Here is a 144,179-nt window from a genome sequence, read left to right as displayed (position 1 = left end):
CCCAGGTGTCCCAATAGTAAATGTTTTTGCTAAAAAATAAATAAATAAATAATCCCTTATATAATGCTTACTTCCCATTGAGTACAATTCTTGGTGTTTTATAGATATTAACTCATTTCATTTTTATAAAGAAAATATGAAATAGATACTATTACTCCAATGAATATTCTCCTCTAGACACTCTACATCCAGGCTCCTCCATTCTTCATCCTGCTTCAGGCTCCTTGAACTCTGGTTTGTTCTTAAATCCAGGCAGTGAGAGATACCAGATGTGAAAGGGTAGGAGGAGAGGACAGTCAGTACTTTTACTCCATCAGCTTTCTCTATGCCAGGCTGCATTCTTAAAATAGGTAATTTTCTCTGCCAAGCCCACAACCTCCATTGCTGGTCTACTCCAACAACAATAACTCCCGTAACATTCCATTAGCAATTCTCTGCCTGGCCCCTTCAGGTCTAGGAAGGGTGAGATTCTTTCATTGTCAGGGTACACTACTATCCCTTATAAGTTTTCCTTATGATCGTTCACAACTTTGTAAACATTCCTCTACTGAAACTCTCTTAAATTATCCCTTTTGAGTATATATCTTACTGCCTAGACACCAACCTTTATAAGTAAGGAAATTGAGGGATGATAATATTAAGTTACTTGCTCAAGATCATGCAACTAGTGAGTAGCCTCATTGGGATTCAAACCTGGGATGTCTGGCCCCATAATGTGTGCTCTTAGGACTATCTAATGCTGTCTCTAGGTCTCCAAATTTAGCCAGATAACTGGTTTTAATACTAGTTTAGGCTTTCAATTTCTTCTTATTGGCTGAAACCAGAAGCAAAGGTTTCTTTTTTCCAGAAGCTAAATATCATCAGACCAATCTCAGAAAGGATATGGGCAGAGTTACCCATGAAAAAGGAGAGCATTGCATTTGGCCATGGTTTTCATATGAACTTCTTCCAGGTTCTACTATTGTTCGTTTTGCATTTAAACAGGAGAGATGGATAGGCATGGATTTATGATAAACTAAAAATACTACACAATTAAAAACATGGGGCAAGTGAATAATGAAGAACTATAGTATAAAATCAAAATCCCAATTGGACACGTCAAACACTGAAGCCAGTCCTTTGTCTGAACTAAAACCAACAGAAAGATTGAACTTTAATCCAAAAAGGAACTTTGAAAAGGAAACTCCCATGAAGTCCATGTAGCTGATAGCATACTCAACTCAAATCCTACAATAAATTAGCCAGAAATTAACCATAAATTTAATAGTGTTTTAATGCCACCGTGTACTAAATACCTACTATGTGTGTGAGACTTTACCTACAAATCGCTATTAACTTTCTCCACACCCTTTAAAGGTAGATATTATTAATGGGGCACATGGGTGGCTCAGTCAGTTAAGTGTCTGACTTTGGCTCAGGTCATGATTTCATGGTTCATGGGTTCAAGCCTTGCATCGGGCTCTGTGCTGACAGCTCAGAGCCTGGAGCCTGCTTCAGATTCTGTGTCTCCCTCTCTTTCTGCTCCTTCCCCTCTCATGGTCTCTCTTGCTCTCACTCTCAAAAATAAACATAAAAAATTAAACAAAATAAATAGATATTTATTAGTCACATTTATCAGTGGGAGGATCAGACTGATCAAATTATTTTTCTCAGAATCAAAACATGACTGCAAAACCAGGATTCAAACTCAAATATGACTCTTAATATCACGTGTGTTTTTTTCAATTATTGCACTCACAGGTGCAGAATTATACAATTCAAAATTCAATGTCCTTGGAAAGGTGAAAACCACCTTGAATTCTACTTAAGCTTTTCCTAGTTCTGTAATATGTCTGTTATTTTGACTGACTTTGGAGATTATGCAGATATAATGAAATTTATTTGTTTTCTTTTTTAAGGTTCCCTGAAAGCAGACACAAGTGAGGTAAGAATACATACAGTTGGGATTTTCACATCTGATGGCTAAAATAACTTAAACTCGTGATCTCTAGAAACAGCTGCCAATTGCAGAATATACCTGGCTTTATGTAACACACAGATCTCTGAAATCTTTTGTAATCCAAAAATATGGCAAACCATGTCCTTTTCTTGATACCTTCTAAAACCATTTAAGAAGGAAACTTCAATTTTGGATAGAGCGCCTTTCTATATTTCTCTTCCCCTTTCTTCCCCATCCTTGACAATGTACTCAACAGTAAATCAAGCATTTCACTTAAAAACATATTTTACACAATGCACGGTTAGGTAAGCATAAGCCATGAGTATCTATAGTAATTATTCAGTTTGGTGCGGGGTTGATGGGGGCAGGTACTGTGATAGGCAGAAGCACAAGATATGGCACGTGGGCTTTTCCCCGCTGCAGACAATTTTCTACCCAGAGGTAGAGAGATTGTAGACTTCTGTGGTTGTAGGAAGTGCTGCTAACAGTGTTTACAAAAATGGTTGAGAAAACCTATGTCTGTCTGACAGCTTTTTACCACATCAATTATAAATGCATTTTCCCTTGGGTGGTATTATCTCTCGCCCAAGGAATTTTCCACTGTCCTGGAGCATTTGCTGAGGAGAATTGATTAGGAAGGCGGCTTCCCAGTAGATGGAGAGAAACTGCAAATGCTTCTGTTTGTTGATGCTGTTGCCCTCGTAGCATAAGTACTGCAAGAATGGAACAATTACAGCTGAAAATGTGAGTGGAAGCTGCTATGATAGGATTGGCAATTCACGCCTATGGAGTGGAACAGCCCAAGATATGTGCGGTTTGAATACATCTACCTGGGCAAAGCCCTATTTGCTGCTTAGGGAATTATAGACATCAGCCGTCTATAGGGGTAGGAGGAAGATACCTGTTTTGTTTGGGGTGGACTGGAATTATCTGGATGGGACATACTGAACAGTTTTTCTCTGATTATGTTTGTGTAGACTTTGTTTCCTTTTCTTCTTTTGCTTTTGATCATACCATCTAAGTTAATTATTAAAAGGATAAATTTTTATAAGAAACTTTAAACAATGCTGAATACATTTCTCCATACTTTCTGTTTATAAATGTGACCAAATGTTAAAATGTATAAGTTTATTTATGTTTTTATTTTACTTTTACAACATAACACTGGGTTGTGTTTGATTCTGAAGTAAAGCTATGGCATCTCAACCTTCCTCTCCATGTGATTTTATATTGGGGTTGAATGGCAATATTTTATGTTATAGGACTTTTTCTGTAACATCTGGCTCAGGATCGATATATAGGAAGTATTGAATTAATTAGCTAATTAAAATAAGCATACAGCTTAAGTATGGGAATTACTGTATGAAGCAAAGTCTTGAAATTGTTCGACTTTTGAACTGGTGGTCCCGTGACTATGAATTTCTCTTTAGGGAATATGTTAAACCCATTTTGTATAACACAGTACCCATAAGCCTTATTGAGTGCTTGATATTTGCCTAGTCTGACTGAGATGTGCTACCATATGTAAGTGATATACACACTAGAGTCTGAAGACAATTTTTAAAAAAAGAATGTAAGATATCGCCATAATAACTTTAATTTGATCGTATGTAGAAATGAAATGCTTTTAAGGTATTGGATCAAATAAAATATAAATATATTATTAGAGTTAATATCACTTTTCTCTTTTTACCTTTGTAATGTGGCTGTTAGCAAATTTAAAGTTATGAGTGTGGCTCACTTTTCTATTTTGCATTTTATTTCTGTTGGATCGATGTCCTAAAAAGGAAAAAGAAAAAAAGGGCTGTACGTACAGAAAGATGTTTATGACGTGTTTCATGGCCTGTGATGCAGGCATTTTAGTGTGCAACTGAAATACTTTTTCAGTTAAAAAATGGCTACAAACATTACAATGTAGATATGTGATTCAATGATATGCAGATGATAGAAATGGCAATCTGTAGAATACATGTATCAGTGGGAAAATAGGAGAAGAATTGTATGTATAGTACATATGGAACTTTGCAAAAATATGTATTTGAACAGAAAAAATAACTGGAAGGTAATGTGAAGGATAATACTTTTCATAAGGGAAGTAAAATTTGGAAGCATTGCTTTTCTACTTCAAAACCCCCTTATTGGTATTTATAGTATTGTTTTCACAATTAAAACAATGAGGGTGGAAAGATGAAACTGGTATAGAAAGGTATTTTGGCTAGCTCTGCATCTTCTAGGTGATGTCCTGTTAAGACTGTTCAAGCATCTTGCAAACCTGGGTAGCCAGTCATGGCTGCCAGAGAGCAATCCGTGTTTCTGTTGTATGAATGTACTTAACATATGGTTCACCCTTGGGCCTCATGATGGAATTGCTAAAGCCTGCACAACACTACCAAAATAGAAGAAATAGAAGAAATCTCTCTCTCTCTCTCTCTCTCTCTCTCTCAGACTCTGTCTGCCTGTCTCTCTCTAAGAAATCAATTCAATTTCAATTGTGAAACAAGTGGCACAAGTTCTTACACAAACTCTGCCTGCCCATCATTCCTATTTCTATTACTTCCCCCCATATTTAAGCTCCCATTGTCCCACTGTCTCAATGTATCATATTTTTATTGCTTGACAGCAGCCTTCTGAGTGTTCTGCCTCCATCCTCCCCAGCCCTCCCATATTAGACACTGCACAAGATAGCTTCCCTAAACTACTTCTCTCACAATGTCTTGCCCCTGCTGATTGGGAAAAATAATGAAAACCTAAATAAACAAGAAACCACTTTCTTATCTGTAGATTACAAATCAGTTGCCATGATGGGGGTCTTTCTTTAATATCAGCACTCCAATCTTCTCTCACCATGACTACTCATAGGTTCTAATCTCTTGTTTACCTGGTTTAATTACAGCAGTCTAAATAATTTCTAGTCTCCATCAATGAATGCCAGATTCACCTTTGAAGGTCTAGCCTCACTATCACCTTTTAATAAAGTATTTCACCTACTACATCCCAGTTGTTTGGACAGAGGTATAAAAATTAGGCACCTGACTTTAATAAACACTCGATGCTGTATTCGTATCACTGAGATCTATTCAGTTCTCAAGCTAGACACAGGAGACTAAAACTTCCCTCTGCCTTTTCCTTTATGCCTTTATCAAAGCACCATTTTCTGTTGGTTTTGATTTCTAAATAGCCCTTCATTTCCTCTCTTCTTCTCTCTACTTGACTTTAGTTTAGGTCTACCCTCTTTATCATGCCTGGATTTGGGGACCTTCTAAATGTCCTCACCTGCCCTAATCTTGTTGCACCAGCCAAACCACCCTCCTCATAAACACTGAAAATCTTTTTATATTAAATGTAATTTATTGTCAAATTGGTTTCCGTACAACACCCAGTGCTCATCCCAACAGGTGCCCTTCTCGATGCCCATCACCCACTTTTCCCTCTCCTCTACCCCCCCTCAACCCTCAGTTTGTTCTCAGTTTTTAAGAGTCTCTTATGGTTTGGCTCTCTCGCTCTCTAACTTTTTTTTCCCTTCCCCTCCCCCATGGTCTTCTGTTAAGTTTCTCAGGATCCACATATGAGTGAAAACATATGATAACCACTGAAAAATTAATCCTAAAACACAAATCTTATTATTCACCCTCTCCTTGAAGGCTTTTCCTTCCTCTAAATCACCTTCACGATAACATTTATAGTGCTAAATGTACAAAACTCTCCATTGCTGGCCCTATCTATCTAGCAACATCTTTCAGAACTTAATAGTATACAGTTTGTGCTCCAGTAACCCCATGGTCATGTGGTTTCAGGTTTTTGTCTCTTTTCTCTGCTTCTTTGACCATTCCCCTCCCCTCCCTACTGCATATGAGCGAATTGCACATGACTTATTCTTCTTAGTTTCCTTTGAAATTTCTTTGAAATTAAAAGGAGCGTGGTTGTTTTTTTTTTTACTTTTTAGAAAATAATTAGAAAATCAGTCTTGATTGATATTGACATCTGGTTTCATTGCATTTCAGCTATTCTCTCCATTCCTGTGGTGCTTTCAACATACAGCTATCTATTCGTTTTCACAATGTTTCAAAAATATTTGTGTTTGTTCCCCTCAGCAGACAGTGTACACCTTGAGAGCAGAGAATATATTTTATCTTTTTTTGCGTGTTTTTCTGTTTTTGTTTTTTTTGTTGTTGTTGTTGTTTTTGCCCCTAGGTCCTAATATGTGGTGGGCACTCAATGCTAGTTTGTAGAATGAACTAGCAATAAAAGAGCAGCTTAGTTCATCATGCATGAAAGAGTTCTAATGACAAGTTCAATCCCGTTTTAGTTGTATTAATGCCAGTGATCAAACGGATATTTTAAAAATTTAATGTAAAGCCTCTTTTCTGTCCTAGCCAAAATACTAGTGCTAAGGGAACAATTCTCTTGGTTCTTTGGCATGTTAGTTTTCACATAACAAAAGATCTTGACACAGACTACCTAGAGAGACAGAGAGGGAAGGAGTGTGCAGACAGACGTCACCTTGAACTTATTGGGTATGTTTCAAGTTTATAAGATCAGTCAGTTACAGCTTGCTAAGGTGAATCCAGGTCCAGGTAAATGTTAGCATTAGATATTTGAGTTTTGCAAGAAAAACATTTTCCATTGGGTTGCTCCTTTTAAATACCATGACCAGAAGTGTCCACAGGGAAATCAAAGAAATGTATTTGCCTTTACTTCTCCTTGTTATATGTGTTATCTGTTCCAGGAATGTGACACTGTACTGCTTTTGTTTGGTGAGTATGGATTTCCTAAGGGGCCCTGAAGTGTCTTTTGAACTACCAGAGAAATAAATTCTCATCTTATACAATTGAATGGATAAGAATTTATGTTAAACTTACAAAATGCATGCTAAGGGATTTTTAAAATCTGGCTACATTTACATATATTTTTCCTCTTATACAATTTGTTTTAATAGGAACTAGAAATAAATGTTTCTATGAAACAAGTGACACGTTAAGACCTGGTTCTAAATGTTGGAGAGGTATTTGAAAAACAACAACAACAACAGCAACAAAAACAAAATATGTCTTGTCAAATAAAATATGTTTAGACTATAATTTTAAAAACTACAGGAAATGACAGATTTTTGATAGTTTGATAATTTCTTTTGTAATTGTCTACCAAGGAACAAGACCACTCTTAGTTTCTACAAATGAGAGATGCAGTGAAAAATCTATCGTAAAGGTTTCTAGACTATAACATTCATTTTAAAAAGAAGTATCTTCTGAAGACTGATCCTAAACTTAAAAAGTGAGTTTCCTACAAACATTCTTAATCTTGCACTGCCCTTAATGAACTTTATCATTGATTTGTTAGCAAACGTTTTTTTAAATGTCTCTTGTTACCAAGCTACTGTACTAGAATGTAAGAACTCTAAGAAGACATGACCATTCAAAGACTCTTCTCAGATGATTGGGGCAAGCTTCTATTGCACATAATCGGTGAAATCACATAATCAATTTGGGAGACTCGTTTTAAGGCCATACTGTACCCAGATGTCAATGAGTATAGCACAATTTCTCCATTCATCAAATGTGTCCAGAATATAAGATGCCATTTACAACCTCAGGTCCATATTTCCCATTGAAATGTTTGAAAATTGTAAATGGTATAGTGAGGAGTAAGAACATACTAAAGAATTTTAATATTTTAAAGTCTTTCCTTGTCAAGCCTAGAGGGTAGGAATCATACTACTATGTGTAGAGTTTGGATCAGGTGTATAAGGAATTGTCACCACAGCCCCTGTTTTTCTACAGATGGCCCATTTCAGAGTAAAGAGCAAAGGCCACTTTTTTGGCCAGTAGCCACTCTCTACCCTAATGTTGTTAGACGGCAGTAACTCAGGCTTTACATAGCAGCTGATGGCCAAATAATCCAAGTGTAATTAAAAGTCATGTTCAGAAAACAAAAAGAAATCCCCACAGAGCGGTTTCCAGGAGGAAAGCTATCAGGCATCCACATGGGAGGCCAAACACAAAGGATATATGAGCCAAAAATGACTTGGGAAAGCAAAGGGATCTGGCTGAAGATGGAAGCATGAAGGAGGGACGCTGAAAACTCTCTGGCTCCAAAAGCAGTGGCTGCTCATTGCTGATTAGCTCACCTGAAGGTGACAGAAAAGGAAAATAAGAAAAATCCCTGCCTTGGACCTGAAACAAGAGAAATGCCCTAAGCTCATTAGCATCAGGGAGCCAAAAGGCTTTGTTCCCACACAAAATTAGCAGAGAGAATTACAGAATAATGACCGTCTTTGGTAAACAGACTTAATGCCTGGATGTAGCCCTGGTGCCCCACATCCATTATTTTTCCTGCGGACAAAAGGGGACATTTGAATTGAAGTCTTTGACGTCAGCAAACAGGCTTGGCTGGACTTTCCCTACGGGGCATGAGGAACTTATTGAAGCAATGAAAAATTATAAAGTGGTAAAACAGTTTTGACAGGCAAACCCTTTGGAAAAAAAAAATCCTTCATCAAGGCAAGTTTCTGTGATTCAGGTTAGAAAATAAACATATCAAATATGTACTCCGGGAGAATTGTACTACCTGAGTCTCCTTGTCAGGAAGGCTTGAAACTAAACACAGAAGGAAGCCTCTTTTGGTTGACACACTTTTTCCCCTGGATTATCTCAATTTGGCACAAGACATGTCCTTTAATGAGATATTTATGCTATAAGAGGGGAAGTGAATTTCCCTCTGTATAAGAAGGTTCATTTTCTAAAATTACTTTCAGACTATTTGATTTCTGCCCATGGAACAGTAAGAGGGCATTATTTGGATAACCAGTCCTACGAGCAGAAACCCACACAGAGCCTGGACTGTTTTGTGAAGCGTGCAGGATAGTGGTATTTTGGCACTTACAATGGCTGTTTTTAAATATATAGAGAGTGCTTAGTAAAATGTACATAGACTTATTTTTTGTCAACCCCCAAAACTGGATAAATGGGCACCATATATGAGTCATGCATCTGGCTTAAAATAGAGACTATGTGGCATTCATGACATTCAGTTTGGGGGTAAGTGCTCTGGAGGATCTCATAAATGACCCTTACCTCCAGAGCAGCTAGCTAGAAGTGAAGCTTACCGAGAGGTTTCTGCAATTGTCAACCAGGAGGGAGGAATCATACACAATAACATACTATGTACAGGGAAAACAAACAGTGTTAACTCTAAACTGAAAGTCACTGACAGATATTTTGAATCACAGGCAGTGATGTGTGACTTAGTGGCTTCTCACATGGGCAACTCTCCTATGAATGGCTGCAAGTCTGCTCTGGTTTTAAACAATACTTAAAAGTCCAAGGATATCTTAGGGAGCGCATATATTTTGGAATGACCATAGAGATTTTTTTTTCAAAAACATATTGAATTAAACCACAGATGTCTCTGGTGTAGGCAACTAGTTCCTGGGTTTTTTCTGCCAGATGAATACAGATGATTTCATCGGAGAGTGCAGCGCAGCAGTTAGAACTGATGTTTACGAAGTAAAATAAATCTAGAACACAATTCTAGTTCTCCCTGTATACTACTTGATTTTTCTTTTTTTTCTTTTTAAAAAATGTTTATCCATTTATTTTGAGAGAGAGAGAGAGAGAGCAGGGGAGGGGTAGAGGGAGAGGGAGAGAGAGAATTTCAAGCAGGCTCCACACTGTCAGTGCAGAGCCTGACACAGGGCTCGGACCCATGAAATGTGAAATCATGACCTGCGCTGAAACCAAGAGTTGGTTGCTTACCTGACTGAGCCACCAGGTGCCCCTACTACTTAATTTTTCTGAACTCCATTTTCTTCATTTATGAAACGGAGATACCTATGTCAATAATTTTCATAAGTATTAAGTAATGTTTGTTCCTCTGGCATAGGATAATCACACAAAACGTACAATAAAATAAATTAAATAAAATCAAAAAATCATGGATGACTTTCTGTTAGCAACCATGTTAGAGATTCACAGTGACTGATAGTGAGTAAAGGTTTCTTTGACAAGGAAAATTCCATGAATACAAAATCTTATTACTCCACAAGGAATAGGTTGTAGCAGCTGCTATTATAAGGATACCCAAGAACTCAACAAAGAATTCTCATATCTTATACTTTGTCTTCCTAGATTTTTCAAGGTGGAAAATGACAGTTCCATGTGACCTTCCTTTTTCTTTCCTTTCTTCATTTCACAAAGTTGCTTTAGTGTGCCTCTTATATTACTATTTTGACAAAAGACACAGCCTCACCTATATGTAAACTTAAGGTAATTTATTTCTTCAAATCTCAAGGTCAAATTTGAATGTTTTTTTTTAAATTTTATTTTTTTAACGTTTTTTCATTTTTGAGAGACAGAACAGATTGTGAGCTCAGGAGGGGCAGAGAGAGACAGGGAGACAGAATCTAAAGCAGACTCCAGGCTCTGAGCTGTCAGCACAGAGACCGACATGGGGCTCGAACTCACAGACAGCAAGATCATGACCTGGGCCGATGTCGGAGGCTTAACTGACTAAAACACCCAGGCGCCCCTCAAATTTGAGTTATTAAAGTGTGAGATAAAGGAACCAAACAAAATAGGGGCACCTGGCTCTATTAAGCATCTGGCTCTTGATTTTAGCTCAGGTCATGATCTTGTGGTTCATGAGATCGAGACTGAGGTTGGACGCTGTGCTGAGACTGTGGAGTCTGCGTGGGATTATCTCTCTCCCCCTCTCTCCCCTTCCCCCAATCCCTCCCTCTCTCTCTTTCTCTCTCTCTCTGTCTCTCTCTCTCTCTCTCAAGATAAATAAAATAAACATTAAAAAAAAAAAGGAACCAAACAAAATAGCAAATAAACCCTCTTCTTCATTCATTCAACAAGGGAGAAGTTTGGAAATGGGGTGAATAGGAGGACAAAGAGGGTATTATGGGGGATGTGATAGTTCATAGGTGCAGAAGGAGGCTCTTCATTCTGAGTTAAGAAAGAGCAGGCTCTTCCTGACTTCCTCTAGTGGCCTGTAGAATACCATGTTACATTACTTCCTACCAACTGGATTCTTCTTTATCAGGCCAGGATACCCTAGATGGCCACATATTTTCAGGAAAGGCAATAATTTCTGTGTAAAACATATATGATTTTGGTGTTTTGATCAATAAAAGTTACTATTATTCATTGCTTTCTAGAGCCGCATAATTTTATTTAAAGAAATCTTGGCTTATTGCCATGCAAACTGTTATCTTTACCAGCCTTAGACCCTGAAACATCACTGTTTAAGACAGCTTTCAAGAAATTAAAGTCAAATGTATACAGAAATTACTATCACTATTGTACAGAAATCATTTGGCTTACCAGGGGAATTGTTAAAACACTTAAATAAACTATCTCTGTCTCTGTCTGTGTCTGTCTGTCTCTCTCTGTTTTGTGGGGGTTTTTTGTTTCTTTTGTTTTTTGTGAAAGAGAAAAAATCCATTCCTTAAGGCAATTTGGGAAGAATTTTTTTATTTGTTGACTTACTTGCTACATGTATTTGATCTTACCGATAAAGCAAAAATTTCAATATATAACCTAGAAATCATTGTTATGACCCCCACTGGTGAAGAGGAGTGGAAAGCAAACACCAAAACAAAACTATGTCCTTTCTTGGATAAAGTAAGTTTCCACTCTAGAAGAAAAGACTGTGCTGCTATAAAACTTCAAATGTTTACAAAATGTCTTCTATTGGCTACAGCCAAGAGGAGAAAAGTCTTTGTGTGCATGTGTGCACACACACATTTTTCAAGAATTGGACATCCGTTATACCTTAAAAGAAACTATAGAATTTCTTTTTAGAGGTTGGTTCTGTTCAATAATTTCAAAATTTAGGTAGATTCAGAGAGGTAATAAATTCATAACCTGCCTCATGCTCAAGATAATATCAATGATGCAGACTTTGCCTAAGATTGCCCAATTGACTCGAGGACAAGGAAAAGAAAATACTGGGACATAGATTCAACCTGAAGGGTTTTAAAGAATTCTCTTGTTCTTGATGAGAGCCTACTTTCATCTGCAATGTGAGCCATGGGAACTCTGATACTCTCTGCTTATCCTTACCTTTGTACGTCAAGAGCTTTCAGCACTTGTTGGAATCAAAACAAAAAGTTAGAATCAGTTGAATGTCAAAGTTGGCATCTCATTGGAATTTATTTCTCAGTAATAAAATGTTTTATATTCTGTTTATTTTGTATGGTTTGGGTTTATTCACCCCTTTCCAGGAAGTAGGTATATTTATTTTTGCATGAAAAACAAGAGGCATAATATTTATGAAGATTTTTACAGTTAATAACATGTGAAGGAAATACATTTACAATGCAAAAGTAAGTTGTGTGGGGGAGAAATGCTTGCATGTGTTTATGTGCATTTTTCTGTGAAGGAACTCCATAGATTTCGCCAAATTCTCAAAAAGGCTTGAGAGTGAAAACATTGAACAACTGATCTGTCTGGAAACTGTTCTGAATGATTAAAAAAATAGAATAAATGACTAAATAGGTACAAGAAGTTTAGAGTTTGAAGGATATTAAGTAGAGTTGTAATTTGTATTTTAAATGCTCGTATTAATAAAAAAAAGATGGAATGAAGAGGTTATCTTTTCTGAAACTGGGAAACATCAAGGCTTGTGGCCATGTGCATCCAAGAGCCCAGACGAATAAGGCCGATGAACTTTCTATAAAGAAAAATACATTTTCCACCCAGGAGCCATTTGAATTTGAAAATAGGTCCTTCGTTAATTAGTGACATAGAATCATCTAGCTAAGTTATTAAAATACTGATTCAGATTCAGTGAACATCTGGGATGGAGCCTGAGATTCTGCATTTCTAAGAAGCCCTTGCTGCTTCTCTGTCACAAGTTGAATAACCATGCCTAAGGCTAACAGATGCTGTGGTAAGCAAAGAAAAGGTTGTGTGTTTTATCTGACTCACTAATTTACTTTGCTTTGGGAACTTGGTTAACTTTTCCTTGTTACCTACACCCTCAGGCAAGCACCAGTACCTTTGTGTTATTGACATGGCCTCCTGATTGTTCTCCCTACCTCCGAACTATCTTCCTTCTCCAAATTATCAATATTATTATTATTATTATTATTATTATTATTATTTCTATTATTCTTTTTTTATAAGGAAAGAGAGAGTATGAGTAAGGGAGAAGAGTAGAGGGTGGGGAGAGGGAGAGGGAGAGGGAGAGGGAGAGGGAGAGGGAGAGAGAGAGAGAGAATCTTAATCAGGCTCCACATACAGCCCAATGTGGGGCTCATAACTTGAGACAAAATCAATGGTCAACACTCAACCTACTGAGCCACCCAGGCACCCCTGCCAGGTAGTCTTTTAAATGCTTCATAAGAATTGATTCATGAATCTATCCCACTGCCTTATTAGTTACCTTCCAAACTATCATTCTTATCATATTACTCTCAAGCTTCAAACCTTCCATCAGTTCCAATGGTTCTCTCAGAATAGATTCAGATCATTTTCTCCTGAATGCTCCCATTCACCATCATTGATCCAGGGTCAGAACTTGGTAAGTGAGGCAAATCTCAACTTTGCACCATTCTGTATTAAATGTAAACTCTAACCTACCATTGGGTAACAGAGTCACTTTTTGATAATCTGTTAATTATACTATTGAATGTTTTTTTTTCATGTTTTCCCTAGTTGACATGTAAGGCTTTCATAATTTTGATAATCTTCTGTGGGCAAGAAAGTACCAAAAATTAATATGTGTAGATTATTCAGTGTTTAAAAGTAGATGTTAATAATAAAAAGATTCCAAGAACTCTCCAGGGAAGAACAGGAGAGGACCTGCTAAGACCAAGGTTAAATTGGTAGGTGCATCTTAATTTTTCTTGTGTATATCCTGATGACACATTCATCTAGTTCTTTGTTAATTGATCTAGATGATTATAATATTAAGTTAGAAATATCCTAAACTTATGAAGGGGTGAAGTTTTCACTAACTGTAGAATTCTTGGGGAAAAGTATATATTTTCACAAGTTTTCATATCTCACTATTCAATATAGCACAAGGTAGAAATAACCCAAATGTCCATCAGCTGATGAGTGGATAAACAAAAGCGGTATATCTATACAATGGAATATTATTCATCTCTAAAAGAAAATGCAGTATTGATATGTACAACACACATGAAAACATTATGCTAAAGGAAAAAAAAAACAGACACAAAAGTCACATGCTGTATTATACCATTTATATGCGATTTTCAGAAAAGGCAAATTGATGGAGAGAGAAAACAGGGAGGAGTGGTTGCCAGGAGCTGAGGGAAGGGGAGATTGGAAAGGGAAGTTTCCTTATGAAGTGATGAAATATTTTGAAACTAGACAGAGATGATGGCTTCAAAACATTGGAAGTATAATAAATGCCACTGAATTATACATCTTAAAGTCATTAAAATTATAATTTTGTAATATGTGAATTTTACCTAAATTATAAAAAAATACATGTTTGTAGGAGGTTTGGGGTATTATATTATCTATTTCTTACTGGATTTGTTGGTTTCCTGTGCATATTAAAATCTTCAGTAAGTGTTGGCAGATTGGCCTCCTCTTTAAAATTACCCCCAGGATCTCAAATGGCCAAAAAGACTGCAAGGAAGCCCTTGATTCAAATTCCTCCATGCTAATCTTAACCAATTCAAACCAATTTATCTAGAATTCTGAGCCCTTCATAAAATGATTTATCATGACTCAACCTTATTTAGCATAGCTCCCCAAATTTAACCTCTGCTTCACATAGATAAATCACATCAGAATTCCATGAATACATGAACATAATTGTCACCTCCATATCCTTCCTGATATAATTAACTCCAGTGGAAATACTCTACCCTCTTCATTAGACACATTCTAGCCCAAGTTAAGTTGCATCAGGATTTATTGTCACCTTTTCTGAAAGATATTTCCTTCTGAACTGGTGAGTTATATCCAACCCTCAAAGACCCATCATGTGTTGTCTGGGATGCCTTGAATTTTCAACCAGTTCATAAGAATTAAGAATTGAGACCATCTATGTTAGTATGACTTAGATAAGACTGTAGACCTCTGACCTACAAATAATTTAGTCGTTTGTTCCAAGAAAGCTTTGCCCAGAAAAGATAAGCTATAACTTAATAAATAATTTCACAGCATGCTTCAGGAGCTTCCCACAATCAGCGTATAAGAGACAGCTAGGAAACAGCTTACTTATTAACCACAGCTTACTTATCAAGACTCACTTCAAGACCTTCACTCTACTGCATCTGCCATTCTAACCAATTACCTTACAAATTGTACCCAGTTCCAACAAATTCCCACCTTTAAAGATGTGCCTTAAACACAAACTTAAATTCAGATCCCAAAGCCCTATAAATATTCAAATTCTGGTTTCCTCAGTTCAGGCGTTGCTGAGATTCTGTCAAGATGGTGTTCTTCCTTAATGCAGTAAATCCTAGCAAAGGTTTGGTTTTGCTTGATCAGCAGCTCTCTGGTGATAATCTGGGGGGAGTTCATCATCCTAAAGTATGAATCAGGCTTCCTTACACTCACTTTACCCATGAACCATGATGGATACAGAGGGAGACACTTTCTAGAGGAAGAAGAGAAGGAAAGAAGGGCTTGTGCAAGAAGTTAAGAAGGAGAAGAGGAAAGAAAGAAAGAAAGAAAGAAAGAAAGAAAGAAAGAAAGAAAGAGAAAGAAAGAAAAGTAGGAAGGAAGGAAGAAATGAAAAAGTGAGCAATAGTCCTGGGTGTCATTTCTTTTAGAAATCCCATGATCATCATGCAAACAGCATGTGTTACTAATAGTTAAGGTCTGGGGAGGATCTAGTTGTGAGTCAGAGCTTCTCTTTTAATTATACACATGATTATTAGCCACATCTGGGACATATAATTTCAAATAGAAAATTATCTTCTGTGGTATTTTAAGGTAATTCTTCTTAAATTGGAGCATAGCTCTCTAAGGAAGCCAGGATCCATAGATGACCTCCTGAAGTTGTAATGGAGAGGTGCCTCTGGATTCTCTTCTCTTTTGTGGGAGTATCTATGGGGGTTGGTGTGATTGAACAATTACTGGTACCTAGGATTATGTAGAGTAAGTTTCTATCTCCATTAGCATGGTTAGCACCGATTACTCCCAACTGCATTCTTGTGCATCACTAGTGATAACCGTATAGATTATTCATTACATTATGACCTGAAAATTAAAGGAAGAATGAAGGTTAATAAATAGGGAAATAACGCTGAGAAACCGGTGCATCTAGGGAACCAAAAATCCTACCCTCAAACCTTGGATGGAAAAAGCCCTTAATCATTCTATCAGGAAAACCTCAGAATTATTACTAGAGAGAAAGTGATAAAGGATACTGCATTACAGATTGGCAGGTGGTGGCAGAAGCCTATTTAGGTAATAGGCTAAATCTTAACCACAGAAGCATTAAACAGAAGAGTTAGTCTTTCTCAATGAAGACAGCCTTAACTTGCCATTGGCTTTCGCCTTGCTTACTTCAACTTGGGATTTCCAAACACTAAGATATTACAGACTTTCTGGAAGGTTTTGTGCCCCCTTTTCTTTTTCTTAATTATTAATCATGCAGCCCAGGAATTCTCCCTGGAGAAATTTCTTAAAATCTGTCTTCTGCCTGAGACTCAGGAAAAGTGGTGCTCTGTCATCTCAGTACTTTGGAAAAATAGTAAAACTCTTCCTGCAGCACTTGATTGTAAGTTAAATAATAAATCAATAGATAATTAATAAAATAGAGATATGCAAATCTGCTTTAAAGAAAAAGGTTTCCAGGCCAATTAAAATCTACTTAGAGTAAATGAATATATTAACATATCTAGGAAAGACTATTTTAGCCAGAAGGAGTGTTGGTCCTATGAAAACTTGGGAGAAGGGCAGTCAGAGAGATCAATGCTGCTAGTGTCCACTTAGGTGAGGTGCGGGGGCGGGGGGATGTTTGAGTCCCACTGACAAAACCTTCCCTAGAAATGCAAAGTATTCCCCAAGCTCTCTTAGAGACTATGTTCTGAGATTCTGTAAGACACTATGATAGTCCCATGATTGCAATCTGACTTCCCACGTAGGCCTTCAGATTGTAAGAAGTTGGTTAAGCCCATGAGTTCTAACTCTTCTGTGACCAACATTTTTCTCACTACATATTAATAGGTACTTAGGTTAATTATGTCTCCAACAACTTCTTACAGAGATCTCTGAAAGATAGAAATCTTCCCATATGATGATGAAATTAAGATTCTGAACCTATAAAAGCCATGGCCATTCTGTTCAATACACTATGCCATTTTTTTAAATGTTTATTTTTGAGAGAGAGGGAGCTTGTCAGCACAAAGCCTGATGCAAGGCTCAAACTTACGAGCCGTGAGATCATGACCTGAGCCAAAGTCAGACACTTAACCAACTGAGCCACCCAGGTGCCCCAATACGCTATGCCATTCTATTCTTAATTCTTTTACACAGCTACTCTCCTCCTCAACATCATTACCCTCCGTGAACATCTCAGCTCTTCCTCTCTTACCTTCTGTATTATAGAGGAAATAGAAACCACTAGATAAGGCTTCCTCATCTTCTCCTTGTTCCAAACTCACCAAATCACCTCACGTATATCTTCAACCATGTGTCTTCTTTCTCTGCTTCTCTCTGTCTCTTTGTGACTCTCTGTCTTTCATAGATACATTAATACATACGTGTGTGTGTGTGTGTGTGTGCGTGTGTGTGTATCAATCATTTTTCTACTTCTTGAGGAGTACATTCTTCTACTGTGCTTTGAATTTCATCCTCTCCCTTTTAACTGACTCCTGCATGTTGCCAATTTTTCATTCAGCACATATTTATAAAATGCTCATTATATTCCAGATACTATTCAGCAGCACAAATTTTCTCATATCCTCATCACAACCTTTCAAGGTTGGCATTCCTATCAATTTTGCAGAGAAGAAAACAGTTGCAACAAGGTTAAGTACAATACAGATGGTAAGTGGCACAGCTGAGATTTGAAACCAGGTTATTCTGACTCCAAAACACTTTTTCTTGCTTATTTTTTATATTGCTTCTTCCCTCCATCAGAATATTGGCTCTCTGAGAGCTGGGATCTGTCTCTGTGGTGAAGCACTATATCCCCAAATCCTCCAGTAGTGACTGGCACATAGTACTTATTCAATTAATAGTAGTTGAATAAATTCATGAATGAATAAATTAATTCCCCTTCTACTTTATGGATATGGAGATTGATGATTTGTTCCCTTGACCCCTTTGTTCACTATACAGAAGTTTGATGTTCCCACCCTATGTATCACTGTGTCAATGACTTGTGATTCTTTTTTCCTTGGAATTCATTAACTTGACTAAAATATGGCTTACTGTTTTTCATTCATAGGTTTCCTCTTGGCGTATTTCCAATTATTCCTCTTGAAATTATTCTTTCCTGAGTGACTCTGGCTACTGCTGGAACATCCTGTGCAGAAGGCTGGAGGGGAGCAATTTGGTGTATTTATCAGCCTCTACATGACCTTGTTGTTCCAAACATCCTCAGGCCAAATCTAATTTATCTTTTGCCTCAAGGGCACGTATTACCCAGGTTCCTATGTTCACTAGCTTGGTGTGGCTCCAATCAAAGTCCTTTAGCTTACAAAATCTCTGTTCAACACCCTTCCTCACCAGATTTCCTCCTAAGAGAACAGGCTGCATTTTAAATGATAGAAATAGCTGGTAGCTTTCCTTCTTAAGCCTCCCTCTCTGACGACTGAGGAATGTTGAGCAATTTTTCCACAGGACTGTTTTCCACCTCTTCCTTACCCCGTGCCTGACCCCAGATCTCATAACACGGATCAATAGATCATTAGACATGCTTTTCGGGACATCTTTATGCTGCTAGAAGTCTGTAGTTCAAACTTTTATCATGTTCTTTCTTTGGTGCCATATTCATGAAATTAGGCAAAGCAGCTTAAAATTTTTGATCTGTAGCAGTTTTATCCATGGAGTTTGGTACACCATCCCTTTGCATTGCATGTCCTTTTACATCTAGTAGCTAATTAATGTAAACTATAAGAAACTTAAAATACAGATTCCCAGGGCTCACCCTCAGAGATGCAGATTGCGGATCTGAGGCTGCATCTATCTGCAAATGCACATTTTAAAAGTTCTATAAGTAATTCTGATGTATGACTACTTTTTTGGAACACCATGCGGGTGAATGATTCATAGATGATCTATTCATTCACAGATGATGAGCAAAAGGAATGGGTCTATTACTGCTATCTTTTTTAGACTATTATAGAGGTAGAGATTTGACTTTATTTATCTTAATTTTCAACATTGCTTGTGAAACAATAGTTAAGACATCTCATCAATGTTTTCATGGGTTTCCTGAAGACTAGATTTCTGTACAAAGCTGGAAGCTAAAGAGTTAAGTCAGATTTCACCTAACCATAAATGAGGTAGAGGGAGAGAAAGCAGATTCTGCCCCTGGAGATTTGAAAGGACTTAAATGTTAGCACTAACATATTGAACCTAATTCTCAGCTTCAGAGGTAGTCAGGGCAATCACCCAAGAGATCAATGCTTGTTCGCCCCTGGGGACAGACGCACTCCTGCCTTTCCTATTCCATACCCCAAACCTCATTTCTGACCAACTGCCCAAGACGGAGAATAGTTGTTGTTTTTCTTCTTCTTCTTCTTTTTCTGTGAAAAATTCATTTAGGACATAACATCATAATTTTCCACCCCCACTCGTTTTTCTTCTTTTTGTGAAAATCAATAACCTATAGGACTGGATTTTATGAAGGCTGAAGCAGTTAGAAGAAAATAAAGGAATGAATCTTTGGCTCATCATATTTCACACACCCACCTGCTTACTTACTGCCTTTGTGCCAGCCAGAAGAGACCAGGAAACACTAGATATGGATGTCAGTGTCTGAGCAGTGTGTGTGGCTGGATGGAAAGGATGCACATCCACCAGAGAGAGATAAAGAGATAGACAGACACACAGAGGAAGAGAGAAAAATAAGCACACAAAAGAGAGAGACAGAGAGAGGGAGAAAAGGAGAGAGCCAGAAAGAGGAGGGAGGGAGGGAGGGAGCTATACGGCCAAGGGTGCCAAAATTCTGGTTACAGTGCTTCTCTCATGAGAAGTCAACTATTACATATATGTTGACTGCTAACTAGCTGACTTATTAAAAAAATTAATAAATGAATACAAGAATGGATATTTGGTAGCAAATCAGAGCAATTCAAGTAAGGAAGATATTAGAAACACACCGGAAGTCCCTTTCATGTAAATGGTATCAGGAAAATTCTCTCTCTCTGATCATAGGGTATCATGATCAAGAGAGTACTGAAGGTTGCTTAACCTGACAGCAGTATGCAGGATATGTGAGACCAGGGAATAATAATTATAAACAATCCCGTGTGGCAAATAGTACCACGCTCTAGGCATGTTATGAAGGTCAGCCCTGGGAAAAGGACAGTGTTAACAGGGAGAGGTGGGCAGTAAGAGATAGTATGTCAGGAAATTAGATGGGAGAATTCAGAAAAAAATTAGACTGTGGGGTTAAAAACAAAGAAAACCTTAGGGAAAGACACTTTCTAACAATTCAACAAATAATCTTCTCTAGGATAAATTGTCCATATGGCTAATTGCTACCTTCTCTGGATTTTCACTATAATACATGCGTGATTTTTTGTAGAGTTTGCATTGGGATTCATTGCTATTTATTTGTTCAAATCTTTCTTTACATTGGATTGTTAGGCTCTTTGGAAAAAGCATCTACTCCCAAGCAAGTGGGAACCAGTGCACTGGTTCCAGGAATGGGTTCCAGGAACCTGGGAGAATTGTCAATGATTAGGTATTAGTGTTTTAAGAGGGGAAAGCCAAAACATAAATTCCAAGGGTAAGCCAGGATTTAGAAGTAAGAATTATGATCCAATAGAAGAACTGCCTATAGAATCAGGGCATAAGGGTATGAGGCCACAGGGTAGAAATCAGAGACACAATGAATACACGATATAAGGTTTATACCAGGAATGGGGATAATAATTATGGTGATGATATAATTTGAGTATTAACTATGTGCGAACACCATGATAAATACTTTAACTTGTTAATCTTTACCTAGACACTGAGAGGAATATATTCAAAATGACAAAGCTTAAATAATAACTTTTATTTTACTGTTGTTTATCTCCTTTCTCTCTGCAAGCCCATTAAAATTACAATAAACACATTTTAAAAAAATGTATTATATCAGGAAGACAAAGTGAATAAAAGAAAATGCAACCAGGGGTAAAACTTGCTGCATTTTTACAGAGGTTGGAGAAATGAAGACTGTCTTAGTGAACAGAAGTTATAATCTCCGTGGCTACTGAACTCCAGAAATCTCTGCTCTTCCCTGATGGGGACAGATTTCCTATTAGTGGTGGTGAAACCCGGGTGGAGAAATGATACAGACTTGGCCAAGATAAAAAGAAACACCTTCTGTCCTACTTCCTACCCCTCCTCCCTTACCCAAGCTCCTGTCCAACTCTCTGGTACTCTTAGGCTGCTCCCAGAATCTCCACTGCAACATCCACTCTGAGTCAACTGCATGTTTATAATTTGACAAAGAGTCCGAGGTTCTGTTCTTTTACAGACCTGAGTAATTTAGGTTTATGGAAATGATTATTTACAACAGACACTGCCTTCAGATATTACTCCTCACATACTTGTGGTTTTCAAATTTTGACATGATCTTTAGTTCTAAAGAATGAGGCAGGTGCTTCAAGTTCAATGACTATCCAGTGTATAGCAGGAAGAGAAACTCTGGATCATGTTGGCATGCGATTAAGATGACAATAATAGCAATAACACAAAGGTACAATCCTAAAGTGAGTAAACTTGGAGGGAGGCTGCTAACGTTTCATTCTGGTCTCAGTTCTGGACTCCTGTTTTGAATGGGGTGACATGGAGCGTGATTCTCTCTTCTCTCTCCCATTGAAGTAATTGTGTTAACGTTTGCCTTTGAAGAACACAAGCCCTCAGACATTGGGTTTAGTCACAATAGGTTTAATAAGGATGAACTAGAAAGGGGTAAATCATGTATCTTTCCTCTAATCTAGTGTATCAAATTTTGTTCATTTATGATATGTTTTCTATATTTGTCATTAATTCACAAATGATCTGGAACAGACTACTGGTAGCACCAAAATATTATGCCCCTCCCACCACTCCAAGAAGGTAGTGGTGGGGAGGACAAAGAGTTATCAGAAGAGAAAAAGTCCAATCCATCTTGCCTCCACTGACAGTGTTCTCATCTGTTCCCACACATCATGGTTCAGTAGTTACACTCCAGGTCTGACAGAATAATATAAGCAACAAGATGAATTGGGAGGTTATAGAAAATGCAAAATTTCTGGGTAAATGTCTCTGAGTCAAACTACTTTGGTTGTCTTCACAAGACGAAGTTTTAAAAGCCAAAAATTGAAAACAAAAATTGTACCTAAATCATACATGTTCATGTCTAGAGGGAACCTCATTGGTCACCTGGTTTCACCTTCTCCTATCATCCCTACTAAATTATCATCCTGTCTTAGTCAGGGTACCTTCCAGGGCGGAGAGAACTGACCCTCAACAAGTGGATACAGCAGACATGACTGTAAACTGCACAGCATTTCATTTCTCTTCTCTTGCTGTGGAATTTATCCATTCATTCATTCATTCAAAAACACTGATTAAGTGCCTCCTGCATACCAGGAGTTTTTCTTAGCATTATGACAGAAGAATGTGGGCGATAAGCTTAGGAATCCCCCCGGGCTTACACCAAAGGGTTACCAAGGCATGAAGAAATACAAAGTCATAGAGTGCTCATGCCCAAGTTTGGGTAAACCAGACTGGCACCCCAAGAATAGGGGGGTGCAAAGACACCCTGAGAATAGGGAGGCACAAAGGTGCCAGGAATAGGGAGGTACAAAGGCACCCCAAAATAGAGAGGGTTGCAGAGCCCCCAAAAGAAAGGGAGAGGCAAAGGCCTGAAATAAAAATGGCACAAAGTTGCCCAATACATAGGTATATGAAATAAACAAGATTAGATATTCAGGGTGAAAACACCCCGATTTAGTACTATGGCAGAAAAGCTGTTTTCAGAGGAGGATAGGGCCAGGTTAGGTAAATTGGTGAACTGGACTATGGACCACTGCGCTGCAGGCAAAGCAGCTCAGAGCAGAGATGGTTAACAAAAGAAAAGATGCCTTGTCAACCCTGAGGTTACTTCCCCCATCTATCTCATCCCCTAAGGTAAGATAAACAGAGGTGCTGCCTCACGTCCACTGTAAACCTTCCTCCCAACTACCCAGCGCTCAGATTTTGTTTTGTATTAACCCAAACCCCTAACCACAAATATCCTCAAGACCCCTTTCCCGCACATCCACAAGTTAATGTTCACAGATTCATTGTCCCTTTGTGCACATCCATCGCCATGTTTGTAAGCCTTCTGATCCTAATAAAAATGGGGCAAGGACCCCTATTCGGGGCTTTTGTCTTTTCCCGGACATTAGTCATCTCTTGCTTTAATCCTGCGTCTGCTCTTTTGCTGGCCAAAAGAGAACTTTAGACTTAGAGTCTACGACAGAAGAAGTTACACATCCATCCACTCTTACGAGTTTTAGCTAATTATTCGTTCAACAGCATTAGCATTTGGCAGCTCTTCCTGTCTAAATCTACATCTACTATTCTGCATAAGTTTCTTGACATTCTTCAGCTCTGCAGAGCCTTCTCGCCAAAGAGACCTCAGAGCTTGGAGTATTATCACAGCAGTGAGACTGAAGCAATTCCAGGCACAATGCTTATCAACACATACTCGTGAAACAAATACCAAACACTGGGGTAGGCAGAGTGAGTTAGTACAAGCTAATTTACAGATGGTCTCTGCCCTCTAGAGGTTAATTATCTAGGAGAATTCACAATAGCAAACATTAAGCATCAAAAGGAAGGCATAGCCAATGTGTAATAGATCCCCAAAAACAAAACAAAACAAAACAAAAAACAAAATAACAAACAAACAAACAAACAAAAACAAGTCATTGCTATAGATGAAGGAGTTTTCAAGGGGGAGATGGCATTTGGAAGTCATGACTGCTAACAAGAATCTGAATATTTGTGTGAACTTGAGAAACTCCAGCTTCTCTACTTTTAAAATGGATACAAATCCATCGTCCTTTTTTTTTTTTTTTAATCTCACACAGTGATTCCATGAACATGATTGGAGGTAGATTAAGAAAGTGGAGGGGCACCTGGTTGGCTCAATGGGTTAACAAGCGTCCAGCTCTTGATTTCAGCTCAGGTCATGATCTCACAAACTCTGAGATCGAACCCTGCCTTGGATTCTGTGCTGAGTGTGCATGGAGCCTGCTTGATATCATCTCTCTCCCTCTCTCTTTGCCCCTCCCTGCTTGCACTCTCTCTTTCTCCATCTCAAAATAAATAAATAAACTTAAAAAAAAAGAAGGTGGTAATCCACAAAATTCAAAGGAAGTTTACATGCCAATGAAGCAGAAAGTCTTACACAGCACAAAGTACACACAGGGATCACCAACCAAACGCACCATAGACTGAAAATATAAACCGCCCAGAGGATTATCTTAGAAGTCCTTGGGTCTTCACCTGTTCATGAAGACTAAGCAGAGAGGTATCTGATTATAGCCCTACCCTTGGAATACACCATGTGCCTTCCCTGTCTCTTCCCAGAGATGGCTTTATCAGAGCCAGGGTATCGGTAGTTGCGACCACTAGCAACAATTCCGTAACCAGAATCCTCTGTATTTTTGGGATGTGTCACAGAGCCTCTGAGATTACTATACCCATCAAAGCAAAGGAACTGTTTGACAAGTGACCAAATAACTCAGTTTTCCTAGAATAATCTGGTTACTAATATTCTCTTTCACTCTCAAAAATGGCCCTGGTTAGATGATTAATTTTATGGCAACCCTAACTATTCCCTGCTTTCCAGAGGCCATGCAGAGGTGGGCCACAGACAGCCAGTTTCCTGCTGCAGACGTCTGAGCAGAGGCATGAGGATAGCTTGAGGTTTACTGGTGGAGAACAGAACAGTTGTTTAGAAACTGCACCATAGGCAAAAAGCCTCCCCAAACTTTGCAAATAAGCTATTGTCAACTTAATCTGGTTTCATTCTCTCTTCATACTTGATCTTGTTTATATTTTTGTTGTTGTTTATTTGCTTTATCCAATTATCAGCTGTTTCAAGGTTAAATTAGAAGCTTCTGGAAGGCAACAACCCAAGATGATGTTAATGATTCGGAGTGGGCACATGTGCCTCATTTACACTTTACAAGGAATCCATGACAATTGTTTCAACTGACTCTGAAAATTCTGTAAGTAATCCTAATTTCACAAGCAAAGAAACTGAATTCCAGGTCCTGACTGTTAGCTGGTATTGAACTGATGGTGCCAGGACATAACCAGGTCCTCTGAAGACAAATTCTAATCTCTGTCACCAGATTGCACCTCGGTTTTTGTTAGTAATGATTGTAATTACAACAGTCAGTTGCACAGGAGAAGCAAAACGGAACCAGGAGACCTGTTAGGCACTCTGGAGGCTTTTAAAATGATCTCATAGGAGTGCCTGGGTGGCTCAGTTCATTAAGCATCTGACTCCTGATTTTGGCTCAGGTCATGATGTCACAGTTTGTGAGTTTGAGCCCTACTTCAGGCTCTGCAGTGGCAGTGTGGAGTCTTCTTGGGATTCTCTCTCTTTCCCCCTCTCTGCCCTTCCCCTGCTCATGTGTGCATACTCTTTCTCTCTCTCTCTCTCAAAATAAATAAATAAACTTAAAAATATGTACGTACCATCTTCTTTCCTTGCCAGTCTCTAATTCTCACATAGTTCTTACCCTGCCAGTCATCTCATCTAGCCTGGAAGGGTCTTCTTTCACCAGCCTCATACCCTCCATATGTTATTCAGATCCTTACCTCCTCCAGGAAGCCCTTCTTGGTGCCTTAGGTCCACGGGAATTTCTTTCTTTTCTGAGCTCTTACATCCATGACTTATAGAAAACTTTATTTGGAATCTCAGTTGTTGACTGTTTTTATATGACTGATTCTTATTTTCCTAGTATCTTTTCAACTCACTGTGGACAGAAATTGTACTTGTTCATTGATATAACCCTGGCACCTCTCCCCCAACTCACCCCCACAATATGGGCAAAGACTCAGAGACATGGCAAGCAGAGTACACACAGACACAAGAATGTACAAGACAAGGGCAACTGAATCCTTTTGGGAAGCTCTGGCAGTATTGTCTCCTACTGTGAAACTCAATCTGAACTGAGATCAGGCTCCCTCATGCGTGGTGAAAGGAATAGATCAGGCTCAGGGACCCAGCAGCAAAAACACCTGCCCTTTGACCTCCCTGTTCCCTCACACATCTGGGGTCTAAAGGGCTTTTGCCCAAGGCAGGTGGAAGGTGGCAAGCCTGAACAGATCTCTGCACAGAAACCTCTTTCCCTGAGGCCAGAATGTGTTAATGAATGTGACAATTTCTGACTTCTTATGTGTTTAAATCTGTAACCATCAAGTGGACTATGCCTCATCTATGGATGTAGTATCCATCCTTGTGAGGTTTTACTATCAATGGTGACAGACTCTACAATTTCAAATCTGTTAATTTAACTTACATTTCAGTATTGGATAAATCTGAGGGAGCAACAGGGGCAGCCACACAAGTATAAAAATCAGTTATGCCATTGGAAGATAGATCGATAGATCGATACATCATCACCTTTCACGAACAGTTTCTTCTCTTTTGAATATCCCCCCCCCCCAGATGTGCATGGGCTAAACCCCTGACCTCCTTCAAGTCTTTGCTCAAATGTTACCTTTGCAAGGAGACCCACCCTAACCACTAGAATTAAAATTGTTATTGCCTCACCTTGGTAGCTCTCCCTGAACTCTTTCCTGTCTCGTTATCCTGCTCCCTTTTCTAATACCTTATAAAACATATCTATATATTCCATGCAGTATTTAGCGTGTGTCCCCTCACTATGTAAACTCTATGTGGTTGGCAATTTTTGATCACTTTTGTTCACTGATGCATTGCAAGCATGTAGGATAGTGCCAGGCATTTAGCAGGTACTGAAGAAATTGTTTTTATAGAATAGAATGGGATAGAATATAATAGAGGAGAATGAATGAACATTATATCCTTACCAAACCCTTGGTATCTCAAGAATGGTTCACCTAGAGATAGAACAATAAGAGCAGGTGTCAAGAGACCTCCAAGGACACAGAACTACCTGAGAATATGCAAATGAGCACAGACACATAGTCTCTAAGAGTGGATGTCAGAATACTCTCTGTAGTATGGGATTTCCACTGGGATCTTTGTTGATACAAGCTTTGAACCAAGCTGAGGGCATAATAGTACTACCACTTTCTAAAGACCCAAGAATCTGAGAAATTAAACTTGAAAAGATACACATCAGCCCCTACCCACCTCTTGGGGACAGAGCATGTGTACCATCTTCCCAGCACTGCAGTTAGTATGAGTAACAAAAAACAAGGAGCAAACGTTGACCCTGACATCATGGTATCTACTGTTAGAACCCAGGAGACAAAAAAGGAATAATGAGAATAATAAGAAATAAATAGATGGCAGGATAAACACATAGAATCCAAACATTCACTAAGTATCTATTATGACTCAAGCTCTATACTGGGTATTAGAGATATGATGATGACAATATAAGGTTTCAGCCAGGATATAGGGAGGGGTGGTAAATGCATCATTAGAATACAATGCAACAGGTGCCGTAAGATCTGTACATAGAAAATGCTTTGAGAACACAGAGACAGTGGTGAATAATTTTCCCATAAATGAAGGGAAAACTAAAATGTCAGGGTCATATTTTCTTTCGGCCTTGAAGGACAAATTGGAATTTTCTGGAAGAGAAAGGTGTGCATTTCAGGAAAAAAAAAGTATAAGTGGGGGCAAGTGCAGATATCAGGATTCCCTACATTTTGGAAAGACAAGACCCTATAGTTCTTACAAGATTATCCTTTCCTCACTGTCCCAGCATATGTCTAGTCCTCTCAATCTCCCAGAACATTGGACAGTGTCTGCTTCATAGGACACACTCAAGGAAATTGGCTGTAAGCCTTGATGGGTGAGCTGGTTAGACCCTGATTGCTTTCATTCTTTCAGGCATTTACTCAGTATATACTTATTTTTAACAGAAGGGCTGATGTTTTTGAAGACCAGCTCTTATAACCCAAGGTCTTATAGGACTCTGCTCTGATTTTAATCTGTAATACCTTCCTTCTACAGAAGTGATGATTAAACTCCGTGATCAGTTGTCATACTGCTGCTCCTGAACCTGGTATGCCCAGCACAAGTTTGGGCTGGGGGTGGCCATGAGAATATGGTATCAAAGGAGGATAGCACAGAGATGCATTCAGAGAATCAGGCTGCTCAAAGTCTTCCCCTGCCAGCTACTACTATGTGTTTTTGGACAAATACTCAATAGCTCTATGACTTTATTTATAAAATAGGAATAAAAGGATCCAGGTATTAGTGTTGTTCCAAGGCCCAAATAAACTAGGACTATTCAAAATCTTTAAACAATAGCTGCTACAAAATAGGCGCTTGGTAGTAGTTAGATGCTCTTATTAAGAGTTGCAATGAGGTGTGCCTGGGTGGCTCAGTCGGTTGAACATCTGACTTCAGCTCAGGTCGTGATCTTGTGGTTCAGGAGTTTGAGCCCCACATTGGGCTCTATGCTGACAGCTCAGAGCCTGGAGCCTGCTTTGGATTCTGTGTCCCCCTATCTCTCTCTGACCATCCCCTGCTTGCACTCTGTCTCTCAAAAATAAATAAACATTATTTTTTTTAAAAAGAGTTTCTACAATACTGATTTTCATGATTCCTCATCCACAGTGCCACTCTCTTACACTGCTCTGACAGATTTAGCAGATAGAAGGAGCTGTATAGCAGGATTCAGGAGGCGGTTCCTAGTCTTGGCTCTGTCCCAAATTAACCATCTCATCTAAGGCAAATAACGTTCTCCTTTCAGTTTCTTAAAAGGGTTATGGTTAGGCTTGGATGTATCTACAGGGATAAAAGAACTGTACCCACGTTCCTAGAAGACCTTTGGGTTTCCAGTTTCTCCTTGTTCCTGAGATGGACACCATGAGAGTACTGATGCAAATTTCCCAGAGGACTCTTGCTTCTTCACAACTGGTTAAGAGGTAGGTAAAGAGAGAAAATTTCAGTTCTTAGAGGAAAACCTGACCCTGTGCCCAGCAGAAAATTTGTGGAGGCTCCATTGCCATCCCCCTGCTGCTGCAGTTCAAATACACCTTGGGCCGAACAGGTGCAGGTGAAAGCAACCACTCTGTGTTCCTGGCACAGTGCTAAATGGAGGGAAAAGTTTCCTTCCTGCGGTAAGCACAATGTTATGGGGACATGGCAGCTAAAGTTTCTATCTTCTCCATTGTGACCCTTAGCTCACTGAACTAAAACTGCAGGATTTCCTTATCTGTGTGTCCTGCAGAGCATGAGCATAGTAAAGGCACTAATTAGTTATTATTTGTATCTATATTCATAGCATCTTGAAAGATGGAACAACAAATATTTGTTGAATGAGGCAATAAATACATGAGTAATAGTAGTAATGCCAACAAGAACAAAAAGTAACTAATGCCTTTACTATGTTTTATTCTGTGGGAGCAGTGTATAGGTGCCACATACACATTATTTCAATTAATCCTCAGAGTAGGATGGGGGTGGGGGGAAGGCCTATCCCTGTTTCATAGACAAGAAAACAAAGATTCAGAAAGAATGAGAAACAGAAACAAGTTTACGCAGCCAGCAATCAGAAGAACCAAGGTTCCCATGGACCTCTGCCTGAACCCAAACCAGTGGTACAAGTGGGTGAGATATTCAGCATGTGAAGGGGCTAGCCAGAGACCCTAAACCTAGAGCTAAACTCAAATTTAACTAAACATAGATTCCATAACTTTCTCCTTCTCCACCTATTTTTTTAATTAAAGCACATAAAACACATTAAAAATTTTGAATTCCTAGTTTTCTCAGTACCAAGTATTTACTTGGGTGGGTTGACAAGTCCATGATGCAATGGTGCTAATAAAACCACTATTGAAAACCACCTCTAGGAGTCCAGAGCCTGTATGTCCAGAGGGGAGGGGCAGAGGGACTTCCAGTGCTGAAAATCAACACAGGTGCTTTATTCTTTCAAAATGATTGTTCATCAAAAACTTCAGTCTAATAACTGAGTTTCATTTTACCATCATATTGCAAATCTGAGTTTAACTGGAGTTGTGTGCAATGCTCTGCTAAGTACACTCTGGTGGGAAGCCTGAGTTTTAGCCTAAAGCCAATGGCTGTCGACCTATTAGATAACAGGACTATTTTAGCTGAACACCATGCAAAAATGGGGCTCTTCAAAGTGCTGATTTGTTTCATAGATGCCTAATAATTGCAGATGTTGGAAATTCTGGAATATTATAAAACTCTACTGACATTATGGATGAATTTAATCCAGTGACAATTACTTTGATGAATCCCAAGTGAGAGCCTGGAGGAAGAAAGAAAGAGCAATATGATCCATTTAAAAGCTCTTTCCAGGGGCACCTGGGTGGCTCAGTTGGTTAAGCATGTGACTCTTGGTTTTGGCTCAGGTCATGATCTCACAGTTTGTGGGTTTGAGCCCTGGGTTGGGTCTGTGTGGACACCCTCTCTGCCCATCCCCCACTTACGCTCTCTGAATAAACAAACAAACAAACAAACAAATAACCAACCTTTTCAGAAAAGAACTGATTCAGAATGATTTACTTGCATAGTCACATTCTAATCTGACAAAGCAGTAAAGGAAGCAAGAATTGTTATTTCTTGGGGTCATCACTTCCATTATTGCTTTTATGTGTATTGAATATGGGGAAGGGAATTACAGCTCTGGAGAGTTAAGACCCATGTGGTCTCAAAGACTAGAAGGAGAGATACAGCAGAAGAACCAGGAATAAAAAGAATCAGAAAGGACTCTAGGGGTAGGTTCCCAAGTCTCCTCACCTCAGGAACCATAAGTGTTGAGCATAAGATTAGAGGAAGTCCTGCCTCATGGGCCATATTCTGGCCACAGAGTACTGGGTTTCCCTGGGCTTATGAATATTAGTTTAAAAAAATCTGATTAAGAGATGGAATGTCTAAGGGTCTCAGCAGCAAGACAGGTGAAGTATCAACAGCCCTAGGAGTATTATTGAAGAAGAGACAGCTACCACGTGGAAAAGCCGCACATGGACAAAGGGCTTGCAGGTCACAAGGGATAAATTCAGACTAAGGGAAATAGAAACTGAGGCCTCACATATGGGCAGTAACAGCACACCAGCTCCTCGATATGACACAGTTTTGGACTGGAGCTCCAGGTTCCGATCCACAGCCCACTACTGATTTCTCAGGGCTTTGTATGGGATAAACATGCAAATAAAAAAGTGAACTACACATATGTGGTCCTGGGTCTTAAGTTTATCTGTAGTGGAGGACATAGAAACTGCAAAACACAACATAGAGACAATTGCAGGGTAAGATAAGTGACCCATAACATCCTATCGTGTCCCTTTCCTTCATATTCAGAAACATGAAAATAATAATGCCCAAACTGCCTACTTCACAGTGTAGGGTGAGAATCAAATGGAAAAGCTCCTGAGAAACATTAGTAATTCTATTCAAGTAAGATGCTATTTCATTGTTTTAAATTGCTTTAAACAGGATGTTAAAGAATTACAGTAATTAACATAAGAGATTAATATGGATATTGGCTCAGAATGATGAAGGATGCCTACAACTGTTAAAAAAAAAAGACGGGTGGGGGCTGGAATCAAGTGAAGAAATAACTCTTCTAAAAACGGTGGGAAATGACTCAACTAATACCAGTAGCCAAATTTGTGAAGTAGCATATGCTCCCTTCTAGGAGATAGCTGTCATTTTTGGAACTTCTGAGTCTCTCTGTGCCAGTTGAAGATGACTGAAGAAGACAGTTTATGAGATGGCCTAACACCCAATATAGAGGACTAGTGTTCTCAGGAACCAATTACAAATGGATTTTCATCAATCTGAACTATCAGTGTACAGCAGAGAGGAGAGAGATTAAAGCAAGAAATCAAGAAAGGATGCTCATGAATATCAAAGGAAGAAGGTAAGTCTAAATGAAGGGCCAGAAAGAGAGGTAAAGACCAGGAGAGAAAAAGAGAGAGGGAGTGAGAAAGAGACTGAGAATGAGAGAGGGAAGGAGAAATAGAGAGAAACGGAGGCTGGGGACAAGGCAATACCTACAAAGGATAACCTTGTGGCAAGATAATCACTACAAAGGTGTTTAGAAAAAAAGAGTGAGAAAATGATGGAGATTCTGGAGAGTATTAAGTGTGGCTTTCCACAGAGAATGCTTGGAAGATTAAAGGCTACAACTCTGTAAACCACCTAGCATAATCCTTGGCCCAGAATAGGCACTGATTAAATGTTAGTTTCACTATATTTTCCCTTGACCTCACTGCCATAAATAAATTACAATCAGTTGGCATCTCTCATGTTTTGGAGTGTTTCACAATGTCTTCGCTACTGCTATACAAATGCTTAGTGATTAGGAAGAGTTTTTGTTGTTGTTGTTTTGTTTTGTCTTTTCATTTCTGCAGCCCTGCTTCCCTGTCAGGTAACAGAAGCCTAAAAGCCTGGGGCATCTTGGTTAAGAAGGACAACAATAACTTCAAAGCACCTCAAGAGAGAGCAGGTAGGAATGTAATGTTCTTATATACTGAAGGAAGTGGAGGTTGAGGTGCTCTTGGAAATTTTACTAAAAGAAGTGAAAATAAAGTTTGTTAAAGTGAGGTGATGGTTACAGGAATGGACACTTACCTAGAAATACATCAAAATATATCAAACTGTTCATTTAAACTTTATGCATTTTTCATACCTTATTGCATGTAATTGATACTTCAATTAAAAACACGTACTAGAAGGAATGTAGTAGAAGGTCAGTGCACTTTCTGAATTCCTCAGAACACACTGGGTTACTGCCACTAGCAATCAGTAGCAGAGCTGGACACGACTCAGGTTGTGTACTGGCTATTCTAAGCTTATGTTGTTAGTTGAAGGGGACTTCTAGAAGGAGTGAGCTTGGGACAGGCTAAAATGGCATGGGACCAATGGTTGTGCACTCTGGACACCAAAGATTCTGAGGAAAGGAGAATGAAAACCAGCATTCTTTGCGGGCTTACCTCAAGCTTTATACATGTTATCTCATTTAATCCTAAATCTAGTTAACAGATAAAGTAATTGAAAGGAACTTGGAGGCGTTAATTTTCCCAAGGGAGTGATGTGCCGTGAGAAAAGATGGCTGAATCCTAGAAGTCTTCTCCTCCTAAACCAGAATACTGTGTGTTTCCTTACTATTTTTCTAATCTGGTGTTTTGCCTCAGTTCTGCTGTTGGTGAAGCAGTTTCTGTCATTGAAAGAGGTCTAATCTAGACCATATGCTCCCAGTGTTATGGAGAAAAGCAAACTTCTAAGCTTCCCCTGGATTAGAATTTCTCTGTGATATCCATTCCCCAGATCAACTACCTCCATTACTGACCAGATGAAAAATATCATTAGTAGAGGAAAACACAGAGTGGAAGCTTGGGAGTAGCAGCTGTAGTTTCTACTCAATCCCATGCATAACTTCCATTAGCAGTAATGTCTGTGATGTGTGTGAGCTGAGGGAATACTCCACTTTATTAAGAGGAAATGATATATACAGTTACTTATGAAGTAAAATCAAATAGCAGAATTGCTATTTGTCTATGGGAACTCTTCCTTATTAGTGTCATATAAATGCAAGTAGATACTTAAAGAGATTGATAACACATGGGCCACGTACAGTCACACCATTAGAATGACTAAAAACCAATTCTAAAAACAGATCCGTATGATTTTTTTTCTGACATTTTGTGATAAGAATATTCCAGTTCTAGAACTACAACCTCACCTCTTAATAAACATAGAATGCAATATTGCTAGATCTAAAGCAAATCTGGAAGGCAGAGAACAAAATGTGGTGGTGCAAGCATGTTTTCTCTCACCTTCACCTTTTCTACTAAGCAAAATAAGTTAATGAGTCAACTCATTTCCAACCTGCATGTTACGTGCCAATTGCTTAAATCAAACGAGAAGCTCTTTTTAGTGCAGGACCCAGAGCTCAAGTGAAAGTTGTCAGATTTGATAAAGTAGATTTGTTCTAGAAGGAAACATTCCCTTTCTATTTTCCAGGGTACATCTGTTTGCCAGAGTGCATTTCCCAGCTAATACTAGTTTGTCGACAGCATTTGCAATGAACTTTAATTGTGTGCTTTACCTGACAGTCTTAATTGTAATCTGACTTCCTTCAGGTAGCAATCAGCCGAGTGAGGTAATCATATCTCCCTGAAGCCCATAAACACAACCACCTGCGCCTCTTCTATTTAGCCTTCCTCTTTTTAACTCCAGTATCACATGGAGAGGGGATACAGAGCCTGAAAAGGTACAGTGTCCTCAAAATAGCTGCTATCATCTCAGTGGTGTATAATTAAACACAGACAGAGTAACTGAAGACAAAAATAATCCTATAATTTTAAATTGTAATAGTAAAGCTTGGGTACAAGCAGAGATTGGCATTTTTAGTACCAAAGAAATTGGTTCTGCTTCATGCTTATGCCTGCGTTTGTAGATTTCCCCAAATGTTCTTCTTGGTAGGTGGTTTTCTATGTGAATATCAGGGGATTTCCCCTTCATACACCCTGTCTGGAAGCTCCACCCTTTTCCCTATTCTCTGTCCCCACTGCTCACATCCCTGATCCTTATCACCTCCCATGGGGATTCCTAAAGAGGGCTCTAAGTCTGTGTGTCCAATTTATCTCTGTCCAAACCACACCATTTGTGGTATTCGAATAATCTTTCTAGAATGAAAATCAGATCAGGCCACAGATCTAGTGGAAACAATCAGTGAATTGAGCTTCCCAGAAAGATGGCAGTGGAATCACTGATTTGGAAGTTATCATGACCAACAAAAAACCAGGACAAACTTTCATGATGTTAAACTAATGAATAGACACAGACCAATGCCAAAATTACATACAGCGAATAATCTCATTTCTTCATAATATAAATATATGCATTACATTTTCAAAAGAAGACACAACCATAATTAGCATCATGAATTCACTTATATGTCTCATAAACTTTTTAATTAAATATTCATCTACAATTAATGACATTTTACTGGTTGAATATAATTCAATTGCCTTTCACAGCAATTTACTTATCCACTTTCCTTCTTCCAACATTTACTTCCCCCCAGTGTTCAGAAATAGTAGAGATGAACAATATATAATTAAAAGTTTTCAAGCATAATCAATTATTTCCTTGGAGGAAAAATTCCTTAATGCAAGTGAAAGGATAGGCATATTGTTGAAAGTAACGATTTCTTTTACACATCGCTCTCTAGAAAGAGTGTTCCTCAGTGACACCAACCAATCTGTTGGTTTTCCCTACTTATATCAAGATTGAAGTTAATGATTACTTCCTCTGATTATTAGCCATATGTATTTACAAATATGTGTGTGAATCATAGATATACATTATTTCTCATATTTTTATCAGCATGTTCATCTATTTCTTGTTCATCTGGAAGAGCTCTTTATATATGAATACTAATCATAATACATTTCTCTAGTGCATTAACTCAGTCTCCTAGGTGGTTACTTTAGTCATTTTCTGTTTTGTCAAACCTGCAATACCTCCTTCACCATCCTTAATCTTACTTAGTGACCCTTTTTCCTTGCTTCATTGAAAACCTGAAGCAATTAGAAAAGAAATCTCACAAGTTGTCACATATGCATTCACCAACATCTGCAGCCATATGTGCTGCCTTCTTTCCTGCAACTACAAATGAACTCCCCCCATGCTTCTGGCTGAGATCAAGCCTTCCTCCTGTGTACTAGCTCTCAGGCCCTCAAGGGGTAATCAAGGACATCACACCAGCACTTTCTCCTATCTTTTCTGTATCGACAGCTTCCCGTCTTTACTGGATTTATTTCCATCAACATATGAAATTGTTCTTTTCATTTCTCCTGTCTTAAAAAGAATACTCACTGCTGTCTTCAATTCTACCTCCAGCTGACAGTAGGTATTTCTTCTTTATTTTACAGCACAAGTCCTTGAAACCACTGTCTATATGTCTATTTTAATATCTGCTAGACCTGTCCTTCCAACTCTCTTAAACCAATTCAGACTAGACCTTCCCTAAAACTCCAGTATAAGTTTTGATATATTAGTAGCATTTGAGTTATGCTTCTGAAATGATTTCAATTAATTTCTCAGATATCACACACTTCTAAGTTTCCTCCTAACCTATTGACTCACCTTTTTCAGTCTCCTTTGCTGAAGGAAACTGTTAATCTTTTAACCATTTGTGTTGGAGTGCCAGGGGTCTCAATCTTTGTTTTTTGACATTTTAAATATTCCCTTCCTTCTACTCTCTTCTCTGTTTATATCCAGTCTCTCTCTTGGAGTTTTTATCAAGTGTCTGGATTTAAATACCATGTATAAGTTGGACAGTCTAGGGATTGTATCTTAGTACAGACTTATCTCTTGAAATGCAGGCTCAGATTTCCAACTGCCTACTCTATGTGGAGATCTAATAACCATCACAAATGTGATAGATCCCAAACTGATCTCTTGTTATTTCCTCTCAAGCCTTCTTCTCCCAAAGTCTCTTCTAGACCCCATATGGCATCTCAATGACTACAGTGACTAAGATAAAAAATTTCCTCGATTTCTCCTTTCTTCTTTCAACCCACATCTAATCCATCTGCAAAATGACTTGACTCTACCTTCAAAATATGTACAGAATCTTACTACTTCTGATAACCTCCACTGCTACCACCTGTTCTATGCTCTTAAAATCATCAAAATAACTCAATAACTTGTTAACTGTTTTCCCTGTTTCTACTCTTGCCCTTTTATAATTTACTTACAACAGGGTAGTCAGGATGATCCTGTGAAAACATAAATCCAGTTGAGAAACTCTTCTGCTAAAAGTGCTATTGGCTGGCCATCTTGCCCAGATTAAAATAGAGACCTCTTTAAATGGCCTAGAAAGTTCTACACCATTAGACCGATGATATCTCTCTGATTGTATCTACTACCTCTATCCCACTTATTCACTTCTCTATAACCATGGTGGCCTCTTCTGTCATTCAAGCATGCCAGGTACACTTCTACAACATAGCCTTTGCATTTGCTATTCTCTCTACATGGAACCCTCTGCCCTACATCATATACACATTGCTCACTCTCTCAAATACCACCTTCCCAGTGAAGACCATGTCTATTAAAATTTCCACTCCAAAACCTGAATTTCCACATCACCCTTCCTGCCTTATTTTCTCTCATAGAGTTATCACTGTATAACATGCTCCATAATTTACTTATTTATTTTATCCTTTGTCTAACTCCACAGATTAGACAATAAGCTCAATGAGGGCAGGATTTTCTCTTATTTATTCATTAATGTATGCCCCACAGCTAGAACAGTACCTGGAACAGAGGGTGTCCGATAAATATTTGTTATATGAATAAATGAAAAAACTAAATACCAACTCCTCTGATTAAACCACTCAAGTACCCGCCCCAGTCCACACACACAGGCCTATTGTATAAATTGTAAATAAGTCACTGATAAGTAGAAGCATTTAGTAGCTTTGAGAGAGAGAAAATAGCTTTTTGAAGGCCAACAGTCAGATTGACACCAGACTGACTTACCATCAGCATAGTAGGTCCTACTACAGGAAATCTCAACGTGCTGAGGGAGAAACTGTCAAGTTTAAATTCTTTAATCAGCTAAGCTACCATTTGAAAGCATGAAGTAGAAATAAAGACATTATAGACATAAAAAGTCAGTTGTTCTAATCAACACACATTAGTTTTTTCTAATTGTGTGGCTTTTCTCAAGTTACTCAACATCCTAGCTGTTGTTATCTCTTAATAAGTGGATAATTATATTATTGTTCCATAGGGCTCATTGTAAGAATTCAGTGAGGCTATACCTGCAAATCTTTAATATAGTCCCCAAAATTTTAGCTGTTTTTGATGATTAATATTACTATTTTATTATTAGAAAACATGGAAATCTTTCTACTTCATTTTAAAAGCATAGCCTAATCCTGATATTTATCTTGGCTAGTAAAATGAAATAAAAATGTCAATTTCAATTATAAATTTAGATGAAATATCATAGATAAAATATTAGCAAATCAAATACACCAGTATGTCATTACCAGTGAGGGTGTATCCCAGGAATGCAATGCATGAATGGATTAACATCAGGAAATCTGTTAATGTAATTCAGTGTATTAAAAGATTAAAGGTGAACAACTATATTATTATCTCAGTAGAGCGTTGATAGAACTCAACATTCATACTTGATAAAACCCTCAGTACACTAAAAGAAGAAAACTTTCTTAATCTGAAATGATTTTCCAAGTATTACCACTCTGAGTTCAGCCCTCTAAGTTCTGCATTCCATTATCTATTATGCACCCTAGGCAAGTTGCTTATTTATTCTGGGCCTCAGTTTGCTCATACAAAAAGTGTTACACTAAGGGTACAGTGTCATTAGTATTAGAAAGATTAAATGAAATAAATGGTAAGTATTCCCTAAATTACAACTTAGAAATGCCTTTGATTATAAAACATGTTTCTCACTATATTAGTGATGAAGGCATCTTAAGATGTTCCAGGCCAACTCTCTTTTTAACAATTGTTAACATTTTATTGAGGGTCCTAACAAATATGTTAAAATAAAATAAATGGAAGTAAAATATTGGTAAATAATATTCAAAATAGTTACTCATTAAAGGAAATTCAAATTATTTACATTGAAAATTCTAAAGAATTGACCAACAAACTATTAAAGATAATGCAAGAGAATTAAGCATCTGAATACAAGATAAAATTTGCATAAGACATTTGAACATTTAGCCTGGTAAAAATTTTTAAAGTGTAATTTTAAAAATCCATTCACAAATGCTCCAAAAAGGCATTTAATCCCTAAGAACACATTAACAAGAAGTATACTAGATCTCCGTTAAAAGTGATATAGACTGGGGTGCCTGGGTGGCTCAGTTGGTTAAGCATCCTACTTTTGATTTCAGCTCAGGTCTTGATCTCATGGTTAGGAAGTTCAAGCCCCATGTTGTGTTCTGCGCTGACAGTATAGAGTCTGCTTGGGATTCTCTCTCTCTCTCTCTCTCTCTCTCTCTCTGCCTTTCCCCTGCTCTTGCTCTCTGTCACTCTCATAAATAAACTTAAAAAAAGGTGATATAGACATTTAAAAAAGACCTAGAGAGTCCTCGTTAGAAAGACTCAAAATCGCAAATAGGTAAATTTCTTCTGTACTCATTTATAAATAAAACCAACAAGTTTTGAAAATACGTGTTTTCCTGGTGATTCTACAACTGATAAAGAGAATGCACAATAGTAAAGAAGTATAAAGAGAATAATGAGGTAAAACTTGGCCTAATTCAAACCATATGGTAACTGAAATAGTCCTACATACTAATAGAAATGAAGAAGCGTATCAATAGAATCAGCTTCAGATCTAATAACATTTTACTTCATTAACTTTGTGAGAGAAAGGTAGTTTAATATTTTTTTTAGAGAACTGGTCATCTCTTTGAGGAAAACAAAAACTTTATACTTCCATTCTTATACCTCTAGATTCCTCACACTGCAGGAGAGCATCCTTTTAAAATGCAAATCTGTTAGGATGACTATTATCAAAAAGACAAATGTTGGCAAGGATGTGCATAAAAGGAAACTCTTAGACACTGTTAATGGGAATGTAAAATGGCACAGCCGTTACGGAAAACAGTGTGGCTGTTCCTCAAAATTAAAAATTGAACTACCATGTGATACAGCAATCCCACCTGGGTATATATCTGAAGGAATTAAAATCATTATCTTGAAGAGATATCAGCACACCCATGTTCCTTTCAACATTATTCTCAATAGCCAAGATATGGAAACAACCTAAATGTCCTTTGACAGATGAATGGATAAAAATCATGTGGTATATACATGTAAACAGTGGGATATTATTGTAAATGTAAATGTAAAAAGAAGGAATTCCTGTAATTTATGGCAACATGGATGAATAGGAAGGGCATTATACTAAGTAAAATAAATTATTTGTTCATTCACAAAATGGACATGTATATACATCATTGGAAAAAGTGTGAATTTATATTATTGCCTTGGAAGAAAATTTGGCTATATTTTTCAAAATTAAGAGGGCAAAATTAAAAATTCCTCAATGGATAGAGGAAAAATGATTATAATATATCCATACCATGGTATTCTATGCAGCTTTATAAAGAAAGAACAATAAGATATTTAAAAATATATTAAGAAAAACTAAGTCACAAAAAACATGTGATTATTTAATGATACCATACATGTGCACATATACATATATACACATTAAAATCAAAATCATTAATAAAGACCTGTATTATGTACACTAAGTCTTTAACAATGGTTACCCCTGGGTAAGATAGAAGAGGAAAAAGTGGGGACTAGTAACAAGACTTCCACATCTTATTCTACATTTATAACAATTCTCTGGAATTGTTATAAACTGTTGAGCAAGTGGCATCTGTTGCTTACCACCAGGAGTAACACAAGGAGTACCCACTTCTGTCCACTGCACATTGGTAGTGGAGACGTCAAGGAAAACACAGTGCAGTCGAATACTGAATGGAGCAATGCTTTGCTCACATGGAGAGGGGACAAGGAAAGCTCAGCTTTAGTGGTGGGTGTTGGACCCAATGTCCAGCAGGCACTCCTGGAAGCCAACACAGGGCCATTGGCTTGCATGCTACCCTCTTGTACCTCAGAATGATCTCCTCCCCTCCCCACAGAAGACAGATATAGTAATGGGGCTGGCCAGGTGTTTAATGACACACACATAAACAGAACAAAGGAGTATAAACTGAGTATGAAACAGGGAAGATAGTCCCACACAATGTGATAAGCCCAGTATAGGCTGTGGAGGCTCGTTGTCTCTTGGTAATGGACTGTGTCAGGCCCCATGTTCATTCTTAGCTAAGTGGGGCTGAAAGACTGAACACACAAGACTGCCTTTCCAAACATACAATATGGGAATTTTTGTATTACTTATTACAAATAAAGAAGAAAAGGGAGACAAAGTTTAAAGAATTATATAACCCTAAGACACTGGTGGGTAAACAAGCATTCATCTCTTTTTAGACCCTACTGTATGCTAGGAGCCATAGGGCATTCTTCATAAGACTGAACACTCTTACTCCTACAGCAACCTACTGAGTTAGGGATTTTCACTTACAGTTTATAATTGGAGAAGCTAAAGTTTAGAATGATTTAGTAACTTCTATTTTCTGGTTCAAAAATTTTCACATAATGGCAAAAATATCTGCAAGAGTCAAAGACAGTGGTCATGCTATGGTGAGGAGGAATAGGGAGAGAAAAGGGACAATGCCACATGGAATATTAGAAGAAAGCCAAGCCAGGCTCTGCTCTTGTTGGCCAAGAGTAATCACTCGTCAAGGTGCTGATAAATTTTCCAGGAGCTCCACGCAAACAGTGTAAACCAACATTTTATCATAAGTCACAGGAAGATCTGGAAGTACATATTCATCAGACTATCTTAGAGCACCCTCCCTGCCCCACAGTACTCTGCCTAGACAGGTCAGGAAGCCACAGAATTAAATTGCCTGAAAAAGGTGATCAATTTATGTCTTCTTATTCCCTATGATCCAATATAATACTGACTTAGAGGTTATTGCCATTTACAGAGAATTAAGACAGTTACTATCTAAGTGCTTCTTAGAAACAAGAAACATGTCAATAAAATTTTACTCTTCCTTTCATCTCCAAACGCAAACAGGAATAACCAGGAGTCATTTAACAGATTAACATCTCCTTAATTATTATTTTAAAAATCACAATAAAGGGGACTCTTTAGAGAGATTTCTAAATAAGTCCTAAAGAATTTAGTGTGATTTTCTTCAGGATAAGAGATGTTTGACAATTACCTGGCCACTGAAGAACCTAGAAAAGGAAAGGCTGGACAGAATAAAGTGTTTTAAAAAACTTAGTTCAAGCAGATGCTGCTGATAAAAGTCAGATTTTCATATTTACTCAACAAATATTTACTGATTTTCTGCTGTGTGCCCAGAACTGTGTTAAGCATAAATGTTAAATGTTAAGGGAATGAGAACCTAACAAACCTGTTCCTGATTTAATTGACCTGAGAGATGTTAGAGAATTGTTTTTCAAGGAAAAAAAAAATACAATTTTCAAGAAAAATACAGAATAATCTTACTTAAAAACATAGATCCAATAATTCAAAATGGAATACCAACCAAAATAATCACTATAACGAAAAAATGCTTTATAGCATTTGCTTTATAGCAAATTAGTGTTTATTCTAAAAATGAAAGAATGGTTGATAACAAGGAACTATTAATAATATTCTTATTAGTAGGGCAAAAAAGGAAAATCTATCTGACCATCTCATTAGATATGAAGAATTTTAATAAATTCTTCACCTAACAAAAAAAACCTATATAAAATAAGAAATAAGAACCTACCCTAACAAGATAAAAATTACTTGTAGTGAAGTATTAAGAATTCTCATTGAGCCCAGGAGCAAAACATATACTAGCACTCACCATGTGATTTAGTATTTCTCTGAATGTCTAGCCATTGTAGTATGATAAAACTATTTTTTTCCATCACTGGGAAAAAGAAGCTAATGTACAATTATGTATAGATTAGATGATTAACAAGGTTTTAGCATATAAATGATTGCAAAATAAAAACCTAAAAGTAATTATATCCGTGTGTACAAGGAATAATTGGTTAGAAAAACCAATGGGAAATAAATGGGAAAATAAAAATTAAAAAAAAAATAAACTGTATATAAATATTTATCAGTACCCCCACTGAAACACAACACTTCACAGAAATTTTTATTTCAAACAGTAATGTAATGAACATATTTGAACTCATCTAATAGTACATGTTCTTATTTTCATCATTTTATAATAATCTTTCCAAGTTAGTTTTACTGTATGCATAGCTCTTTTGACTAGCACATGGCTGAATTTATTTTATTTTTCCAATTCTTTAGATCCTGATAAAACAGGTGAGCTTAATAATTATATTCTATTGTACATTAGCTACATTATAGCTGTTCATATCATCTTATTGTATGTCTTCCTTTAACCGTTCACTATGTTTTTCTGATTTTCTGCCCTTTATTGGATTGGCCAAGTGTTTGGTTTGTTGTTATTGTTTTGTTTTGTTTTGTTTTTAAATTGAAGTATAGTTGGGGCGCCTGGGTGGCTCAGTTGGTTAAGCACCCGACTTCGGCTCAGGTCATGATCTCGCGGTCCTTGGGTTCGAGCCCCGCGTCGGGCTCTGTGCTGACAGCTCAGAGCCTGGAGCTTGTTTCAGATTCTGTGTCTCCCTCTTTCTCTGACCCTCCCCTGTTCATGCTCTCTCTCTGTCTCAAAAATAAGTAAATGTTAAAAAAAAATTTAAAAAAAAAACCCAAAAAACAAAAAAATAAATAAATTGAAGTATAGTTGACACACAATGTTACATTAGTCTCAGGTATACAACTTAGTGATTCCACAAGTTTATACATTATGCTATGCCCCCACAAGTGTAGCTACCATCTGTCACCATTACAATATTGTTGACTATATTTCTTATGTTGTGCCTTTTATTCCCCTGCCTTATTCCATAACTGGAAGCCTGTACCTTCCACTCCCCTTCACCCATTTTGCCCATCCGCCCACTATTCTCCCCTCTGGCAACCATCAATTTGTTCTCTGTATTTATAAGTCTGATCCTGCTTGATATTTGTTTAATTCATTTTGTATTTTTGTTTGTTTGCTTGCTTTAGATTCTACATATGAATGAAATCATGTGTCTTTCTCGTTCTGATTTATTTCACCTAATATAATACCATCATGTTTTATTCATTTTTGTGTCCTCTACCTGTTGGAAAGGTGTACATACTCTTTCTTTTGTTTTAGTCACTACCCTTAACATTTAACATAAATACTCAGAATAGTGAAAAGTTATTCCACCTCTCTAGCCTCCTTTGTTTATAAGAACTTTAGAATTCTTACAGAAGAATCTTCCTAACTCTCTCCTTTCCTATTATTGTTTGGTGTCTCAGATCTACTAGTTTCTTTACTTTCCAGATGAGTCATTCCTATTATTTACTGCCAGTGCTTATTTATATAGATCCCTATTTGATGTTTCTTTCATCCTACTCTTTCCTTTGGCTTCAATATCCTTCTTGCTGACACATATCCTTAGTTGTTATTATCAATCTGCCTGAAGGAAATTCCCTCAATCTTTGTTAGGAAATTCCCTTATTTCACCCTCATTCTCCCCGCCCCCTACATTTTTATACACTACTTTTGAGAGAGAAAGGTGGGCAATAGGCAGAGAGAGAGGAAGAGACAGTTCCAAGCAGGCTATAGGCTCAGTACAGAGCCCAATGTGGGGCTTGATCCCATGACTCTGGGATCATGACTTCAGCCAAAATCAAGAGTTGGATGCTAAACTAACTGAGCCACTCAGGTACCCCTTCACCCTCATTCTTAAAGAAAGTTTAGCTTGGGTTGAAACTCTAGGTAATCAGTTATTTTTCCTTTGAAGCATGAGGGTATATTTCACAGTGTTCTGGATTTGACATAGTAAAATATTTGTTGTAAGTATATTTGGTAACTCTTTATAAGAAGTAATTGAACTTCTCTTTCAGGAAGTCTAACTATTTTTTTATGTTTATTGTTGTGTGATTTCACTATAATTCAGCCAAGTGTGGATATGTACTTATCCAATTTAAGACTTAGAAAGTTTAAAAATCTGAAAATTCAGGCACTCATCAATATGGACATTTCTCAGTACAGTATTACCTCTCTCTTATTCTGTATACTCTTTCATTTGGAACATTTAGACTCTATTTTGCCCTTTATATCTCCTAAAATCTCTTTTCTATGCAATTATCAGTCCATATGATCCCAGATGATTTCCTACCCTCTGTCTTCCAATTAATATATTCACTCTTCAACTATATCCAATCTACTTATCACCTGATCCAAAGAGGGATTTTTTTAATGTTAACATTTGTGTATTTTGTTTTTTAGACTATGTATTTATTTCCTTTCAACATTGCCTTTTCCTATATCATAATTTAATGTTGTTACAGTATTTATTATTTCCTTTGTCTGCCTGAAAATTTCAAAATCCACTCATTTTAAATTCTTTAAGTTAGTTTATTATCCCCAGTTCTCTTCTATTTGGTGTGCTTGCTGACTCCTGCTCAATATTTTATTTCATGTGTGGTTTGTAATTTTTAAAATAAAGTCATCCTCACAAGAAACCACATTCAGTGGAAGTTCTATTTTTTCCTAGATTGTAAAAATATCTCTTCAGAAATATTTGCCCCTAATAGGTATTTTCCCTTAACAGCTGGTGGTGTGGATTGTGGAGTGTGAGTTTAGACTTCATAGAAGGGGAAAGGCCCTGAGTTTATAATTTTTCTCAGGTCATTTTTTCTGTCCATGCGCTCAAGCAGGCTACAAATTTTTGTGCTATTTTCCTAGATTGTTAAGAATTTGAATAGTTGCCATTTTATGAATGGATCAAACTTTATGAATCCTGGTTTTATCTGTAGCTCATTTCTAATGCCCAGTATGGCCTCTGCTCTTCAAGTGGGTAGCAGAGTCCCATGCAGCCAGTAAGGCCTGTGTGTCCTGGGCTACAGGTTCCATTCACTGCTCCAATTTTGAATTCCCTCTGTATTTGGAGGTTTGTTTGTTTTGTTTTGTTTTTTAAATCTCTGTTTGTATCTTGAACTCAGCCAAATATTTACATTTGCAGTTATATTTTAAATGGCACTTCTATATATTTGAAATAGGAAAGAAGACTTTCTGGGTCAGCTCAGCCCAGCTATTTAATGGAAATCAACTTTGCATTTACATGAAATATCCTAATTGTCAATTTAGTTTTAGTCTTCTATGCAGAATGATTTCCTTGAGGAAAAGAACTATATTCTATTCATCTGTCTTTCTATTTGTTGAACAGATGAACTTATCACCTATGTCCTCATCTTATTCTTGCCATTTTCTGGTATTTCAGAATTTTGCTGGGTGCTGATAGAGTTTTTGCAACATTTGGTTGCTACAACACAAACATATGAAACCGCAGTGACCTTTAGTGTTTGGTGGGGTTTAATGAAGCTTTGTCTGAATGATGGTTTGAAATCCAGATGTAGAAAGCAGGCTTTCCCGGTCTCTGTTATTAGGAGAAAATGAAAACAGAAGCATAATTATAATGTATGTCTTTAGTAAATCTACCACCTGGGATTAGAGGTAGGCTTCTTTTTATTGAAAATGTTAAATAGTTGCTTCAAAAGTTCAATGAATCAATTAACATTTCTTTGTACTTAAGCCTGCATTTTTGGGGAAAGAAATTTGAAATCTTTGTACTGATTCTAAAAACAAAATTGAGCAATATAATTTTGTTAAATATTTTCAGCAAGTCTCAATCCAATAGAATGATAATGTTTTAATTTTTCAACTCTATTAGACAGTTCTATTTTTATGGTTACCTACAATAACTCTGAAGGTTTAAAAGACATAGAAATGGCCATCCTTTTCTAGATTTTATGCTTTCATTGTTTTTGTGACTATAGTTTCATTATATATATTATGAACTATATGTGTGTGTGTGTGTGTGTGTGTGTGTGTGTGTGTCTATGCACACACACACACTGCATGGCTATATTGTCATTATATCTATATTGTATCTATTTAGATGTTAAGTAGTAATGTGCCTTTTCCAATAAGATAGTGAAATGACTACCCTTTCCAAGAAACTATTCTCTTTATTTCTATTATAACAATTAAATCAGGATTTCTCATCCTTTTCTTAACTCATATCCCTTACAATATTTTCCAAGTTCTCTGCATGTTCCCATTGGTCAAGCAAATTTGATAGAGCTTTCCTTTCTAAGTCTGTTTTAAGAAAGCAAGTATATTGAAAATGATGTTTCAAATTATGTCTCTGTACTTTGGAATATTTCTCAGAGAATCAACGGCTATTTAGAATGTTTGGGTGGCTCATTTGGTCAAGTGTCTGACTCTTGGTTTCAGGTTAGGTCATAATTTCGCAGTTCATGAGATAGAGCCCCTTGTCTGACTCTACATTGACAGCACAGAGCCTGCTTGGGATTTTCTCTCTCTCCTCTCTCTGCCCCTTCCCAACTTGTGCTCTCTCTCTCAAAATAAATAAATTAGAAAAAAATAAAAAATAAATAAAATAAAATAAAATCGGGGCGCCTGGGTGGCTCAGTCGGTTGGGCGTCCGACTTCAGCTCAGGTCACGATCTCGCAGTCCGTGAGCTCGAGCCCCGTGTCGGGATCTGGGCTGATGGCTCAGAGCCTGGAGCCTGCTTCTGATTCTGTGTCTCCCTCTCTCTCTGCCCCTCCCCCGTTCATGCTCTGTCTCTCTCTGTCTCAAAAATAAATAAACGTTAAAAAATAAAATAAAATAAAATAAAATAAAATAAAATAAAATAAAATAAAATAAAGTAAAATAAAGCCTGCCTTAAACTAGAGTGGGACCTACCATAAACAAAATTTCACAGTTTCTATCTGTCAGTAAGAACAGATAAAACTCTAGAATCCAACAAGATGTTCTAAATTTCTACTCTAACCAGATAAGAACTGGTTTACCTGAGGGATTGACAAATAATGATCATCAAGACAAATCCAGCCTGTGACCTATTTTTTTGGAATAAAGGTTTATTAAAGCATAGACATATTTGTTTCTGCAATAACTATGGCTCCTTCCTGGCTATATCAGCAGATTTGAGAATTTCCAAGTGTTGCAACAGACTGTATGGGCCACAAAAATAAAAATATTTATCATCTGGCTCTTTACAGAAAAGTTTGCAGGCCCTTGCTTTACATCACTTGGGGATGCATTGGGGTCAAACTTCTTAAGCTAATTAATGCATAAGGGGCTTTACACTGGCATGGCTTTATAATTCTAGAGCCAAATATTAGCAAACTACTTGAACAGAGAAGATGATATTATTTTCTGTTCAAACTATTTGCTGTATCTTTCTGGGAGGAGAATTATATTTTCTGGCTCCTTTAACATCAGGTCTAGCCATATAACTTCTTTGCCCAGTGAACTGTGAATTGAATAATGTGCTTCACCTCCAGGAAGAAGCTTTAAAATCCAATGCATGACTTGCCATGCACTCTTTTCCATCTGGAAGGAGACTGGCGATGTCTTAGAGGTTGTCCTGACAGCCTGAACCCTTAGTAAAGGTAACATGGAATAGAGCTGCAACTAATCCACGGTATTTATCAGCATGGGTGAGAAATAAACCTTTACTGCGTGAAAGCCATTGAGACTCTGGGATTGTTTTCATTGCACAATAACTAAATGTAAGCTGACTAATGAAAAGTTCTTTTCTTGAAGAAACATGTTTTTATTGGCTCATTGAGAGATCAGAAAGCTAGAGTGAAGATCAAATAAGCAAAGTCAGCAACAAATAAATGAATGGATTTTTTTTTTTTTTTTTAGTCTGAGCCCAAATGAAAAACAATTTTAAGCTGTCTCCAAAAAACTAATATCACATCTAGGAAACAGTATCAGGATCAATTACACAGAGAACACAACTGAAAAAGACAAAAACAAAACAAAACAAAAGAACACACACACAATGGAGACTGAAATGAAAATAAGAATCACTAAGCTTCAAGAGTGCAAAGTTAAAGATAAGCCTAATTTTGCCACATTTCTACCATACACAGGCAATAGAGAAATAGATATTTAATTCTATTATTCGACCAACCATGTAGGGGTCTGTTTTATTCCTTATTGATTCATGTACTGGCATCTAAAAGAAAAATAAGCCAATTTCATAACTATTATAAATTTTTTAAAACGGCACCTGGGTGGCTCAGTCAGTTAATCATCCAACTCTTGCCCTCCCCTCAGGTCATGATCTCACGGTTTGTGGATTCGAGCCCCACGTCGGGCTCTGCACTGACAGTGTGGAGCTAGCTTTGGAGTCTCTCTCTCCCCCTCTGTCTGCCCCTCCCCCCTCAAATAAATAAACTTAAAAAAATTTAAAAGTATAAATTAAAAAAATGAATATCCTCAGATGAGTTGTCATAACCAACCCAAAACTTTAAAAGTAAAAAACATAAATAGCCAATACACGTATGAAAATTTCACACATAATAAATATGCTAATTAATAAGGAAACACTGCTTTCCTCTAAAAGATGAGCTGGTATCTTAATATCTAATATTGACAAATATATAGACAAACATGTATTTTGCCCCACATACATTGCTGGTAGGATTGCAAAATGTAAAATCTTTTTGGGAGGCCATATTATGATATGTATCAAAGATTATTATAATAATCATAACATTTGATCCAACAATTCTGCAACTAGGAATTTATCCTAAGGAAGTGATTAAGCATGTGTGAAAATATTAATTTGCAAGAATAGTCATCTGATCGCAGTTGATAAAAAATTGAAAACAACATATGTTTCCTAAACATGAAAGTGGTTAAATAATCATGCCAAATCTTTTTATGGAAATCTATTTAGCAATTAAAGGTTAGGTAATGGAAAAATCATAACATGGAAATAAGGTCACGGTGGATTATCAAGCAGAACAAACCAATGAACAACAGGGTAAAAATCATTATATATGGTATGAGTACATATTAGAATAGGAAACATTCTAGAAGATATACACAAAGTATGACTAATGATTAACTCTCAACTGTTAGATTAAGGATGATACTTAATGCCTTTTTCTTTATTTTTAATTAGTCCATAATATGCACAGATCACTTTAGATGAAAAAAATTTAAATTAAAAATCATTAAGCAGGGGCACCTGGGTGGCTCAGTCAGTTAAGCGTCCAACTTCAGCTCAGGTCATGATCTCATGGTTTGTGAGTTCGAGCCCCACATCAGGCTCTGTGCTGACAGCTCAGAGCCTGGAGTCTGCTTCGGATTCTGTGTCTCCCTCTCTGCCCCTCCCCTGCTCACACTCTATCTCTCAAAAATAAAGTAAATATTAAAATTTTTTTTAAAAAAATCATTAAGCAACTGTAATTAAGAGTGCAGAATAAAAAAATATACATATATATCATATGTGATATATTATACATAGTATGTATTATGTATTTATCTCTCCCCCTGTATATATACATGTATACATATTCCTCCCAATGGATTTACAGAAAGTTCATATACTATATATGATGCTTAAATTTGTGACAGGCATCAAAACACATATAGATAGGAAAATAATATGTAGTATATCAAATTAGATATATTTAGATATTTTAAAAGTGAAAAGTAAACTACAGAAAAAAGTCTCTAATGAGAGTTATATGCAAACACATAAATGTCATAATTTTTATATCATTCAAATTGCTAATTTAAAATTTTTCAATAATTAAAATCTTTAAGGAAAATATTGATGTGTAGTGCTCAAATATTTGTTTTTATAATTGGAAATAAATTTTAACACTTTTAGAAGCACTTATATAAACATAAATAGAAAACACACTCAGAAAAAAATATGTACTGCATCTAATAAACTGGTAAAAAATTTTATAGACACAGGACAGAATTAGGCAACTCAGAAAAATCAAATTGCAACAAATAAAAAAATATGCAACTCAGAAAAGAAACATACATTTAAATAAAGAATCTTACATTTTTGTTAAGGCAGAAACACATATATGATGAAAGCCAATGAAGGAAAGGTTATGAAAAGCTAACATGGTAATAAGTGTAGCATCTGTGTACATTAAGATGCAACCCTCCTGGAAAACAAATCTGGCACTTGGAATCAAGAGTCATGTCTCCATGGATATACTTTCAATTACAGTTGCAGGACCACCATATTTAACACAACATGCTCTCGTGGCTGAATTTACCCTACCCTGTATTCCCAAGGGTTTCACCTATGAAAGTGTATATTTGATTGGAATTACTGAGACAAAGATGATGCATATTTGACAGTACGTGCCAAACACTTTCCATTAAGGATACACAAATGGGAAACTGAAGTCCATGTTCAGAGAGTCACTAGAAGGCCTCAAAAGACTCAGCATACAATTTTACTCATGGCTGGGATGTATTACAGTGACATAGTAGGGGCACACAGCTAGATCATAAGGCTACAATAGTCAACAGAATCTGGAGGAATCCCCAGGTAGACTTCCCTAGATACTCTCCATCTCATGAGGGGCCACACCGAACACTCTTCCTCCAGCAATGAAAAGGCAACAAACAATATGTGTGTGATGTCTCTCCCCAGTGCATTAGAGATGCAATGCCCAAGGTCTTCATTGGAGGCTGCTCATGTAGGCACCTTCTATCTGGCATTTATCAAAATTCCAGAAAGAAAGCAAATGTTCAGCAGAAGCCATATTATTGTATAAACAGTACAGGCCCAGTGAGTCACTGTCCTCTATTAGGAAAAAGTGGAAACCCTGTGGAAATTCAAGTTCCCAGCTGCCCCCTTTACAAGCAGGCCTTTCTAAGCATCAGTTCGGCTATATTAATCCTTTCTGCACAGAAACACACCAGCAGCATGTGCTATTTCTTGTTTTGCTTTGCCTTGGTACACAAATGCTCTTGTAATACTTTTTAAAAAGCAGGGAGAAGGTGAGTCAGGATAATAGGTCAAATTAATATTTAATTTTCATTTTTATTTCTTCAATCAATACTGAAGTTTTGTATGTGTTTATCTACTTGCTGGTCACTTGTTTTTCTTTGAAGTACTTTGTCAAAGCATCCATTAGACAAATTTGTGTGAAGAAAATTAGCCATTTTCTATCATGAATTACAAGTGGTTGTTATCAATTTACTGTTAGTCTTTTAACTTCAGTTAGGATCTTTTTGAGCACTCTGATATTTATTTAGGACAAGGAAACATTTTATTCTTCTTTTGTAATTTCTGGTTATATGTTATGTTTAGAAAGGTCTTCCACAGTAAAAAAAATATATATTTTTACAAATAATGCACCTGCATTTCCTTCTAGTACTTTAGAGTTTACTTCTTTACACTTAAGTATTTCATATAGTTTCAATTGCTTTTGTCATGATGATCTATGTTTATTTACTTTTTAGGTTTTAGAAATATTTAGCCAGTTATCCCTATAGTATGAATTAGGCTAACATTGCTATTCACTTACCTGTAATACAAATTTTAACATATGTTAAATTGGTACAGACTGTGAATGGGGGCTAATTTCTGCTCAACGATTTGAGTATCTGGTCTAGTACCAAGAACCTGATACTGAAGTGCGTCTAGAATAAGAAGAAGTAGGTGAGGCTAACCAGGACAAATCCAGAAAGATGTGAAATGGGAAGTGGAGGGTGGGGAGACTAATGCGGCAATGCATCAAAATGTATTGTAAAGTCACAGTAAACTTTACAATACACTTAAAAATTTTTGCCATGAACTTTTATTCCTCCAGAAGAACTTTCTTATTTACTTACTTACTTACTTACTTACTTACTTACTTACTTACTTAAATTCAAGTTAGTTAACATACAGTGTAGTATTGGTTTCAGGGGTAGAACCCAGTGATTCCTCTCTTACTTATGACACCCAGTGCTCATCTCAAGTGACCTCTTTAATGCCCAACACCCATTTAGATCATCCCTCACCCAGCTTTCCTCCAGCAACCCTTAGTATGGTTTGACTCCCTGTCTCTTTTTATCTTATTTTGCTTTCACTTCCCCTACGTTCACCTGTTGTGCTTCTTAAATTACACATGAGTAAAATCATATGATATTTCTCTTTCTCTTACTGACTTATTTTGCTCAGCATAATACACTCTGGTTCCATCCATGTAGTTGCAAACGGCAAGGTTTCATTTTTTTCAACTGCCAAGTAATACTCCATTGTGTGTGTATGTATATATATATATATCTTCTTTACCCTTCTTTACCCTTCATCAGTTCATGGACATTTTGGCTCTTCCCATAATTTGGCCATTGTTGATAGTGCTGCTATAAACATTGGGGTGTATGTGCCCCTTTGGATCAGCATTTTGGTATCCTTTCGATAAATACCTTGTAGTGCAATTGCTGGGTCATAGGGTAGTTCTATTTTTAATTTTCTGAGGAACCTCCATACTGTTTTCCAGAGTAGCTGCAGCAGTTTGCATTCCCACCAACAGTGCAAAAGTGTTCCTCTTTCTCCACATCTTTACAACATCTGCTGTTTCCTGAGTTAATTTTAGCCATTCTGACAGGTGTGAAGTAGTCCCTCATTGTGGTTTTGATCTGTATTTCCCTGATGATGAATAACACAGAGCATCTTTTCATGTGGCTGTTAGCCATCTGTATGTCTTCTTTGGAAAAGTGTCCATTAATGTCTTTTGTCCATTTCTTCATTGGATTAATTGTATTTTGGGTGTTGAGTTTTATAAGCTCTTTATAGATTTTGGATACTAACCCTTTACCCAATATGTCATTTGCAAATATCTTCTCCCATTTCATCAGTTACCTTTCAGTTTTGCTGATTGTTTCCTTCACTGTGCAGGTTTTTATCTTAATGAGGTCCCAATAGTTCATTTTTGCTTTTATTTCCCTTGCCTCTGGAGACATATCAAGTAAGAAGTTGATGCAGCCAAGGTCAAAATGTTGTTGTCTGTTTTCTCCTCTAGGATTTTGATGGCTTCCTGTCTCAGATTTAGGTCTTTTATCCATTTTCAATTTATTTTTGAGTATGGTATAAGAAGTGGTCCAGGTTCATTCTTCTGCATGTCGCTATCCAGTTTTCCCAGTACCATTTGCTGAAGAGGTGGTCTTTTTTCCATTGGATACTTTTTCCTACTTTGTCGAAGATTAGTTAGCCATACATTTGTGGGTCCATTTCTGGATTCTCTATTCTGTTCCACTGATCTGTCTGTTTTTGTGCCCGTACCATACTGTTTTGATGATTATAGCTTTGTAATACAGCTTAAAGTCTGGAATTGTGATGTCTCCAGCTTTGGTTTTCTTTTTAACATTACTTTGTCTATTTGTGGTCTTTTCTAGTTCTATACTAATTTTAGGATTGTTTGTTCTAGCTCTGTGAAGAATGTTGGTGTTATTTTGATAGGGATTGCATTGAATGTGTATATTGCTTTGGGTAGTAGAGACATTTTAACAATATTTGTTCTTCTAATCCATGAGCACGGAATGTTTTTCCATTTCTTTCTGTCTTCTTCACTTTCTTTCATAAGTTTTCTATAGTTTTCAGTGTATATAGATCTTTACCTTTTTGGTTAGGTTTATCCGTAGATATCCTATGGATTTTGGTACAATTTCAAATGGTATCAATTCCTTGATTTCTCTTTCTGCTGCTTCATTATTGGTGTATAGACATGAAATCAATTTTTGTATGTTGATTTTATATCCTGCACCTTTGCTGCATCAGTTCTACCCATTCTTTTGAGTTTTCCATGTGGAGTATCATGCCATTTGTGATGTTTGACTTCTTTTATTTTTTAATGTTTATTTATTTTTGGGAGAGACAGAGACAGAATGCGAGTGGATTAGGGGCAGAGAGAGAGAGAGACACACAATCCTAAGCAGGCTCCAGGCTCCAAGCTGTTAGCACAGAGCCTGACGTGGGGCTCGAACTCACAATCTGTGAGATCATTACCTGAGCCAAAGTAGGACACTCAACCTACTGAGCCACCCAGGTGCCCCGAGTTTGACTTCTTCTTTACCATTTTGGATGCCTTTTGTTTCTTTTTGTTGTCTGCTTTCTGAGGCTAGGACTTCCAGTACTATGTTGAACAACAGTGGTGAGAGTGGACATCCCTGTCTTGTTCCTGACCTTAGAGGGGAAACTCTCAGTTTTCTCCATTAAGGATGATATTAGTTGTGGGCTTTTCATACATGGCTTTTATGGTGTTGAGGAATGTTCCTTCTCTTCCTTCTTTCTTGAGGGTTTTTATCAAGAAAGGTGCTGTATTTTGTTAAATGTTCTTTCTGCATCTGTTGAAAGGATCATATGGTTCTTATCCTCTCGTTTATTAATGTGGTGTATCACACTGATTGATTTGAGAATATTGAAACAGCCCTGCAGCCCAGGAATAAATCCCACTTGATCATGGTGAAGAATTCTTTTAATGTGCTGTTGAATTTGGTTGGCTAGTATCTTGTTGAGAATATTTGCATCCATGTTCATCATTGGTCTGTAATTCACCTTTTTAGTAGGGTCTTTGTCTGGTTTTGGAATCAAGATAATGCTGGCTTCATAGAATGACTTTAGAAGCTTTTCTTCCTTTTTGGGGGGAACAGTTTGAGAAAAATAGGTGTTAACTCTTCTTTAAATGTCTGGTAGAATTCCTCTGACAAGCCATCTGGCCCAGGACTCTTATTTATTGGGAGAATTTTGATAACTGATTCAATTTCTTTTCTCATTATGGTCTCTTCAAATTTTCTATTTCTTCCTTTTTAAGTTTTGGTAATGTGAGAGTATCTAGGAATTTGTCCATTTCTTCCAGAGTGTCCAGATAGTTGGCATATAATTTTACATAGTATTCTTTTATGATTGTTTGTATTTCTGTGGTGTTGGTTGTGTTCTCTCCTCTTTAGTTTGTTATTTTATCTATTCAGGTCCTTTCTCTTTTCTTTTTGATAAGCCTGACTAGGGGTTTATCAATTTTGTTTACTCTTTCAAAAAACCAGTTTTTAGTTTCATTGATCTGTTCTACTGGTTTTTGTTTCTATATCATTTATTCCTGCTCTAATATTTATTATTTCCCTTCTTCTGCTGGCTTTAGACTTTATTTGCTGCTCCTTTTCTAGCTCCTTTAGGTGTAAGGTTAGATTGTATATTTGAGACCTTTCTTGCTTCTTGAGATAGGCCTGAATTGCAGTGTACTTTCCTCTTAGGATTCCCTTTGCTGCATTCCAAAGGGTTTGGGTTGTCATGTTTTCATTTTCATTTGCTTCCTTGAATTCTCCATATCATGTTATTATATTAGAAATACACTGTTGGCATTTTGAACGGATCACTTTGAATTTACTTATGTATTTTGTTTTAATTACTATCTCTATTTTCTTGAGTTCTCCAATATTGTTGGTTCTTTTTATTATTCTTTTATATCAGAAGAATTTTTAAGATTTATTTAACTAAAAACCTATTTATTTTTGATAAATATATCTCTAGTAAGTTGGTTTTATTTTTACTGTGGAGAGATTTTTTTTCCTGTTTATTATACTATCTATGTAATTAAGTTTTATCATACAATATACATTGGTAAGCTACCGATTGTTTTACATTGATTTTTTGTTTTCACCTGTTTTGCTGTATTACCTTATTATTTCTGACTTTTTAAGCTCATTTTCTTGGAGTTGCTTCATAAATAACCATATAATATGCAATATACAACTATGACAACTTTACCTTTTTAGCAGCATTTGTATATGTTACATTGTAGCTTCATCTAATTACATTTGTTAGTATTACCAGAACACATTTAAATAACACTACTAATAATGAGTCCTTTATCTTCTTGGTTTAATGGGATTACTTATATTGTTTATTTTGTTAGGTGGGGAAGTGTTTTTATAGGGGTGGTGAAAGAAAGAGAGAGGAGGAAGAAGATGAGAGAGAGTCAAGGAAGTATACATTGGCCTCTATTTGCTAACACTTTTTACAAGACATGAATGTTGACTTTTATCAAAGAATTTTACTCTGGAATGAAACTCTGGAGAACAAGTGTCATCTACTTAGAGAGACACCCATTGCCACCTTATCTGAAGTGACAGCCCCAAATACTTTCTATCTCATCTTTCTTTATAGTTACTCTACATCATAGGTCAAAAATCTCTAAGTGATTGGTAAACTTCTTTATTTGGCTACTGTCTATTTTTCCCTAGGAGTGTGAGCTCTCCAAAGACTTTGTCTACTATGTGTCTGCTTCCTATCTATAGTTTTTTGGAGTTTTAGAACAGTAATTCACACATAGTAAGTGCTCTAGTAATGTACTGAATCAAAAAGCAATGTATTTTAAATTTACTTCAGGTTTAATTACTAATATTTTTTTATTTGGACTTTGCACAGCCATTCCTAAATGAATTGGCCTACAGTTGCATTGGCATTTCTAAACTAATTGGCTTATAGTTTTTAGTACATGCTTATTTTTCATTTTCTTAAAATGACATTTTAAAAATGACATTTAAATATATATATATATTTTTTTTCTCAATGTATAAAAATTGGTGTTTAAATATTTAATGTAATTTACTTGGAAAAATATCTGAGCCCTTCAATTTTGACTAGAGATGGCTCTTTAATAACCTTCTCAAAATTTCATATGGATTAAAAGTCTGTTTAATTTTTTTATGTGTTCTTTATTTTCTGTGTGTTTTCTCAGTAATCTTTATTAACATATTTCATTCTGGAAATTTGTATTTGATCTAGATTTTCTAAATTATTTGTGTAAGGCATAGATACAGGTGCAATTTTGTATATCTGTTAGTATTTGTCTTTTTTCCCCACTATTTCTGAATGTTATTTGTAACTTCCTGATTTTTGTTCTTGATTTGTCTGGCTAAATGTGACATTTAATAAATAAATACATACATAAAATATGTTTAAAAATAAATATATTCTTAAAATATATTTTAAAATATATTTTATAAAATTACTTGTGATAGGTTTTCCTACTTTTGTTTCTATTTTCATTCTTAATATCTATTTTTGTATTTCGGTTGTAAGCGACAATGGCATTTACAACTTCTATAAACCTAGGAGCACCTCGGTGGCCCAGTCAGTTGAATGCCTCCCTCTTGATTTCAGATCAGGTCATGATCCCAGGTTTGTAGGTGGAGCCCTGTGTCTGGCTCCACATTGAGCATGGGTACTACTTGAGATTATCTCTCTTTCTCCCTCTGCCCCTCTCCCCCACTCCCACTCTCTCTCTCTCCCTAAAATAAAAAAAGAAAATACAACTTGTATAAACCTAATATTTATAAATTTTGTAATTTATTGATATTCTGGTTTGTTAAGTGTGTTTGTATATATACATTACTGAACATTTGAATTTTTTTGTTTTGCATATTTGATATTACAGTAGTTAATTTTTATCACATTTATATCTTCCAATATGATTATTATCACCAATTTAGGAATTTAATCTAAGGAAACACTTTAACTTTTCGATTCCAAACTAATAATGATTCTAGGATATGCCACCAATTTAATACAGCTTGTTAATAATATTTAATAACCATGTTAAATACACATAGATTATAATACTTACCCTGATTTTAGAGTAGTTAAGATATTAAAAATATTTATTTTAGGAATTAGGGTTTATAGTCATTCATATGATGAAAACAGAGACATTCACAAATACATTTAAGGCAGAATTATTTAAAACAGTAAACTAATATTTAAATAAATGCCTACAACTAGATAAAGATCTAAGTGAAGCACACCCACTCTAAATCTTATGCAGCAATATAAAATAATTATGAACATATAATTACAAGGAGAATATTTATGAAAGAACATTAAATGAATAGGAAAAATTAAAAAAAAAACACAACTATTTCTCTAGTTTCAGTGTGGGGCCTAATGCAGGGCTCACAAACCATGAGATCATGACCTAGGCTGAAATCAAGAGTGGAAGCTTAACTGACTGAGACACCCCGGCACCCTATTATATGGGGGAAATTTAAAAAGCACTTTAAATATTCCCAATAACAGGGCTGGAGGAGACTGCATTTTTTTTTTTTTCATAACCCCCTCCCCAACAAAGTTTTGTTTTAAGGGTATTTGTGCAATAAAGGAAAATGTAGCAAATTCAGAGATCTAAAGAAAGCAGTAAAGGCTGGTCTTGCATGATTTACCCCTTCTCTCAGAAGGCTGAGAGGAGGAATGAAGAACAGAGCTGCATAAAGTCTCGTTCCCCAGCTTCCTCCCTGAGATGTCTAGACAAGCAGGCACTGCCCACAGGCATATCTGAAACAAGCATTGTGACATGAGATTGATGGTCCAATTCAGGAGTCCAGATGGACACCTCTATTGAAAGGGTCCCATTTCCTAATAAAATGATATTAATCTACTACTCGGGTAGTTTTTCTGTTCATAAGAATTTCCCTAAACTGATGATTGATGACAAATGTCAAGAAAGATTTAGGAATGGCCATAACTATCTGTTATTCAAGAAGTAGCTATCCCATAGTCTGCTTCCCCTCCCACCATTGATATCCCTAGCTACTTTCTCCTCTCTCTTCTTCTGTTTTGTTTTGCTATGCCTTGAATTCCCAATAAATTCCACATTGTTGAGGAAAAGACCCATGACTTACTTTTTTTAAAAACCTGCAATATATCTATATCTATATCTATATATAGATAGATATATAGATATATATAGATATATATATTCAAAAATGTCATTCTTTAACTGGTATTGCTATTTTTTAACTAGTCCCTGAATTTCCTCCCAAATAACCTATTTTAAGGTGGTTTTGACCAAATATTTCATAGAAAAATGCCTATATAATTATGTTGTTGTTATTGTTGTTATTATTGTTATTATTATTATTATTATTATTATTATTATTATTATTAAAGTTTTACACTCCAGGGATACTGGGAGTAGATTGCCTTAACAATGTCAGTTTCCCACCCAACACCTCACATTTGCCCATGGCTCTCTTACTGGCATATTTCCTGGCCTGCTGGTATTTTTGTTTCCTGAACTCTGTGTTGACAAATGTATCACTTTCCCACTGGCATCCTCATTGTCAAAATCTATTTTCTTCACTTGATCCACCTTGTTTTTGTAAAAAAAAAAAAAAAAAATTAATTGCATGCAAAATCCAACATGTGCTCTATAGATTAACCTCACACACACATATTTGGCCAATATTTATGGGGGGGGGGGGTCTGGATGGTTATTTCTGTGTTTTCCAATACTTTGAAAACATGATTATACCAACTATATATGAATTTTACATTGTCAAAGTATAATTTTCAAAAGCTAAAACAATAAATTATATGCAAATGTAAAGTGAGCACATGTCAAAGACTGTTGAGCCTACTGATGAAGAAATCACCAGGATACTGAAGCTGGTTTAAAAGTATTGAGATATGGAGATATTTATAGTGGCTAAAAAGAAAAAAAAAATGGTTTAGAAAGATTGCCAGTTCAGGTGTAAAACTAGTTAAACTTCATCAAGAGCATCTAATTCTGTAATCTTTGGTCAAGAACCATTTGCAATTTGCACACAAAATTAATTCCCGTTGCTAGAAGATTGGAATCAATTACATTGCTGTCCATTTTCTTCAGGGTAACATGTATCTTTGCAAAGTTGCAAACTATCATTTTAAGTGATGGTAAATAGCAGGTCAAACAGGGAATATACAAAACAAGAGGATTGGGTAATTCCTGGGCAGGGCTGTTAGATAATGTCTAGCAATACAATGAAAAGACTCTGTAATCCTTTCTCTGTTTTGGCTCATTTTCCTTAACCATCTGAATTTCTGAATGATTATCAATGCTTCATGTACATATTGACCTAACTACAAATGTGCCCACATTTGATACAAAAGGAGGGGAATTTCCATTCCAGACTAGATTTGAAGAATCTGGAAGTTCAGAGTTTTTGGCCTCTGTCCAATCAGCCAATGCAGACTGACAGAGACTGTTCCAAGTGGGTATCCTTCCTTCAGGAAACACTTATGGATTGCCTACTATGCTCCAGGTGCTGTGTGTTATACAGAAGAAAATTCAATTCTTCCTCTTTGGGGCTAAGAGCCTAATTGAGAAGACAGATGTACAACCAATTACAGTGGAATCTGACAAGTGTTTGCAGGATGCCGGGAGCTCCCAGGGGAGCAGCTCCTCATGTCAGGGCTTCTGAGTCAAACCAGCTGAATTTTACCACTGAAATCATGTTGTTTATTGACTGCACAAAGTATCCATAATAAACTTTTATACCTCAATTCTAAGCTTGAAATCTTTAAAAAATGCATGACACAATTCTCTGACTCCTGAACCTGAGGATATAAAAATAACTCAAATTGATTAGATGACTCTGGGTCATTATGCTAAATACACAAACCATCCTGGACTGTCACTCAGCAATGACCCAGAAACTAGTGAGTCATAAAGGACATATTTTCCCCCATAATAAATAACCCAGCCTGATATGTTTTTAAATTACTATTTCTGCTTTATGCGATTTTATGTCTCCTGTAGCACTGGCTGACGTTGCTTCGATATATACAGTGAAAATATTTGTCATAGTTATTCTATGTTTTGTATGAAAATGATATAAATATGTGATTGTTGGGCTGTTATTTTTCACATCATGATAATGTATATTGTTGCTGCAATGTGAAGGATAAATTGTCCTATACTTTAGTGTTCTGGTGGAATGACAGACAGTGATGATGGGGTAGTAAACTAATAAAGAGTTCAAAAACAGTGAAAACAATCTTCTGTAAGATGAGGTTATGAAACAAGAAGAGTGATATTCTAGGTGTATAAAGTATAACTGAATAGTTAATCTTGTTCTGTATTACTTTGAAGAATCTTTCAACACCTCATTATGTTCATTTATACTCCTGATTGCTCAGAGAGAGAAAATCTGGGAAAGTTGTAAGACATTTAATGGTAAATTGCTGATGAAGTACTTTTTCATTGCCTTTGTGTCCTAAGTGGGCAGGATCATAAGTCCCTTGCAAAAACCTGTGAATTTTAGTGTTTTTATTTTTATTATTATTGTTTGTTTTAGTTTACAGTGTTAATGGCTAATGGTATTTGTCAAATATTTAAGGGCCAGTATGAATTAATTTTTCTGAGGAAGAATGCATGAAACAGAATTCCATTTCGTAAACCATACCTCCCTTCTAACCTCTGTGATATTAACTGGAGATGAAGCCATTTAGAAGACAAAACAAAACAAAACAAAAATGCCACAAAGATGGTACTAAAAGTTACATAATTCAGTCCGTAATGTAAATACATGCTTTAGGTCCATAACCAAAATTTCTTCCTGACAGGTAGACCATACATTACAGATGTTTGTGTTTGTTTTCTTTCTCAGAAAGATGAAGACTCAAGAACAAGAGAAAAATCTAGGCTTTTAATTCATTCAACCCATAATTATTTCTTGTCAAATATGTAGATAAAAATAAAGAGTTATTTTCTTCACTGGATTCATAAACCATCAAGAAATATCAACATTGGGCAAGGCTGGTTAGCATCCTGGGCTATTTGTGGGTGATGTGCTGGGTTGTATGGGCATGTAGACCATGAAGACTTAGCATGGCCTTGGAGACAGGAAATGGTGTGTAAGCTGAGACATGAACATGTGCTGGGGGCTGGGCAGTGAGTCTCAGGGAGAGGGTTCTCTCTAGGCAAACTGAATCATATGTGCAAAAAAACAGAGAAGCTATAAATCAAGTGGCAGCTTTAGGGATCCTAAGGGAAAACTCATGTGGACAAAGCCAAGAATGCAAAAAGCAGAGGGCACACAATGAAACTGGAAAGTTAGAAGATTCCCAGGTCTTAATGAAGATTTTATTCTGAGGGCAATGGGAAGTCACTTAAAAATCCTAAAAATGAAGATTTAAGGAGAAAAATGGTTATTGCCATAATCTTGGTTGCATTTTTAAAAGACTGCTTTCCCTGAGTATGAAGAATATATCAGAAGAGGCAGAAGTCTACCTTAGCAAGTGGCTTTTTGCTTCCTTGTTGTTTTCTTTTGTTTCTTTTTTTTAACACAGTGGGTAGCATGTGCCTAGTATAGGTTTGGACCACCATTGAGGAAGCTGCCCTGTTAGAAATAAGACCCAGAGAAAAAGATCTCAAGGTGGGACCTATACTTGCATGCTCATCTGACTTCTGTGATGATAAATTCCATTGTGTTGAGTGTATCAAGAAAAGAGTGAGATGTAAAAAAAAAGTAGAGATGCACACTTAATAAGAGTCTTCCTACATATTCTTCAGTTTCTCTCTGTTGCCCATCCATGATAGGTCAGAGCCTGGATATGAGCCACAGTGACTAGCTATGGTTGACAAAAAGCATACACAGGGATCCCAAGATGTGTCCCACTTCCTGACATAGCCAAAAGAACATGTCCAGGGAATTCAAGAACTGAATGTGTGTGTGGGAGGGTGGCATTCTTCCAAGGACCAGGCTAACCCAAGATAAGTCATAGGAAAGGTCCTATGGCATAAACCAGAGCTCAACTATTGAGTCCGGCAGCTCAAAGCCCAGAGCTGTCCATCAAGGATAGGGTCAGCAAGAGAATCATCTATGACAAACTTCCTGAAGCCATATGTTCCTTCTGAAGCTCTGGGCTGAGAATCCAGGTCTCCTCTCAATGCTTCTTGAAGTGACAGATGCCTGGGGCAAGCCATGAGAATGGCAGCTGACATCTATATGTTATGCCTTAGCTACCTGTCACATATAAAAAAAAAATAAACAACGGAATAGTTTCTATGGGCAGGTAGGCATTTTGTCTATTGATGAGCACACAGTTGACACCAAATAAATATTTAATTAAATATAGTATTTAAAAGATCTCATTCTTGCCTATTAGATATTTAGAGAATCTGGGATAATAAATTCAAATACTTTTAGCAAACCACTTTTATATCAACAACTCCCCCAAAAACAGTTGGACACAAAATCAACATAGTGGCAAGTTAACAGATATTTTTGTTGTTGTTTTTCTTAAGCAGGAGTCTGTGTGATCCAGCATCTTTTTTTTTTTTTTACTATTTCTTCCTTTTTTTCCTGAGCATACATCCTTTCTTTTAATTTCATCCCTCCAGATTACAAAGTCTTGCCAAGAATTAGGTCACTAAATGCTTCACCCCACAGGAAACTTTAAAAACATAAAAGAGAAAATTAGTTCACCTTCAGGAAGTAATTTTAACTTGACTCTGAAATAAAAACTCAGGACTTTATATTGACTAAAAAGTAGAGCTTCCTCTCCTCTCAGCTAAACCATTCCTTTCCCAAGTTTCAGACCAGAAACTCTTGCCACAGACTCTGCTCTTTTGGTTCTGAAAGATACTGTGTGGAATATAATGGCAGGAGTCAGCATGGCTCTTACTGACACGTTCCCACATGACACTCTGGTGATTTATTTCAATCATTATTTCCTCTGTATCTCTATCAGCTAGAAGACTGAAGCATACACAGTAGGCACTCAATCAATATTGGCTGAATAAATAATTGAGTGACACATTATAAAATCAATGCATACTAATTGCAGAAAGTTTGGAAAATAGATATGCGTACGTGTGTGTAATGTTGCTATCTTGAGTTAACCACTGTTAACATTTCAGTGAAAAATTTTGGATGATTTCCTATTAAAGTTATTGTAGCTTCTGAAGAGATCGTAGTGATATAAGTCTGGAAAAGTTAATCAAGGCAGTCAAGGGGCCAAGCAGAGGCAATGAACTGTGATTTGAAAGAGAAGCTCAGAGGATGCATTAGGATGAATCTTTTCAAATAAGCTCAAGCAGGCAATAGAATCGTTTACTCCAGAAAATCTCACTGAGGTGCCTTCAGGAACATAGTTCAAAGGAAGAGCAGATTGTCTATAACTCTATGAAAAAAAAGCTATAAGTCTGAAAGTTTCTGTTTATGTCAGATAATACATAGCACTTGACCCCCTCACCCTATAATCTATGAATCTCTATTATTTCCCTTGATATAGCCCAGCCTGAAATTTAATTCTGTTTTGACTGGCAGTGAGAGTTGTTCACACTCCAATATTTACAGAAAACATCAATTTCCATAAGCCCAGATACTTATGAATTACATTAGAATTATTCGTGTGATATATGGCAAATGTATTGCTGACCTAGTTAGAATACTTCCAAAAGTGCTTTGTTAGTGCATTTGAGAAGTTTAATATGCAGGGTGGCCTGTTTAGAACAGGTTCCACTTAATTCATCATGGCCAGCTGCAGTGACAGGTACCTTAAGTTTGGGGCCAAGAACAAGTTTATTCAATCCCAAATACTTATATCCACTCCTCCTAGGGCTCATAGCAGCAGTTACAGCCCCCTGGATTGTGGACTTTCTTCCTTTCTCCTTCTCTCTCTCTCTTCCTCTCTCTCCCCTCCTTGCTCACTATATGACCATTTCTCATGCCTAGTTATCATAGATCATTAATTCAAAACCTCCTTACAAAATCTGTCATCCTTTCTTTGTTCATCAAGATCCTCTCCATTCTCCAATTAAGGAATTTGCAAAATTACAGCTTCTAAGACTATCAATACTTTAAACCAGAAAATAAAACTCAAAGTAATAACAGAAGTACATGAAAACATACATGTGCTAGGACACGAAAGTGGTTAGCCAGAGTCAAAGCTCAAAAATATTAAAAAATGAAGAAGAAAAAGAAGAGGAAAAATCTCAATCAGTAATTTTCTCAACAAATATTCATTGAGGCCTACTATGTGTCAGATACTTGAGTCAGGGCTGAAGGAACAGATTGTGAGCAAAACAGATGGAGTCCCTGCTTTGATGAACCTTACGGGCTACAGGTAGACAGAAATATTAATCACATTAATGCAAAATAAATATAAAGTGGCAAAAGTGACTTGTACAACAGCTGAGATGTGTTAGTGCTAAGTATTTGATAAGGGGATGTGGTGTAGCCAGTGGGTCTTGCAGCATTTCCCCAAGGAAACAATGATGGCGCTCAGATATGAAAAGAACAGCATGCGTTAAGGCTGTGGGATGGGAAAGAGCATCACATATTTGAGAAATGAAACGAAGGCCAGTATGGGCAGAACTGAGAAAGTGGGTGTAAACACTGTGGAGGATGGGCTGGGAGAAGTAGGGAGGGATAAGATGATGCCGAGGTTTTTAGGACATGTCAAGTTACAGACAAGGGGAAGTTGTAGACTCAACCTAAACAGGATCTAAAACTAGATTCAGTCACATGACTCATGCACGTTGTTACTTGCTCACACTATTTTCTTACTCATTTGTTCATACATGATAATATATCTTTCACTCTGTGGATGCTTATAAAAGGAAATGCTCAAAAAAAATTGGGATGAGCTAAATTGAACATTCAACTTAAAACCAAGGTCCTGCTGTGGATGGTTCAAACCCCTTGACTTGCATTCACTTTCCCAACTTGTTTCCTTGTTTCCTTGTTTCCTTCCTTCCTTCCTTCCTTCCTTCCTTCCTTGCTTCCTTCCTTCCTATTTTGAAATAGTGGTTTTCAATTGGTAAGTTTAGCATGCAGTGATGTGGTACATTATCTTTTATTTGTGATTGCAGTAACATGTCTCTGTATACTGTACCATGGACTTAGCTACTGTGTTGCCTCTTAGTCATTTATGTCTCCCATAAAATAGCCTGTGGCATTAACACAGGTGTCCTGTCACATTCCTTGCTTTTCATGGTTATGGAGTTACTGTGGAGGAAAAAACTTTGAAATTTGTTTTCAACTGGAGTTTGGAAAGACATAGAAAAGGAATAAAGCAGTTGGTACGACCCAAATTTAAACAAGACCCTGAGAGTAACTACCAAAGTTTGGAAAAAAGAGAGGCTTGTATTATAAAGAACAAAATACTGTATCACCTAAGGCCATGAACTGTGCCTGAGATCCATTCTTCAAAACAAGAGATTTGTGGAGGGCCTATTCCCCATTAGACAGAAATTTGTTAAATAAAGCAGATAAACCAAAGGCCTTAGAAGTCAGGAGTGAGATCATCACATGGGTGACTTACCAGAGGGCACAATAAGCCTCTGCAGACAGATGGCTACAGTGAGGGAGAGTTATAGGAGAGAAGGCAGCAGCAAGAGCACATACCACATCTAGATATAAATGAAGAGACTACTCCCTGTGCTTCCTTGGACAGACCCAGAGAAACACAAGGAGAAGAAAGTACAAGATTCAGCCATTTGCATTAATCTGGAATTTCCAGGTGAAAATGGAAAGTAGTCTTTCTCACAGCTTACATGCTAGTGGGGTATATGGGACAGCCAAGTTCTACTGTGACCATCCCGTTTGCATGCATGTGTGTGTATACATGGTCAAAGTATTATCAGTAGTTAAATGGTTAACAGTTCCTCATCTTGGAAAATTTCCATGTAAACATTAATGCTCAGTTGAGTAATGCATATCACAAGATGTCAAGGTCCTACAAGAAAGTAATAAAATTACCTGTGAATTGATAGTTGAGGTCATTACGTGTAGGTGCTCTCCTATATTTCCTTACGATATGTCCTTTTGCTAATTTTGATGTGAGACATCAGTGACAAGAGAAGATGTGCTGAAGTAGAGGGTGCTGGGAAATGCAGAGGGAGGTGTTATTTTAAATCAACTATACTCATTTGCACTGTGAGTGTAAAATGGTGTCACCCATGGCCATGTTGCCTGGAAAGATCATGGCATCAGTTAGGTTTCATCAGACTCTGTAAGGCAGAACTCTCTTTTTATTCTCATTGAATTATCCAAAGACAAAAGTCTATGCCTCCAGCACAATAATTAATTGTGAAGTCATCACACATATTTCATTAATGTTTTTCTTGCTTCTCACAAATCCCTCTAAGAGGGCAGGAGTCATGTGTAAGCATAACTCTATTTAGCATACACACAAAAAAAGATACTTTGATTGTGATCTGTGTGGTTCTAAAAGCCTTCACTAGACTGCATGTCCCTTGAAAAAATGTAATTTACTTTTCATTTATTAAACAAATATTTGTAATTTTCTAAAGGAGTAAACAGAATAGCAAAATAATCTCCTTCCTCATGCAGCCTACATTTTAGTGGTTTCCTAACATTCCTACAATGCTTACTGTATTCCAAACAATGTTCAAAGCTCTAGACATGTATTAATATGCTAAAGCAATAACCTATGAAGTACTGGTACTAGTTCCATATTTACATGGAAGGACTAAAGCAGGGGGAGTGTAAGTGCCTTGATCAAGGGCACAGAACCAGTAAGTAGTGATGCTGGAATCTGTACCCAGGCATGTTGGCTTCAAAGCCCACTTCATTCTGTTATCTCTCCTCCTTTATATTATGTTTCTATTACTAGTGCTTAGCATAGCTCTCTGCAAAGAGTAAATGAATGCTTATTGAATACACTGATTAAAGGATGGCTGTCATGCTAAATGTGATGATGGTGAGACAATATTGACAATAATGATACATATTAATGAAGTACCTGACATACTGTATACTGTGAATTACAGGCATCATGCCATGCAGTCCTCTCAATAGGCACAGTTCTAGTCTGTTACCCAGTTGGTTAGTTACAGAACCAGAATTTGAACCCTAGTCTTTCTAACTATTATATCCATGTTCTTCCACTACAGTGGAAAGTCACCAGTTGAGGGCTTACTCTGCTACCTCCTGGCTAAGTGACTTGAGACTAATTGTTTACAACTTTGTGTTGCACATGAATCTCTCTTTATAAAATAAGGTTAAAATATAATTTTCCAAGTGCAAGTATTAAAAACAAAGTATGGAATAACAAATTAAAATCACTTTCTCTCTCTCAACACACACACACACACACACACACACACACACACACACACACACACTCCTACCCCACAGGACAACAAGTTGAAAGTCACTATGAATCAACCATAAATCCCAGTGGATCTAATGGAGAGAGTCTGAATGAAATTGAGATTAATACAGTAGGCACAATGGGTAAAATACAATTTGTGATTTAAAATCCATAAAGCAACTCTAAGGGCATTATGATTTATTCTGTATTAAACCCATTTCCCAATCCTAATACTCATGCCCACATGTTTTTAATATGCTATTTAACCACACATTTTACAGGCATAAACATCACCATATGAGCTTTCAATTAGCATTGATTTTCATCCTGAAGAAGTGCCTATTGGAATGAAATGGTAGGAATGGCTGGGAACTGATGTATGCGGAGTTAAAGTGCTGTTAATTCAATTGCTTTATCTGATCCAAAGTCACTTAGATTATATTAAATTAGCCATCTGCTTGGCTTTCACCTTGGAATGTCTGCCAGATGCTGAATGTGTTTACAGAGTTCATTAGCAGACCCAACCTTAACAACAACTTTCTTGTGGTAACACTAGTGACCAGAAGTTTTCCTGAGAATACATCATAGGAAAAATGTATCAGCAACATTTAAATAAATGTTGCTGCAACATTTAAATAAATGTTGCTAGAACAGAATATTTCAATGAATTATCAAATTAAAGAGTCCTTTTTATTGGAAGGGATTGGGCCAAGGATTCCTATACTGACTGATCCCTTTACTCCTGTGTGGACAAGTAATGACAGTTGATCATATTATATATAATATAATTATATATATAACTTGTATTATAAAAATACCAGTTTTCACCAATCTATATAGTTATTAATTACATTGGAATCATTCATGTGATATATACTAAATGGAATCTTCTACTGCTTTATACTTGGAACTTAACTTTATCAAGTGAATACCCAGGAGTGGATGACTATTTTACTTTGTAGAATAATATGGTACATTATAGCCTAGCAGTGAAAGTATATACATAAAAACTAATTTAATTGCCATGAAAAATTGTTAGAGATGTAGACTGCTATACTTTGTCTGAAGAAATTGTAAGAAATAACATTTGACTTGGATCTTGAACACAGTAGATTAACTACATATAACACACCCCACATAAAGTGAACATTTATTAAAAGGCATTTCAGTTGGGAAGTTAAACATAGAATGTGGGGAACTGAGAAAGATGAGGTTGGAAAGATTTTCAGATCTTTTTTGAATGAATATCCTTGATTGCTTTCCAGGAAACTTGTTCTTTAATTTATATGTTATAAACAGGGAACCACCAAACAGTTTTAAGCAGAGGAGTCACATAGCATACATGTAATTTAGAAACCTGGGGACATGTGAATTATGTGGAGGAGTTAGTCACCTGAATCTCAGGCACCTGAGCTAAGACACTATTGTGAAGGTACAGGGGAGAGACCATGGAAACCTTAGCCAAAACAGAGAAAGTGAAAATGTGTAAAATGAGACATATTTAATAATTATTTGGGAAATAAACTCAATCGAATGTTTTTCACAAATAGAAATGAGAATGTTAAGAGAAGACAATGTTACAGATAACTTCCAGAATTCTGAAGTGTACAATAGATCGATACGAGTTGAGAGCTGAGTGGAAGGTTATGGAAATTAATTAGAGGGAGTATGGCACCATGACTTTATCTTTGTATATTCTGAATTCTATGTGACTCTTAAATATTCTGGGAAAAGTATCTGTAGGTAGTTAGCTTTGTAAGTCTGAAACTCAAGAGAATGGTCTGAGCTAGAGACAGAAATATGAAGTGCATTGATGTCTACTTGGGGTCATGGAAGTTAAATGGAGTTATCCAGGAAAAACATGTGTAATGAAAAGATAAGGATGCTAAATATAGAACTCAGAGTTAACATTTCTGTCTAAGGCACAGGAGGAAGGAAAGGCCGCAAAGGACTATTCAAAGAAGTGGAAGGAAAACCAGGAAAGAGTATTATTACAGAAGCCACTGGAAGAAAGAGTAACTATAAGGAAAAAGGGTGAAGATAATCTAAGACTGCAGAGGAACACTCTCTCCTACTCTTAGGACAATAAAGCCTAGCAAACCAAATTAAAGTACCCAAGAAGCTATGATAGGGAGGAGAGGAGAGGAGAGGAGAGGAGAGGAGAGGAGGAGACTGGGAGATGGGGAGGGAGAGGGGGAGGAAAGGAGGGAGAGGGAGGGAGAGAGAGAGAAAGACACATAGAAATTAAGGGAAAATTGTACAATCTATCCATATCTAAATATATATAAAATAAATTTTAACAGCTCTGTAAGACTGGGCTTCCTGGCTTGGTTACTAATTTATCCATCTAGAGTGGGAAAATCAGAGGTGAGAGATAGTAGATAAAATTTGATTAAAAATAAAAACAATACTAACAAATTCTATTTTGCTTTAGAGTTTTAAATTTTCCTTCCAGTACATGATGCCATTGAAACCTTAAACAGCATTATGAAATACTTGGAGAATTTTTACTATATCATCATCCTTATCCTCATTCCTTAACAAGGAAAAGGAATACTTACAAACACAAAAGTTAAAGAATCAGGCTATTTTGACACAGACCATGAGGGACACATTCAGGGCCCAAATCCAAATCTCTTGGCTCCAACTTCTAAGCTTCAGCGGCAAACTGAAATAAATTCCAAGTGCTCTGTGACAAACAATACAACAATCTTGGCCAAGTCATTTGGTCCCTCTCTCCAGTAGAGTAAATGAGAGACTAGAACAGATGATCTCTCTTTTAGTTCTGTGAGTCTGTATTTCTATTAAATGTTCTTAAAGTTATGTAATTGTAAATGTCCCCTGGTATTAATGAATAGTTACCCAAACCTATAAAAATATTACTTTAAATTCAATTAATTTTCTAAAGAATTAAGGTTTATGTCTTGGAGCAAAGTATTTCAATTTGATTAATTATCATTCAATATTTATAAAAGTTCATGTTTCTGCTAAGTATACTAGGTTAGAGCACTAGCTCCCATCACAGGCTATAATAAATGATGATGGATAATTATTATTTCAATTACCTAACTTCTTTTTTAAAAAAAGATGTTCACTTGTACTACAAATTGGACAACGCTCACTCATTTTGATGCAATGGTTCCAGGGTAACTTGTAGGCAATCATTGACAATTTAGGAGTATCACCGCATTCAAGACGTAAAGTACATTGAATGGTAATATAACCAGATCAAAAAATATTCAGAATTGAATTGACACCAACTTCCCTGAAAGTACATCAGCTTTACACATTTCCCTGGATTTACTTATTTTTATCAATAGAATTTCTTGTTTGAATGGTTTTAGATTTAGAGAAAAATTAAGAAGGTAATGCAGATGGTCTGCATATGTCCCACATCCACAATTAACATCTTCCACAAGCAGGTCACGTTCATTACAATTAATGAACCAATTGTGGCACATTATTATTAACTAAAGTCCATAGTTTATTCAGATTTCCTTAATTTTTCCATATTGTCCTTTTTCTGTTCTAGGATTCCATCCACATTATTTTCAGTTTTCATGTCTTTTTAGGCTCCTCATTATGAAAGTTTCTCAAAGTTTCCTTGTTTTTGATGACCTTGACAGTTTTGAGGAAAGCTGGTGAGATATATTGTGGGATGCCTCACTATTGGTATTTGTGTGATGTTTTTCTTCTGGTGAGACTGAGGTTATGGGTCTTAGGGAGGAACATAATAGAGGTAAAATGTCATTGTCTCCACATCATATCAAGGGTACATTGTATCAACATGATTTATAATGGTTAATTGTTGACCTTGAACATCTATTCCTTGAAGTAATGTTTGTCAGGTTTCTGAACTGCAAAGTTACTCTTTTTCCTCTTTCCACACTCTGCTCTTTGGAAGGAAGTCACTATCCGAAGCCTAAATTTAAGGGTGGGGAGTTAGGCTCACTCTCAAAGAGAGTATCTTTTTAATTTATTTAGAATTCTTCTGTATGGGAGATTTGTCTCTTCTCCTCCATTTATAAGTTTATTCAAGCATTTATTTATGTCAACATGGACTCATGGGTATTTATTTTATATTTTGGGTAACAATCTAGTGCCACTGCATTTATTTTGCTGCTAAAATTGTTCCACATTTGGCCATTGAGATCTCACTTGCTTTATTTTAAGAACTATCAGTGTATATTTGTGTGCTCTAGAAATAACCTTCTAAATAGGGCTCATTGGGGGATGTTAATAGGGAGAAAAACCAAGGCATCCCTACAGTAGATACAAAATAAAACTTTACAAAATTAAACAAGTATTCTAATCAATAAACAAACAATATGTAAATATTATTAGACCCTACATAAAAATAATGCAAAAGTACCCAAATAAAAACCAACATTTAAGTTGATAAAACATAATTGGTTAAATTTTTAATATTACAGGTATTATTGTATGAAAATGCTATTAAAAATTGGAAAAATAATGCTTATAACATTATAGTTAAAAATAAATGTAAAAAAATCCATTAAACATACTATACTTTGTAGGATAATTCACTTGAATACAAGACAAATCCTCAGTAACTCTCTTGTACTAAAGCAATGGATAAAACAACAACAACAAAAATTCTTTCTCAAAATAAAGCATGAGATACACTTATTTTGATGTGCATAAGTTTTTGTTATTAAGATAACTAGACTTCTCTTTCTAGCTGTATGGTAGACCAGACAGCCTATATGTTCTTTCTTACTGCAAATTAAAACAAAAATAAAATAAAAATGCTGATTAAAATAAAATAAATCATTAATAACACATTGCTGTTCTAGAAAAATTGAAGATACCTGTAGAGGCCAAAGACAAAATCAAAGTGAAAGTCAGAACTTTGGTTCTTAAGTTGTATCCCAAAAGAGATTTTACCCTTCATATTTTTAACAACCCCTGGAGGTCTTGAGCTTTTGAATTTATAGCTACACAAATTTCTGGGATAGAAAGTAAGTCTCAAGGGCATCCAATATTGAGTGTCTATCAGGAAAGTCTCACATAAATCTGGGTTCTTCAGACACTCCTATATTACAAGTGTAAACAAAATCGAAACCTACTATACATAAGGAAAGAGAAAGGACATATTATGTCTAGTCTTTGAGGTTAGATGTAGAGGGAGAATCTTCACCAAGAAGTCAAAAATACAAAAAAGAAAAGACACAGGAAAAACTGTGAGTTTGTATAGCTGAAGAGAGAATTAGTAAAATGAAAAACACATATGATGAAGTTATATACGATGCAACTTGATAAAGCTGATATGAAAAACATTATGTTCAGAATAAGAAGATATAAGGAATGTTTGTCAGAACTTCTAGAAGACAATGGTAAAGAGGAAACATGTGAAGAAACAAAATTAAAATTAAGAACTTCTGTTCATTGGGACACTTGGGTGGCTCAGTTGGTTAAGCATCTGTCTTCTGCTCAGGTCATGATCTCAGTTTGTGAGCTCAAGCCCCACATCGGTCTCTCTGCTGTGAGCATGGAGCCTGCTTTGGATCCTCTGTCCCCCTCTCTCTCAGTCCTTTCCCTGCTTGTGCTATCTGTCTGTCTGTCTTTCTGTCTCTCTCTTTCAAAAATAAAAAAAAAAAAAGAACTTCAGTTCATCAACAGATACCATCAACAATGTGAAAGACAAACCAACAAGCGGGACATAGTATTTAAATTGCATATGATAAAAAACATATCAAATATGTGTGAAAAATTCTCATACATGTGAATTAGAAAATGGCTGCAAATCCAATTTGTGTTTTTTAAAAAGGTCAAAAGACATAATCAGACATCTTGCAAGAGAAAAAATTAAATGGCCAATAGACATAAAACAGTGTTCAACCTCATTAGACATCAGAGAAATACACGCTAAAACTATAATGAGAGACAACTACTAGGCACTTACCAGAAAAAACACAATTAAAATTTAAAAAGCCTATCACACTAGGAGGGAGAAATAATGGGAAACGTCAACACTCATATATTACTATGGAAGGATGTTTTTAAAAATTTTTAACCACTTTGAAAAACTGATAATATCTATAAAAGCTGAACATATGCATAGACTATGATATCATACTTTCACTTATCTGTATAAACCCAACAGGAATGCATATATATGTGCATCAGAAATTACGTATAGGTATGTTTACTGTAGGTATGTAATATTGTACGTGTTATCTTTCCTAACACATGAAACAAGAAACAAATCAAATGTCTATCAGTAAAGATGAATATATTGCTAGAATGGAAAAATATTTATACTTTATACATCATTTAGTATTAATCTTACTATCAGCAGTATACTATTGAACAAAAGAAGCCAGACATGAAAGAGTGTACAGTATGAGTATGATTCAAAAATTGTTCAAAAATTGTCAAAACTAATATATGTTATTACAAGCGAAGATAGTGGTAAATTTTGGATGGGAAATAGAATGGAGGTAAAGCTTCAGGAGGACTTTGAGCACTAAAAGGATCAAGAATACTATTTACAAAGGCAAGAAAAATAAAATATATGTAGAAGTAACAGGAGAAGTTGTATCAATTCTTCAAGGAATTAATTACAACTCTTTTCAAGGTATTAAAAAGTACCTAAATCAAGTGATATATTGTAAGACAAGAAGACTGAATATTCGAGGATATAAATATTCTCTATACACTTTTAACTTCAATGAAATTCCAAACTAAATCTGTATAGAAGTAGTCATGGAAATGACAGAGGGATTCTAAAATTTATGTGAAAACACCAAAGATTAAAAAGAGTGAGGTCTTCTTAGAAGAGAACAAGATGGGATAACTTGCCTTAACAGTTAGCAAGATGTATTATAAAACAGATTCATTACAATTCATGCATATATGCAAATATGATTTACAACTGAGCTGGCCCTTCAGATCATTGGAGGAAGAACCAACTATCTAAGCGTGCTTAAATAATTGCTTATCCATGCAAAATAATTACTTTCTATCCCTCCCTCACACCCCACAAAAACCAATTTTGAGTGGATTAAAAACTTAACAGGAAAAAAAAGACATTATTAAACTTTTAGGAAAACAACAGAGACAAATTTTTCATGATCTCATGATAGAAAAATTTCTTAAGCAACATGCAAAAAGTCTGAAGGTTGACAGAAAATATCAAAGATCCATGAAGTTCTGTTATCACACAGTGAGTAAATAGGAAGCTTTACAGTGGGCAAGATACTTGTGGCTCATATAAGAGACAAATTATTAAAACTCATGTTAAATAGACTTCCTCCAGGCAACAAAAAAAAAGCTCAACCTTCCCCCAGAAACATGTGTAAAGGCAAGAAGAGGAGAGAAAACAAAAATGATCTATAAACATGTGAAAATAGTCTACCTTACTGACAATGAGAAAATTTAAATGAAAAACATGTTATATAGTAGAAAACAAAATGAGGTACCATTCTACACTCTCCCTGGCAAGCATTAGAGTCAAACTGTACCAGTTGTTGGAGAAATTCTGAAGCAAAACAAACTCATCCACTTCTTGCTGTGGTTTTGTCCATTGACAAAACCGCTTTAGGAAATGGTTTAATCCACTGGCAAAGTTGATCACGTGCATACCCTGGCATTCCACTTCCAGGTATAAACACACACCAGCTAAATTCATGGCCACGTGCAGCATGGCACACAGACAGGAACATTCACATCAGCAGTTTTCATAAAGTTGAAAAAATGGGAAGACCCAACTGTCTATGATAAAAAGTAAAAAAAAAAATAAATAAATTCTAGAATATCCTTACAACAATAAAAATATGAAATATGCTACAAGTACTCAGGGACTTGTAATCACATGGATGAAAAACTAAAGTAGCGACAAAGAGACAAATCAAAATAGGATTCCTACCATATACATTGTTGAGGAGTGCATAAACAGAAGGTGGACTATCTTCAATAAAAGTGTGAGGGTGATGAATCCAGAATCCAGAACAGTGGTTCCCTGGGGGATAGTGTGGTATCCACACTGGGGGCCACTCTGACAGTCTCTAAGTCTGGTGATATTCTTTTTATTAAACTGGGTTTTGACTACCTGAGTAATCATCTTATTATTCTTGAAACTTTACACATTCACTTTATAAACTCTCTACATGGGTGACATATTGAATCATAAAACGTTTAAATTATTAAGAAAAGACAAAAATACTAAGTTTTTAATGCTGTTTTAAACATTTAAATAAAAGAACTTTTAAATCTCCTGGATGAGAACATAAAACATAAAGGAAGAATATTTCAAAATTTCTCTAAACGCCAGAAAATAATTGTCCTTTTCAATCAGACTCCTTACAAATAAGAAATGTGAACAGCTTAAAATGTCAAGTATATTCAGAGAAGACCAGAATCTCATTTTTTTTCCCTTTGGGGTCCCCATAGGTATCCTCACATGGGATTTCAAGAGACTCAGATACACCAGAAACCTTGCTAGAGGCTATGTCATGCCTCTGCAGCCCTTACTACCTTTGCTTTCATCCAGCTTAGGTCAGGTCCCCTCTTGAACTCCTGCCAGTGCCTCCAGGCCACACATTCTGCCATCACACACTTCAATAAAAGTAACCACATTCCTGCCTATTGCCTATTCCTAATTTGGGATCTTTTAGAAGATGTTCACAGCATAATGAAATTGTCTTTTGCCTTTCTAATGCAACCTTCTCCTTACAACTATACAAAATCAGGAAGTGGCAGGTCCAGGGGATGGGAGTTCAAGGGACAGGAAGAGATCAGACACATGTCCACACTTTGCTTGGACTCTGCATTGATGAGGCCTCATATTACATGTGCACTACTCTGACAGATTTCCTCCTCCTTCCCAGGCACGTTCTCTCTGGGTCACCTTTGCTTGTCCTTGCACATTGACTTCCCTTTCTCCCCGCCTTCTCACATTTATCAAACATCTCTGTATGTAACTGTGAGAAAATTATTAAGCCATGGAAAAAAATGAAAGCCTGCACTAGAATAAATGACCCAAAAATATCAACAGATAATTTACCCCCAGAACATTAGATTTCAATAGAAAGGCAGTAAATTCATACTTTAGCAAGTTAGATAATGTTTGTACATGCATTGACATATGACGATAAAGATAATATAATTATGTAACGGAAGCACAATTAAAGATGATTAATAAACTACTTGCAATCCTATTTTAAGTTCGTATTTTAGGAAAGCAAAAGGGTACAATATAAAGAAACCATAGACATATTTGTAAAAAAAAACAAAAAAAACATGCAACATATGTATGATATATATTGGGGGAGGGGTATTTTACTATAACCTATTAAAGCAAAAGCAAACAAAATTCAGTTCACTACAACTATCAACAACAACACCACCAAAATTAATAAAGCAAAGTACATCTTCCATATTAAGACAATTTAATAAATTATGGTATATTAAAAACCCCATAATTTAGAGAGTCTGTTATTTAGGAACAAGATATTTATGGTATAAAATATATACAATAAAATAGAAATTGACAGTTATAAATCTATAAATGCACATTTTGTATATGAATTCAAATGTACACATTGAGAAATGGACATTTTGTCATAGAGTGTACTTGGATAAGAAATTTTAAGTTATTTGCTTGGACAGTCTGATATTGCCAAATTTCAATTGTTTTTGACCTAAAAAAAGGAAATGGCGTTAGGTTCAGTCTAATATATTAAAAATGCTACCTTGGAAAATAGAAGCAGTTTTCCTCTCAAGGAATGCCAGTCAACAGTATTTATAAATGTAGGCAGTGACAGAGTCCACAGATTTCCTATATCTCTTCAGTTTAATTATAAGACCTTTGGTGTTCTAAGGTAGATTATAAAAGTTCTTTAACCCATATATTTGTTTATTTGCTATACTATCCTAAATGTTTTCTAATCTTCCCTTTACTTACAGTATATTACAGTGATGAATGCAGGGCACCTAATGGCAGAAAAGCCCATATTTCTAATAAAATTCTAACGTGCCCCCCGACATAGTGCTTCAAGCCTAACCTGCTATCTTTCAGCCTCTCTTGCCTATGCAAATCCATTTGGCTGAAACAACCTGAGAAAACTAGAATTATTTGCAGAATCACTGCAAAGGAGTTCAAGCATGGAAGAATCATTATTCATAATTTGCTGCCTATGGTAAAAATCAGTACCAGTCTGTTCATTTTCACTTACTTATTCACTTAATAAATCATCGAGTAGACATGATTTTCAACCTCCCCCAAGAAAGACGAAATTCTTTCAGAAAATAATCACTCAATGATTTAAGCTGAAAATATAAATGTAGTGCACACAGTACATAGAAATCTCTGTCAGCTATATAAATCTTATGCATGTCCTCCTTCTTTTCCATGGCATGACAATGCTAAGAGACCAAAGAATGTTTATAAGTAAGATTTTTCAAAATGCTCACTGTCAAAAGTTTCTCATAGACCTTTTAAAAAATAAAATAAGTTGGATATAAACCCCACCCAGATGAGTCAATTTAGGAAAATTGATTTTTTTCTTTAGCTCTGGATATGACCAGATTTATGACAGAGACTTTAAAAAAAAAAGAAGTGAGTTGAGAAGGTTAAACCAACAAACAGACACAAATGAGCAGAAAACCAGAAATTTAAAGAAGGAATAAAATAGGGAGGAGACAAAGGACAAGGAATTTTTTTTTTTTTTTTACAAATTGTGATCAAGGACATAGACAAGAATGACAAAAGAGAGGAAATATGTGTGTAAATGGTTACTGTTGAATCTGTATCACCCACATGTGCTAGGCTGTGTCATGTCAACAAACAACTTCTAGTCTCTAGTCTTAAAGGTTTGTGAGGACAAGGGGTTATTTCTCACCTTTATTGCGTGGGATCCAGGCTAAAGTAGCAGACTGCCTACATCTGGGACATGCATGCTCATGGCATGGGAAAGAAGCAAAGATGGAATTGAGGGACGGCCCTTTAAGCTTCTCAGATGGGGCCTACTTTACTTCAGCTGGATTCCATTGGCAAAACAAGTTAGAGGGCCAAGATGAACTCAATGGGAGGTGGTTTACATTTCTCCTATAGGGAAGGGCCCTACAATGACAAATGTGATAGAGAATGGCAGGAAAAGCTAAGAATAATAATATACCACAGGTTCTTAGAATATCTGTGATCCATATCAAAAGAAATTCCTAGATACACTTAACTTTGATCAAAGATAAATTGTCTCAAAGGAAACTCACTGTAGAGGTTAATTACAGTGGAATTTTTTTTACAACTATTGTAAATGAGCCAGAATTATTGATCTTGTAGAAATTACCCCTAATTTGTTTATGTTCATACTTGAAATACATTTTATAGAAAGTATTAAAATTGATTGTTCCCTAACATTATTTTTTTCTTATTGTATAGAATATGGCTGGGGCTTTATAGGGTTGGTAAGGATTGTTCTTTTCTCTCCTGAGATTGGAACCAACTGTGCAACATACAAGACAGAAAAATGGAGATGAAAATACCAATTGCATTAATGGAAGAAAAAAAAAAGTTCTACAATATAACTTTAGGTCTGCCAATAAAAGAGCTTGTTAATACGCACTGTCTTTATATTAAATGGACTTACTCATCCCTTACTGGCAAAACTAGAAAAATATTCTTTCAAGAACATGTAAGTTGCATTGGTTCAATAATACCAAGTCCCTTGTGTGCCTTTCTCATAAATGAATATAAAGAATATCAGTTTAGCATGCATAGCAAACAGGCCAATCCTAACTCTAAAGGATTTATCAAAAACTAACTTATTTCTCCAGAATTCAGCACTCTGTATTTCCAAAGAGTCCCTTACCAGGATGATCATAACGTATCATCTATAGCAAAAAATCCAAAAGAAGAGAAAGGAATGGGCTGAGCTGAGCATGGTGAATTTATCCTTTCAAATTCATCAAATTCTGATAACATACTCCTCCTCTTGTAGGGAAAGGTGGGGTGCTGGGAGGTGTGCAGAGAAAAACCAGGAAAGTCAGTCTAACTGAAGACTTTCCATATGATAATATGAGAAGCCGAGAATAAATCTTCCTTTCTAACACACAGACATAATTTCATTGACAAGACTCATTCTTTACAAAAGCAAAACAGAGAGACGGAGTTCTATTTCCATATCTTCTTAAGTATCTGCCCCAAAGATCCTTTGCAAGATGCTTTCTCTCTAACCATAAATCCATAGGTCACAGGTAATGCAAAGCAGTTTGTAATTAATTAAGACCTGGCAATCACTGAGCTAACAATTCTCTCTGGGTTCAGTAAAAGCTACTAAGATAGCAAGAGAAGTCCTCAAGTAGGAATCAGAGTAAATTAGTTGTATACCATATTACAAACATCATCTTCTTTAATAAATAATCTTAAATAAATGGGAATTGTATGGCACATAATTGACCTATCAATTAGGGTCAGAAAAAAAAAAACCTTAAGATAAAGTCTTAGATAGCAAATGTAAAAGGAACTATGAAAAAATAATACCAAAGAAGAATAAAATTCCAAATTCTAGTTACTTTACCTAAAATGATTATTTCTCCTTTTGACCATATTTTAAACATTTGGGTTAATTAACAAGCTACTTCATTATACCTTCACTAAACAGTCGTCCAGACCATTTTGGTCTGCCATGAGTAAGAGAGGATCCAGTCAATCTCACAGAAAATTCTGAATAAATATGTGTGTATCCAAATCCTAATCATGTTTCAAGATCCACTATATCTCTTTCATTTCAAGAAAGTTTCCTGAAGTCTCAAAATTTCATGCAAAATTTCATACAAAAAATTGCATATCTAGGTATCATTATAAATACATATTGTCTTGTCACATAAACAGATACGAGCACTGTATGGACATAATACATACTGTGAATATTTTCAAGATGATTTGAGGTAATTTACAATAAAATAATATTTAAAATAGTATAACTAAGTATTCTAAAAAATAATGGGAAACTCAATAACTGTATAGTCAAGATCAATTCAATACCCTACGCTGAGCTATAGATGTCTTTGTCTTTGACCAATAAGATGACCAGATGGCAAAGCTTACATTCAGCTGTGAAAATAAAAGTCAGACTTCTTTTACTGACTAGTTATAGGGACATCTTATTATCATGTCATACTCATAGAAACACTCCCCTCCCCCGCCCCCCGCAAGGTTGTTCTTGTCCAAGTATATACCTTGTGTAAGTATACAATTCTCTATTCTTCATCATAATGTAGGAATACACCACAGAGTCTGGACATATTTAAAAAAGAAAGTTGTCTGCCATCTCAGAATGGCTTTTATAGTACATATGAATTTTGAATACATCTTTTTTTTCCAGAACAAGTCACTAAAAAATAAATTCCTAGTAGATATTTGGTGGAGTCTAATATTTGCTTATTTTAATGCTAGGGAATGGTAGACAAAATTAACTTTGTAATTCTGGCCTAGCTGTTGTTCAAACTAATGAAATGTTCTAATTTTCTAGTATTTTTTTTTAAAGTAATAACCAGAACAATAAAGTAAGTTCTGTAAAATAATATGCTATTAATATCCAATAAATTATCAAATAAATATCCATTGCTTTTATAGCACCTATGTAAGGAATTGAATCTACAAAAATAGAATGATAAGACTCAAAGGTCTAATAAGAAGTAAAAACATGAAAATATTTAATCATAATATAATGTTTTCAATAAATATGGGTATGTGCAGTGAGGTTATGAATGCTCCATTGGAGGATTCTTGACTTTTTTGTCATGACAGATTGACCATGCCTGTGAATCATCTAAAAATGGAATAATATTTTTTAAAGTTATGTTAGTATGTTAGGGATTTGGGAGAAAATCTCTACTATATTACTTATAACTATAAATATACAATCAATGCAATGCATTGTTTCTTCTCAGTCTTGTTCTGGAAGTTTATATAAGCATATAATCTTTAAAGCCCATGTTATATACTTTTTCTTGAATCCTACTTTAAGCTTGATATTCTTTTAATAAAATGGAAATATATATCTCAAATATATTAAATATATAAAATATTGATTACTTATTGAATGGCTTTTCTATAGTATTTGGATATTCACTATAGTTTTCCCTACTTTTGTTTTCAATTCACCTTCAAGTACATACAGGGAACACTGTGACAATCAAAAACTCATTAAGCAATTGAATATGGATTATGTAAGTTACAAAGCAGAATATTAATCAGATAGTTTTTTTCAACAGATTTGCCTTTAAAAAAGTTGAATCACTTAGAGAATTCTGCATGATGTCTGTTAACTTTCAAAATGTCCTTCCAGGACAATAAAAAACAAGACTTAGAAATTAACAATGTACGCAAAGTTACACCAGTCTTCTGGCTTGCTCCAAAGATTTATAGTCCTTCAAATTAACTACTGGGCATTTACCCCCCACCCCAACCTTACTCCTGTTAAGAAAGCATTTATCAACTAAAACCAGAGCATTATTATCCTGAAGCATCCTAGTTCTCCTTCTGCTTCACTATCAGAAGCATGGGATCACTGCATAGAAAAGCCCAAACTCACGACCCTGGCATTACCATTATCCTTGAGCTTTTGGGAAAGTGTCTGATATAAGCCTGACCCTATGTTAGCCAAGGAAGTGGCTGAGAATATGACATGGTGCTTAATTTGCTGGAGCTTAAATTCTTTATTCCTCTTTCCCCCCCTTTAATATTAAAGCAATCATCACAGTTCTTTGAATGATGACCTTAAACCTTCTTGCATAAAGGAATTCTATCATTCAAACTTATGTTTTTTTTCACATTATCCTCATGACATATGTTTGATCAAAATTATTCAATAGTTGTATATGTGAAAAAGTGAATGATTGAATTCAACCACAGTGATACATTGGCATGCTCATTTGCCTCAATTTCTCAAACTGTGGATGCCCCTACCTCAAAAGCTATATAGCCTTCCCAATATAAGATTTACTTCAGAACACAAATACTTTTTAAAAAGAGTAAATGGTTCATTAATTTACCAAGTTCATATTAGCCTATGTTGGCTTTCAGCCAGAGAACATTTACCAGTGTGTGCTTATAAAGTAAGCTTTCCTATGTCCAAATGACATGTATACTCTATTAAGTGCTTAGAGCCACTCTGGTGTGCTAGTAAACAATACTATCACCCACAAGAACTGAGATGCAACAAAAGATAATAAGCTAAATCTCATCTCCATCCTCACATTCAATTTGGGGATCTTTCTGGATAAAAAGGCTATTATGCCCAGGGATGTCATAGCCATCAAACTGTCAATAGAAAAGTCATTTATTTTTAAGGAGCTTTACTTCATATGTTAACCTCTCCAGACTTAGGTTCTAAATGCTCTGGGATCAATTAGAATTAATCCAAAGCATAATATTAGACCATACTTCCCTTTTACTTATATATTTTTAGTTCTCCTGCCAGAAATAGACAGTCATCTCAAGTTAGCCGTTGAATAGCCTTCTATAAAGAAAAACATTTCCTGCCTATGATCATTACACAATGCAAATATTTTCCCTGAGAATCTTATAATCCATCATGCTAAGTAGGAAAATGATATGGCCTTTGTGCATCAAGTGTAAGTTCCAGGAAGAAAGCTCACTGGTTTCTTGATGACTTAGGACCAATGATGAGTTGGATAGAAGAGACTCCCTCCATCTCCATCTGCCACAGCTTCATTCCATTGGGGATTAATTGACTGGAACTGAATTAGCAGATACTCTGTGCAATTGCTTGATGAGCTGATGATGATCTCAGTTCAACCACTGATTAACTTGTTGGAAAGCCCAGGTGAAGCGATAATTGTTTTAGAAATCTGAATTTAAAATTTAAACACAAATTTCTGCTGACAACATAGAAGAGACAGAACTTAATCAGGAAAAACCTGGGCTATTTATTTGCTGCAATAGAAAGGAAGATCGAAAGACCCATTCTACCTTTGATGTATGTGCTTTAAACACCAATGGCATTCTTGTCATCTATTTTTCATTCTCAGAAAGACAGGGGTGGTTGAAAATATTATGTAAAGAATGTATAGCAGATTTTTGAATCAACAACTGTGAAGAAACAATGTGAATAACCAAATTAAAGATGTGACAGTTGAGAAATTGGGAACAAGTTATTATGGAGCATGTGTACACTCAAAGTTCGTAAAAGGTTCTTAAAATAGAATTAATCCTTACAAGCCACTAATGTTTCTGTACTAGATTAATGCTACTATTCACAGAGGCTGATCATCCCCAAGGAAGTTCACAGTACATCAAACTAACACTGTTCACTAAAGGGCAATTATATTTGGTAGAAATAATCCCCTTGAAAGTAGAAAAGGAAAAGAAAATCAATCACTTCATGATTTAATGGACTACCCAACAGCAATGCCAGCCATTACCAAATATGAACTACTCTGGTAATAATTAGAACATACTTTATTATGGAAAAAAATTCACATTTGGAGCCACTTTAAATTAAAACTCATTAAAATTTAATTCATACTACCTATACAATAAAGTATCGGTGATTTTGAAAATTCACACAAATTCTAGATAGCCATTAATAGTTTGATTATTCAGTCATTTAAGAAGTGTTTATTTATTATCTTTAATATGCTGGATATTCATCTCTCTACACATATAAAACATGTTTTACATCTAGATACACTCCCTTCTGATCAACATCTTACTCAAGTATGGTAATTAAATTTTAATGTTAGAAATTCCCAGAATAGGTTAAATGGAAAGGAGAAATTATATCAAAAAACTTGTTTTATTAAGAGTCTAATCTTTTCTTCCATCGCTCTTTCTATATACCCTATCCCAAGTCTTTACCTAAAATATCCTATGCTGAAACAGTCTTCACTCCCTGCTTTCACACTTTTGTTTATGCTGCCCTTTTGTCTATAAGATTCAGCATTTCCATCTCTACTTGTCAAAGTCTCTTGTTCCATCCAAGTCCTCTGACCAGTTCAAGTAAAATTAATAGATACTCTAACTCAGAGCTAATCTCTCCTTTTTTTGAACCTCTCATATCATTGTGTAGATGTCTCTTTATATACTCATGATTTTTTGTAGCTGGGAACTTAGAAATGTTTCCTCCCCTCAGACCTAGAAATTCTTGAAATAAGAGAATACATCTTTGTCTAGCTCAGAGACAGAATCTATGTAGAAAATATGAATTCTAGAAATTAGCACAGAAAGTTGGAAATTCATCTGGAAAGGATTCTATCATCCTTCATTGATGACTTAAATTAGTTGAATTACAAGCCATATTCTGTTTCTGTGGAGACTGTTGCAATATAATTAGTGGTGAATCAATGTCATTCCTTGATATGTGGCTTAAGATACAGCTATGCCATTTAACCATATGAAGGACTGGAGATATTTCTTACATTTCTGAAGCTCATATTCCTCATGGGAAAATGGTGATAATAATACTGATTTCATAGGATGTTTGTCAGAATGAAATGAGTTAGGTATATAAAGAGCAACTGATGTAAGTGGGATAGTAAAAAAATATAGTTACTAGGCTGGAGCTCATGTACGTCCTTAAATGGAAGTAGTATGAAACTCATGAGCCCTTGCAGGACATCTGAGAGTATTAAAGGACACTGTAGTGGGGTTGAAGTCTTCACCAAATAGATTCTTGAGGATTATCTATGCTACCCAAGGCATCTGCAACACTCTCATTTCCTTTCTGTTTTATAGGGCAAGAATCCAAAAACTGGAGCCCAGTTAAAGATCATGCATTCCATATCAGGATTTCCCCCTACATTTCAATTGAGTGCCCTCATTTCTGCCTCAAGGAAGGGATATTTAAACCAGTAACCTTTTTAGATCTAGTTGCAAAACCAAAGGCAGGACTATATTCACCATCACAGACAATACATTCATGGCATCTATTGATCACTGAGACTCACACCTAGTTCCCAGGCATGGGCATATTTTTGCCTGTTTTCCATATTATGATGCCTTAGCTCCTTTCTGTAATATGGTTAAGTTTTAGTCAACAAGAAGAATATTCATTATTCATAACCATCAATAGTAAGAAACCAATTTTTATTTATTTTTATTTCCAACACAATTCCTAGTTCTATTATTGATGTGTATAAACTGTAGGGACACTTCAATAACATGATGAAGAAGAAAACCCAAATAATTTTGGAATTACATAGAAAAGATACAAACAATGCTTCAATGTGTACGTACATCTCTTCTTCAATATTAAATCTTGTTCCAACATTTAGACAGTTACAGAAATCTTGAGTGTTCTTGGAAAGAATGCTATGTACAGAGAGGTTTAAATGTTGTTTCTTTTAAACTGGGGGTCATTTGTCTGGCTTTAGCATTGCCATACTTTTAGCATCACAAACTTTGATTTATGCCTGCACATAAATCCCCTCCTTCATTTTCCTAATGAGTAAAGCCTGGTAGGAAATAAAACACATTTTGATTAATAGTGCTTTGATAGTTATCACTTCTTTGATTATGAGGAAGCTTGCTAGTTGCCTCTTAGTTGCAAATTAGAAAATAATACTTCAGTCATCCAGTCCTCTCTAAGGTAGCAGAGGCAATTCAGTTCTAGTTAATTAGCATTAATGAGCATCTACTCTTTTTCCTAGTACTGTATTCAGTGAGCAAAAACACAGGAAAGATCATGGGGCCTGCCCTCAAAGAGCTTACAGTATAGTCAAGAAGACAGGCATATGGACACTGACGTGAAACGGCCTTATTCAAGTGTTGCTTGTATATCCCGTACAGGTAACAGGAAAAAGATGAGGCACAACAGAGGAACAAATAAGTTCCATTGAGAATGGGAATTTGTGAAAAGAAAAACATTCCATACCCAGCAGTTTGTGGACATAATTGTGCTCATATTAACATACATATCACCTTAACTTGCTGATGTATAACCACCCCCCCCCCCCATGAAGTCTTCTCAGGCATTTCTGGGATTCCCCAGGTGGTGTCTCTTATATGTTCCTAATATGTTTCTGCTGCTTTCCTGACTCTGACTCTGCTTTCCTGATGATGTTCACTGTTTATAAACTGAGGGATTTCTTCCTCAACAACATGGAGAGAGGTACCCTCCATGGTGCCCTCTGTTTTCCTGCCCAGCTTGCAAACCTGCAAGCCACTGAGATGCCAAACAGCAGCTTGCTCCTCTCAAAACCCACCCTGTGGGAGGCACATTGTGTTTTGTGTCCTTTTCTGATCTCTGTGTTGCATTTTCCCAGGGACTTCTGAAGCACTATTGCTCACTGAGGATTCGAACCTTGTTCTGCACAATTTTTTCCTTTATATTTTACATCTAGCCTCTTCCTTCAGTAGTAGGGTTGTGGCACACACGCTCTGATTTCTAGACATCTGAATATCATGTCTTTCCCTAGTAAGCCTTCTCTTCAAATTTTTCTTTCCCATGATTATGAATGACAGGAACTAGGTGTCACATGGGAAACACTAGCTCACCAGTTCATGAGAAAGAGTCATTTATGCTTAATCCCTGCTATAACTCCTAGAAGAGATGAAGCCTGAATGTGAACCTTCTTTTTATAGCAATCTCTTGAAGCCTAGTCACGTAAAGATATGACATCATCTAAGGGAAAGTCACTTAACCTAACATGGAAACTGTGAATTATTTTGAGGTAGTAGTTTGGGCAATGTCCAACAAAGGCTGTGTTTCAAATTATCATAAATGCCCCTGTGATTTTGCCACAGTGCTCTGGAACACTTTGGCACACATTTCGGGAGCAACAGATATAAAAAGAATGATACTAGGTTAATCTCTCATTCACAGACAGCCTTCCTTTGGAGTCAATAGCTATGGTTTAGAGGCACAAGGTGATAGGGATGGGAGTGAGAAGACAATTTTTTTTAAGACCTGGTATTTATTTTCTAGAGGAAAAGAAAAAAAGGTGGTTGAAATTAGAAACCTAGATACACGTGAAAAAGATTCTTTCTCATCAAGAAGCAGACTTGCCACCTAAATGAAACAATGTTATTTTCTTTTATTTTTGGCTCTGGAAGCCTGTGGGTGGTCTCTTCACAATGCCTTGGCAGGATAAAGAAGCCAAATTTATCAGGAACAGGTGTTTTCAGCAGGTGAGAAGCATATTTCAATAGACAGGGATTTCTCTGTCAAAATTTACCTTTGAAAATGGAGAAGGCAATTTTAGGTCCATAGATTTCTGATCTTTGAAAAGTCAACAGAGAACTTTCTGAATGAGATTCTTTATTACACATTGCATGCTTGGTTCCTGCACTCTGCTGCTCCTAAGGACAGCTATCAACTTTTTCTATTTACTCATTCATTCACTCATTCAGTCATCAAACATTCATTGACTATCAGCTCTGTGCCAGGTGTACTATTCTAGATACTGTAGAAAATTAAAGAATGGAATGTTGAAATATGATACCACAGGAATTTAGAAATTGGGTCATCTTCTACTTTTAAAAATATTATCTTTAATTCTACAAGCCAGAGGCATTTAAGGGACCAGTTGTCTCCAACAGGAGATGAGAAAATAAATGGACTGCTTGAAATGTCCTTTGTTCATTAAGGTGTTTATGGACATAAATTCTCATGTGCTTGACGTCCAGTGCAGTGATCTTTCTCCTCTGGTCTTAAAAATGAGTTCCAGCCATATGTTCTAAGGGTATCATGGAAGTGTCATAATGCAAGAGGAGGTTGTATCTAACTGTAGACTTTCACCCCACTTTATCTATGATGGCATCGTTTTTATCTCTTCTACATATTGGACTAAAATAAGACTTCAAACAAAGAGATTCCCTTGACAAAAGAAAAAAATAAAAAAATTAAAATGATTACACTCTATGCTGCTACCTCTCCTTCATCCAAGAAAAATATAGTCACTCATAGGGAAATTCCAAATTGCATGCCTCTAGGCTTCCACTTCCCTGTTCGTAGTTGTCAGCAGTTATGGTTGTATTATTCACCATCATGCATGTCTTAGGCAAAGTACTTTTCTATTTCCATGGAGAGAATTAATATGAGCTTACTAGCTGAAGCAAAAGAAGATATAACGAGATCATTCTCGTCACATACAAGGGCATTCAGAGGAGCCTGACAACAAGTTATAGAGGAAAAATTCAGTCATAGATGTTGAAGTTCAAGGGGACTAATCAATTGCACCTTTGCCTCTCTATCCCAATTCTGATCACACTGAATGAGAAATGAATCAGGAAGGTAAAGATGAGCACATCACATGTATGGATCTCAAAGGCGAGCTTGGAGAATATGGATTTAAACCTATTAACTAGGTGGACTTGGTGATACCACATCCTTGAATTTAAATTACTTACCACATTGAAAGCACTGCTAGGAAACCATGGGTCTCACCTGCTGGTCAGCACACCATATGCCCAAGGGCAGACCAAAGCATAAGCTCTCTGCAGGCAAGCATATCCCAAAGAGAAAAAGGGGAGGATCTGGTTTCACATCCTTAGTTAGTTTCTGCTGTGTATAGGGTTAATTAGAATACACTCATTTTTTTTCTAGAAAGGGGTAAGTGAGGGAATGGGGTAAGAAGCTTGAAATGTAAGGGAAAATATCTCCCAGTGGACACCTGAAGAGTGGAAATAAACAATCTACACTGACATCGCATAACATTAGATGTGAATGAGAAATCAAGCTGAGTAGTGACCAGTTTGTAAAGGGGTGTGTATGTGTGGGTTCGAGATTATGTGTGTGTGGGAGCCTATGAATTCACATCTAAATGGCAAGTACTAGGACACTGAAACCACAACATTGAATTCTTGCACATCTACAAGTAACTTGATCAACCTCCCAAGTAACATCTTTAGAAATGTGATCATGAACTCATTCACAATATAATTCTTGATACTAGAAAGATGGAAGGGAGACAGGTTAATACCAGGATTAATACATTCCAATGCTACCCAACAGTATCTCCATAACGAATTTGTATCTGAATATATTGAACCAAAAAACATCCTGGGTCCAACCATATGATTAAAATAAAAGTACAATGTAGGGCAACATGAAAGTGAACACACTAGAGTAAGGAGAGGAAGGGAAAGGGTATCTAAACAAGAATCATAATAGGAAGGGCCCATGGAGCTAATTCTTTCCCTACATCCTTGATGGAACTCAGGAAGGCACCTTTTTATTTTTCATTTACAAAGCACTCCCTTTTGAGAAGAGAGAATTTTTGAAGGAATCATCATTTTACCTTCTTACCACCACTTCCTTAAGTATAGCCATTCTATTGATCAGGGTAAGCGACAGTCTATAAAGAAATCTGTTCTAAATTTATTTTTTTTTTCTCTAGTACTCAGTGGAATTTGTTTTCGGTGTATAGAATAATGGGCTCCAAATTCATATGCACCACCTTTAAAAAATCCATAGTATGCTCTCCAACTTGAGTCCAAAGGCTGAGATCCTGAAGGCAAAGCCATAGGCTTGTCTCTGGAGCCCTGTACATGCTGAAGCATGGTCACCAGGCATTCCTGTATATTACAGAATGATGTAAATTTGGACTTGGCCTGTGGCCCTACTGGTCAAGTGACCTTAAGGGGAAATATGTACTTCTTGCTGCTCTTGGTCTTGGTCACCCAGGAGATATTTAGCTTGAGGCATTAAGTAAGCAATTACTGAGAAATATGAAATTGGGAAGCCACAGGTCATGGAGCGGAGAACCCAGATGTCAGATACAAGAAATAATTCAGGACTCTTCCAAATTTCATTGAATCCATCTTCTATTTGGTTCTACTTATATGGTTCATTAGGAGTAGTTTCTCCAAAATCAGAATAAATGCATAGTTCTCAACCAGCAGTTGCTTAAACAATCAAAATTTCACCGTTTTTTTTCCTTTGGATTTGTACAAGGGATTCTAATACCTAAACATCCCATCTCATATAGTTGCAGTGGGTATCAATATTATGTACACAAAAGCACTTTGTAACTAAAAGAATTTGAATGCTAGCCATCATTCCCTCCAGACCAATAAAAACATGATGTAAGCAAAGTAGATAAAGAGAGTCTTTATTCCAGGTAGTCCAAAATTCAAAGAAATATGGCAAACGAGTAAAATGCCAAAAATAAAATACTTATGATATAGTTAAAATAATGAGTCAAAATAATAGAGGCAACTTACATTTAATTACATGAGTCATTAAAATATTTCTTTAGAATATGTCTTGAGTATAAAATTAATTAAATGATGTGATCTATGCATAATTTGCTTTGTGAAAGGATTCATTGAACAAGATCTCCCTTTGATAGATTCACCTTCATCATGGATTTCAAAGCCTGCATGCAAAGTTCATCACCTAGGGCTCCAGCTAATGACAAAAAATCTTTTTATTTTTTTAATTTTTTTTTTATCGTTTATTTATTTTTGAGACAGAGAGAAACAGAGCATGAACGGGGGAGGGGCAGAGAGAGAGGGAGACACAGAATCAGAAGCAGGCTCCAGGCTCTGAGCCATCAGCCCAGAGCCCGACGCGGGGCTCGAACTCACGGAACCTGAGATCGTGACCTGAGCTGAAGTCGGACGCTTAACCGACTGAGCCACCCTGGCGCCCCGACAAAAAATCTTATGCACAAGCTCCCTCATACTTAGTTTTCTGAACGATATGGTACATAATACCTTCATTCACTTAACAAGCAAGTATTCAAACTTATTCTTAAGTTAATTTCCCATTACCTGGCATATGGTTGGTAAAGTATGGCAGAGTTGTAAGAATAGAGGACCCAGCAAAAAATAAGGCAGACATGACTTTTGTTTTCACTAGAGTCCATACGATCCATTTTAGACCCATACTGGAAAAACTCACCATGATGTTCATGATGGTATCCTACTTCTAATTCTTCAACTCTACATTGCTTAAAGAACAGATGCTAATCTCCTTCTGTAATATACAAGCTCCTCACACATTTTCAGTTTCATTCCCCACCACTCCTCTGCAAACATATGATTTCATCAGGCATATCCACTTACTTGCTATTCTTCAAATCCATCACGTAAGTTCATTATCTTAGTTCTTGCATAGAAATGCCAGTCACTTCATTCTTTTTCCGGCAAATGCAGATTCATTATTCAAAGCTTGTGAATGAAAGAAAAAGAGAGAGATAGAGATAGAGATAGAGATAGAGATAGAGATAGAGAGAGAGAGAGAGAGAGAAAGGATAGAGAGCAAGGGAAAAAGGAAGAAAAAAATACGTATATTTTCTGTCTAGTATTTGATCCTTCTCAATTCTGGTTGTCAACCTGACTGGGTTTTCTGATTGCTTGGTTATTCATTCAACAGATATTTATCAGAATCTAAAAATTTAGATTGCCTTCAGAGATGACCACCAGCAGTTCTTTCCATTCAGCACCTGGTTTGCCCCTCCTCCCTTCCAGAGATGGGCTCTGTTTCACTCCCACTTGAATCTGGTCTGGCTTTGTGACTTTCTTTGACTAACAGAATGCAGCAGATGGGACACTGTGCCAGCTCTGGGCCCAATGCAAAGGAGCCTGGCAGCCTGAGCTTTATTCTCTTGGAATCTAGTCACCATACATTAGGGAAGCTGGTCTACACTAATGGAAAAAGAGAGACCATGTGGAGGAGAACTGAGCTACCCGGCCAATGGCCAACACTGCTTGACAAACATGAATGAAGCTGTCTTGAACTTTCCAGCCACAGCCCAGCTCCAAATGGGATGCAGAGGACTGCCCATCAACTCACAGAATCACAAGAAAAAAGAAACTGCTATTATTTTAAGCTACTAAATTTGGGGTATTTTATTATGCAGCAATAGATAACTGAGGCATTATGCTCCTGGTACTATGCTAGTCATGAAAGATAAAAGGTAGAAGTATATATTCTAGAATAACTCAGTGATGGGTAGAAGAGATGGGTATATAAATATTTAATCACATATTACAAAAACATGTACGAGTATGATGGAAACTGTCTTATCACTAACCTATTTTTCGGTGCAAACGTGAAGGCGCATCTTCCTTTGCAGTGGTAAGAAATCAAAAACAAAGAAAACAAGTAGTGAAATCGTTCATAGACCAGTAGAGAGATTTCTTGGAAGAATCCCACAGATTTTCAGATATGCCTTTCCTTAATTATTCAACAATCATAAAGCATAGGTCTGAAAATTCCTTTCTACTTTTCATTTGGCAAGGTGAGAAGGCAAAAAGAATTGTGAGAGAATTCCTTACTTGTGTCTCCTACTTTTTCCAGAGTTCTTCAAATTAGTTTTTTCTTTAAAGAAGTATTAATAATTTCTAATTAAGTCATTGGTGCCAGAAGGAGGTTTTCTTTGTGATTCAGTACATACGTGAAAATCTATAATGCGCAGAATTTAAAAAAAAAAAAAATCATCCCTTAGCTGGTATTATCATCCTCAGAGAATGTATTGTCCTTAAAGCTGGTCAATTATATTAAGCACCTTCTTTATGCTCAGCACTGTGCCGGCCATGAAGATGGGAAAAGATGATACATATGCTAGAAAAACCCATATGCAAATATATTAACAAACTTGTCTGCCAGAAAGAGCTTTACTCTGCACCTGCAACAGTCCAAGGATGATACCAAAAGACATGGGATAGGGAAGGCGAGGGGAGTCTAAAGTATATTAGGCACAGCTTTGACTCTCCACAGTAACTCTCTAGTGGAGAAAACAAGTCCTATTTGCAAAATAATTTTACATGATGCTAGTATTACTATATCTACTACTAATAATTTGATGATAATAATTCTACAATTATAAGAATAATTCCACATTAATGTGTTTTATCTTGCAAAATAAAATGAACATTGCCATAAATTCTATAGGAGATAAAACTGACACCAAGGCAAATACTTCTGAAGCTGTTTCCAATTTCAGGCAATAGTTTTCTGCATTAATAACATGCTGCAAATGCTGACATACATTTTCTAAAATGAATCTCATAGAACTTTTTTCACTAGCAAACACACGGCAAATCGGACATACTATTGCTGCTTTGTGGTTGTTCAGTCCTATTTATTGTGAGGCCAGTGGGTTTTAAAACTCTTTTAAAAAATGTTTTTAATGAGCATCATCTAGTAACCTCACTAAGGCTGGCCTGCCTAAAAGGGGAGCATACAATTCTTCAGTCCTCCATGGAATTCCGGAACCTTCGGAAAAGACTGATTTGACATCTCAAGGGTAAGGAAAGATTGAGCTGTTCACGTTGGTGCCAGAAGGGTAGTGTCTTCTGAGAGCTTACTGTTAGCATTTTAAACACACTTCTTTTGGGGTCTGTGTTCATAGCACATTCATTTTGCTGTTCTTTTGACACTATTAGGGATTTTGCATTGTTCCTGCATGCCAAGGTTCTCCTGTGAATTTATTTTTAATTGTGGCCAGGCTTAAATTGCCTGTTATGGCTTTAAAAATTTTTAAACAAGCAAGCTTCCAAATAAATATTTAAGTTGTGAACTGTCAATACGATGCGTCCCTAAATACTCCATGTTTTTATGTTTTTTTTTCATAAAATTGCAAAACAGAAATGTGGAGAAACTACTGTATACCCCCGTGTGAAATATCTCTTTACTCTTGAAAATGCTTCAAAATTAAAAATTATAACTCGAAAGGAATTGAAATCTGTTTCTACTATTTATTTAATAATAAAAATTAGATAAAATAAGGCCAATAGGTCTTGTTTTTTTTTTTTTTTTCTTTTCATGTTGATAAAAAGAAACAGTAAAAAACAGCCACAGGGAAACAGTTGTCTCTGTGGCTGTATTGGTTAGGTTTGCTACAAAACAACCATTCTAACACTTAGTGGCTTAAAACAGCAATTGGTAATTGCTGACAATTATGTGGGTCAGCAATGTGGGCTGGGCTCCACTGGGCAGTACTCCTGCTATACTTTCCTGAGCTTTCTTATTTGTTTGGTCAGACAACTGGTCAGCTGAGGGGTCCTTTGTCTTGGATGGCCTCACACACATTTCTGGCATTTGGCAAGCTGTGGATATGGGCACATGTGTCTGATTGTTAGCTGTATCAACTGGGGTGATGCTTCCATGTCTCTCATCATCCAGTAATTCATTCACACGATAGTAAAAAATAACACTTTTTAAGTTTCTGCTTGTACTCTGTTTGCCAGTTTCCCATTGGTCAAGGAAATTCATAAGGCCAAGCTCATGTTCAAGCAGTGGAAAAATGAAGAGTTACTTTTGACAGGAGGAACTTCTAAGATTTTGGTCATTTTCTACCTTTGAAGAAAATACTCATTATCTTTCTTACTATTTTCATGTCTTATTGTAAAATACAAATACCCAATACCTAATTTACACCAACCAAACTTATCATGTGCTAAAACAATTTTATGTGAATTACTCAATGTCATCTTCACAACGCCATGAGGTAGATAATATTATTCATTGCTACTTATAAATGATGCAAATAAACAGAAAGTAAGCTATCTAATATCACACAGTTTATGTGAGGTAGTCAGAATTCTAACCTGTGAAGTCCCAATCCCAAGTTCATTTTCTTAACCACGACTCTATACACCGAAGTTGAATTACTTCTCCTCTAAGATAAGAGTTAAAGGCTAGTAATTTCACAGGACAACTGAAATTAATCACATTTAGTTAATTCCTAGATGCATATTTTCACATTTGAACCTGTCTGAAATTAAATTCATCTTGCATTTGCTGTGTGTCATCATATAGTTAACAACTGTATGTTTTTCTTCTTAATGGTACATAACACAATGGTGCATCTTGCTATTCACGGTAACTTACATTCAATAAACATGACAGCAGCATCGTTGCAGCCTGGTTAACTTGGAGCATCAGCATATTCAGCCACAGAGTGTTAAGCAAAGGGAGCTCAGTCTAAGCCCAGTGGCTTCTGCAAAGCTCAGTTTGCACTAAATGATGAATGGAACTCATGGTATGTTCTTAGTTCTTACCATGAACAATGCCATTCCATTGCCATTCCAAGCGCTCCATCGGCATTTCTTTGCATTTTACTCTAAATTATATCAGTTTGAATTAAAATATTAGTTTTTATGATGTTATCTGAAGCCTAAGAAAGGCTCCAGAAAAGACATTTTATGAATACATAAAGGGTTATCTGTCCCTATTTTGTACAATAGTGGTTTATTCACTAATCACATTGCTCATTTGAAATATCCTGTGAAAGTCAATAGATAAAAGTAATTAACTCAGAACTACACTATTTAAGTGGGCTTGGGAAGTACTGAAGAGGTGAGTGGGTAACACGCAGGTGGTACCTGCACCACAAAGAGCATAGTGATTAGGATGGCAGTTCTGGCATTCGATTTCCTGAGTTTTCAATTTTACCTTGGGCAAGTCACAGTTACTATTATGTTCCATTTTCCTCATATGTAAAATTGGGGACAATTAACAACTGTACTTTGGGTACAATGCCTGGTAAATAATAGATACTACTACTATTTATAGGATAGTATATTTATACTATTACTATAGTAATACTATTTTGGCACATCTTCTTCCATCTGAGGTTTCCTGGAGTGGTAAGGTGTTGCATGATGGTAGACTTGGAGAACTCTGGAATGGCACCTCTTAAAGTTAAGGCTTTGGGGGCACCTGGGTGGCTCAGTCAGTTAAGCATCCAACTTAGGCTCAGGTCATGATCTCACAGTTTGTGAGTTCGAGCCCTGTGTCAGGCTCTGTGTTGACAGCTTGGAGCCTGGAGCATGCTTTGGATTCTGTATCTCCCTCTCTCTCTGTTCCTCCCCTGCTTGCTCTCTCTCTCTCTCTCTCTCAAAAATAAATAAAGATTAAAAAAATAAATAAATAAAGTTAAGGCTTTGAACTATAAGACCATAACCAAGCAAACAATACTCAGCAAGATTTACTAAGTGGATGTTACATACTTACTAAGCAGATATAGGCTCTCTTTTATGTAGAGAAAAAAAAAAACAAGAAAGAAGTAGGACATAAATTTTACCCCTTCAGAGATTTTATCATGACTTGAACTGTAGAAGTAATTAATGTCTTAAGAGAAATGGATTGATGCCCACATGGCCAGACTCACAATTTCTAAACTGTTAGGTGGAGCAAATTATAGTGTTCTGATGGTGATAATGGTGTCAGAATCAGAAGATCTGAGGTCATTTTCCTTTTCCTATAAATTCTCTCAAAATTTCTTTGAAGTATATGAATGCAGCTATACTTACATTTGAGATGGAAAAACAGGGCTCCACCTAGATCATGGGCTGTCTCCAAAGGAAGTGCAAAGAAGTACAAACCGATTTTTTTTTAATTTTTTAACATTTATTTATTTTTGAGACAGAGGGAGACAGAGCATGAACAGGGGAGGGGCAGAGAGAGAGAGGGAGACACGGAATTTGAAACAGGCTCCAGGCTCTGAGCCATCAGCCCAGAGCCCGACGTGGGGCTCGAACCCACAGACCGTGAGATCATGACCTGAGCCGAAGTTGGACGCCCAACCGACTAAGCCACCCAGGCGCCCCCTAAGTATTCAGATATTTAAATGCAGCTTTGACTCTACCTATATAAAATGCTTCTCGATTTTTGTTGTATACACACACACACACACACACACACACACACACACACACACATATGACACCATCAATATCTTTCTGCTGAAATTTTCAATTTGAGAGTCAACAGAGCTTCAGACAGAAAATTTCTTGCCAGTTTTACATGATGTATTCATCAAAAAGGTCTTGGTCAAGTCAATTAACAGAGGATGAGATTGGGCCTTTAGGGTTGATGGCAGGGAATGGTCTCTCATAAAATGTTATTTTGTTCTTAGTGACAATTAACTTAGCAGAGCACTTGAATGGAAGAGCAAGCAAGGTCAGTTTGCAGTTGGTGGTTTCTCCTCCATTAAACGACACATGGTGCCTATATTTTTAAATTATGCATAGGAAGTAGCAGGCTCCTGAATGCATTCCAAAATACATCACAGACCAGGTGTTAAAGCACATTGCTATTAAGCTCAAAACATGAGCTGAAATCTATAGTACATAAAAGTTGGAGAATTTCTACAGACATGTAGCATATAGTATAATTTTTTTTAATAGTACACAACAAAGGAACCACCCTTCTGAGGCATTCTGTTACTAATACAGTAGTTGACAAAACTAGCAAATAAAAGTAAAACAATTTCTCTAAGCATAGGGAGTGTGAAACCTATAAAGTCAAAGATGTTGAAGGAGAACCTTTAAGGAAGCAAGAGACTGAGAAACTCCTCTTCTTTGTTTATCTACCATCCATCATGCATACATCTTTCAGAGCAGTGTTTCCCAAAGGAAGTTTGTGAACTAGGCCATCAGAATCACCTGAAACAGGTTTTGTGTTTTTAATACAGAATTCTAGGTCCCATCCTGGGAGATTCTGTTTTAATACATTCTGCATGGAGGGTGGGGGGGAAGTCAAGAAATCTGGGTGTATATAAAGTATTTTGCATGAGTCTTTCAGAGACAGGTTTAACACCAATATAGTCACATTTCATTATAGTTGGCCAAGAATTTTTCTATATCCCTCCCTAGACTGAGTCCTGAAGGTCAGGGCCTACGCAACACTTGAGACTGCCATGGTCCCTAACACAAAATAGGCACTTGGTGTGTCAGCTTAGTGAATGAAGTTCTTTGTAAAGTGCAGTCACTGGTCTTTGCTCTTGTTGTCTACAAAAAATTCTTTCCTCTATCCATGGTTTTATGCCCCATTAAGGTTCTGGCTTAAGAATTAAACATTAGGGGCCAGTCTGAGGAGAGTGGCAAGGAATGGTGGACCAAGTATAGTAGGAGGAAGTAGTCAGCAGCTAGGAAAACATAGGAAAGACTGGTTGAGGGTAAACTTTTACCATTGTCCAGCACCCTCTACTCCATATGGGGATAAGACCTCCTGGTTTCCCATATGGATATACAGTTGCCGAAATCTAGGGATTTGGCAATGCCCTGTCTTGGCAGCTACAAATGTAGAGTCTCTGAGTTGCAGCATTCCTCTGCTTCTGGATATGTCCCTCCCTGCAATGATCTCATCATGGCTATACCATGGTGAGAAAGGGAGAAATTGAGCAACATTGATAGATAAAATAATTTGGCATTAAAATTTCCTTACCACGTTGGCTGGCCTTATATCTGGTACCTGTTTCAGAACTCTAGAAAGCTTATAAATAATGTTAGGTGCATCGTCTTTTACAAAGAGTCTCCTTAAGGTGTGGTTACTTTTTCTTTTAAGCGTGTGTGTGTGTGTGTGTGTGTGTGTGTGTGTGTGGTATATGTAAGTATGAATACATAGAAAAATAAATGAAATACTTAAAATGTATGTGCTAAATTGTGTATATAACTCCTGATGTTTATTACTGATGCTGTCTTCCACACCAGGGCCACAAATTCACTTCTCTGTATTGAGACCACCAGAAGTGAAGGACACTTTTCCTTACTTGGCTAGAGCTCTGATGGCATTGCCTGATTTGGATAGCACCTGATTGTCACTTTGTGTGTTCCACCTCTCAGATGTTTAAGTAGCTTCTAACAATGGAACATCATCCAAGTTCAAGTGCATTCATTCTGATTCTTATATTCTTCATTCATATTTATGGCCTCCTGCCTTGAGATTCCATTCCAAGAGAATACTATGTCTTCCTCAAGCTACTGGCTTCAAAATTTCCTTTGTATTTTTCCAAAGCTCCAGAGGGAAAAAAAAAACCTTCTTAGAAATCACCTATGAGATGGATAATTAGTGCTTGATTTCCTATTTTATCCATGGTTACATTCTAGATTCACGTAATTTAAAAGAGCAAAAACTGTCAATTGGGGTAAATGACTATTAGTTTCTTATTACTCAATAATCCCAGACCTGCAAGTTTAAGGGTGTTAAGAATCCATAGCTTGAGATTCTGTTCTTCTCCGTGAACTCATTTTCCAGTTCAGGTTAAATATGTGCCCAGGGATTAAGCGTAGCCTGGACACATAGGTACATGGATTGTGTAAGCAACCTCTCATCTCTAAGTCAGGAATTATGCTGGATAGAAATGATAGTTAATTTTTGTCTTTCCTTCTTGTATCCCCATATGTAGAAAAATAAGGATTTCTGGAAAATACATAATTCTCATGCACTACTTTATGTTACTGCACTACCTTCCAATATCAGAGATAGCTGTTTTTCAAAGATGGCCCTTCTCCATCTTAAACCCTCTAAATTAATTTCCCTCAAATTAACCACATCACCCTCCCCCCCACACACAGTATATTAGAGCTTGGCACACAGTCAGTTCTTGTTAACTCTTTAATGAATAAGCAAAAGAAGAAGGAAAATGTTACAGCATGAGAAATGAATTCGTAAATCTTCAAATACTTATGCAGTACTTGTTAAGTCAAAAAAGATCCCTGTTCTCATGGGACCTAGAGTCTTGGGATAAGGGAGGCAGAGTAATGGTAAAAGATGTAGGCAAGTAAACAAATAAGTAAACAAAGTAAGTTTATAAGGTTATAAATGATGGGAAAAAATAAACTTTGGTGCCATTGTAGAGAGTGGAGACATGGGGAGCCATACTATAAAGGATGGCCAAAGAAGCCCACTCTTAACCCTGAGATGATTTGGGAAAGAATATTCCAAGGAAAGGTTTAGATAGATTCCTGAAGAAAATTGAGCTTAACATTGTATATCCAAATGTAGAAAGATAGTCTGTACCCTCCTAGAGCTGTGAGTATATTCTGAGCTCCTCCTCGTACTAATCAACCGAAGTCCCTTTTGTATATGACTACAGCAAGCAGATCCAGTTTTCCTGCTTAGCTTCCTCAATTTCTGATCTGTTCTTATTAAACACTCAAAAAACAGAGGAATAATAATTGGGTTTCCTCAGTCCGTGGCAGTAGGAAGAGGGCATAGTAAGTGCTGTTTTTGATGGCAGTAGAGTGGATAGCTATTATGCAAGACATTTCAATGGAGATTATTCCTTCTCTTAACCTAAGAAAAAGTCTGAAAATCATTGTTCCAGATTGCAACTAGCCGAAGTTGAATGAAAGTGATAGAATTTTTTTTCATTACTATTCATACATGCATGCGTGGGTGCATTAATTCACTCATTCATTAGCACATGCCTTCATCAGTGTTCATTTAGTATCTCAAATAGTTCTGGCTCTGGAGTACAGACAAAAGTGGAAGGTAGCCCTTGCTTTGCAGAGTTTACAGACAAGGGCAGGGATAGACAGTGCAGCCCAAATCACAGTAATGTGATTTGTGCTTTGAGAGATTTGCAGAGGCTGGTGTGGAAGCACAGAGCATAAGTGTTTAATTCAGCCTGGGGAGGTTAAGGCAGCTTCCTGCAGGAGGGGATGCCTGGCCTGACTCTTGAAGGCTGAAGAAAAGTTAGGCGGGAAGACATAAGGGGAAAGGACAGGCATTGTATAGAAAGATAATGCTATTTAGACATGCAGTTGTGGACAAGCACAGTGTGTTCAGAGAACTAGAAGCCTGTCCACAAGAAACAAATACCAAATGAGTTAGTTAGGAGAACAACATTGCCCCAAATGCCAATTTTCTGTGCTCATGATTTTTTTTTTTTACCAATTTGCCTTCACAGTTTACTTTTTAAAGACAGTCATTTCACTAATGCCCCAGTTTTGTCTAAGTGTGGCATAGTCTTTTCCTTGGGTGCTTACCAACAATCTCAGTTCTTTTCTGCTATCCCTGGAGACAGAGGTGCCTCCCACTGTGCCAAGGAACGTAGGAAATACTTAGCAACCATCATCTCACATTCTGACTATGCAAGACAGTTACCATTTTTAGAATGGACATGAGGAAACTGAGGCTCAAGGGTGGAACCACCTTGCCTAAGGTTGCATAACTAGGAAATAGCATGGTTATGATTCAGTGCCAAACCTGGTGACTGTCCTATTATGCTGCAGCAGAGCCTGTTGTAAATCAGACTGGCAGTCCATTGAGCCTGTGGTTTTGGCTGGTGTGAAGACATTGAAGGAAGGTTTGTATTAAGATGCTCCGTGATTTTGGCACAAGAGCTGTGGAAGCATATGGGCCCCTGGAGAGGTTAGCAATATGAGCAAGAAATAGCAGGATGAGATTCAACTGGAAAAATGCTAACGAATACATCTGGAGACAAACAAGCAGAAACACACACGGTTAATGGGAAGCAGAGCAGCAGGGACCACGAGGGTTTGGTGAAAGTGGACGCTTCATCATAAAGACATTGCCAAGAGGAGATGGGAACAGACGTACAGGAATCACTTGGGCTGTGGACAAAAAGCTCTCCTCTAACCAAGGCGAAAGAAAACAAAGCCTCTGCGTGACTGATGTTTTGGATCTGCAGGGGCGTTTTCACTTTGGGTCTCTGTATTTTAAACAGAGGTCAGCCAATGCTGGGGAATTCAGAGAGAGAGAATCGCACACATTTAATACCAGAGAGGATGAACTTAAGAGGAGCAAACAGGAAAATAAGATCTTCACACATCTCTGTAATTCTGAAAAAGGCAACAGTAAAAATGGCTGAAAGGAGAATGCACAAATACAGAGGGATGGGAGGTTAACATGGCTCAGATCCGAATTACGACACTGGGTACCTTCCATTATTTGATTGTCTGCCAAAGACGTTTGGGGACACTGTCTAATAAAATGTAGAAGCTCCATAACTGAAGTCCAGTACCAACACCTTAGAAACTGATTTCGTGCCATTGGGGGCTAGGGGCTCAGGGCATCAGAAGGCAGATGGCTGCATTTCTGACCAGTGCTGGGTCTTGTTTGATGATGACTCACAGAGTAAGCCTGTGAATGCCTTGTGATGTGCTCTCTTGATGTAATACAACACACCAATCTCCAGAGCTAAACCACGGGCAGGAAAGTGGCACCACTTCTGTTGTCACACCATTTTGTTCTCCTTCTGTCACAGAACACTGGATGGACTGGAAATGACCCGACTGTGCTGTTTTAGCAATTCCTCAACCAAATGTTGTTTTCCAATAACCATCTATCTTGGAAACTGTCTCTCACATTATCTTTATCCTAACTGCTTAAAACAGATGGTACTTTATACCTTAAATTCATGTCCAAGTCATTTCAACCACCACTGCCCTGTGATTTGGGACTCTAGACCTGAAAGGGAAAAAAGCACGTTCCCATTATAAAGTGTGCAAAAAATGCCTTTGATTTTGTAGGGGAGCAGGAGGTTATAGTGATTTTGGTGTGTTGTATAATGTGCCTCTAAGTAAAAAAGAGTCTTAGTCTTGGTGGAAATCCCCTAAATCCTATGAAGATTGTGTTAAAACAGGAGATTCCTCAAATGGAATATTAGCATACTGGCAACATACCTGGTCATTGACACGGAGAGTGAACATCACTACCCAGCTTCTCACTCACTCAAGATTCTGAAAGGAAAGATTCTCCTTTTGAACATACGAAGAGCTTCCTGGACATTTGCTGAAGAAATGGGTGGGAACCTGAAATGATAAAGCATAGTAATTGCTTTGCTAGTTTGGTGCAGGACAAAGTCCCAAGTCTGGACTTCAAAGTCAGGGAAACTGTATTCAAATCTTGTCCTCACCACCCAAAAATTGTGTAATTTTGGAATAGTTAACTTCAATTTCATATCCTTGATTTCCCTGTGTGTGTGGGGGGGGAGGGGGACGTGGGGGTTAAAAGGGACAATTTTATCTAATTCATGGGACTTTGATGGGTTTTAAATGGAAAAATGATGTATGCCATGATTAGCATGATTTCTAGAGTATAGCAGAGATTTAGGGGAAGTTCTTTTTTCCTGCCTTAGTAACATACCCCTGACAGGTTTCTGGCCAATGTCTCGTTTATTCACTTCCTATCCACTGCCCAGAGTCTCAAGAGAACTTTCTTGACAATGCTTTTATGTATGCTTCTGTCCCTTTTCCAAGCGTGTTCAGCACTGGATGTTTGCACAACTCATTTGGACACTCTGCATATCTAGCCTGCCACACCATATTCTGTATATAATTGGCATTTCACAAATCATCTGTATCAGTTATGTGTCCTCAAGTTAAACACCTGAGAGCAGGGGTTGCAACGGGCTTCATTAGAGCACACTGCCAACTTCATGGGAGATCAATTTAGTCAAGTGCTAACTGAACACATTATGTCACTCTTAATCCTTTTGAACTAAAGATTCTTCATTTGTAAATAAGGATATACTCTGTGTTCTATCTACTTTTTAGGTTGGTTAAAGGGATAAAATGTGAATGAAGGTGACAAAAACTATAATTCTTTTTTTTCAACGTTTTTTTATTTATTTTTGGGACAGAGAGAGACAGAGCATGAACGGGGGAGGGGCAGAGAGAGAGGGAGACACAGAATCGGAAACAGGCTCCAGGCTCGGAGCCATCAACCCAGAGCCTGACGCGGGGCTCGAACTCACGGACCGCGAGATCGTGACCTGGCTGAAGTCGGACGCTTAACCGACTGCGCCACCCAGGCGCCCCAACAAAAACTATAATGCTTAAAGCTTTAATAACTGTACATAATTCTTCTCTTACAATTATTTTATTCTATTTGTTCTTTAACTACAATCTCAAGTATGAAAGGATAGTTTCACCTTTTGAAGAACAAAGCCCAGAAACTTTAGTTAGGTGGGCAGCATCTGGTCCAGTGCTAATACCTAGCTCCCTCATAGCTAAGTATCTTCTTTCTACTATCCATGTTTATAGTGACCATGTGATTTGAATAAAAACGGCAGGATATGTGATCTACTTTTTAAAGACTGTTAGCACAATAGAAAGATATACATTGTGTGTTCCTTCCTAACTCTATTAATGGACATATATTTTTTGAAAAGATCTGTGAACGCCTCTCATTGTGGCCCTGATATAACATTTATGAAAACATACACCCAAGTGTTACCAAGTGGAAACAGCACTAGAAACTTGAAAAATGCCAAAGCCCTGGGGGAATTTCTACTAACCAAAGCACAGATGAAGTTTTGAGGGAATAAAAATGCCTAGATGAAAGGGGCAGGTGTGGAGATCTGGGAAACTGATGAACTCTCTGAGTTGTCATTTTTGATTTTGGCTTTATGGCAAGAGGATAACTATAGAATGCATCTAATTATTCATGAGTAAATATCTCTCTGTGCCATTAGTTGATCAAATGGTGGAAGCCAGATACAATTTTACATAGAATCCATGCTTGGGAATAAAGTTGACCCAGATATGCATGCCAACTCTGCTACAAGGGGGGTGGGGAGAGGCTTTCATAAATTTCCTAAATATTTATAAGATTCAGTAAATCTGACCTGTAAAACAAGGATAATATTAGTGACCCTTTCACATAACTCCCATGAGAACACATGTAAAATCCTACATGTGAACAAGGTGAAGTTTAGTACCTGTTAACTTTATTGTTTATATTTCTATTGTATGTCTGTTGTATTCAGCATCTGCCCCAGCCACACACACACACACACACACACACACACACACACACACCTAAACCTTAAAAGAAAGGTCTTGAAAATACCTTTCTCATATTTACAGGTTCAAATTTAGAGTCTATTAATGAAACTCACCTAGACAAAACTGGAAAACACAGAAAAGAAAAGCCATTATTCTCATCCCCCAAGTAGGTGAGAGGGCAGAAGGCAAAAGTGAAGTTCACAGAGCGTTCTGCATCTGCTCCTATGAATCACCCCCTCCAGAGCTGTGGGTCTTTGAGATCACGTGTGGAAATCCCTGTAAGACTTACATGCCTTGATTGCCACAAAGCCAACTGCTTAAACTAACGTTGGTTCATGGCTTCCCCAACCTTCTCTCAAAATTTTATAAGTAACTGATTTCCTATATTAAATCCTTCCTGCTTGAAATATGTAGAGTGACTTCTGTCCTCCTGACCACATCTTGCATAATGCAGATTATTCTCTGTATAATCCCTATTTGATTCTGCAGTCCACTCAGTAATTAGTGGGGTATTTATAATTTGCCTGTGGGCTATAACTTGGAAGTCTCCACAGCAATCTTTGAGAAAGAAAGCCTCACTTGAAACAGAGGCTTATTTCTCTCCAGACTTAGAACAACAAAATTGTACAGATCTCTCATTAAGGGAGAAGTAAAGAGAAAACTACCACCAAAATATGTATCAACACATTCCTCCTATAAAAGGTACAGCAACCTTGTAATCAAAATGCAAACAACAAGAATATTTTTTCTGATTTTTACAAAATTTTCTCCCATAAGCATCTGTTGCCTATGCAAAGAAAAGATAACAAATTTAAAAATTAAATAATACCTCAGGAAAAATAAAAGTGAGAATATTTAGCTAATATGTTTATAATCCTCAAATGCTCTGAGCAACATGAGAACAAAAAAAATATCGTGTTTAATTGATATTTGTATCCCAAGCACCTAGCATAGATTCTGGTGTGTGCGCGCGCGCACACACACGCACACACACGCACACACACACACACACACTTGTTGAACTAAATGGAAGGGGAAAATCAGGATTAGCCTGGTACGTTCAGGAGACAGAGAAGCAAAGTGTGATCTGGTTAGTTCCAGACCAGCTCTAGAGAGTTTTCCTTCTCTCATACCTTCCCTTGTTTTCCCTGCTCACCTTCTTAGGAGTATACCTCTTACAGAGCGGGACATTTCTCACTGCATCCAGTGGCATCAGCCCCAGGCCCCCTTGCCAGGCCAGCCCTGCCCTGTGGATTTACCTTTCCCACCCCACATCTGAGCAAGCCGATTATATTCAACAAGCTTTCACACACTGGCATCCATAATTATGATTCAGTACTTTTGACACTCTGGGTTAGTGAAATAAAAAATAATAATATACATATTTTTTAATTCAAGAAATCTTAATTATTAAAAATATGTGCTTTAAGTAAAAGATTACAAAAACATTTCCTTCCCATTATAACTGAAAAAAATCAACTACAAGTTGTGAGGAACATTCCAGTGTTTCTGATGAGATAAATCTTTATTCTTAGAGACATAATTAACTTCTTCTTTGAGAAGGCACACTAAGTCTAAACCCAAGGACATTTATTTTAAAACTTCTGAAGGTCTGAGATTCTACACTGTGAACTCAGGCAATGCATTTTACCTTCTGTTAAAATATTTTAATCCTCCCCCTTCCTGTCTGTGAATTTTTGGTTTAAATAACTGTTAGATCTATCCTGAAGAAACCACAGATTCTTTTTAGCTTGCCTTCTGGCTACGAGAGCCCAGAGGACCAACTCCCATGGGTTTCTCCATAGATAGATTTCTGGGAGGTGGGTCAGGTAAGCAGGTTATCAGCAAGGTTCTGTCTATCAAGGTGACATATACTAGTTCCCATGATCCATGGCTATTTACTAAGCATCCTATGTACCTAGGGCGGGAGATCTCTGCCTTCACCTGCTTTTCTGATTTGTTTTTTCTTTTGTGGCACAGAAGCCCAGACACCACTTTCTGGCTCTCATTTCCAAAGCACGGCACCACATTTGGAATGTCCCTTCTCCATAGAGGGTGACAGGGGAGTTACTGCCACAAGATTGGTTTCTACAATTCAAGAAAAACATACCCTGTTGCTGAGGATTTACATAAAAGGAGAACCATGAGGATAAGCCTTTCAGGATGATGGATCATTCAATAATTATGGCAGCCAAATCTACTAATGACCCCCCAACAAGCCTGTGGATAGACTATTGGTTTTACGTAACTGTGCTGAATTCTGAACAAAACACAGTTATCATAGTGAAACAGAAGGTTAATGTGACATTCTTCTGTCTCAGTGACAAAAGGATTGAAGGCATCAGTCAAGAAAGAAACGTAGGATATATAATAGATGCAGCCCAACTGCAGCTGTAGATGTCAGGATCGCTGAAATAAGGCCATTCTTCATGCAGATGTAAGTCCACTGTAAACACAAGCATTAATACTCCAGGATCAGGTGAAAGCTGAAAGTTTGTACTTCTAGTGTTGCCACGATCCAGCACTGCTTGCTGCATGAAGCTCTAGCCTTTGTGTATATGAATTATGACAATCAGAACTAACAAAAAAATAATTTTTACTTTCATAGCATCACAATGCCTTATAATTTCTTAAGCTGAGAAGTAGTCCAATCTTAAACAAGTGGAATATGTTCAACTATGCATCTTTTAGAAAGGGATTCCTATGTTTTCTTTGTCTCTCCATGTGCTATAGATTCATTAACTCACACATAGAAGGGACAGTGATACCCTTGGCTCAAGAGGTTTGAATTCCATGCGGTATGTTTTGTGAATTAGGGATCCATCATCATCTCTACTGAATTCAGGGATTCCTACAAGAATTTTGGAAATTCTCTACTTTTTCCAGTTCAGTTTGATAGGTCATAGAGAAACTCTGCTGAAATCATTATATATTCTGTACCCATTGAACTCCAATAAGGCTAGAACCTAAAAAGACACTAAACTTATTTAGCCTTTCTACTCTGACATCCAATACCTAGTCCATGTGACCTGGGTCCCTCTGGGGATTCCATGAGCTCTGAATTCTTGCCCCATCACTAAGACTAGTCTTGTAAGTCTTGATGCCCAAGTGGGAACTGATTCTATTTACCTGTGGATTTAAGCAGAGGGGACATGGAGCAAAGAAACCCAGCAGTCCCTAGGATAGATTGAAACAGCTTCGAGCACACCAGAGTGTTTGCCATTGCTTCTATATTGTAATAAAAATGACAATATATCCTACATTTTACATTGTAACATATCCTCCACCAGAAGCTATTTGCTATTGGTGAAAGCTGCATAGATCATTCAACTTCAAACTGTTTATATTCACTTCAAACTGACAATTTCATTTTCTTCAGGCATCCAAAAAAATTCTCAACCTCCTGTGAAAAATGCAATTTTTACTTATAGCGCCATTCATTCCACCTTGAAAAATATAGCCAAATCTGATATTAGTCGCCCAACCAATTGCTCCCTGTGTTTGAAGTTACTGTCCCTGAATTCCATGGCTCCATCCCCCCTTAGTACAGGTGCACAGCATAAATGAACCAAAATGTGTTGTGCGTTCTAGTAGTGGTATTAGTCACCAGATTGGCAGAAGTAGTTATTAAAAAATCAGATTATCACAAAATCTTCAAGATTCCATCCATTTGATTATTAGCATTTGGAAGTAATCATAAGGTAAAGGGAGAAAGAAGCGGGGACCTGAAATATTTAAGCCACATTTGATTTTAGGACCATGTCAGATGCCTGGTGAGGAGAGCAAAGAGGTGCAAGAGGAGGGCACATGACTCTGTGGCTGCAAGATGCTCCCTGGAACAAGGACCTCTCTCTTAGGTGTTACTAGCACACCCCAGTGCATTATTCAGGGGAGCATTCAGGGGAGAAAGGAGTTGTGTGAGTTAATAATGCTCACTGTGTAGGCAGCACAATGGTGCGGAGAATGCAATAAAGAGAAAAAAGGGTACTTAAAAGTCACTACAAGGGTTCCTGGGTGGTTCTGCTGGTTAAGCAACTGACATTGATTTTGGCTCAGGTCATGATCTCACAGTTTGTGGGTTCCAGCCCCACATTGGGCTCTGCACTGACAGCGTGGAGACTGCTTGGTATTCTCTGTCTCTCTGCCAATTACTTACTCCCCCCCACCTCAAAAATAAACTAAAAAAAAAAAAAAAAAAAAGAAAGTAAACACAAACTACAAACTGGGTGAAAATAATCACAGTACATATACGTGACAAAGGATTTGAATCCCAAATATGTAAAGAACTCTAAAAACTCAATAATAACAACTTATTTTTCCATTTAGATTAGGATAAGACTTGAACAGACATTTTAACACCAACAAAAATATATACTAATGGCCATAACACACATGAAAATTGCCTGGGCATCATAAGACATCAGGGAAATGTTAATTAAAACCACAGTGAGATGCCTCTTCACACCCAACTAGAACATCTACAATTGAAAACAATGTCTAATACTAAATACTGGCAAAGATGTGAAATCTTCATGTGTTGCTTGTGGGAATGTAAAATGGTACCATTATGTTGGAAAACAGCACACAGTTTCTTATAAATATTACAGCATACCTTCCCCATGACTTAATTTCATCCCCAGGTATTCACCCAAGAGAAATAAAGTAACATGTCCACAGAAAGACTGCTATGTGAATGTTCATGGCAACTTTATGCATACCAGCCCCAAAGTACAAAAACTAAATGTCCATTGATAGGAAAATGGAGAAACAAATTGAGATATATTTGGACAGTGGAAAATTACTGGGCAATAAAAATGAGACATGAAACATATTGAACCTTATAGACATTTTATTGAGTCAAATAAATCAGACAAAAATTATACACTGTACAATTCTGGTCCAAATGAAATTTATACTAGGCAAAATCATTTCATGGTGGTAGACATCAGAGCGAAAGTTAGAGACGGGAGTGTGGCAATTGACTACAAAGTGGCATGAAGGAATATTTGGCAAAAGGGAAATGTTTTACATGTTATACTAGGATAGTAGTTGAATTGTTATATATATTTGTCAAAGTTCACTTAACTATACAGCTAAAATATAGACATTATATGTAAATTATACCTTGTTATTTTTTTAAAAGAAAAAAAAAATACTACCAGACAATGTTTTTCATAGTTCAATGTAAACAGGAAGAGCTAATATGTAGAGACAAAGACCCAAGAAGTAGAACAGATGCAGAGTGAAATCCCAAGTTGAGGATTGATGTGTATGGTTGACTTTTCTGTGCTCTCTGCTCCCTGTGTGAACAATGGAGCTATGTAAGAAGGGACAGGTCCAGACAGGTGTAGCAACCCCTCAAATGTGGAACTAGTCTCTTAGAACCTTCACAGCTGGACTAAATTCAAACTCTGGCTATCACCCATTTGAGCCATGTGATTGTGACCATCAAACAATTGACTTTAAACTCAACAGAGCCTCAATTTTCTCAATGGTGAAGACCATGCAAGGGAACATTTGTAAATTATGTATACCTATATGCTCACTTCAGTTAAGTACCACTTTTATTCTCATACTCAACTATAGATGGGGCAGACTGCAGCCCACACAAAGGTGATGAGAAGCCCCAGGGTCAGTGTTAGCATACCCAAGGAGCACAGACTGAATGACTGTGGGGTAGCCTAGACCCCTAAACTCACTCTTCTTGTTTCCTCCGATCTGTCCAAATCTGATGCAAAGACATGATGATATTGTATCATAGAAAAAAAATATTATTAGTGCCCTACAAAAGAAAAATGCCAGCACATCACAGCACAATTAAAATTAAACTAAATTTTATCTAACCAAAATAATAAATTCAGATGTAAACATAATCAGACAAGACATACTGAAAATAAACACACATCCATCTGTCACTTATCAGTGACTGGCAAAACTTAGAATGCTCTGGGCAGAGTTTTAGATGCCTTGTGTGCTGTCTTTGAGGCTCTGGTTCCTTGTGTGCTTTATGCAACAAGAGTCACGAGGCCAAGGTAACAAAGCCTCTGTGTTACCTCCTTTTAAAGCCTTTCTAGAGTTTTGTCTTCTTTCCTCTGAGTTTTCAGCTTTAGTGGTAGGTGTTTACCTCATCTTCCTGACATAAACAAACAAGACACTTCTTTCCCTACTCATTCAACAATGACTGAACAAACAAACAAACAAACAAACAAAAACTCCACAAATGCAGTTTCAAAGTACCTGTTCAACTAAAGTCAATTTTGTTTCAGAACATGGGTGCAAGGAGATGTATGTAAACTCTACCACCAATTTGAAATGTTTGTAAATGTTGCTGAGATTCAAAATTCTTCCATTCTCTACAACTACAATTACTCAGCCAAACCATGGTTATTTGGGCTAAACACAGGAAAGGAAACACTATACCTCTAGAATACACACAGACTGGCTCTAAATTGTTCCTTGGACCAAGAAGAGCTCATGTGAATGAATACACGTTAAAAAGGGTCTTTTAGCAGTTAAGCCCCTTTACATCATTCAAGAAACAGCCCAAATCCGCCTTACTCTCAGGAATGGCTTATGCCTCTGGTGGAGATATGAGGATAGGGACAAAGGAGCAAAAACATAGTGCATTAGGAAGCATTTAGTGGTTGGGGCACCGGGCTGCCTCAGTTGGCAGAGTATGTGACACTTGATCTTGGGGTTGTGAGCTCAAACTCCTCGTTGGATGCAGAGATTATTTAAAAAGTTAAATCTTGAGGCACATGGGTGCTGAGTCAGTTAAGTGTCTGACTATTGGTTTCAGCTCAGGTCATGACCTCACGATTCCTGAGATCAAGCCCTGCATTGGGCTCTGTGCTGCCCATGTGGATCCTCGTTAAGATTCTCTGTCTCCTTCTCTCTCTGCCATTTCCCTGCTTGCTCTCTACCCCTCTTCCTCTCAAAATAAGTAAATTAAAATAAATTAAAATAAAATATTTTTAAAAATCACTTAGCATTTTATCATCTCATTATAAAAATAATGGGAATGAATTATGGGAAAATTTAATATAGAAAAATATAACAAAGAAAATAAAAGACTAGCATAAACATACCCCCAACATTAAATATTAATATTATTGCCTAACTTTTTCTACAGATATACATACATGCTTGCAAGTATATTTTTTTAAAGTTAGGTTATATTTTAAATGTAATGTACACTGCTTTTTCATTCCTCATAAGCAATCAAAGTTCTTCTATGTAGTGCAGAGTCAGTAACTGACCAATTAATCAGAAAAAAATTCTGTAAAGCAGAGAATCATTAAAAAACACGTTCATTGCTTAAGAAAAAAACATGTTTACTGCCTAAATGTCTTGTTTTCTCTTAAGATATGTAAGTGTACATTCATCAGCTATGCTTATGATGTAGGGCCAAGGTTTTTTCTTCATGTTCACATCCTTTGATTAGAGTTTCACAGTTTTCTTAACAAAAGTCACATTTATGACACATGGTCTACTATTCCATTTTTGGGGGTGTCTTTAAGTAAGGGTAAGAATGCAAAGTCTCTAGAGAGCTGATCTGAGCCCAGAATTCTAGGATTTTACAAAATGTCCTCTACCTTTACAATTATCTAACCACACCTACTTTCACAACAAATTTTTTTAGCACCTCACCTTCTCAGAAAAACAATCTGAAACATTTTTTTTCTTTGCACTCATGGTCCATTGACATATAATATTTAATTGAGTTATGCAATTACAATGGCAAGGGCAACTGACATAAACACATTTACTGACTCATGATAAGCTTAGCACCAGTGGTGAGAGCAGATAGGCACAAGAACAGGGGTGCAGAGCCTGTGGGCCACAAGATAAGAGTGCCTGGACACTGCTCAGTATGTTTACAAATGGAGTGCTGAACTAAATATTCTGATGAGTTGGTTACATGGAGGTTGGTTAGGCATCTGCTATAGTTATCTACTTCACCATGTCTCAACAAAGACAATTTCTCAGACTCTTGAATGAAACAGAAATGTTCTATACATGTTGGATGAGATGGGTTATTCTACGGTTAAGCTTATATTATCCCTAAATGGTCCAATTGTGGATCTGGCAATATTGAAACCTAGTATCATCAACCTTTGAACTCCATCTTACAGAATGAAGAATACGGTTAAAGTAAGTTTAGCAGTAAAGTGTAATGCACACATGCAGAAATTCATCCTTTTAGCCTCAGAGGATCAACACATTTTCTGCTTTTAGTGAGTCTAAATATCAAAAGTCAGTTTACATTGATGGTTTTTGCTTAATAATTCAGAAAGGAATATTGATATAATCTTAGAAGGGGAACTTCATAGGTTTGCTGTTTCTCTAGAAGTAGCCCAATATTTCCACTTTTTACTGCCAACATATCTCCTCACAAAAGTCAGCAGCGTTCTAAGTAATGTGCCTGGATAAAATACTAACAAGTAATTAACAATGCATTCATTAGTAAGGCAGTTAATGCATCTAATGATCTTTAATCACATAATGAAATGCTCACTATGAATGTTTTATTTCTCAACCTTTTCCACACATTATTTATTGTTAATTAGTTACTGAGGAGTAGTGAGCATTATCCTTTTGATAAAAAGGAATTGTACAAAAGAACTAAAACATTGCACAATTGGTAGTCTTTTGATTTAATTCATATACTATTTAATTCTATATGCTGGATTCTTTGCTATAGGATTCTTTTTCTTGACAGAGATCATTTTGTCTAAGATATAAATGTCATGTGTTTACATATGGTCCAGTTCTTGCATTTATCCATTTTCCATTTAAAACAGAAATGCTCTTAGGCACCTTAGCCTGGGGCTATGCTTCTGTTAACCATTCAAGAAGTCAAGCTCTGTGACTAGGATTCTTTGAAAGAATGCAGAAGTTCTGCTTAGTTGGCACAGTTGAAAATGTGTCAGTAGGGAACTATACATATGTGTGTGTATGTGTGTGTGTGTGTGCATGCACAAATGCCTTTAGATAACTTAAAATAACATCACTCCTTTACTAGTGATCTCTGCTAATGGCTCCACCATCCATAGAAGCAGAAAATCTAGAAGTCAAGTCAGTAGAATTTTACCCTAGAATTTTTCTCTTAAATCTCTATTCTGCTCTGGAGGCATCATTTCTCATGAGGATGTGTCAACAGGTGCAGTTCCCTTAAAGGAAATTGTATTTAGCAGCCGCTCCTCTCTCCTTAGTAACTTGTATTTGTATTGTCCCTATTGATAGTTTTTATGCTTAAGAAAATAACTACAGCAGGTTGTGAATGGGGATGATGTTGAGAGTGGGGAGACATTTTGGTCATAAAATAGGAGGGCATGTCTGAATTTGATTCTTTGTGGGAAGCTGGTGCTATTTGGCCACCACAGTGCATGAAAAAGAGATAGAAAACCAGCTTTCTATCAAGGTCTGATTTTTCAAAAGTCAAAGGTAAAGCAAGTTCTAGAATTAGAGAATCCTACAATTATATGTCTAAAAAGGGGCCTTACCCACCATTTGGTCCAACCCTAAAAGCACTTATGTTTTTTATGGGCTGGACTGCATCTCCTGAAAATTCCTTTGTTGAAGCCCTAAATGGAAGGACCTCAGAAAGTGAATGTATTCGGATATGAGACCTTGAAACAGGTGATCACCTTAAAACAAAGCCTTTAGTTGGCCCCTAATCCAACTGTCTAATGTCATTACAAGAAAAGGAAATTGGGACATGTAAAGAGATACCAGGGATATCTCAAAAGAGAGAAAGACCATGTGAGACACAGGGAGAAGTCAGCCATCTGCAAGCCAAGGAGAGAGGTCTCAGAAAAGACCATGGCTGCCAAAGCTTTGAACTTGAACTTCAAGCCTCCAGAGCTGTGAAAATAATAGTTTCTTTTTTATGATCCCCAGTCAGTGGTATGCTGTTATGGCAGTTGTAGCAAACTAACACACACTCTCTTACTGACTCTACAGAATGAAGGCTGTTCTTTCCTATAGCTCATCACACTCTACTTTTTCAGGCAAAACAATATAGGAAAGAATAATTTTCATACTGGAAAGCATTTAGGGCTGTGTAAATCTCACAGGAAAGCATGATAACAAGAGATTTGCAGCAATTAAACTTTAAAAAGCCTCTCAAGATCTCCCAAATATATTGTGCACATTTCAACAAAGCCAAGTGCTAACAAACATATCCCCTGAAGCAACACCACTAGAAGAACACCTTCTCTACTCCCTCATGATTCTAATTGTTTACTTGATAACCTCTTATCTCAACCAAATTCCCAATGTAGAATCTGATAGCAGTTGGGTTGAAGCTGTAATATACCCTATTGAAGGTATGAATCTAAATGTGAAAAAGAGAAATCCAATGGCTCAAAATGACATGTACAATCAGCATATTTAACACAAACTCAGTAAGACAATCTTCAGACACAAACAGATTTTACTCCAAGCCATTCTCTTAATAATCTGTTCTAAATTCTGAATTTTTACCATACTGAATAACTGGTTAAGGCATTGATTCTACTCTGACCTTGAGTCATCAGTGTCATTGTCCAAAGCCACATCTCCTTCTTGGTGACCAGAGGCTCAGAGACAGAAATATGTCTTCCTGTAATGCCCATTTCTGATCCCTGGCTCTGAATAGTGTGTGTTCAAGGTTCTCACCAGGGTCTCAGTGGGCTAAGGAGACTTCAAAAGAATATAGTGAGCATCAATCTATAAGATTCATTGCAGACTAAAGAATCAATTTTTTTTTCTTTTTCAACTTCAGAGTAATTTATAGTCCAAGTAATATTCAGAGGTTTTTAGATTAAAGATCTTTGGACTCTTTATGACTATAGATTTGTTAGTTTGGAAGGTACAGTGTTTCTCTCATATATATATATATATATACATATATATATATATATATGTATATATATATATGTGTGTGTGTGTGTGTGTATTTATATGCATAATATGTACTTATATATAAATTTATTGCATATTTTCCATAGTCCTCATTGTCTTCACTATACCTTGCCCTCTTCATAAGAGACTCTGAAAGTATTTGAGTTTTTATGGTTTTTGAGAAATATTATGAGACCCCCCCATCTATAACCTAATTGGAGAACCCAAAGATAAAATTACTATCTGTAACTAGAAAATTCCAGCAAGCAAGACTGTTCTAAAATGATGTGTAAAACCTAATGGCGATGCTTACGGCAAGCTTTGTGGGTGCTCTAACAGCCAGTCACCAAAAGCAGGGCAGTCTTCTAAAATTTGACTCATTCTGTCAGCAGCAAGATGACTCCAGTATAATTTCCCCAAATCCCTTTTCTAGAAAGCAATATGTACTCTGAAAAGAGTAGCAAATTAATCTATGAGATTGAGAATCTTATTCCCAAGAGCAGGAACTATATATCATCTTCTCCTAATTATAAGACAAGAAAATACTTATTGAGACTTGAAGAGACCAGAATAAGGATTCCAGGGGAGGGCTGACAGTGAACAAGAAGGCAGGATTCACAGTGTTTAAGTGCAGCTGAAAAGAGCAGAGATACCCCAGTAAATTCCACACTAGACTTGAAGCTAATCCTTGAGTGGAAGGTGACCCTTGGCTTCTATGATACAATAACCCTATAACCTGAATTTGCCCGTGCCTGTGCTGCCTTAGGTCTAGGCACTCACTTTTATTCTTTTAAAAAGGAATATATGTTGCTGAAAAAATAAATCATACATAAATTTAATATAATTTTTATGTCTGAGAATGTCCACACAAATGGATTTTTACACTTGGAAATAACACTTGTTGAAATTAGGTGTTTTTATCTAATAAACATGCCGGACGTGTCCTCATCTAGAAAGCAGGCAAAACCATCTTGACCTGCTAGTATAAGTGAGATAATGGAGGAAACTACTTCACATTATAGACTTAGAAGGTGTCATTATTGCTATCCTGGCTTATGAAAAGTACACCAGGTATCATGCCAAAGATTAATTCATAAGAGAACACAGGACTAATCTTAAGGAAGCATTGGGCAGGATTATAACCTATCACATATCTCTGTTTCTAGCTTCTAGATTACTATCCGATTCTTGCCTCCATTCTGGAATGTCCCTGAATTTCTAATTCTGCTCCTTGCAGTACATGGAGCGATTCATCTCTGTCCACATCCTGACCTGCATTCCCTCCTTATCTCACTGCATAGAGTGAAACAAATGTCCTCCAAGGAGCAGTCATCACTGTCCTCAGAAACCTGTTTCAACACCATTTTTCACTAATTGTGCCCTTCCTTATTGAATGCCACTTCCCATTTAGAAATACTTAAAATATTTTTCCGAACTCTTATTATTCTCTCCCTAACAGGGATTGGATAAATAAACTGTCCTCTAAATATTTTAAAGTACAGACATCCTGTGTTAAGAGAGAGGTCACAATGAGGGGGAGCATGATGCAGAGGCCACCCCATTACCCAGGCAAAGTGTTCACCCTCAACATGCCTTGCAGGCCTCCCCACAGACTTCATCTCACAATGTGTATATGTATCAAGACCTCAAGCTGTACACCTTAAATATAAATAAGTTTAATTGTCAATTGTACTTCAATAATGCTAAACAAAAAATACCAGCTCAGTAAACATGGCCCTGCACTAGAGCTGAAATGCAGCGGGGATTCCTATGGACTGGGAAAAGAAGGAGTTCATATAAATGTATGAAAGCAAGCAAGAGACAGGACCCATCCGGAAAACCACCAGTACAGGGCAAACATGAGTTAGAAAGCCAGCTCTGCTCCATCACCCAGCCTTCCAGATGACACCTCAGTGCATCAAAGCTTCCCAAGTTATTTACTGTCTGAAGCCGGAACTCACTCCTCACTGCCACTAATGCCAGGCCTGAGCAGCTGAGAACCCCTGTTCTTCTCTTCTACTTTCCAGCTCCTTTCAACCTAGCATTCAACTATGCCTTTGAACCACACAAACTAACAGCTTCAAAATGGCAACGTCGCATTCTCCCTTTTTACCGATATAGCAGAGAAACCGCTGTCTCCTGGGGGTTAGGAGAATGGTCCTTCAGCCTCAGGACTGACTCCCAAAGGCTGCCATAAATTCGTCCCTGCAACCCCTCACATAGACACAGAGCCCTAAAGCAAGGATGTTGCCATGGCAACCAAGAGACAGCCAAGAGCTGAATGGAGCTTATCACCCCACAAGTGGTGCTTCAAGTCTCCATTCACATCACTGCTGCCATCTGACAAGCTGCGTCATTAAGAGGTCCCAGATCATAATTAATTGCGAAGTGTGCTTCCTCTACTCCAAGTCTTGTCATGCCAGAATCACCCTGAGGATGAGTGAAAAGCAAAGTTTCAGCTGCAAGGGCTAAAAATTCAGCAAGGGAGGATGCTAGGGAGAGAGACCCAGGGAGGGCTAATCCTGGAGGTCACCTCACTCAATGCCCTCATTGCAGCCCTCTGTGAGAGCATGGAGATGAAAAATCATGCAGTGTAACATCTGATTGCCCTTTTCAAATTTCCAGAACGAAGCAATATGAATCAGCAATGTCCCCTAGAGCGAAGGAGAAAACCTCCCAAGACAGTGGCAGAATACTGGCCAAGGTCTCAGGAAATCTGTTTATTCCCTGGTTCAGCCAAGGCAGGATTGCAGAAAACTGGGATAGCTACGTCTTTGGGGCAAGTTATTTTAATAAGGAACCCATTTTGTATAATTTAATAAAATCTACTTTTTGTTGCATGTTTTTTTCTCTGTTTTCCCCTCAGTGTTCTCATTTAAAAAAAAAAAAACAAAAAACCTCCTTATCTTTGGAGGACAAATGAAAATATTTCTCTTTCTATGGCTCACCAGAAGAGCTTGAAGCCTCATAGTGTTATAAGAGCCTGGTGTGGTAGCATCAGGGCTTGGTGGAGCAAGGGTTGTAGGAGGGATGTCTACTGCCCTTCATCCCACCAGGCAGAAGAAATAACATATTTGGCATCCTAGAGAGTGGCAAGTTGGTGTAACTTCACATACATCCAAGTGGTAGGGACAACAGAACAGATATAATAGTAGTGAGACATGAGTCAGCAAAGGTAGGCAGAATCTGGCCATGAACAGTTTGATGTAGCTAAATTAAGAGTTTAGATTCTGTTGCAAAAGCTATGGGTAGACAGTGATCAGATTAGTCTTAGATAGACTATATCATCAAGGCAAGGAATGCAATTGCAGTTGGGAGTGGAATTCATGAAGTCCTGAAGGAAGGAAAAAACATGGTATATTTGAAGAATTTGGACAAACACACTGTTGAGTACAAATGCTTCCACAGTGTTGTCTGCAAGGGTAAAACTTTCCCCCTCAGGTGAGAACAGAGTCATTTCTTAACTTTAAACATCAAGTTTCTAGTGCACCCCAGGGAGAAGAGTGAACTAGACCCATGCAAGGTTAGAGTCACGGAACTCAGCTGGTTGGGCAGAGGAGTCACAAATGAGGGAGAAATCTGCTCATTTCCTTTTTCCTTGCCCCAAAGCAAAGCAACAGAATCTGGTCCAAAGTCCTAGGCTACAGATGGTGGAATAGCACAGCATATGTTCTGTAAGTACTTCCAAGAACCACCTATATCTTGGCACTTAACTACTTCACAACAGAGAAAATGTGCTGGTAATTTATATATTCAATATGTGTTCATGTGTGTACATGCCCAACACACACACACACACACACACACACACACACACACGCACACACACACACCACATAACACACAGCCAATGCTCAGCAAATTCAGCAACAGTGAAACTTAGCTCATGAGCCCTTTTCTTTTTTATACTTCCCGCATTCCTGTTTCTTCTCACACTCTTTTGTTTCTCCAGTTTTCAGTAATCTTCTTGGGAAGGATTCTAAAAATCAGTTTCTTATCCCTTCAGATTACTCCAAGCTTCCTAGGGAGACCAATTGCTAATCCCTGTCATGTAGAGAAGGAAAAGATGTTTCCTCTTACTAGGGGAATTTAATGCATAAGTAAGCATGGAAAGAAGGTTACTTATCGACCTCAGAGTATATTGTTACCACTTAGTTCTGTATACCTAAAGCCATGTATAGACACATATAGGGACATTGGTATGTGCACACCCTGTAAATACCAGGATCTCTTAAATAAACATACCAAAATGTCTCCTTATATATTTCCCTGTGTTTCAGTCTTTAGTCTCGAGAGGCTCTGGCAAATGAGACAATGGCCATCATTTTACCACAACAAACAAATAAAGATAGTGACACTTAAGAGTTCTTTGGATGAGAACTGCCTACCTTCCAACTGAATTCCTGATTCTTCCTACCTGATTCTGATTACAACTCTCAGAGCCAGAGTTACTCCATGGACTTAAAAATTCCTTCATTGTATCCTTATTTTCTGGAGTAGTTCTCCATTATCCATGTGACTGTGAGCATACCACCTCTTCTTTCCATGACGTCTTCTACAAAAGATCCCGAAGATCCCCGTCTGCTCTACGATTACACTGATTGTGGTTGAGTAGACTAGGGAAGCATTTGTGCAAACCTCTGGCTGTGTCAATTCTTCATGAGAAAATTCTTGCCAGCACAACTGTGTGCATGACAACTCCAACTCCCCCTCACACACTGACACACATGCCCACTCAACACAATACACAGACCCACACATTCACATTCCCTTCAAGACATCCAGCGTTTTGCCCATTCCCACACAGATGCATCTGCACACATAAATGCACACCCTGTATGCAAACACAGTCCCTGCATATATTTATGCATGTGTTTTATAAACAGCTAAACCTTGCTAATTCACAAGCCTCTTTGGCTGGCAGATTACTGGAGTGTGCAGATTAGAACTAAAACAAATGATTACAAAGTCAAGGATAGCCCATTGCCAAACACATTCTGTTCTTTTGCTTAGCGTTGTAGTTTTGCCTTAATTTATGGTAATCCTACCCACGCTGCAAGTTAACGTACTGCCGGTTCATAAATGGAGTGCAATCTACTACTCCATTTTGGCTGAGAAGGAAGAGAAGACCGCCAGGTTTCTTAACGATGCTTTAAAAAACAAAAATTATAGTTTTCCCACATATTAATGTGAGGATAGTTAAGATTCCTCACGGCACATATATATGGTGTATGTGGACAAATACATAAACTCATAGTGAAATCCCAGTTCTGTGAGAACCCTTAGAACAGATGTTGACTTTAATTTCTGTCATAACATATGATAGTCTTGTTTAATAAAAAGAATTTACAGGTCTCAGTAAGTTCATGACTGAGGGCTTTATTCTTTGTACCCAACTGTCCTTTCTTCCATCTCACTTCTCCCCTTCATTCCGCATTGGACTTCAGATCCCACATGCTGTCCTGTCATTCTATCTGTTCCCCCCGCCGCTCCCCATGGTAAGAGACCAAATTCTTTCAATATCTCAGAATTAAGAACAAATTATTTAAATTGGAATTCCACCAAAACTTCACGCCAGCCACTTTTCCTCCATTTTCTAGTCAGCCTTGTTGACACATAAATCCAGGGTTATACCATAAATATTCTCTTTTCTTTAATTCCTTGATTCTTCACTGAATTCAAATCTACATCATTTTTTTTTCTTAGTGTGAACTTGTCCCTTGACTAAGAGAAGGTCATAATTCCTCTTTCCCATGCATAGACTTTCTGACAAATAGAATGCATTTCTACTGGAAAAAATTTTCCCTCATTTCTGAATCTCAAGACAACCTATGGGATAATATTTTTAACTTTTGTATCAAGGTATAATAGATATATAGAATAGTGCTTATATCATAAGTGTTCAGCCAGATGAATTTTCAGAATTCAATACACCTTTGTAACTAGCTATGCAGCTCAAGAAAAGAATATTAGCAGTACAACAGAAGTCTCCTTGAGGGCCCGTCAACAGTCACTACCCTCCATCCCAGGAGGTGATAGAAAATTATCCTGTATTCTATTACCAACAATTAATTTGCCTGCTCTGGAATTTTATATAAATGAAATCACATGATATGAATTCTTTTGTGTGTTACTTCTTTCAGCCAACATTAGTCAGTCATTCATATGGTTGCATGGAGTTATAGTACACTCAGTGTCATTGTTGTGTCACATGCCATTTTGTAAATGAACAATTTATATATCCCTCTATTGGTGGACATTTCGTTAATTACTTATTTAAAGCATCATGAATAGTTGTGCTGCAAACATTTTTGTCCATGTCTTTTGGTGAATATATATATATATGAATTTCTATAGGAAAATTTCAGAAGTGAATTGTTGACTTCTAGAGTGTACATATGTTCAATTGTAGTAGATACCACCAAAGAGTATTTTAAAGTGGCTATAGAAATGTACACCATTACCATCATTGTATGAGAAGTATCCCAGTGGCCCTGCATACTCATCAAATTGCAGTTTTTATGGAATTTTATTATTATTATTACATTATAGAAATTTTGATGAGATCGTGGTGGTATCACATTCTGATTAAATGATCTCCAACTGATCACATTTTCATGCATTTATTTACCATTTGGACATAGTCTGTGAAGTGCCAAATAATTAATAAACTGAAGCCCCTTTTCATTTGTTTCCTGGCCATGTGGACCTCCTCTTTTGAGGAGTTATGTTCACATTGTTGCATATTTTTCTACTGCAGTGTTTTCCCTTGTTATTATTGATCTTTAGGGGTGCTCTATATATTCTAGATAGTAGTCCTTATTAAATAGGTGTATCATCAATAACTTCTTCCCATTGAGGGTTACTTTTTCTCTCTCTTAATGACTTCTTTTGTTCTTATACAATGATCTATCAAGCATAATACAATTGCATGATCATTTTATCCTTTTACAATTAATGTTTTTTTCTGCACTATCTAATCTGATCCTCAGAACACATCGGTGAAGTAGGGAGAGGAGATACCATGCCCACGTTACAAAAGAAGAGCACAGACCTACAGAGGAGACTAAGTAAAACAGTTCTCAAGCCCAGGTCTTGTGACTCCAGCAGAGTTTGGCAGCTGAAAATCCTGGACACTAATTCACACCCAAATCTCTTGAGATTCCTGAACCTGGACCAGGAATCTGTTCATGCTAAACTGCATCTCTCCATGGCCTACAGGGAAATATATTGTCAAGAAGAAGGTGATGGTTAAGGACATTTACAGAAAATGATTCACACTAAAACATGACAATTCTCTTATTTCCTAAACCCAAGGCCCCTTCTCCTCTAAGGGTAGAAGTAGAAATGTTTGGGAAAAGTCCAAAGTCCACTTCTCTCTTACCATGGAATGAGACAGAGAGGAGGGAGATCCCTCCTGGTTTGAGTTCCCATTCCGTGCATTCTCTTATAAGAAAATAAGAAAGAGATAAAGAGAGAGGAAACAGAATAAGAAGTACAGAGATGGAAATGGAGTGAGAAAGAGTAGCACAGAAGGAGGGAGAGATGAAGAGTTGAGAGGCACAGTGAGTTAGAGGAAAGCAAAAGAAGAGAGTAAGAAGAGAGTAGAGACAGAAAGATGGAGAGAGGAATGAAAGACAAGGAGAGAAAGAGAAAAAGGGAATTAAAGACAAAAAGCTTTGTTTTCTGTTAGCGCTGTGATCTTCACCTCTTTAAAATTGAGATAATGTGGGGCACCTGGGTGGCTCAGTCAGTTGAGCATCTGGCTTCAGCTCAGGTCATAATCTTGAGGTTCATGAATTTGAGCCCTGTGTCAGGCTCTGGGCTGATAGCTCAGAGCCTAGAGCCTGCTTTGGATTCTGTGTCTCCCTCTGTCTCTGACCCTCCCCTGCTTGTGCTCTATCTCAAAAATAAATAAACATTAAATAAATAAATAAATAAATAAATAAAATTGAGATTGTGTGTGTTTGTGTGTGTATGTCTGTCTGTCTGCTGATAGAATAAAATGAGATAATGCAAGTAAACACATTTTCTTATCTATCTCTTCCCCATGGTGGCTAAAATAAAAAATTGGTAAAACCTAACTATTGAAAGGCTTCACGTGTGGCCAAATCATGAAGTTGATGGATAGTGTGTTTACGTCCACAGCCTACCAAATTAAATTCTTAGTTTTGACATTAACAACAGCAACAAAAATGATTCAATGACTCACTGCAGATGAGTCTACTACATCTCTGAGGGCTCTGTGCTCTCTCCAGGTGGAGCTTCAGGGATGTGAACAACTTCAGATTGAGGTTTGGGGTTCAACCACCAGCTGAGTTTCATCAACACTCTTATTAATGATCAGATCACACATTCAACTAAAAGATAATGACTTTTCTTGATGGTACACAGGAAGATGTCATAATCACCAGGTATAAAAAACAATACTCCAACAACAACAAAATATGTTTATATTTATTTATATTTATATATTTATTTTGAGAGAGAAAGTGGGGAATGGGCAGATAGAGAGGAAGAGAAAGAGGAGAAAGATAATTCCAAGCAGGCCCCACACTGTCAGCACAGAATCCATTGCAGGGCTTGAACTAATGAATTGTGAGATCATGACTTAAGCCAAAACCACCAGTTGGATCCTTAACTGAGCCACCAGACACCCCCGAAAATAGATTTTAAAAAGGACCAAAGTGTAGCAATTTCCTCTTTTAGGCTCTTTGAAGGAAGTTTCAACTGAGATTTGGCCCATACACAGAGACAGAAAGAAAACATATTATACTAGGAGAGGTGTTTTCTATTACAAGGTATTTAAAACAACTTCAAAACATAGGAAACTTCCTGGAAAGTGAATATAGGGAACTCCCTGTTCTTGACCACAATGTCTGTTTTTCTAAGATGGCCACCTTCTCTAACCCTTTTTGGTTCTACTATCCCAGACTCCCTTTATTTGCCTTTTCTATAGTTAGCATCCATTTCCAGAATTGCTTCATTTATCCAATTGCTCAAAACAAAAATACTTACTGTTTAAAAAAAAACAATTCTGGGCACTCTGTTGGAATTGGGACTAGAAAGATGGAGTGGGCTGAGAAATTATGGTCTCTTTCATGGAGCTCAGATCCTAGTCAGATATCCATTGATCCAGTGATAAAGAGGTAGGAAACTATTCAGACATAACAAAGTTCCTCACTGATATTCTGCAGCTTTACAAATGATAGGGAATATGAAAGTTTTAAAATTATTATAGAACCCTAGAAATCATTTGACCTCTACAACCATTGTCCTAAAGCTTGGGGCAACAAAATTCTGTGAGATTACCGTCTTCCAGGCTCAGGGTAATAGTAATGCCAGGTTATTCTAAAGTATAGAACAACAAAGACATTTCTTTGCATTTATATTTTTTTATGTTTACAAAAACTTCTCCTCTTTCTGTGCTGCTTCCATTTATTCTCAGATGATGGAAAGAGGACTTTTTTTCCTTTTCTTTTTTAAGTAGCATCTCTTTAAAAGTTCAAGGGAAAGCCTAAAAACCTGGAAGTGATTTCAGGGTAGTCTGTTGCAATACCTCAAAATGGGCAATTTAAAGGGATTATATGTATTTTTAATATAGGCAGAAACTAGGAAAAATCAACACTACCTGTGAGATGTAACACTTAGGCAGGGGAGTTTTTGAGATGGGAAAGGAAAGGCTTTCTGCTGTGCTCAGGGGTATTTAGGGTATGATAAAGTGACTTTCAGAGTGTTGCTGTGGTCTGAATGTCTGTGCCTCCCCAAATTCATATATTAAAATATTAATTCCCAAAGTCATGACATTGAAAGGTGGGACGCTTGGGGGACAATCAGGTCATTATTGCCATTATAAGAGAAGTTCCACAGAGCTGTGGTGTTCCACTATGGCAGGACACAGTGAGTAGACGCCATCTATGAACCAGAAAGTGGGCCCTCACCAGACACTGATCTTGGATTTGACAAAGCTATCAGCACCTTGGTCTTCAACTTCTCAACCTCTAAAACTGTGAGAAATAAATTTCTATGTTTTTATACCAGTCTGTGGTATTTTGTTATAACAGCCCTAAAGAACTAAAACAAGTGCTAAATAAGTCACATAAGTTGACTTACAGGTGTAATTAGAGGCCTAAACCTCAATGATCTAGGAAGGAAAAGGCCAGATGGGCTCCTCCTAGGAGTTGTTTTTTGTTTGGTGTCTAAGGACATGGTTTCTTTGGAATCTAGTTGTAATGCATCTCTGTATGGGTCGCACAGGCCTGTGGGAAACCCATGATGAAGGTGTACTGCCCAGGTTAAAGCCAGAGGGACAGTCTGAACTCACTGTCAGATTCTTGTTAATCTCCTATAGCCCCACTTGACAAAGTGCACCCTATAGTACTCTCTCTCAGTGCTGGCTTCCTGCTCACCTCCTTGCAGAAAGTGCCACATCAGAATGCTGGCCCCATTCAGCTCTCCCTAGAAATTCCAGCAACTGACTCTGATTTGCAAAGGCCTGTGGGTTGAGATTGAAGTTACCTTGTAAACATCTCAATGATGAATAGAAAGGACTGAAGCACAGTGTCGTCTTGTGCATTTGCTTTGTACTGTTTTGAATGCACAGTGCTCTCATTCCCAAAACTCTAGGGGGCTCACACACACTCAGAACTATGTAGACACAGTGCACAATCGTCTACTCCAGACAAAAGAATCACATTATAGGACTCTTTAATATTATCTGTACAAAATCATGTGGTGAGCAAGTTGCTGTAATTTAACTCCTGTGACATACTTAGTGATAATTTATTTTGGTCTAACAATGCTTTATGCTTTTTAAGCAAACATCATTCCTCTCTGTACAATTACAGTCCTTTCTCCTGGTTCTACATTGATGCGCATACCCCTGAAACATTGTCTATAACATATAATTAAAATATAGGAATGACGGTCATGCATTAATAATAGAGATTAAATGATTCAGAAACATCATTTTCCAAAAAAAAATTCCTAAGTTAGGCAGTGCAATTCAAAAATATAATCCTGGAAGTCTGTGAGGGTTGGCTAAGCCTAGAGGCACAAAGAACACATTTCCAGCACTGCAAGTTTGCAGTCAACTGACCACTGCCTTTTCACCCCTGAGACTACACCTCCTAAACAATTATACAGTATGACAACTTTCTTTCTAAAATGTTGACAGTCACAACCATCCCTCCTGCCAGCTCTCTGCTTTGTAGAGCTTCTCCTTTGCAGACAAAATATTCCCAGACAATCAATTCATATTTTTCTTCTTGTATCAATGTGGGAACACTGTCATCTTATTTATTAACTTTCATCAGGAAGGGGGAAGTGAGAATCTTCCTGGAAATTTAGGCCAGGGATTGGTAGCAGGTGCAATATAGGAAGTAGCAAAAGATTTACAAAATACAATTAGTGTTGGAGGCCAATTCAAGAAGGCTGATTCAGGGCCTTCCTTGGAACATTTTAAACCATATCAAATGATCATGCTTATCTAAACCTCTATTGGCCTTCTTTTCACACAGCTGATATCACAGAAGTCATTTGGGGGTCATTTCACTACTGAAAGCAAAGACCCCCTAGACAATACTTAGAACTCGACATCATTTCATCCCTAATTTAGGTCCCATGCTAGTGACGGGGCCTGGGCTTTGTTCCACTTTGAACACCAGTTGGATAACTGAATCTTTGTTCAGTAACTTCTACTAGAAGCTTTTTGTGTGATCCAGACAGTGTTAGGGGATCCCTTCTCTGGGCCTACTTGCCATCCTATCCTTCTTAGCATAGAGTACAATGAACCTTATTATAAACATCTTTTTACTTATCTTTCTCTAATAAATTCAACATGTGAGCTCCTGAGGGAAGAAATGGTGCTTGTTTGTCTCTATCCTTGGTCCCCAGATTGTTCTTCACATAGAACAGTCTATTACATATCATTTTATATGGTCACTTTTAATTTATTAGAACCCAGCTACCCACCAGATTTTGAATTAAGAGAAGGAATTAGGTCTTATGCATTTTCATATAACTCTTTATTTGACCTCATGTCAAAAATGAACACATTCTTATTTAATCTAGAAAAAAACCTTATGAAAATACATATTTTAAAATATATATAGAAAACACTTGTGGCCAGAAGTATGTGTGAAAATTAGATGTGTTCATTCATTCATTCATTCATTCTATAGTTATGAAGCCTTTACTATGTGTCAGGCATTGTGAATATTACTTAATCTACTCACTTATGGACCTTTTGGTATTATTATGTACTTACTGAATATGAAATAAATGTTTAAAATAGAAAGAAACTCCTGCACACTTAAAATATCTCATTATCAATGGCAAATATATCAATTAACTATCATAAAGTACAAAAAATAAACACTATTGTGTAATCTCACTTTCCATTCTTTTTTTAAAGTTTTTTTATGTTTATTTATTTCTGAGATAGTGGGTGGGGGAGGAGGAGGGACAGAGAGAGAGGGGGACAGAGGATCTGAAGCGGGCTCTGCCACTGACAGCAGAGAGCCCAATGTTGGGCCGAGTCTGATGCGGGGCCCAAACTCACAAACCCTGAAATCATGACCCGAGCCAAAGTCAGATGCTCAGCTGACTGAGCCACCCAGGCACCCCTCCTCACTTCCCATTCTTTTTCTGACCTAATCTATTGTGTTGGCCTCAGGTATCCCTGAAGAAAATACCTTCAAAGTGGTCATAGTGTACAAGTAAAAGCCCTTCCAACCCAGACTTTGCTTGATTGTTACCAAAGGCAATATCACTGTATCATGGCTTGAGGAACACTTATCATAGTGTCATTAAGGGTAAGAGAAGACCTTACACTTGGCCTTACTTCACTCTCTGGAAGGAGACATGTGAATGTAACACACTTCCTGTGCACAGCACACGTCTTGACACTCAGCCAAGATAGGGGGCTGCAGCAGAACTCACCTGCATATCTAGCCTGGAAGATCCACCAGGAATAGCCTCCCAAGAAAATACTCCTTCCAACAAAAAAAAGGCCAGAATAATCAGTTTTTCAATGGCTATCTCACAGCATGCAGGCTGAGACACAGTTTCACAGAACACTAGGCTTTCATTGACTGTACCAAATGAAAGCAGGCTGACAAGAACTGACAGTGATTCATTTGAAACAAAGTGTTGGGAAAAAAATCAAAGTTCAGGCTTCTTTTTCTTTCCATTAAGTAATATAGACTTCCCTACAGTCTGTTTTGTAATTTTTTTTCATTTTTTTTCCATACAGCTTTTAATATATTGGAAATGGAATGAAAAGGAGCCTTATCAATAACCAGTGAAGGGGTTGGGGCACCTGGATGGCTCAGTCGGTTAAGCATTGACTTTGGCTCAGGTCATGATCTCACAGTTTGTGAGTTCGAGTCCTGCATCAGGCTCTATGCTGACACCTCAGAACCTGGAGCCTGCTTCAGATTCTGTGTCTCCCTCTCTCTCCACCCTTCCCCCACTCATACTCTGTCTCTTTGAAAAATAAAATAAAAACATTAAAAAATTTAATAAAAAATAATAAAATAACCAGTGAAAGGGTGAGGAATGCCTTTCCTCGGGGTTTTGCAATCTTCAATGCTCCCATCACATCTAAATGTGCAATCCAAAAACCTGCACCTATTCTTAGTGTAGGCCTCTCCATGGTTTCCACCCACTCCCCTAAATTCACTATGAAACACAAGAATCATCTCCCTAGAATGTTTCTCCCCTCCACTACTTATAATTTTCTATGTTCCACTTAATGTTCCAATTATAATTATACCTCCCCATGGTCACTGCACTGACCACACTAATTCACCAGACTTCCCTCCCTGAGGTGGTTGAACCCCCATTTAAGCTACCAAGGCAGCCACTGCCTACTAGGTTTTGTAGGTATGCTGTCCTCTCAAAGAAATCACAAGTCTGGGAAGGTGGAAGTTATATTCATTTTCTAGGGGTGCTGTAATAAATTATCACAAATCAAGTAGCTTAAAACAACAGAAATATATGCTTTCACAGTTCTGGAGGCAGAAGTCCATGATAAGGTTATCAGCAGAGTCATACTCTAAAGCCTCAAAGGGAGGATACATTCCATGCATTTCTCTTAGCCACTAGTATTACCTACAATCCTGGACATTCCTTGTCTTGTGTATCCTCCAATCTCTGCTGTCATCCTGACATGGCCACTTTCCTGCTGTGTCAGTATCCCTGTGTCTCCTCTCCTCTTCTTATAAGGAGGCAAGACATACTGGATTTAAGTTTCACTCTAAAACAATATGAACCTATTGTAACCAATTACATTTGCAAAGATCTTATTTCTACAAAGGTTGCATTCTGAGATTCTGTTTAGACATGTACTTGTGGGGGAACCCAGGGCAGAGATATACCCTCATCTTGCTTTTGATGCTTAGTATCTTTCTTAGACTGGGAGAATTCAAGGACTAGGCTGATAACGATACCATTATATTTGGGGAGCTTGGTTTGTGTGAGATGATGTGCCAGGCTCTGCAGGGGAGCCTTTCTGCATGGACTCAGCCGCAGAAGGCAGTAAAAGTACCCCTCCTATAAGTGTTGGTTCTACTAAGAAAAGCCAATCACTTTGTAATGGTAATTGCTTTTGACCCACTCTTCTGGGAGGCCACTAGTAGGTACAGTGGAGTTCACTTAAGCAGAGCTTTAGTGTAAGAGATCAGGAATAATTAAGGCAGGCAGGTTGGGGAGAGGAAGCAATCATGGAGAAGTCTCATCTTAAAGCATGGGAAATGTCAAGTTGGATTCACTCTGTGTAAAGGTCAGCCCTAACATGCCAACCTTTTGAAATTTTATTTGAAGGACTCTGTTTAAAATACCATGCTACAAATTTGCTAAAAAAAAAAAAAAAAAAAAAAAAAAGCCATGCACTTTGGGAAAACCTTTTATATAGCCACAGAAGACAGAGTTACCACATTAGAGTGCAAAACTAAATAAAAGCAATATAAATGCCATAATTTCTAGGAAACAAGTGAAGGGGCACGCAAAAATTTTAAATATCCAAGGGAACACTATGGTAGAAGGGAAACAAGCAAATAACAAACTAACCCCTCCTAGTCCTAGGGTTAGAAAACTAGGTTTCCAGTTCCAGTTTGCTGTTTGCTGGCTTTGTGGCATTCAGCAAGTTAAGACATTTCACCTTTCTTTAATATGGAATAATACTTGCCTTACGTACTTGCTGTAAGTAATTGTGAAACAAAATAAGATCTTATGAGTGAGATGTTCTGTGAAATCATTAATCACTCCACAAATATTTGGATTATTTTGAGACCTTCAGATAGGCAGTTATATAGTATCTTAATGATTATAAAAGTTACAACCAGGGGCGCCTGGGTGGCTCAGTCGGTTAAGCTTCAGACTTCGGCTCAGGTCATGATCTCACAGTTCGAGCCCCGCGTCGGGCTCTGTGCTGACAGCTCAGAGCCTGGAGCCTGCTTCCGATTCTGTGTCTCCCTCTCTCTCTGACCCTCCCCCGTTCATGCTCTGTCTCTCTCTGTCTCAAAAATAAATAAACATTAAAAAAAAAATTTTATAAAAGTTACAACCAAATACTGTCTGCCATTTTGAAAGAAAACAAATTTGTTTTTGAGGAGAGTCCTAAGGGATCAGCCCAAATTGGTTGCCTAGGAGAAGAGCCATTTAACTAAAGGTTATGTAAAATTGAAAGCCACAATCAGACTTTTAAAAATAGAATTGTAAAAGGTGATCTAGTCAGTGAACCAACAAATCCAACAAAATGTGCTGATTGAACACCTACTATGTCTAGGTGTTCTCTAAAACTGATGGAAACGCAGAGCTGAAAATAATTAGTATCCCTGATCCTAAAAAGATCAGAATGCAGCCATATACTATTAAAAAATAAATGTCTACATAGCATGTGAAGAACACAGAGACCTGGCTAAATGAGAGCTGAGTGATCAGAGTGAGGAGAGATCCCCATGGATTTAGTGGTCAGGGAAACTTTGTGGAGGAAGGGTTTATGAATTGAACAGGAAGAGTGACAGTTTTGAGTCTATAAAATGGAACAGACAGTTAAATATCTTAGATGGAGTAGAGGTTGGAAGGGATGAGTGCGGAAGGAGAGGAAAAGAGATAGATACTTTGTTTCAATCCAGGGTGTCACCATCTTAAGTATGCCTCTGTCTTTGAGGTTATTATCCACAATATCAGCCTGGACCATCATGTCAGACTGAAACAAAAGGCACATTAGCAAGTTAGTCAAACCTAGGAGAAGCCTTAAATATAGATGATGTCCTCTACTCTGTTCATTCCAAACAGGATAAAAGATAAGGAGATAAACACTAAACCTACTTTTCTCTCGGGTGTCTTGGGCACATGGTCACCATTCCACGATTTATAGACAAATGAATCCATCTATTCAATTTTAAACTCCGTTATGATAAAATACCTGCATGTATAAAAATGCTTGCAAAATACATATGGAGAGAGAGACACACACAAATATATATTCAAATATATGTATGTGGGTATAGGACTGGTTGGAAAAGGCAAAAAGGGAAAAAAAAAATAACTTGACGAGAGAAGAAACCTAAGAAAAATCAGAATGGAATTTAGAGTTGCAAAATGGATGCTTTTTGAGAAGATTGAACAGAAGAAAATGATGAGACTGAAATTAGCTGAATTGGAACAATGCTTTCTAAAAAGTGACCTATCCAGAGATGGGAAGATCGTACCCCTTCAAGAAGAGACAATCAGCTTTTGTGTGCTGTGTCACTGTAAAAGCTGCTTCCAGCAGAGCGGAGCATAGCCCGGCACTTCCTTTTGAGAAGAGATGATAAGATGACAGAACGATGAACTTTAATGGGCTATCAGATATTTTTAAATAGCATTTTCCATTTTAAATGTGGATCCAAATCTAATGCTTATAGAATGAGGGCTAAAAGCTTCAGTTCAAACCAGCAAGGCCATCACCAGTATCCGCACCGAAAGCTCTCTGACAAGAATACACTTGATTTCCAACCAGCAAGAGACTAGTTATTCCATTTAGGGAAATGACATCTTGATGACCTAAAATTACCCTTGCAGTTTCTGCAGCCTGTAGTTCTGGCAATCCATCTATTCCAGGTTGCACAGAAAAGCTTTGCTGAGGCTTTTAGAGAACTCTCTCCAGGGGGATCATGCTTTCCCTGGCTCCTTTACCAAAGATGGTATAAATATCTGTCAACATGGTGCTTACAGCCACCAAACCTGGTAATTGACTCATTTAGGAACATTAATGAATGTTTACCATGCGCCAGTCTCTGTGCTAGATGCTGGAGATCCAAAAGTTAAAGATGTTGTGCCTACCCTCAAGCTCTTACTGCCCTCTGGGGAAGATAGTCAAGTGAACAAATTATCAGAACATATAATAGGAGAGAGAAATGGCGAGCTGATTGAATTCCCAAAAGGGTTGTTGACTTTTGCAGTCTCCATTCAATCCTATTTCATTCACTTCCTAACACTGCAATCTGGCCCACACCCCTCTCTGATAATGATCTCCCCAAGATCACCAGGGCTACTCAACATTCCAATCTGATGGCCAGTTCAATTCTTATACCCATTTGCCAACAACACTTATCACTTTTTGTTACCCATTTATTTTCTGAACTCTTGTTTCCAGGACTATGCAGTATCTTGATTTTTCTCTTTACAGTCTTGAAAATTTCTTCCAAACTTTCTTGAGTAGTCTTTTTCCATTATTTGGTCATTAAATGTTAGGACTATAAAGAATTCTTTTCAGTTCCCCCTACATGTACTTTCCTTATATAATTTCATCTCTGAGGCTCCCAAATAAAACAAAACCTCTAAATTTCTCCCATATATAATCCATTGTCAATTTTGTTCATTAGATTCTGGAAACGCTTCAAGTTTCTATTCAAGACGGTAAACAGAGCCCATATATTTGACTGTACCAGGCTAAATATTCATTTATATTTACAATGTTATATAAAAATATGTATATTTTAGGAAACTATCAGTGTGACCAAACAGGAAGGATACCATCCACATATTCAATATTGAGAGAACATTTTTCCAAGATATAACATAGGTTTGGATTACTAGATAGAAAAATTACCAGCCTAAGGTTCAATACAAGGAAGGCAATCCTTCAATTCTCTGAAACACAGGGATAGGGATCAGAGAGATGGAGAGGACCTGGGAAATCATCAAGGGAGCCCAAATTTCACAATGTGAATGGCCTCTGGATGGACATCAGGGAAATCATTGAGGTCGCAAGGTTCAGGCCATAGGTAGCCACACAAAAAAACCACCAAATAAAATAGAGACATTTCCTCAGCAAGCCACTGATAATGACCTGGTTGATTTGTGCTATTTTTTTTTTTTTTGCACTTCTATCTTGCCAGATATGGATGCACTTGTAAATGAGGAGTAAGAGGAGAGTTAAAACTACAGGAATTTGTTCTGTGAGAAAGTTTTACTCTCATGACACAAATATATTTTTCTGTGTTTGTGACTGTCATTTGTGTTTGAGGTAGCAGCTTAACCTTAATAGACACCTGGTCCTTGTGTAAAAGGTGGTGCAAATGTCCAGGCTGTGAGGTGGGTGCAAGACCTCCTCGTTATCTGCCATACCTCCAGAGAAGGCTCCGTGCATCTCTGCATTTCCAAAAATTGAAATTTGGCCCCACTGCTCCCAACCCTTCTTCTCTAATCCTTGCTACCTGTCCCAGTGGGCACTCCTACCTGACTGGCATGCCTTTGCCTTACAACTGGAAAGAGTAATATATGGTAACAAACCTTGCTGCTGCTGGAAAAATAGTTGAACTTCTCCCTCGAGTTAGCTGTGACACATTGAAGTTAGCTGGGCTGTTCCTCTCTCTTCCTAATGGGCACAATTTTATTAACAAATTCCCTTCAGTAACACCCGTATTTTAAACGGCATTTGCCCCGTGCCAAGTATACTAAGTGAGAACCCATGGTGTATTGGTAAATTATCGCTACAATAATAATGACAAGTAACCTCAATATCTTAATAGGTTAAAATAGCAAGCACTTAGTTTTCTTATTTTTGTGGGTAGGTTATGACATTGGTAGGCTAGAATGGACTGAGCAACAGGTCAGATTTAGATTGTTCCAAACAACTTCTCCTTTGGGGCAACAGACACCTGACTCATGTGCTTCCCATGGTGGATCACAGGACCACAGGATGGTGAGCCAGAGAAAAAGACAATTCTTAAGGGCCTAGGTTGAAACTGGTAAACTGTGACCAGTGAATACATTCCAGGGGCCACAACCCTATGGTTAAGCCCACACAGGCAGAGGTGGATAGGACCCCAAGTGAATAAGAATAAAGGTGACAGGAGGGGGTGGATAATAGTGGCTGGGATAAAATCCTAACATTATGAATTATTTTAGGAACATAATATATAGACATATATACAAATTATGGTTGGTCATGTGTTATTTATTTATTGTTCCAAAATTCTCCTCTCCTTGTTATAAGATTATACATTCATAACCCTTTGTACCATGACTTTGGTTATTAGATATTGCATTTATCAGTCCAGCCTTCAATTTGATCCTGGCAACATGACATTGTATATTTTTCACTTTCTTAAATATGCTGATATGAACTTCTTCTAATTTGTGTGTGTGCATATGTACATAGACACATACACATACAGACACATACATAATAAACATATTTACATGAATTCATTCATAAATATACACATGTACATATGTATATATCCATATACATGCTTATGCATATATTTGCATATATGCATATGTATTCTTATAAATGTGAATTTGAGAGAGAAGGGAATTAAATGTATAGGACTCAAATTATCATTATGAACCGGAATACTTATCTGTGTGGTTTTTCTGTATTTGTTTAAGTGTGTTTCTCCCAGGGGCACCTGGGTGGCTCAGTTGGTTAAGTGTCCGACCTCAGCTCAGGTCATGATCTGGCAGTTCACGAGTTTGAGGCCCACGTCTGGCTCTGTGCTGACCGCTCAGAGCCTGAAGCCTGCTTAAGATTCTGTGTCTCCCCTCTCTCTGCCCCTCCGCTGCTCACTCTCTGTCTCTCTCTGTCTCTCTGTCTCTCTGTCTCTCAAAGATAAATAAACATTTAAAAAAAAAAAAAGAATTTTAAGTGTGTTTCTCCCAAAGGGACTATCTGTCATTCTTGTATCTTAAGCACAGAATATGGTTTCTGGAATCATCATATAATATGTGCTCAATAAATGTTCAAATTATTAATTAATCACATTAATGATTTGGTTATTTTCTCTCCAAACATGTTCTGAGGATAAAAAATTAAATATTGTACTGCAATCTTGCATCTCTTCATCTCTATCCATTCTCTGACTCAGCAGCTTGATCCTGCCTTCCTCTTTCCATATGTTCTCTAGTTCTTTTATGCCTTCTTTGAACTGGGGTGAAATATGGGCCTAATAATTCAGGAGTAAATGAACCATTATCTGTTAATGATGCAGAAGACTTTCTGAGTTTGCATCAGAGATGGTGCATAGGGAAAGTTAAAATCAGCAGGTGATGGTTCTGACTTTTCTGCCACTGTGGGACATTATAAAGCCATTTCACCTCTCTAGTCCTCAGTTTTTCCAAATAAAATGGAAACTGTTTTTTAAAAGTTGCCTTTCCTTCATACCTTACCTTGCTACATCAAAGGAAATTATGTTTGAGAATATGCTTTGAAAAATAAAAAGTATTGGGGCACCTGGGTGGCTCAGTGGTTTAAGCATCTGACTATTGATTTCAGCTCAGGTCATGATCCCATGGTTTATGAGATTGAGCCCCTTGATGGACTCTGTCCTGGTAGCATGGAGCCTGCTTGGAATTCTCTCTCTCCCTCTCTGCCACTCCTCTCTCTCCTTCTCTCTCAAAATAAATAAATAAAATTTCAAAAAAATAAAAAGTATTACATAAATATGCTCTGCAATTATTTTTTAATATGTTCAGCCTTTACTTGATGACTTAGGGTAATTATTGTGGATAACAATATTGAAACTTTCCTTTCTCCCCTTCCCACATCTTTGACTTAATACTACATGTAAGGCATATCTTAGTTTTGTTTGTTTGTTTTGGTTTTTTTAAACAAAAAATTTGCCAGACATCTAAGTTGTTCTAATTGCTTCTCTTTTTCTCTTACGAAATGTCACTTATTATTTCTGTCAGACTTTTCCCCCCACAATTATTAAAACAGAAATGTAATAAATGCAAGGACTATTGTTTAGGAAGTAAATATGAATGTGTCTCTCAGGGCAAGGAGAGAAGAACAGAAGGAAAGATATGGAGAAGCTATTTTTAGTTTTCTGTGCCTTGGTGAAATGGCTTTAAACAAAGTATATTATTGCAGAATAAGTACAGCTCTTCAAAATATAAAATATTCCCCATCTTATCTCACCTACCACATGCATCAAGGGATCCAGAATGGGGACAGGCAAGGAGGGAAGGGATCAGAAGCTGTAAAAGACATTTATTTTGGAGTGGATATTTCCGAATCTGTCAGCCTCACTCATTGACAGGGAAGAGAACTTACCTTGATTAAAAGTCTTCCTTTATGTAAGGAGGTTTTGGGGAACAGTGCAGAAAGGAAATACCAATATCCAGGACTTCTACAGAGTGGAATCCTGGGCTGATACCCCAGCTGACTCCATCAAATACAGAACATTTCTTTCAATTTCCAACCATATTCTAGGACTAGGAAAATATCATTTCAAATACTAAACTCAATGCTGAGGAGCCAATTTCTCATAACAATAGTTAATAATGAGTCTTCTTGAAATCCCTTTTCCAATCAAAGAACAGGGATCATCAGAACAGATATCACTGTATTAAGGCCAGACTAAAAGCCTGGCCATAACTTGCATGCTATGGATAAAACCACTAATAAAAGTGGTTCTAAGATATTTCTGTAAGACGTTTCAGAAATACAACTAATTAACTCAGGCAGAGAATCTTCCAAAGATGTATTCCTTCTGTTGAAGAATATCCTGTATTGGCATTTTTGTGAATTGTTCTTGACATTTTGCCAGTTCTACTGTCGACTTTCAAGGGATACAGAAATAGTCAGTGGATTTTTAAAAGCAAAATCTCTAAATCATAATTTTATTACAAAACTAGTGACTAGCTTAAAAACAAAACACAGAGATGATCATTAAAATCGAAAATTTCTAGGGGCACCTGGGTGGTTCAGTCAGTTGAGTGTCCAACTTTGGCTCCAGTCATGTTCTCACAGCTCATGAGTTTGAGTCCCATATCAGGCTCTGTGCTGACAGCTCAGAGCCTGGAACCTGCTACAGATTCTGTGTCTCCCTCTCCCTTTCTGCCCCTCCCCCACTTGCTCTGTCTCTCTGTCTCTCTCTTTCAAAAATAAATAAAAACATTAAAGAAATATTTTTTAAAAACACCCCAAAACTTCTGGGAAAGTCTCCTGAAGTAGAATTGCTTCTAGTGTAGTAGGACTATGTCTTCAAGGATCAACTTGGATTAAATTAGAGTGTTCCTTAGGTTGTAGTACTAAAAGTATTTTGAGCTATTGAGTGCTGTGTGTGCATGAGTGAGCAGACACTCATACATATATACATACATTCAGTTAATAAATGTTGATTCAACACCTACTATGTGTCAGCCACTACTAATAAGCTTGTAAGAGAACTATTGTTACTGTTTTATAAAATACAGTAAAACCTTGGTTTGCAAGCATAGTTCATTCTGGGAACATGATTGTAATCCAAAGCACTTGTATTTCAAAGCAAATTTCAATAACCATTGGCTCAGTTGTGATCATGTGACATTTGGCATCATGGACTACTCATATTGCAAGACATCACTCATTTATCAAGTTAAAATTTATTAGATATGTTTGCTTGTCTTGTAGAACACTCACAGAACAAGTTACTCGCAATCCAAGGTTTTACTGTATTAATAATTATTCTAAAAAGTGTGGTTTCTGTTTATTTTATGCTTTTAATAATTGAACTCTTTTTTTAACAAACTACTTTTATAGCAGTTTTAGGATCACAGCAAAATTGAGCAGACGTACAGAGATTTCTTATATTCTCCCTACCCAGACACACGCATAGTCTTCCTGTTATCAACACCCCCACTGGAGTGGTACATTTGTTACAACTGATGAACCTATCATGACATCATTATCACCCAGAATCCATAGTTTAACTTGAGGTTTACTCTTCATATTGTATATCCTATGGGTTTGGATAAATGTATTATGATGTATATCTATCAGTATAATATCATACACAATATTTTCACTGTTCTAAAATTTCTCTGTGCTCTGTTTATTTACATCCCCTCCCAACCCTGGCAACCACTGATCATTCTATGGTCTCCATAGTTTTGCTGTCTCCAGAATGTCACAAAGTTGGAATTACATAGGTAGCTTTTTCAGATTGGTTTCTTTCGCTTAATGATGCAAAATTAAGTTTCCTTTGTGTTTTTTCATGGCTTAATTGCTCATTTTTTCTAGTGCTGAAAAATAGTCTATTGGATGGATATACTACTGTTTCATCATTGAATCACCTACTCAAGGGCATCTTGCTTTCGTCCAAGTTTTGACAATAAAAAATAAAGCTATCAATATCCATGTGTAGGTTTTTGTGTAGATATGATTTTTCAACTGCTCTGGGCAATACCAATGAGCACAACTGTTGAATCCTATGCTAAGAGTATATTTGGTTTTGTAAGGAACCATCAAACTATCTTTGAAACTGGCTATACCATTTTGCATTCCCACTAGCAGTGAATTAGAGTTCCTATTGTCCCACATCCTTGCCATCATTTAGTATTGTCAGTGTTCTGGATTTTGGCCATTCTAATAGTTGTGCAATGGTATCTCATTGTTTTAATTTGCATTTCCCTAATGACATGATGTGAGCATCTTTTCATATGCTTTTCTGCCATCTGTATGTCTTCAGTGAAATATATTTTAAGTCTCTTTGACCCAGTTATTGTATTGTCTGTGTTCTGATTGATTTTTAAAAAGTTCTTTGTATATTTTATATAATAATTCTCTATCATCCTCTATCAAATGTATTTTTTGAAAATATTTTTTCTAGTCTTGGGCTTGTCTTTTCATCCACTTCATTGTTTTTAAAATATAAAATAGTATGTGCAAGATCAATATTCTTTTAAGTTTATTTATTTTGAGAGAGAGAGAGAGAGAGAAAGTGCAAGTGGAGGAGGGGCAGAGAGAGAGGGAGAGAGAGAACCCCAAGCAGGCTCCACACTGTCAGCGCGGAGCCCAATGTGGGGCTTGAACTCATGAAACATGAGATCATGACCCAAGCTGAAGTCAGATGCTTAACTGACTCAGCCACCCAGGCACCCCTAGATCAATATTTTTTTTTACAGTAGAATGTCAACTATCAAGGTGGAATTGAAATGTCTATTCACTACTCCTGAACTGCCCAGCCCAATCTACCACTTCCTGCAAATACTCTATTTATGGAGAATGGTTAAAAAAGCTTTAGCCCAAACATTACTGTCACCCAGAATTTGCTAATGGCTTTCAAAACTAATATAACACAAGTAACATTATATACCTGTCGCTTTTCTCTTTATACATATGGTTGCTATACTACTATGGAAAATAGTACTCCCGTGTTCCTAACTCTATCCTCCAAAATGACTGAGAAATCAGATAAGACACAAGTTTGTTTTTTTTTTAATCACATACATAAGTGAATGGAATGGAGACACAAATTTTTGGATCATCAGAAAATCAATTATGAAAGACAACGTTCTGATTAAGAACTCAAGAAATAAGCAGAGTGGAGGACATGGTATATTTCTTTGCAGTTTGCAGAGTAGGGTCCCTTGAGAAGCTACTACAGAAACCACAGATATAAGATTTTGACTTTAAGGTAGACCCTTGCTTATCCAATAGCAGATGGACTAGAGAATCTGATTCAGGGCCCCAGTGACTTAGACCCGAACCTCAACTTCTGATTCCACATTTGTTTTTCTAAAACAAACAAAATCGGACCAATACTCACCTGCTTTGTATTACAAAACATGGGCCTGAATTTATACGCAAGAACAGGATGCTTATTTTAAATATGTTTGAATAGCACATGGAATCATCAGAGGGCAGGGCCCATGTGAAAATAACAGTAATAATAATGAAGCCCACCAAATCTGCATAAGATAGTGGCTATGCAGCCCAGCCATTTCCCTGAGCATAACTGCCTTCTATGGAAACTACATCACAGTCTGATAGGGGAACTCTGACCTTGCCCTTGTTATCTGATAATGCCAGCAAGTGTGTAAGGGGATAGGGACATAGGCAAGGGTGAGAGATCCTTTGCCTGTCTCTACTACTTAGGCACTCAACCCTGTGGTCATCCACATAAACTGTCACAGACCATTGCAAAAGAAAAATGGTTCTTGGACAGAGTCTGTCAGCAGGAAGTTTGGCTGAGGGAAAGAGATAAAGAGAGTTCTCTTCCAGCATCGTATTTCTTTCTCTGCCACAGTAATAGCAAGAAGAACACTGAAAATAACTGGATGAGTAAGTTTTTGTGTTCTCTCCCACAGCTCTCCTGCTCCTCCTTTTCATTCCTTGGCTCCATCCCTCCCTCCTTGCCTCTTCCCATCCCTCTGCAAGCATGTGTACTTCTCTTTTTTAGGTAATATATATCTACTGAGAAAACTATGGGAAAATGTGTGTGTGTGTGTGTGTGTGTGTGTGTGTGTGTGTGTGTTTTCCACTAACATGCCAATAGGTAGCATACAGCTACTTAGGTCACGAGACAGATATGGCCAAGATCAGAAACAATGTTCTTCTTCAGATTCACACATCCTAGCCAGCATACAGGGGTCACTTGCATGCCACTAACATGGTCTATTTCCTGAGGCTGTTCCACAAATATTAGTTTGAAGCCCCTTGGTTGTTAAAATAGGATCCCATGCTAAAGAGACAGTTCAATGTTCAGACTAGGTACGTTCATCAGAAAAAAATTACTAGCTTTGTTGTCACAATGTGCTCTGTGCAATCAAGCCACCTCCAGAGTCTCCTTCACTTCCAGTCTGGGTTCTATTCAGGGAAAGCTTTCTCTGGATCTCTTTGAACACCTTTTCAATCAGGCACACAAATTCCGTAATCCAACCCTCTATGAGGTTGGTTCTCTCTAATTTTGGCTGAAATTACACTGGGATATATCTTTATCTGGGAGCTACTGCTATAAACTTCTTTTCCACTAGGAAAATAATGCAACTTAAAAAGCACGGTGTCTGCCAAATGAATGAACAGAGTAGTCTTCACTGTTTTCTAACACCAAGAGCCAATTCTTCAACTCTGTAGACACCAGATGGGTTTCCTACAATTCAATTCAATTCAATTCAATTCAATTCTGTTCTTACCCATCTGGAGTCAGCACCAGATCCCATAAGTTAAAAGGGCTCAGTCCCACAGGACTCCCCCACTGCAGATGCTAGCTATAAGTCCCTGGTGTTCACCTGTTCTTCTGACTGGCCAGTTATAAATTCAATGGTTTCCAAATCCTCTCCTCAGATTTGATAATTTGACTGAACAATTCAAACAACTCAGAAATTCACTTTACTTAATATACCTGGATTATTATAAACAACACAATTCCATTTGGAACAGCCAAATTGAAGAAATGCATAGAGCAAGATATGGGGGGATGATGAAAATAGCTTTCATGCTGTCTGCTGGCATCCCAACCTCCTAGTACCTCAGTGTGTTCACCAACCCAGAAGCTCTCCAAGTTCTGTCCTTTAGGAGTTTTTATAGAGGTTTCATTATGTACACATGACTGATGAAATTATAGTTCATTGGTGATTAAACTCAACCTCTAACCCCGCTCCCCTCCTAGAAGTCTGGGGGTAGAGCTGAAAGTTTCAATCTTCTAAACACTCCTTGGTCTTTCTGGTGATGAGAAACCATCCTGATGCTATATAAGGGCTCCAGCCACCAATCATCTCATTAGCATAAAAAAGACACTCTTACCCCTCCAGATATTCCAAGGGTTTTAGGAGATAGATACCAGGAATCAGAACCAGGGACAAAGATGATCAAATATATATTTTTTATTATGCCACAAGAAATAACCTCACTTATTTATAAAGCAGGGTGTCTGCCAAATTAATAAACACAAAAACCAATGACAGAGAGTGGAAATGCACCTGTCCCCACTTTCTATCCA

This window comes from Panthera pardus, unplaced genomic scaffold (genome assembly GCF_024362965.1).
Source record: "Panthera pardus isolate Hobbes unplaced genomic scaffold, ASM2436296v1 HiC_scaffold_26, whole genome shotgun sequence".
NCBI classification, from domain to species: domain Eukaryota; kingdom Metazoa; phylum Chordata; class Mammalia; order Carnivora; family Felidae; genus Panthera; species Panthera pardus.
The sequence above is the reverse complement of the archived record's forward strand: the minus strand, read 5'-3'. Positions refer to the sequence as shown.